Raw genomic sequence first — 144,179 nt, forward strand, 5'->3', positions numbered from 1 at the left:
TTTTTCAACAATCTGGTCCTAAAAAGTATTTTTTTTAAGCCATGACGACATGTGGAGGAAAATGGGGGCTTGAAGTTTAGACATCAGTAACGCTTTCCTTTAAAGTACATCAATAACTATGTAATAACATGGCAAGTTATACTATATTACTGGCTAACAAGAAATGTTAGTAAGTGCTGTTTCAAATTTTAAGCGGACAGGTAAAGTTAGACATCTTAGATTTAGAAACTGTTATATATATAACATAGAATTGTAATAATTGCATGCAGATAATCAATATGAAATTATATGCCTTAATTTAATAAAGTTTTTCTTGTTACCAAGTAATATAGTGTCCTTATTAGGGCTGGGGAAAAAAATTTATTTACCGGTAATCAATTTTGAATTGATTCCTTTACATTTTTTCAGAATCAAAGTCTAGAGAATGAGATTGATTTGTTTTATAGTGACGTGCGCGACGTTCATATTCAAATGAGCAGGACAGATGCACTCAACATGACTTCAAGCCAGACAGCTGCAAATACAGCCGATAGGTTGATTGAAGACATTAACAAATGGGAGCTGACCAGCAAACACCCTGTAGTTGTTACAGACAACGCTGCAAATATGGTTTTTGCAGTGAAGCTAATGCAGCTCAAGCATGTCTGCTGTGTCCCCGCTGTGTCACTTTTGATTGCTCATGGGCTTCACTTTTTCACTTTTTACAAACAAGTTTGCACTTATGAGACAGTTTTGTTCACATCTCAAGTTTAAACTGTCTGATTTACAAGTTTGCACTTATGAGACAGTTTTGTTCACATCTCAAGTTTAAACTGTCTGATTTACAAGTTTGCACTTTGTGTTTAATGTGACACGAAAAAATAGAATACATGAGTATTTTGAAACACAGTTGAACCACTTTGTTGTAAAACAGATTGAATCGATTTAGAACTGTATTAATCAAAATCGAATCGATTCATGACTTTGGCGAATATACCCAGCCCTAGTCTAGCTATGTTATTACCATGTTATTACATGGTAATTGGGGTACTGTAAAAGAAGACATTGGCGATGTATCAGTGAAATCCTCTCTTTGATTAGCTCAGACACAGAAAAAGATTTTAAGCTGAACAAGAGACTGTAATCAAACACTCACATAAGATGTTAAAATATCTTTAAAAGATTTTACTTTTTCAATTTTATAAACCTTTTGCTCACAAGCAAAAGCTGTGTACATCTGTGGTCTTGCTCACTACTTCCTGCTCAAGCTCTCTGTCCTATCAAACACAATTTCTGCGTAGATGATCGTTTTTATCAAAGTCTTCACTTGGTCTTTTCTCTGTTGTTGAGATCTGAACACACATACACTTAAACTACTCCTATTAAAAATCCATATCCCATTAACCTCAATACTTAATTAGACACTGTGGATCCACATGTCCTCATCATTAACTAGTACAGCTTTCCTGCTTTTTAAAAATATAATAGGTTTTTCAATTAATTTTTCATATTTGTATCATCCTTAGTTTTGTGGTTTTAAAATACAAAATATGCCCTGTAGGCTAGTTTAAAATGGCAAGTATATGAAGTCGAAAAAAAACGTCCCTGTTTCTTTGCAGCCAGAAAAGTCATTTTAAATCTTCAGAACCTCTTTTTTAATGATTGAAGAAATGCAGTGGAGGGATCGGCTACAAACTAACAGCATTAGAAAACAACTTCAATTTCAGGCAGCTCCACAACTCTCAAAAGAACTCTGCCTTTTAGGACTCTCTTTTTACTGTTACTCAAAATGTTGCTTCAAAAAGCTCTATGTATTATTTGCATGCTATTGTCTGAAACAACTCAGCCTAGAGATAAGTTATGTGTCTTTTTTTCATGTTTTGTTTTGTAGTCATTTCGAAACTAACAAGTGTTGTATTTATCTCTTAATATTATTCTCAGTGAGTTTGAAACCATTGGGATTCATGTTTATCCTGCAGGCTTTTCTTCCTAACTTCTTGTCCTGTTTTCTGCTGCCAAATAAGTCCTTGAAATATTTTTTCTGGCTTTCTTCACAGAAATAGTTTCTCCACACTGACTCTGTCCACTTTTCTCGGGTGTTGCAATGCTCATACTTGTATCTTACACTACAAATAGGTTTTGTACATTTTATAAATCAGTCCTTTTCTACACAGCAACCACGTGTAATTATCTCATCCAAAAGAAAAGTATGATAAACGTTACCTCATTACAAATAGCTGTAGATAAGCAAGAGGCTTTTTTTGATATCAGAAAATATACGAACATTAACTATGAATCCATCTTTCATCGCGTTAAGAAATAATATTCTTGTTTTTGTTTACTAGTGTTACATGATAAACTGTCTTTGATTCAACATGGTAAACTTGTAGCTGTTATGTGGGAAATATAAAAAGAAGGGACACCTTGTATTTCTTGGTTTTGTCACCAATCTGTACCTTAGATAATTTTTAATCTAAACCAAGTAAAATGAGCTTTTACGGATTTATTTATAACGTACTGCTTCCTCAGTCGGACTGCAGCCAGAGCAATTAAACGTACTCTCAACATTTTTTGTCAACTTGTGTTATTATCGAAACTAATGGCCTAAAGCAAGTTTCTGCTTTTCTGATCATATGAAATAATCCTATAATGCTAATTTTCTCCTTATCCTGTAACATTAGATTCATTACAATCTAATCATACTCTTACAAAGAAATCATTGCTTACAACTAGAATACATTAATAAATTTTTTTATTATAATTTTTTTTTAGTTAGAAATAAGCTCCAGTCATATTTATGTATTGATCTTACTATTTACTGTGTTTTTGGTCCATCATAAGCCTTTAAACTCCTGCTTCTACTACAATTTGTGAACAGATTAGATCTACAGATGTGTACACAGAATACATTCTTTAACAGGCGTCTGAAGTACGTAGTATGTCCCATTCATTACTGTCAAGTTTATTTTATTGTATTTATGTGTTTTCTTATTCATATACACGCAATATATACAACACAAAAGCATGGTATAGGCTAAGACTAGTACGAGCAACTGTGAGTTGTACTGTAACTGTATTTAGTTGCTCCTCTTGGTAATAATTTAGAATTGGTACATTTGGTGCAATAATTCAGTGTATGTATTCATGGCTACTATGAAAGCTCTGCTATTATTTTTATTTTTCTTGTACTTTTTGACATTCTGTGCAAGGCATTTAAATAAATGTTAGGATTCCTTAAAGAGTGAAGAAATGCACCGAAAGAGTCAGGAAAAATGATTTGTAAGTTTTACCAAAGAATTCGATATCTTGAAAGGTTTAATTTAGCGTTGAAATTGTACTAGATAAAAGGGAGGCAGTCTGGTGTGATTAACAACACGGACTTAAGTTGAACATTTAAGCTGCATTTGATACTGAAAGCTCAAATTGTCATTCCTGAATGTATTTTATTTTCCCAACAAGCTTCTTTATGTCTGATTTTTCTACTAATCTATTCTGTTTTAAAAGAAATGATGGGTACATTTTTATTTAAAGTATGAGTATGTCACAGAATGGATTATGGAGGCTAATTGAAGTCTTTAAATCTAATTTTGAGTCTTAAATTTACACTTTTTCCGTAATTTTTAACCTCCAACCTAAGCTCGGTTCTAAAATCCTCGATAAGTGTAAAATTTAAACATTTATACTGATTTTCTGTTTAAAATATACGTTGCTGTTATTAGTAGTTTATTTTGGTTTACCCAAACAGAGTGGTTTATTTTAAAAAATTCGTCTAAATTATGGGGTCACAAACCTTTTAAAGGCTGAGGGCTACTTCATGGCTACTGAGTCATAGGAAAGGCTACCAATACTGACCTATGAGGTGGAGGGGTCAGCATTCACCTAAACTTCATCCATAATAAACACATTCAATTGTAAACTTGACATTTTTGATTTTCTTTTAAATATTTACATTTTCAAATCTATGGCTAATATGATGAAGTGCTGTATAAATGAAGAGCAGTATGAATACAATTTCTAACTAAGGCCACTGGTGAGTTGTTCTGTTTTCAGAAGAAGCCGAGGGCGGCCCATGTGATCCGGTACCTGTGGGCCCCTTGGTGCCCACAGGTACCGCGTTGATGACCTCTGGTCTAAATCTGTAAATCCCGCTAGTTAGATAAAGACCTTAACATGAGCTTAGATTTGCAATATTAAAGGTAAAAATCATGATTAAACAATAACCAAATAATACTGAAATATTTCTGTGGTAGGAATTTTTTACGGTCTCCATGTCAGGATAATGAACACAGTTGTGTTTGCGACGACTGTTAGGCTAGCATCAAAAGCCTAAAATAGTGCAAATTAAGATTTCGAACTGTTAGAATAGCTGGTACCAATTTTTGTCGTTACTCTTTAAAACATTTGCATTGTCTTTCCATGTTGTCCTGTTACATTTTTACCTTCAAGCTAGCTTCTGTAGTGTTGGCGTCCTATCACACCTAGAAATATACATTCTGTCCAGTTTTCTGAAAATGATTAAAAGTTAGCAGTAATTTTCAGAAAGTTTTTGTTTTCGCAAAACAAAAAAGCTCGTTTTTTTTGTTTTTTTTTACAGTGTCACAGCATGCTAGTTAGAGAACAAATCTAACATTAGCCTGGTTTGATTAACGCTAATAAAACCAAAAATATCTTTGTTTAAATAATTAAAGCACTAAAGATTTATCTACGCTATTTATGTACTATATATTTCTATCTGTATTAACACATGTTAAGTTTTCTGAACATTTTGTTTGTGAAGACTGAACACATATTTGTGTAATCTTTTTGTAACGCGTCAACTTTTAGCCAAAATCAGATTCTTAAAAATAACAACTGCTTAATGAAATTTTTTTGGCTTAATTTTCAACTGAGTGTTTAGAGAGGAACATTTTTTTTTATCCTTTCCTTCATTGTACATATGCTGGTTCTACATTAACGTTTTGTCTTTACATTGTTAACTTCAAGGTAAAGATATCGTCGTTACAAGTCCTTAACTCCTTCCTTACTGTAAAACGTTTTTTATCTTCACATTATGTAAAAAAGTTTTAAAGTTTCAATGTTCTGCTGAAAGACGACATGTATTTTACACACAAAAAAAGATTTGGTTTCTTGTTCTTTTTTCCCTGTATATCTTCATACCCTGCTAGTTAGCAAAAAGAGCTCGCTAGTTGGTGTAATAAGCACATAAAATAAATGTATACAGTCTATCTTAACTGTGCTATACTTTTATGAAGGTTTCAATCATGATTTAGTTTGTATAGTTAAATGCCAAAAATATAAACTAGTATCAAGTTTGCTTAAAGCTATGAAATTAAGTTCCTCCAAAAACTGGTTTCAGGTCTTATAAAGGAGTGATACAACTGTTAAAGAAATTAAAATAAGCATTGAAGTTTATGGAGTATCCTAATGTGGATTGTTGAATGTAGATATTACACTGAAGCTCATGTTTTACTCAAAGAGGCTGGATGTTGGTATGAATTTTGGAGTTTATCTCACCAATGCAAACTCCTAAATGATATTGGCCACAAGACCCCAATTTAGAATCCAATCTTAATTCCAAGGAGGAAATTGGACAAAAGAAAAAAGTAATATTATAATGGTGATAGTCTGGGTTGTGAAACCTTTGCAGCCTCCCTAGGAAACAAACTCTTTGCCCTCAAACAATGAGGCCAGCACTCCTTTTCAAAACTACTTTAAGCAAGAAATTGCAAATGAAGGGTCCCAGTCAATAGCAGTTCTATCCTCCATGTCTTTTTATCACAGTTTTGTTTCTTACCACCTGCATCTTTATCTCACATTTGTGTTTTTGAGAAGATGTTACCCAGTTATTTCTGTGTGATTGGCGAAGCCTGTAGAGCTTTGTACAAAATTCCACACTATTCTTGCATGATTGTTGTGTAATGTTCAAAAGTTGTGTGATAAATGAATAAAAAAAACAACACTCTGTGACATGTTGAGTAAGTTTATGCTTGTATAAGTGCATTGGATTAATTGGCTATGGTGTGCAGTTGATATATCCAATCAAATATGTTGAAAACATTAACTGAACGCATAGAAGCCAAATAAATCTTTCAAAATGACTGCAGGATTCGCTCCTCCTGGATGAGCATGTAGCATGTAGTAGACAGTTGCTTATGTGGTGTAGTTGACTTTATGGCAATCTCCTACCGCGCATACATGCAGCGAGAGTGGAAAGAAAAAAAATTCCCTTTTAACAAGAAGAATCCACTAGAAGAACCATGCCTTCCACTGAGGCTGATAGGGGATTCAAAAAGACAGAGGCAGACAAACAAAAGAAACACGGAGGAACTGGTCAATAAAAAAAATGATATTTTTAAAAAGGTAATGCTAAACTAGCTGCATGGGTGGCGCTGTATGTGAAAGAAATTGTTAAGTAGATGAGATATGAACTGGTTTTCATGTCAAAAATGATGAAACAGAGCACATACAGTTAGTCACAGTAAAATCAGAGCCCATAGCTATGCATAGGAGAGAAACCCAACTAAAGCACTGATGAACAATTCCAACACTATCATAATTGAGGCAGTTTAGAGCAGCTTATGGCTACATCCAAGATGGTGCCACAGCTAAATGGAGCACCAGGCCAGATGAAGCAACTTTTACAAAAAAAAGTCAGAGGAACATAAGGTTAAGAATAAACTAACAAATACTACAGATTTGGAGTTTAGATATAGAATGAAGCAGAATGATGAAAACTGATCCCTATTTCCTCCAGCTGTCTATGCCTATAGTAGCATAACTAAAGATATAGCTCAGAATAACCTGAGATGCTCTAACTATAAGCTTTATCAAAATGGAAAATTATTATTATTAGCCTTAAAACTGAGCACATTGTCTGACTCATGGACTAGAATTTATAGTCAGTTCCACAGGAGAGTAGCCTGATGAATAAAATATCTGCATCCAATGATGGATTTAGAAATTCTTGGTACCACTTGTAAACTGCAGATTGAGAGGGAAGTGCTCTGTTAGAAACAATTATATCTCTGATATGAGATGGAGTTTGGTTATTTAGAACTTTATAGGCTACATGAGAGGGAAAATATATTCTGGATTTTATATTTTTATTTAATAACTGTGTATGCCACAATTATAGATGTTATCTTTCACAGTTATTCCGTAAAAGTTCAGAAAATCCACTGGACTTGGTTTCGAAGCTTTCTCAATTCAAATGTCGTTGAAACGTCTTCAAACTTTGGAAACCAAGTCCAGTGGATTTTTCTGAACTTTTTTGAACTTTTAAGGAATGAATATGACCTGGATGACTGAGAATCTTCATCAGCATCTTTCACAGTTATATTCATGTAAAGTTTACTGATGATGTGATGTCATGTTATCAGTGAAGTATCATATAATTTTGTTAAATAAAAACTCCTGAAATTATTTTATTCAAATGAACACTCTTAAGCATGTTTGTAAGTATTACAACTAGCTCTAAATTTAACTTAACATGACAAGGACAAAAAGGGAAAACACAAGGCTTACAGTAATAACTGAAGTCAAACTACTGAAAGCTGAACTACGATAATAAACATTTTAGCATTCTGCATTTCATATAAGGTGATATAATTTCTATTAAAAATTAAAAGCATAAAAACATAAGCAAAAATGTGACAAATTTTTGTTTCAGCAGCAGGAGAATACAGGTTTGTTGCAAGGCTAAAAAAAAAAAGGTACTTGTAGCTAATGTGATTAAGTCATGTCAGTTAATTTTCTTGGAAAACACATAAAATTAAGTAGAAACTGTCACCCGAAGTGATACAGACTGTAAGATCAAGTCATTACAATCTATCAGTCCACAAAGTAAAGACTTATAGATTTTACTAAGGAACTGGGTCTCCAGTAAACCGAAGAGAAAGCTGTTACACACAAATGGAGAACACATGGAACATTAATGATTATTCCCAGGAGAGGCATTCCATCCACTTTACTTTAAAAGCACACTGATGACTCATCCAGGAAGCCATAAAAAAACAAAAACAAAACAAAAAAAAAACTAAGAACAACATTCAAATTTAGGTCATGTTCATGTTCCAACAATGCATATATTTGTAAACCATTAAAACTAGATTTATTTCTTTAAAAATGTTGAAATAAAATGTAGCCTTAAAGAAATAAATTCTACACCTTTCATGTAGAAGGCCAAATAGGTCTTATCATACAGTATTAACAGTAAACTTTAGGCATCCAGTAGTGTGTATTCTGCCTTCTTATTTGTAGTTGGCTTCAGAGTATCTATGAAAGAAGTTCACTAAGAACCTTATTCAATAATTTTTGAAGGCACTTAGAGAACCTTTGCTAAATGTATGTCAAATGTCCTTAACAGGAGCATTGGATTTGTTAAGGAGCATCTCTAGGATCCATTTTGAAAGTAAAATTTGTTTTGTCACATAGAAATTTATCAATTTCCCTCCAAGACAGAGGACTGTTAAAAAATAAACATAAAACATTCTGTGACTCGACCTGACAACAGGTACAAATTCCATCAAATTCTTTAAATATTAAAGTTTTTGTTGTTTAGTGTACATATTGTGCAAAATCTTAACATTGAGTTCCCTTATTTTATTTCAAATACATTGTTAAAAGGGGCATCCTTCCAGCTTTCCTCCAATTTATATAATAAATATAATAATATATATAGAGCATTTACTGTCCATTATGATAGTTTCCTCGATTTTTGGTTGTTTGGTTGGTTTCTGAAGAATATTTTTAAATATTCAAAGTATGGTTTCATTAGACTTAGACAGATTTTATTTGTCATTTTGTTTACACAAGTGTAAAACAAAAATACATTTTGTTTGGAACAGCCCTCTGGACAATTTCAACTTTTTTAAAAGTGCACCCTTGGAAAAAAAAAAATAATTAGCTCGACCTCATCATGGGAAAAAGCTTTATTTTTTTAACGTTATTTTAACTTTATTTAAAGGAAAAAGCTTTAATTCAAATGTAATGATGTTACTTTGCACACCGGAAGTTACATTTAGCGGTGTATCAGGTTTATTCTTCCGCCACAGTTTGAAATAATAGTTCCGTATATCCGGACGCAAACACCTCTTTCCATCTCTTCATCATGACCTGATTTTCTGTCGCGTTTTTTTCCCCAATTGGTTCTTTTAATAATTAAAATATGACGCAGAGGTTCTGTAAACCCTCTGTTACCTTTGTTTTTTTATTTATGATCCATATTTCCCTCGTACTTAGATTCTCGGTCGAAGCAACTGAAGGTAAGACAGTTAAACAGTAAATATTTACTTGTTAGCTGATAATAAATGGGGTGTTTATGCTAACATTTGATGTAAATTTTTAGATTTCATATTTTAATAGCTAATATTTCTGTCTAAGTGAAACTGTCGACCGGCAGGGTGTCTTCGATGTGTGGTTTTAATCTCGGTTTAAACAAGCTAGCTATTTTAAATAACCTTTGATGTAGACTTACATAAACATAGGCACATAAAACATAAACAAACTGAAATGAGCTGGGTTATAGATTATAACTGTTATTAAAAACACACGGTTTTACGTTGAAATGCTGTATGAATTGGGTCTTTTGTAGAGATGACAGTTTGGTCTTCTCTAACTGAGGATATTTTTCAAAGAAGAAGGTTGTGCAAAAACTCAATCGAAATTGAGTGTGACGAAGACAAAACATTACAAAGGACTTCACATAGTAAAAGATGTATGCATGTGTATCTATTTACAGCTGGTAGAAAAGGTTTATCTTGTCCATATGGACAGGATCTCTAGGCTCCGCCCATGGCTGGATGGGGTCTGGTTTGGGGACAGGTGGATCTTGTCCCTGGTTTTTGCAGATGATGGGTTCTGCTGGCTCCCTCCTGCCAAAACCCGCAGCAAGTACTGGGGCGGTTTGCAGCAGAGTGTGAAGTAGCCGGGATGAGAATCAGCTACTCCAAGTCTAAGGCCATGGTTCTCATTTTGAAAAAGGTGCTTGTCCCCTTAGGTTGGAGGAGAGTTCCTGCCTCAAGTGGAGGACTTCAAGTATCTTGGGGTCCTCTTTATGAGTGAGGGGAGAATGGAGCAGGAATATTGATAGATGGATTGGTGTGGCTGCTGCTATAATGCAGACGCTGCACCGGTCTGTGGTGGTGAAGAGAGAGCTGAGCAAAAGGAAAAGCTCTCCATTCACTGTTGGTCTAAGTTCCTACCATCACCTCTAGTCATTAAATCTGGATCATGACCGAAAGAACGAGATCCTGGATACAAGCGGCTGAAATAAGCTTTCTCCACAGGGTGGCTGGGCTCTGCCTTAGAAATATGGTTAGGGCCTCAGTCATTTGGGAGGGACTCAGAGAGTGTTTGGTTCTCCTCCACATTGAGATGAGTCAGCTTAGGTGGCTAGGAGATCTTCCTCCTTTTAGCCTTTCTATAGGGAGGTGTTCCAGGCAGGTCCCACTGGGAGGAGGCCCAGGACACGATGGAGGATCTATGTCTTTTGGCTGGAGTGTCTCTGGCTTCCCCCTGCAGAACAGGAGTAGGTTTCTGAAAAGAGGGAAGTCTGGAAGTCTCTGTGTGGGAACCGTATCCCTGATTTTGGAGATAAGAAGAACAAAGGAGACGTTTATCACACAGAGGACAAATTCAGTACTCGTCATTAAAGGGGTCATAGAATGACATTGTCATGGATGAATAACGAACCGTCGGCACCTCCTTTCTCTGCAAATCTCTCAATTCTAAACTTCCACCATAAAACGGGCGAATCAAAACAATGCCAAATAAGCAAGATCCCCGAATTGACAAATTCGAGGATGTTGCCTTAACATGCCTTATTCCTCTATTCATTGCCTTAACATGAATAGAGGTAGATTTAGGAGACCGGTTTAGATGTTTAGCCTACAGTTGGGTTTACTTCTACAAGAGTTACGAAGCAGGCAGTTTCTCTATTGAAAATGAGCCAGAACCACGGGTGGAAATGCAGTGTTCCAGGCTGCACGGAGAAAAAGGAAAATTTTCACAGTCTTCCCAAGTATCCAAACATTCAACAGGCATGGATTATTTTTGTGTATCAGAAGATCCCTGCAAAGTTTGATGCTCACCTGTTCATTTGCTCTAAGCATTTTACCAAAGACAGCTTTCAAAATCTTTGACAGTTCAAAGCCGGATTTGCTAAACTTCTAAACAGGTGACTTCTTTCTTTTATAAAGGTCACCAAATATGATATGTACTGGAGAACTTTGCTTTCAGAGTGGCCTTCAGGAATAGTAGCACAGTGATGTCAAAGTAGAGCTGCTCAGCGGTTTGAACATGTGCTGCTGTTTCAGTATAAACAAGCGCAATTTTACCATCCCAAAGAGATAAACTAGTGTTAGACTAGTGTTTTCTGTCTACGCTCCATATGCCAACTCATTGGCTCATGCTGCAGAAAATGTTTTACCTGATTTTTAAGGTACTATACTGTAATTTCTTCCATTATTACACAGCAGTCAGATTTTTTTTTTAAATATTTTTTTTCCCCAGAATGAAACTGGTCAGAATGTACCCTCTTGAATATATTATGCTTAGCATTACCGAGACTTTATTATCAGTGTTGTAAGGACTCTTATCGATGGCACTAAAAATATCATGGTTTATTTTTACCTTTTTTTTCCCCTTAGAAAATCATGAGCCACTGCAGGTTGTGCTGCCACAGGAGACGGTGTCTGATTTGGAGAACAATCCCAAGTTTGTTGACGGAGAAGAGGTGGACTCTCTGCCCAAAAGGCAGTTTAAGACGGCTGAAATCGCAGACGCAGTGATGGGGACTGAAACCCCCGTCGATCCGTCTCGCATGGAATCCCTTTTTCCCAAGAATGTGAAGGACATCACGTCCGGCTTCTCTCCACCTTGTGACGAGAGCAGTAATCAGTGCGTTTCGCCTGCTCAGGCTGAAGACATAGAGCAGCTGGATGAAGAGGAGTCAGAATCAGAGCAACAGGTTGGTCAGCAGAAGCTCAGACACATAAATTCAAGCTGTTTTGTTTTGTGGTTTCAGACTCCCCAATTCTTAAGAGCTGGTATACCTTATCATGCCTACCTGAGTCAAGTGTGTTGAAGCAGAGACTGATCTAGAGATCACAGGACACTGGCCCTGGAGAACAGGAGTTCTCAGGAGAGATCTAAGTGACACAGATCTTTAGTAATGTATTCTGCCACCAGGTTACTCTTCAGATGGTCCCAGCACACCCTCCAGCTGAGGAGCAGAACACCACAGAGACAACAAAGACATACAAAGTAAACTGTGACAAGAGGAACATCACGGGAATGGAGAACTTCTCCGTGCAGGTCCTCAATACCTCACAGGTCGGTTCTACTACTTCCTGTTTTCCTGTTAAGCTAATCTAAACTAACTTGGAACAATTAAATGCCACTGCGAGGTTTGATTAGAATCAAACCTCTGGAATCGAGAAATCTTAGATCGAACCTTTCTGACAACAGGAAGTTTACTTAATAATCTCAAAATACAAAACATTATGTCACAATCTAAAGAAACAAAGTCTTGAGATGTGTCAACCTGGAATGGCACCAAAGCCGTCTGGCTTTCTGACACACAGTGATTAGCATCATCGATATGATGGTAAACCTTCCTCATTCAGGATTTCACAGAAGAACCCACAATAGCACAGTTATAACAGTTAAGCAAAGAAAAGAGGGACAACATTTCTCCTCAGGGTAAAGTACTAATTTCTTATTATTGCAAACACTTGATTTCCATAAAAAAAGATGTTTAAGGGGAGAAATAAATTTTACTGTACTCTAAACGCCAACTTTAACATTCATCACTTTGAAAACTATTTTGATAATTTTTTTTTGTTTCTGTCATCTTTGCCAGTGAAGTGTTTGTATTAATCAGTAAAACCTCATTGATGTAAATAACTTTAGATAAAAAAAATTACTATTTCCATCTTCTTTTAGGACCTGATGGATTTTCTAAATGCCAACAGCTCAGAGTGCTCTGTGGTGCTGTTCTTCACAACCTGGTGTCAGTTCTCAGCCAACCTGGCACCTCATTTCAACGCTTTGCCCCGTGTTTTTCCCAGCATGCATTTCCTGGCACTGGATGCCTCACAGCACAGCAGGTGAAGTCTAACCTCTTTATGGTATAAACATGCCTCACATGACTCACTGTGTCTCCTTTAAAAGAAGTAAAGAACTGTAGATTCAGTCTTATGCAATATGCTGGTGAAGATTCTCAGTCATTCAGGTCATAATCATTCCAAAAAAGTTAGAAAACAATCCGTTGGTCTTTGCTTTCCAAGTTTAAAGACGTTTCCCTTCCCATCTGGGAAGCTTTATCAATTCAAAATGTCAGAATTAGCATTGATTTCCAATCTTTATAGAGTAGCCCAAACAAAGCATTGTTTTGAAGACAGGTGGTTTGAAAGGGGTGTGAAGGAAGCCATTTATGTTAAGAGAGAAAAAACTACTTTAAACAGAGGGGTTGGACTCAGGTTTCAGCTCTAAAATACCTACAACACAGCGATAGAGTTGATTCCTTCCCGCTACCATAATCCTCATCTAGGGGACCAAGACAAATCACCTGGGTAGCCAGGCACACAATACCCCTAACGACTCCCCCTTTCAGAGGCATAGACCAGTATATGTTATTGCAGGCTAACAAAGAACCCAGTGACCCCCCATTATTAAGGGTAGAACTGTACTTCTGGTTCAATTTGCATGTTTTTTAAGCCAAAGCAAGGCTTTGATGGGCTACTCTATAAAGCTTGGAACTCAACGCTAATTCTGACATTTTGAATCGAAAAAGCTTCATGGATGGGAAGCAAAGCATCTTCAAACTTGGAAAACAAGTTTGAAGATGCTTTGCACACCTTCCTTCTGTTCATCAGCTGGTCTCTGAACCTACTTTCAGGTCTTAGTTTGAAGGTTTGACATAAAGAAACTTGTCGTCCATTTTCCCTCAGGACCTCTTGTGTCCCCAGTGCTGTCAAAATGAGATATTTTAGCAAAAAAAACAAAAACAAAATAAATGTTATCTTGATGGGCCAACACTTTGGTGGATGGAAACTTTAAATTTTCTTTCTGTTAAGCAGGAGTTTTCCTCTCCATATTTCCGTCTCTTAAAGCATTGTTCTTTTGGTATTTCCATTATCAGTCTCTCTACGAGGTTTGGGACGGTGGCAGTTCCCAACATCCTGCTGTTTCAGGGTGCCAAACCCATGGCTCGCTTCAACCACACGGATAGGACGTTGGAGATGCTCACCTCCTTCATCACAAACCAGACAGGTATGTGGAAAACAGAACCTTTTTGTTTTTTACAGCATTACAGGTTTTTTTTTCAAATATAAACTTTTCTGCTGGCCAAGAGTGTCTGTAATATGTATATAAATGCAGCCTGGCTGCAGATTCAAGGCCGAAATGCATGGAATCCGACTTTTTGTCTGATCTGACATAAAATTGTGTCGAACGAGGTCGTGGCTTTTGGAGCTCCTTGAAAGTTAATGGGGATAATCACACACAACATGTTTTTAGATAAGGGAGCTTATAGATAGAACCCAGGTCTATTTTAGTGGGACTATGCAGCAATTCAGCTGCAATTTCATGGGTCTGACAAGAGGACAGACACGGTTACAAAGTAAAACACATCAACTTTAGGGGAAAATACTAAATAAAATGTGTTAACCACAGTTTTGGAGTCGCACATTGTGTATATAATAAGCGGGACAAACTCCTGCAAAAACAATGAATAAATCAATCAATTTATACCAGTGTTGCGACGATGCCATTTTTTGGCCCCGATACCGATAACTGATACCTGGCTGTGCAGTATCGGCCGATACCGATACCATAATAATGTAAAATAATTGCCATCATGGCTTTGTCAAGCTGCTGCTTACCTTTGTGAAGCAGCAAAAAATCTAATACAAAGTGAATCCAGTAGAACTTTTTAATAACTTTTTTATTTATTTTTTTATGACTTCTCATAATCAGTCTACATCAAATGTGTGAAATTGTTTCAATTTGTGGATAGCAAAGACAGAAGTGGAAAAAATCTGCACAGATCTGCCCACCCTAACTGGTCGGAGCCTCTCTACGCAGCCAGTGGGACCTGGAAAAAAAATCAGATCAAGGATTAAAAAGTCATATTATCAGCTAGTGTGTTTAGGCCTTTAAGCTCTCTGTAGATCTTATTGCTTTAGGCCTTAGTTGCATTTCTGCTGTTGAGAATAAAATATAAAAAAAAAACGATTCTTGGGCTTGAAAACAAAAGTTTTGTTGTTTATCTTTCAAAGAGAGATAAACCAATCATTACAAATTTCAGTTCTGATCTTAATTAAGTGTATTAAAACTGAGATTTCCCAACATGTTTGGTCTATTAATATTTTTATTAATATTTTAATATTCTTTTTTTGTTTCTGCATTTTTTATTTTATTTTAGTTGTTTTTTATTTTTTCCTACTTGCTTTGATTCTGTTTTATCTTCCTGTATTTTAATCATGTAAAGCACTTTGCATTGTCTTTGTATTGAATTGTGCTATACATATAAATTTGCCTTGCCTGCCTTGCCTATTAATGTATCAACTAACAGCCTATATTTGGAGGTACATTTTTTTAGCTGAAAGCCAATAGAGTAAAGGTCATGGACTTGTGCTGCTTAGAGGCTTATATAAAAATAATCTTGTGATTCTTTCATTTTCTCTTGGATTCAAAACAGAACCTGCTGCACATTTTGTTTCTGTTTTATGAGTTTTAGAAATTCACTTAGGCCAAAAATGGCCTTTCTACTCTCAAAAAAATGGTTTAAGATTATAAATTAGTACATTTCAAATTTCACTCTGAGGCAATCGTTTAAGTATTTCATGCATTTAGTTTTCTTTTTTTTTTCTTTTTTTTTTTTTTTTAGAAATGTGTTTATTAAGGAAACAGATTAGTAATATACATCAAGAAAATAAAAAATTTCTTTCATTACATATTGTTGTTTTTCCTCCCATGAAACAATAGGGCCTACAATGGACTAAAGTCAAGTCAATCTAAAGGCCGTTACATATAACACACGTATATTCAATAAACAAAAATCTAAATAAACTCCCCAAAACACACACCAATGCAAGCAGAGGGAGAGGTAGGGTATATTATTCTGAAGGCACAGTTTGAAGTGATTTACAATATTTCATAAAGGAATAGGTTTCCTTTCATTAGAAAATTTAAGAAATGATAGAACATTGTGAAACCATGGTCTGGCAATAAGTGCTGTAAAAGCCAATATTTTGTTGTAAAAAGGGTCATTTAAAAAAGAATTTACTTGGATACCAGTTATAGCTAATTAAGGATTCATGTGAATTTTTGTTTTTAGGGCTTTAGAGAAAAAGCATTAAATTGGTTCCAGAAATTATGAAGCGTCAGACACAAAAAGAACATGTGGCTCAGGTTGCATGGGCTTGTATCATATCTTTCACATTCTATTATCTCTGGGAAAATTTTTGAAAGGTGCAACTAAGAATAATGAACTCTGTACAATACTTTAAATCGAATAAGTTGCAACCTAGCCGGCGATGTATTAAACCGAAAAACTGATATCAGCCTTTTCCTCTGTTGATCCGAAATGGTTATTCATGTTCCCAAGATGTTTTAACTTTAGATGCTGTGTATGTATCCAATTCCATAAGAGCTTATATATAACTAATATAAATGAGTTCTTATTAGATTTAAGTGGTGGTAATTCTTCCCATTGTTGGGTGTTTGGAAGATAAGGATAAGATAAAAAAAAAAGGAAGATATACAGTGACATATCTGAAAATAATGAAACAAGTGAGTAACCGGAAGCTTGTTTTCAGAACACAAATCAGAAAAGGGTCATCTCTAACTAGATGATTAACGGTTTTAACACCCCATGTTTTTTCACAATACATAGGTAGCATCAGCAAGACCAGGAGGAAATAAATTATTTTTTACATTAGTCATTGTTAATGATGCATTTTGTTTCCTGTAAGGAACAAAAAAATTTAATGAAATGTTCAAATAATTGATTGTCATCCCTAAGATACCATCAGTAAACCCCCAGAGGAAAGAATTTCCATTCAACTAAATGGTAAATTTGAGCATGGATGTTTCACTTGCCTTTTTCAGGGTTTGAAGCAGATGCCAACAGAAATGTGACGGAGGCAGACCTCCTTGGGCCACTCTCCAGCATCCCTGTGAGAGGCATCGATTGGCTGCTGGTCTTCTCCATCCTCTTCATCACAGGCTTAACCGTCTACGCCATCTTGCGGGCGGACAGCCTCCGCTGGCTCATACCTGGACAGGAGCACGAGCATCAGGAATGAAAACGTTGAAAGCTCTGAACTTTTAGATTTTGGCTATAATGGCAATTAATTCATGATTCATGTTTTTTGAGTGAAATAAAAATATTTAAAAGGTTATGTTTTATATAATTCTTTAAAGAATTTTAAGATTTTGAGTTTAATTCAGAACAGTGAATATTTTACTTATACCAAGTAGTGTACCTGGAAAACTGTAAAACTTGCCTTGCTTTCTGATCTGGATAAATTATATTAAAAATAATGTAGGAAATTTCATTTTGTACTATTTGATCTTGAGGTTAAATATACAGCTTCTTAAAAGAAAAACATAGATAAAAGAAAAAAGGTTAAGAGGGCAGTTTTTCTTTAACAATAGAAAGCAGTGTCAAAAAATTATTTTAAAGTGATTTTTTTAAAAAGTCTTTTAGTTTATTTTTCAATCAGGAGTAAGGTTTAATGTAAATTTGAAAAGAAAATGAAAATCTTAATTTTATTTAGAAATATACACTACTAAAAAAAAGGGAACACTCCAACACACAGTAGATCTGAATAAATGAAACATTGTCATTGAATACTTTTTTTAATACAAAGCCGAATCTGCTGACATAAAACAAAACATCCCACCAAAATTAATGGAAATCAAAATAACCAATGGAGGCCCGGATTGGGAGTCATATACAAAATTAAAGTGGAAAAACAAACTACAGGCTGATCCAACTTTAATGACGTCCTTAAAACGAGTATAAATGAGGCTCAGTATTGTGTGTGGCTTCCACATGCCTGTATGGCCTAGTTATGATGCCTGGACATGCTTCTGATGAGGTGGCTGATGGTCTCCTGAAGGATCTCCTCTTAGACCTGGACTAAAGCCTCCACCAACTCCTAGACAGTCTGTGGTGCAATGTGACATTGGTGGATGGATCAAGACATGATGTCCCAGATGTGCTCAATTGGATTCAGGTCTGGGGAGCGGGTTGGCCAGTGCATGGCTTCAATGCCTTCATCTTGCAGGAACTGCTGACACACTCCAGCTACATGAGGTCTAGCATTGTCTTGCATTAGAAGGGACCAAGGGCCAACTGCACCAGCATATGGTCTCACAAGGGGTCAGAGGGTGTCATCCTGGTACCCAATGGCAGTCATGTTACGTCTGGTGAGCACATGGAGGACTGTTAAGAAATGCCACCCCACACCATTACCAACCCACTGCCAAAGGAGATTTTTGGTCTTGTGGTTCGGGCATTGTGCCTGGATCCTAGAGGTTCTGAGTTCAAGCCCCCCTCCCACGGACTGCCACTCTGGGTCCCTGAGTAGGACCCATTAACCCTCACACTGCTCCCTGTGCGCTGCACACCTGCAGCCCACTACTCCCCAAAGAAATGGGTTAAATGCAGAGAGTGAATTTCGTTGCTTTGTACTTGTGACAGTAAAGTTGAATTCTATTCTAAAGTGATCACACTGAAGGATGTTGCAGGTTGTAGATCTCTCTCCATGGTGTCTCTAGACTCTGCCATGTCTGTCACATGTACTCAGTGCTGTACTATATACGAATTATATAGGTTATATAAAAATAATATATATATATATCACTGATTCTTGAAACTTCGGCAAAAACATGTCCCACTAAGAAAAGTGCTAATTCTGTTGGAAAGAAATAAAATTTTCATGAATAAAAACAATCAAGGTTATAATCAGGGGGTCCTTTGCACAAATGCAAGGTTCTTTTAAAGTTTTTTTATTTTATTGTTAATTTAATGATTATATGCTGGCCCATTGCCTATAAAATCAGTTGTCCTTGGATAGGAGATAATCATTTCAACTTGATTAAAAAAACAAAAAGTAATAATTGAATTGAATAATATCTTTACCAAATGAAAGGGTACATTTTAATATGTATTTAAAACTACAAACAGTGAGTTTTGAACAATAATAACCATTATTTTGTGATTGTTCAAAATGTGTCCCACATATTTGTCACCACCGTCAGATATTTATAAAAAGCAATAAAATCAGGCAACTAAAAGGTCAACTACATGCCTGAGGACCCCATTTTCAAATCTTCAGCTCTACTGGATGCCTTAAGGCCGCGGTTCTCAAAGTGTGTGGCGCGACCCACTGGTGGGGAATTGAGACGTGACAGGTGGGGCGCGCCAAGTTCCGATGTGTGTGTGTGTGTATGTGTGTGTGTGTGTCGTGTGACTATAAATGTAGAACGTGTGAGAGCAAACTGTCCTTATAGCTGTATGTTGCCGCTTTTTAGACCAATCAAACCCACAAAGTAATCCTTACTAGCCTACATGCAGAACATTAGATATGAGAAAAGTTTCACCTGGAACTGAAGTGCCAAAATAATGATTGACGTGACGTCGGCATATTATTTGTAACGGAATAAACTTTCGCGCCCCAGTGTTGCCAACTCCGCGACTTTGTCGCTATATTTCAGACCCCTCCAGCGACTCTTTTTCAAAAAAGCGACAAATCTAGCGCCTTTTGGAGACTCTTACGTGAAAGCACGTATCGTTCCTTTTCTTGTCCTCCAGCGGCAGGTGCTGCCGTGGGGCGCCTCCCCCATCCCAACCCCGTTCTCCCCCGCTATTGCAGGAGTCCTCTCAGAGACACAGCATGTGCATCCAGACTGCAAATAAAGCGCACATGCGCCGGGATTGACGGCGCAGGTTGATCATAAATAACTGAATTTGAAATATTTTATCTTAAATAAATAGGACCAGTTTATTGACATGACGTCTGACTCCACCCTAAGGCTCAGGTTTAATGCTCAGACTCTTAGTGAATTCTGGTTTGGAGTGGAGAGGGAGTATCCACTCATCGGGCAGAGAGCTGTGTGCATTCTTCTTCCCTTTGCCACATCATGTCTCTGTGAGATGGGCTTTTCAGCTGTTGCTTCAATGAAAACAAAATACAGATCTCAGCAGAACATTGAGCATGACTTGAGAGTGGCAGTATCAAGCCTGCAACCCCGTTTTGAGAAACTGTGCAATGCAAAACAGGCTCATTGCAGCCACTAATGCAGGGATAAATAGACCTGTCTTGCCAGATGGATTTCACTTCTTTTCTTTTATTAACAGATTGCAGAGTGGAACTTTAATTTTTTCTATCTTTGAGCTTGATACAAATTTTGACACAGCTGCATTTTTATTTTCTTTATTTTTGAGCTTGCTGTCTTTTGATGTAGATAGTTTGTATTTAGATACTACTTGTTCAATAAAATTGGAACATTTTAAGATTGTTGCGTATTTCATTAGCATTGTGTTGGGGCGATGGGGACAGGTGGGGCTTGAAAATTCCCCCTTGTCCAAAGTGGGGAATGACAGAAAAAGTTTGAGAACCACTGCCTTAAGGTCACTCAAGCTCCTGTAGGTTTGCTATTTTCTCTTAAACTTGTTCATATTTTTTGGACACTGCTAATGTCACAACCATAACATGTCAACACCGTCTCTTTTGTATAAAAAATATTAGATTAGATTATGACATAAATGTTTACTTTTTAAGAAGAGGTCTAAAGTAGCTAGCAACAGAGGGGAAACAAGATGGCTAATGTGAACAACTCATGCATATCATGTGAAAGAGTAGGATTTTGTCACCACCGTCAGACGTCACCACCGTCAGATTTTCTGTCTGACGGTGGTGACGCTGACGGTGGTGACGCACAGTCTGACGGTGGTGACAAAAAACTACAAATGGTTCTCAATGGAGGCTAGAAAATAATTGTTGATCTGTAATGTTTCATTAACCTCTTTTATATTTTTATTTATGTAATTCCGCCTAGATTTCTTCCATATTGTATAACCCTAGGGGATGGGGTGTGCCTTCCCTGTCTCTCAATTCACTATTATGCCATGTTCATTTGGTTTACATCATTTGGGATGCACATAGTGCACCTACTACCTACCTACATAGCACATAGTATACAATATTCCTTGTAAGCTATGGCAGGGCAACATTTAACCAAATCTAACATTTACTGTAATTCCCCCCAATTTCATAGTCATTACACTCAACTTTGACTTTATGTATTTTAGGAAGTTATGGCTAGGAAGCAGCTATCTGTGAAGGAAAGAAGGAAAAGAAACAGGGAATATCAAAAGAAGTGTGAAGGCCTACTGACAAAAAACCTACATATATTCAAGCAATTACTCAGAAGGTTCAAAATTTCTACCATAATGCAGCACGAATGACAACTGACAAACAGGACACAATCACACGCAAGAAAATAAAGCATCAGAGAATGATTCTGACTGATAATGATATTTCTTAATTGTACCTTATATTCCTTGAAAAATATTTGTCACAGTGCTCATGATTGTTATTTTTTGGACCAAATAGTTAAATAAAGTTAATAAGCAAGAAACCATTGACTTGAATTGTATACAGTTTGGAATTGTATGTTGAAATGAGGCCACTGTCACCACCGTCAGTTCTAAAGTCACCACCGTCAGAGGGCTTTTTATTCGTTTTAAATTAATATGCTTGCAATATGTTTCTTCAGTGCTGTTCTCTCATTAAAGTAATGGTCTCTTTTAATACAAAAATATGTTTGTTAAATAAAAAAACATGACTTTTTCTATTTAGGCTTAAAGTAAACGTTATCTGATGTTAGATATTTTAAAGGACTACACATGATACAGTTAAAAAAAATTAACAAAAATGATTATTCAACATTTAACAGCATAAATGTGTGCTAACAATGCCAGATAAAGATTTAAAAACTCTAAATACTTATTAGACCAAATAAATAAAAAATAATTAGCTTTTTATTGTGTCTGATGGTGTTGACAAAAACAAAGTAATAACTGGAAAAATGCCTATTTTATGAAAGAAATACAAAATGAGGAGGTTGCACCTGTACACTGCTGAACAGCCAAGACCTTGGTCTATAACAATATACCTTCAGATTTTGTAATCCAACTAACTTTTTATTTTCAAAATTAAAACCTGTTTTATCCAAATTCCCAAGAATCAGTGATATATATATATATATATATATATATATATATATATATATATATATATATATATATATATATATAGTGAATTCCATATATTTTCTCCTTTACGCGAAGTGATTGCCAATCAGCTTTCTAAGATTGATTTGTAAGAAGATTGATTTGATTTTAATTATATTGTGTTTTTTAGGCGTTCCTTTCTTTTTTGAGCAGTGTAAAATAATTTAAAAATAATTACTAAACCACCCTGTTTTTTTTTGTTTTGTTTTGTTTTCTAAATGTTTACTACCCCAAGAATAAACGTAACAAAGCAAAAAAATTTTTAAGTTCATATGAATTTTGATCAGGCAGTATTGTGAACAGCTTCCCTGAACGGGAGGACACGCATTTGCGCAGAACCAGCTGTGAAGCAAAAACTCAGCCTACAGACATGTTTGGGTTAATGTTCATCCTGAGGACGAGCAGGTCTCGGCCCTGCAGCCGGCTGAGTATCCTGAAGGAACCCGTGCTCCACAGAAACTCCTCTAAAATGGTGAGAGCTGTGCCTGAACTCCTCTGTTAGCATTAGCACCTCTTAGCTCCTTTAAGTCCGAGCGGGACGCTACAGTTACCCCGATAACGGTGTTTATTGGTGGGATAAGTTTGGAAAAGTCAGCAGTAGTGTGTGTTAAGTTTAGTTTGTGTCGAGTGGAAAACACTGAATTCTGATAAAGTTCTTACATATTTTTTTGCATTTTTAATTGGAAAATTTGTCTATGTTTGCGATACTATTTATAATCTATTCTGTTTTTCCGACGTTTATTTCTATTATATCGCGTTTCAGTTTGGGAATAAGTGTCTAAATGCAGTATTTAAGAAGCTTATAAGTTGGGAGAAACTATAAAATAACAATACGAGAAGTTCGCCACAATAAAATGTTGAGATATGAATTATATAATTGATACTGTAAGTAAAATATATTTTACCTTAGGATTTAATAATAAAATGTAAACAGTATTGACAGCTCCCAATTAGTGGTGCAACATCGCCATCTTCTGGAGACACAAGATTGCACCCAAGTAGCAGCATACAAAAAAAGATTTATTTGCGATCCTTACAGATAAATTATTTATTTTCAAAACAGTTAAAGATCCATTATTTATTCTACCATTTATATTTATTTTTTGCTCTAAGTCATGACAGAGTCCATACCATCTCATTTTCATTGACAACAGTGTCCACATTAGGAGAATGCTCTGATAATTATATATATTTTTAGGCTTGGCTCTTATAGTTTTTATAATTGCGATAATAAGTATGCTCTACTAAGTCAAGAAAAGCAATTGGAAAACAATGATTGCAATAATATAGTATTATGGCTTGAGGATTCAACCCTTTTATAGTCATACATGATATTATATGTATGACTGAATGCAACTTTATACTATTTATTTTTGTTGGATTGACCAAACTCTCACAACCTATCAAATTCTGATTCATTATTCTCCTCACTTGATTGGTTTATTTACATTCAGGTTAAATAAGTGTTTTAATAATCTGTTAATTGATACAATGAATTCTTAGAAAAGCTATTATGTCGGTACGATTTAATTAACAAGTCATGTTAAAGTAGTTCAGGCAAAGCAAATAAACTTTAAATTGCAGCCGTAATTTTGATATTCAGACTCGGTAACATTACGTTTAGAAATGAAATGTGAGATTATTGGAGGTCTCACTGCAGAGGTTATTTGAGATTTTTGCTGCCAGCTCTTCCAATGAGCAAACATTTTAGAAAATAATGATATTTTAGCATGCAGACTAGTATGGCGAAATAATACATTTAGTTTGGCAGAAAAAAATCTGTTTTGAAATGTAAAAAAAAAAAATATTCAGAGTTTCTCTGACATCATTCCTGTTTGTGTATTGATTTTCTGGCATCATAACTGAAACTCTCTGTAAGAACCAAAATAAAAATAGATTCAAAAATATTTGATTGTGATGACGGGGGGTCACTTGTGTCCAGTCATCAGATTCCCACTGGCTCAGCCCTGCAGACCGGGATCAGATGGTGATGGAGCTCAGGGCAACAGGATGGATGGAAGTAGAGAATCGGGATGCTATCTTCAAGGAACTGCACTTCAAAACCTTTAATCAGGTATGTTTTTTTGTTTTTGTCATATTTCTGCTGTGTCTAAAGCCACTTCTAGACCTCTGAGGAATCTTTTATTTTATTTTGTTAGTTCCTATCTGAACCATGTGCAGCTGTATGGGAGAAATTGGTTAGGGCTAGTTCCTTTAGGTCTTAGCAGCCAAGAAAGATGGTATATCTGTCAGGATACAGTTAGGAAAACAAGGAGGCTTTCAGGTCATTTGGTACTGGGGGCCTGCAGGTTTATTTTGCCTCAGTGTTCAGTGCTGCCAGTAGTATTCAGACATTAACTCAACACTTGGAGCGTCAATGTTTAGGCCTGAAGACAGGATCACAGACTAAATGTGATAAATTGAATCGGAAGTAGTTGATCTTCCTCCGATCTGAAAGTGTAACACACTGAACTTATACCTACAGCACTTCCTGATAGCAGTTAAACCCAGTGGTGGACAGTGATGGAGTGCATTAACTTGATTAATGAACTCAAGGAAATTTTCTGAGTATCTTTACTTGAGTATTTTTGGGGAGGTACTTAACTTTTACCGCACTACATTCCAAAGTCAAATATTGTACTTTCTACTCCACTACATTTCCAGGAAGCTAGTTGTTACTCGTTCCTTTTGGCTCAACTTAGCTTTTTAAACTGCTGTTACTTTTTTTCTTAAAAATCTAATTGGCCACACTATATTTCTCACATAATTCATCCTTAAATTGTGGGTTCACACCGGAGGCGGTGGCAATGGCCCTTGTGGTCAGTTCACCAAGAATTCCTATTCGTGAAGGGCGGTGAAGCGGCTCCACCTCAACTCCACGCGGTGTGAGCGTTCACTGCTCCTCTTTCACCTTGTGCTACTAGATAGAGCTGAGGTGATGTCAAACAGCAGCACCGCATGGCGGGAGAGAGGCGGTGATCGCTGAAGCTGAAAAATCTGAACTTTTATATGAAATGGCGATACAGCAGCTAATCAGGGAGTGGTTGTAGGTGAAGCTTTTTCACTTGAAAAACAGATAAACAATATTAACAAAACTCGAAATAAGGAATGTGCTTAAGAGATTTTTAGATTGCTTTTAAAAAAAGACGTTGTAAATTAGTCATAGAAGAACTGTTCATCGTCCTACCTTAGCTCCAGTACAGAGCCAGGTCTGTCACTGCCCACTGCCCAGCATCGGTGCTTTCTGCAGGGGTAGATTTCCAAGGAAGTCCCGCCGAACCCGACAGAATCCGAGCTGCGTCTGGATGAACAGTAGTTGATTTTTTTTGTTAGAGCTTTAGGGGCTTTTCAATAAGAATAATGGTCTCCCCAAAGTTTTTCATAGAGAACAATTTAGCAGCAGTCCATGATGTTAAGTTTCACCTGTACTTTTTTTGTAAAATGCCAACAGCGAGAAACAGGAAATGACATGAGGTTGCCAGGGGTAACGCCAGGTCCAAAGCGAAGGGTCTGGGGGGCTGGTGATTAACTAAATATTAAACAATAATTCCAGCCGCTAAATAAGGTCAATATGCCCACTGTTATAGGAATGACGTGTGATGTTATGCAACATTTTTATATCAAAATGGGCACAGCACTAACGTCTGCTGGGATGGTGACGTCATCGGCTGTAAAACTAATTCTATTTTATAAACCAAATCAGCAGAAATGAAGTACTAAAAAGTAGGCTAGATGATTTTGATTACATTTAGATCTTAAAAGGGTAGTAGATCTCTGAGTGACCTAAAAAATTATCTTTAAATTCTCTAAAACAACATTAGGACAAGTTATCTTTTTTATTATTTTATTTTTTCCATTTTAAAAAATGAGCAATTAAAATGCCAAAACCTGCACAAAAGAAGCGATAACCATTCAGTCTATTTGAGTTTTTTTCTCGTCGGTGGGGTTTCAGCTTCACCTACTCCTCCAATTTGATGATTAGGTCCAGGGTGTAAACAAAGTGCATCTGAAATGCAGAGTGGTTAACTACCTGCGGGGCTCGCTGAAATCACTGCCTTCACCCCATGCTGTGTGAATGCACCATGAGAACTGGTATCCTGGATGGTTTAGTAATCTCTCTTTTTCAAAACACTTGCGTCAAAATGGTTGCTAATTAGCAGGCATATGCATACCTTTGACGTGCTGAGGAGGTAGAAACTACCTCCAGGGAGAAAAACTAAAACATGCAAGATGGCAGCCCTCGGGAAATGAATTTGGACACTACTCTGTTTTAAAGCCAAAATGCATCCAAACATCTGACTTGAAATATAATGGATTGGCACACTGGCAAGCTATTTTTTAACTGGCAAAAAATTAATGGTTTGGAATCTGTATTGTTCACGTTAAGATAACGAGATCACTAAATTGGTTGACTATTATTTCAATTATTGTTTATACACGTTTATTCCAATTCATTGGTTTATCCCTACCCTTGAACAGGCAGTTTGTGCCTAAAAAAACTTCCCAAAGTATCTGAATTGTAGTGGAATGGATTGTCTCTGAAGTTTAAAACACTTTTCGCCAGTTATCATACTGGCCGGGCGAATTTTCTCAGTCTCCTCCATGTTTTGTTTATGAATGACTTGTCTCAGTAAATGCTTGTGACATGAGGCAGCGGGCGTCAACTCATCCACGAGATCTGCTGGACTGGACGTTGTATTCCACTTGTTTTTGGCCGATGTGCGCCAACCATTCATGTATTTTATTTATTCCTTTTTTTAAAATTAAGAATCAATACTTGGTGTCAAGAATCGATGCAGTAGATCATAAAAATTAGAATTGCGATGCATCGTCATGGCGATTATTTTGCACACCCCTAGTGGCTTTATTGTTTGACAATTTTGAAATAGCTTTATGAACTTCACAAGGCCGTATTTTATCTGTACTGTCAACATTATTTAAAGTGTATGATCCACTATGAATACAATTAAATAATCTACTGTAATGTTGGTGCCATACCTCCACATTATTAGCAGTGCCAGAAATGCCATCAGTCACACAGGGCAGAGATTTTTTGTGGAATGTCCTACCTCTAACTTCTTTCCAAAAGTCTTGTGTATTGTTACTAAAAAGTTTTCTGGCCATGGAGTCAGCCCTCATTACTCTTTCATTTTTACCAGTATATCGCACAGCATCCTTGTATTGGACATTAGTCAACTTTTTATGTTCAAGGACAGGCCCAAATCTCAGTCTCCCTGCCTGTATCCACTCATTTGAAGCCTACTGAGCTCTAATATAAAGTTCAGCCACATTGGTGTTCCAATCTGGCCTGATTTTGCTTCTTTTTTTTTTTTTTTGATTTTTCTGTTTTTTTTGCTGTTTATGGAGGAGTTTAGTGGATGCAATCAAAACATTAACAAATTCAATATACACAGAACAAATGGATTCATTGTGCTCAGAATGTTCACACATTATTTATTTGCGGTCCCTACAGATAGATCTGCGATCCCTTGTTATTATCATCTCCACACATAAAACAAAAGAATAACTGCTGAATAACTGCTTTTATCTAGGTTAGGGTTGTCACGATACTAAACTTTTCAACTCGATACCGATACTAAGAAAAACATTCGATACACAATACCCTATTCGATACCACAAGAATAAAAACAAAGACTCTTAAATTCAACAGAAATATTTTCATTACTAAAAAAATACAAGAAATACATTTAAAAAACAATAAGAATAATATTTTGAGGTTGTATGCTGTACACAATATTAAGCAAGCTTGATAAAAAAAACTTACAAAATTAAAATTAAATGTTCCTTCCTTGGCTATGTTTTGCAGACATAACAATGACACTGGCCAAACCAATTAAACAAAAATAATTCTCAGCAGCTGCACAAAAAAAGTCTGAAACTGAAAAAAAGCACAGAATTATTCAATCACACAGTGTTCAGAAAGTGCATTTTCCACTATTCTGCACTTTAGATGGCTGTATCAATACTTTTGAAAATGAGTATTGTATCCGGATACAACGTTTCAGTATCAATACTTTTTTAAGTATCGATACTTTTGACAACCCTAATCTAGGTAGATATTCCTAGGTGAGTTATTTATGCACATAGAGAATGATAGTAGTTCCTCTTCTGAGAGCGAGCTCCAGTCCAAGTGTAATTTGTTACATTCAAAATTGTACTTTTCTGTCATTGGTTAACTTGTAAATGTATCTGCATCCCAAATGGTATATAATCAGCGGTAGATAACTCATACAGGATTTTCATGTTGGTTTAATGAGGCATGTGCATCTGCTGTAGTTACAAAGTGATCCAACCATAAGGTTGTATGCCATGCCTCAGCAGGACTTTAGAGACTGAGAGAATTTGCCCACTATCCTCACAAAACTGAGTACAAAATAAAGATTTACTATCAGTGATATCAGAGTTCATGTCACCAATAAAAAACACAATAAAAAACATATCTTGTATAAAAGCAAGTTTGTTAAGATACTTATATGTGGTGTACATATTCAGGTTAAACACATTCCTTGTCATTTTGTGTTAGATGCATTGCTATGCACCAGTCCACTTCAACTTTAGTTATTTTAACCCAAGGATCCAGTCTCTTATCTCATAATGTTGCAAGACCATCAGGAATCCGACCTCATTTTATTCCATCACTAATATCAACACTAGACTCCCCAGCTCCGTGGAAACACTCATTTACAGAGTTCAGACCTTCTAAATCCTGCTCTGTCAGAAAAGTAGACACAGCACATCACATTGGTTTAAAAGTTGGTCTACAACAACAGGGCGAGCTTTGTCCTCTGCACTATGGCCCAAGCGCAGGCCACAACAATTATGACATAACTTTTAGAGCCATCTGCTCAGATTTATTTGGCCTCTGTGCCACAGGTCAATGAGGTCCCTCCCATCTGCATCCCCGGAGGAACCGCACCGCTCATTCCCCCAGCCCAACGTGGCTCATAAAAACGCCAAACATAGGCTCCAACTGGCCAGAGATCAGGATTATACATCTCCGCCACATCATTACACTCAGATGGGACCTTGAAAGAGAAAAACCTGCTGTTGTCAGAGCTTATTTTCAGGCATGTAACTTCACGACCCAGCTGGCCCTGAAGATGGTCAGTTAATGTCTTTACGCCCAGGTCCCTATAGGAATGATTGTGTGTGGGAGGAGGGAGCAGCCACATACATTACCATTATTGTGATCTCTCCTCGCCATGATTGGGTTGATGTATGTGCCAGTGTGCCCATGTCAATCACAGCCGGGTTGCATAGCAGGACAAACATCCCACCCACACCAACAACTCCACCTCTTAAGATAAATAAATGAAGGTATTATATAATAGCCTTTTTAGTTTGGATTACTTACTTTAGTGGGTTATTCTTTAAAAAAAATAATGGTTTGGAGTCCATATAGTCCACGTAAAGATAAAGAGATTACTAAATTGGTTGACTATTATTTCTATTATTGTTTATACTCATTTAATTCAATTAATTGGTTTATCTCCACCCTTGAACAGGTAGTTTGTGCCTAAAAAAATTTCCCAAAATATCTGAATTGTAGTGCACTTAAATGACTCTGAAGTTAAAAACACTAATCGCCAGTTATCACACTCACTGATGGCAGCTCCTGCTACCAGTTAGAGGGCCAAAGGGAAATTTAATACCAACCAGATTGGTTTGGATTTTCTCTAAAAAGTTAAATATCTGAGGGAAAACTGCTTTCTGTGTGTAACCAGGTTATCTGTCGCATATTAAAATTGGTTCCTTTTTTTGTTGAGTTGTTACGGCACTAGTGGCCCGTTTTATGCACAGTATGCTGACAGGAAAGGGGGAGAGGCATGCGGGAAAGGGCCACAGGCCGGATTCGAACCTGGTTCACTTGCTGCAAGAACTAAGGTCTCCATACATGGGTCGAGTGCGCTAACCACTGCAAAACCAAAGCACGCCCAAAATTTGGTCCATTTAAAAAAAATGAAATTTAACCAGTAGGGCAAAAACAGAAGAAATCTGTTAGCACTAGATGGCACTGATCTTCTCAATGGCTTAGAATGAGACTCAGTATCAGCAAACAATATCTTTCCTCCTGAAATCAGCACAGAAACCTAAACATACAAGCTTACAATGTTCTGATAACATTCTCTCTTTTTTTCCTTTCATAACTTCCCATTTTAGACAATATCTGGTCAAAGTAAACTGCATCGTCTCAAGGCCACTTAGTGGACTTCCTCTAATCCTGTCGTTAGTTGTTTTTAACCACTAAAATGGCCTGGTTTTACACTTCCCCGTGTTTGAAGTCAGAGGGCGAATACTGACATCCTCCCTCTCCATCTGCGGTTCCCTTCTCCCACAGCCTATCCCCCTACCTCCACATGTCAGGCTGCATTAGGCAGAGACACACCAGGCTGCCAGTTGAGGTTTTGATCAGAATGATTTCTTTCACAAACAATCAAATTAGCTAAAATGTACCATCTGGTTTGCCAACCACTAACAACACCATCATCCTCCAGAGTAGATGTCCCTTTCTTTCTCGTTTTTTTTGCCTTCCTTGGTCTCCATCTCTGCCTCCTTAAGTCTTTTTCTCGTGTTCACTTTCTCTGCCCCATGTTTTGGAAGACAAACTCATGTTTTTCCTATTTTGCTTGTTGGCAACTCTGTTTTGTCTTCTGGTCCTTATTTTATTTATTTTTTTTTCAGCCCCTTTCATTCAGTGTTGCAAGTTCTCTTTCATGGTTGCACTTAAAGGGCTTTTAAAATGAGAAGCAGTGACGAGGGGCTACATTCTGGCTGATTTCCACTCACCACTTATCTAAAGCCACAGAGTTGCAGAAATCAGATCCCCAAAGAGTTTATAGTGGAAATAACAAAGCCCTATTTGTGTGGCGAGGCAATGCCTAGTGTGGCCATTAAGGGGCAGCAGAGCTACAGTTCAAATAAAAGCAAAATGACAGCTGCTTTTTCTTTTTTAGGCTTAAATTGCTGAGCTCATGTAGAGTGGAAAGTGTGATAATGTTGCAACAAACCCAGTAATTTACCTGTGGCTTGTTGGTGGCTTTAGTTTTGAGAAGTGTTTCTTTGCTTTGACATCATATTCATGGTGTTTAATCAAGTTTGAGGGATAAACTCCTGTTTCCAGTGCCATTTTGATCGCTCAGAAGATTCCCTGCAACCACATGTGGAAACATCTGCATGTTCTCCTGTCTTCACAGCGGCAGAGTTTTGGCCAGGACTGCGCGCGTTTTAAAGTTGCTGGTGCTGATGTTGTTTACACACAGATGTTTATGCTTTATTTGTTTAAAGATCGAACATCTGTTATCAGTTTCTGTGAATGAAGTAGAAAGTCTTGTGAAAAGGTTAGATATAAAAAGGCTGTTTTTTTAAAGGTGAGCTGTGCAAACTCAACTGTTGTGTTATGTTAGTGGAGGTTGACAACAATAGCATTCCTTCTTTTTCCACATAAACTCCCTCATGCAGAGATAGGAGAGAAGAGAAGATAATCACTCAAAAGGTGTGTTTTAGGAGTTTTGTTGTTTTGAGTCTAACCCGCTAAGTCAACAAACCCTTCGTCAACATGGCAGGCAACAGGTTGGATATAAGAATTCACACAAATGACAGACTGGACTACACTTGTATCTCAAATAAAACTGTTTATAAGTAAAGATCATTTCATGCACTTGTAAACATTTTTTTCTTTTTTAGTGAAAAATGGTATTAATGAAGGACACACTTAAAAAGAGGCTAAAGCTTCAACATGTTTTCTCTCCTCTGAATGTTTTTTTTTTCCAGCAATCAGTAATTTTCCCTTTTTCTAAAATAAAAAGTTTGTTTTAGAATATGATGGTTTAATTAAAATTAATTTTTAAATCATTTATATAATAATAATAATTTACTTTATTGATTTCACATTGGAGAAAGTTACCTCTGCAGAGGGCTGCCATGGTGGGGTTAAGGGTCTTGTTCAGAGACCCAGAGTGGCGGTCTGTGGGAGTGGGACTCGAACTCAGAACCTCAGGATTCCGAGCTCTATGCCCTAACCACCAGGCCACCACTCCCCCTGTGGCTCATGATTTTAAATTGCTAGGACTTGAGATTACATGCATTAGATTGGTAAAAAAATAGTTTGCAATCTGGGTTTGCTTTGCCTCCAAATGCCATCTAAAACGCAGTCCATTATGAATCATGGACTCCTTTATTATGCAATGCAAGAAGCTTCACAGGCAACCCCAGTGGTCAGTCATAATATCTAGATTTTAGTCTTGAAGTATGTCTGAATTAGCTTTTTCCCTACAAGTGGAATTTGATGCCCAACTTTCCTTTTAAAATACAAGAAGCTTAGTCATATTGAATTTGAAGTGTCTGAGCATCAAATTTAGGACAGGAGTTTGACTAGGACATTCTAGCACACAGTTATGCTTGATTCCATCTGACTAGGGATGCACAGCATTATTTGCTTTCAATAGGTATCGGCTGATATTTGCTTTGAAATCAAACAACGGATGGACATCAGCCTTTTCGGTCAATATAACTTATTAATTTATGATGCACTGTTTTTCGAATTTGTAGACAACAAATGTGATTATTATGCGTGCGTCATCGGGTTACTTGAACCCAACTGATGCATGAGTTTGTTACAGAAGAGATGCTGAAGAAAAATGCTGGTTTTGTTTATTGAATATTCAAAAGCAGAGGGAATCTGCTGTTTGCACTCGATGGAAGGGGGTAACATACATAGTATCTACAGGTGCTGGTCATAAAATTAGAATATCATGAAAAAGTAGATTGATTTCAGTAATTCCATTTAAAAAGTGAAACTTGTATATTATATTCATACATTACATACAAACTCATATATTTCAGATGTTTATTTTGTTTAATTTTGATGATTACAAATGACAACAAATGAAAATCTCAAATTCATCATATCAGAAAATTAGAATATTACTGAAGACCAATAAAAACAAAGGATTTATAGAAATGTTGGCCAACTGAAAAGTATGAACATGAAAAGTATGAGCATGTACAGCACTCAGTATTTAGTTGGGCCTCCTTTGGCCTGTATTACTGCAGCAATGCGGCGTGGCATGGAGTCGATCAGTCTGTGGCACTGCTCAGGTGTTATGATAGCCCAGGTTGCTCTAATAGTGGCTTTTAGCTCTTCTGAATTGTTGGGTCTGGTGTATTGCATCTTCTTCTTCACAATACCCCATAGATTTTCTATGGGGTTAAGGTCAGGAGAGTTTGCTGGCCAATTAAGAACAGGGATACCATGGTCCTTCAACCAGGTACTGGTAGCTTTGGCATTGTGTGCAGGTGCCAAGTCCTGTTGGAAAATGAAATCTGCATCTCCAAAAAGTTGGTCAGCTGCAGGAAGCATGAAGTGCTCTAAAACTTCCTGGTATGTGGCTGCGTTGACCCTGGACCTCAGAAAACACAATGGACCAACACCAGCAGATGACATGGCACCCCAAACCATCACTGACTGTGGAAACTTTACACTGGACTTCAAGCAACGTGGATGAAGTGCCTCTCTTCTTTTCCTCCAGACTCTGGGACCTTGATTTCCAAAGGAAATGCAAAATTTACTTTCATCAGAGAACATGACTTTGGACCACTCACCAGCAGTCCAGTCCTGTTTCTCTTTAGCCCAGGCAAGACGCTTCTGACGCTGTCTGTGGTTCAAGAGTGGCTTGACACAAGGAATGCGACAGCAGAAACCCATGTCTTTCATACGTCTGTGTGTGGTGGTTCTTGAAGCACTCACTCCAGCTGCAGTCCACTCTTTGTGAATCTCCCCCACATTTTTGAATGGGTTTTGTTTCACAATCCTCTCCAGGGTGCGGTTATCTCTCTTGCTTGTACACTTTTTTCGACCACATCTTTTCCTTCCCTTCGCCTCTCTATTAATGTGCTTGGACACTGAGCTCTGTGAACAGCCAGCCTCTTTAGCGATGACCTTTTGTGTCTTGCCCTCCTTGTGCAAGGTGTCGATGGTCATCTTTTGGACAGCTGTCAAGTCAGCAGTCTTCCCCATGATTGTGTAGCCTATAGAACTAGACTGAAAGACCATTTAAAGGCTTTTGCAGGTGGTTTGAGTTAATTAGCTGATTAGAGTGTGGCACCAGGGGCCATCAATTTCGAACCTTTTCACAATATTCTAATTTTCTGATATGATGAATTTGAGATTTTCATTTGTTGTCATTTGTAATCATCAAAATTAAACAAAATAAACATCTGAAATATATGAGTTTGTATGTAATGTATGAATATAATATACAAGTTTCACTTTTTAAATGGAATTACTGAAATCAATCTACTTTTTCATGATATTCTAATTTTATGACCAGCACCTGTATAAGTAGGGCTGGGAAAATAGTTAGGGTGTTTGGATTGGTGAAAGGTGAACTTTTGCTCAAGTCTTGTCTTTTGTAGCTTTCAAGAGGTTTTCTTACAGGTTGCCTTCTAGAAAGAGTGAATAGAAGCTATCCTGGCCAGAACAGTTTTATATTTACTTTCTGTCACTACAAATTAATACAGGCAGCGGTATATCACCGAGCCGCTGGCCTGGTTTGACGGCTCTCTCTTGTTTTCCACTGTTAACTAGCCTAGTGTCTAGATTGGGCTGTTAGCTGTACTCTCCCCCTCTATAATATATTTATAAGTAGTTTAATAATCTTGATGAACTGACTACACAGAGGAAGTGTGAGATGCTTTTAAAAACATTTGGGACAAACCCCACGTATGAGATTAACATCTGAATGCTCACCTTCGTCATTTGCCGCAGCCGCTGGTGGAACAAAGCCCTGCAGCTATTCATAACCCACCACCCACAAGCCCAGAAAGTATAGGTTCTATCATGGGACCAAAGCCCGTGGAAAGTGTATTTACCAGTGTAAATGTGTATAGAAATGCTACCTGGGTTTTGAGTGACCATAAAAAAGGGGCTGATGTGACTCTCCCATTGGCTCTGACTACCTTCTCTCTTCGCCAAAGAAAATAATCCTCACACTGTGGGGATAATACTCGGGGTGATGTGCAGTGTTGGTTATGTGCCACACAGGCATGTAGGCCAAACATTTCAGTGAAGGATCAGGACGCACTCCTTAACACGTTCTCTCTCCCATACATAGCCTGTTGCAAATAAGTTAAGATGTCTTTATTTTGGCCCTTTTTACAGGCTGCTTTTCTTTGCTGTTCATATTATGCTGCTCATAATTTTCCTAAAGTTAGCAAAAATGTAATAGTTGCATTTCTTTAGAAAAGATTGATATATCCCTTTGTTTATCATTAGGACTGTAGGGGCACTATTTGGTTTGATAAAGATATCTGCCTCGTTATATCCTCAACCCTGTAAAAATCTTTCTAATAGGGAAGGTATGCCTCACTTTTTTTTTCCTTTTTGCTTATACCAAAAAATAAATAATCCTACGATTGGTCATTTGATTCCATTTGGTACCATTGTAATAAATCTGTACCGATACAGAAAAAAAATGTGATTTCTGAAATGCAGTATACCTACTGGTGTGCTATTAAATCACTATATTTTGTTCTTAAATCTGGATTTGCATAAATATTTTTATACTGTTGCTGTAAAGTGGAGAGAAATTCATAAAATAGCCAAATTAAAACCCCAGCCAAAACAACCATGCCTCAGATGTTACATAAAGAACCTAACTTAGAGTTATGTAAGTGAATATAAACTTAGTTTAGGTATAATTTATATTATTTTTCTAAAAATTATAGATTTGAAGCTTTAAACAGCTTGCTATCACTTTAGTCGGTCACACACACACCCTTAAATAATCATTGGTGATAAAATCCTCGGGAGTAAATAAAGCTGATGACTTTGTTGTTTGTTTGTGATTGCATAGCAGCATAGTTATGTTATGGTGATTAGTTAGTCAGCCTCATAACTTGGATTCAGAGTGTTGATCAAATTAGAAATCGGCTGTTTAAGATAAATATGGTCCAAGTTTGTTAAAATATAGTTAAGCTCAGTTTGATTTATTAGACAACTTGTTTTTGATAACTTATATCAGCTTTCATTCAGTGGCAGTACCAGGAAATTTTAACAGGGGTGTCCATGCAGGGACCAATGTGCGCTGAGGGGTGGAAAAAAAAAAACGAATCGCCCCTGAAACTAGTTTAGGGTAAATCTATACTGATCACAATGAACCTACATCTATATTTTCCAAACAAATTGCTGAAGGCGGACCAGATTCTCATGAGTTCCTTGCTAATAAAGCTACGCACATACTTATACATCAGTGCTGTTTAAATGAATTTATGTTGATTAATAATATATTTTAAATGGGTTGAGCAGTTAATCTTTATCTTTAATGACATAGAAGACTCCTAGATGACTGCAAAGACAAACTCCTTCCCATAAAATATAAATACTGATGGGTAGCCAATGATTGGATGGTGCTGGCTTTGGACCCCCTGGTGCCCCCTCTAGATCCATCCCTGCTTCCAGCTTAAGTAGGTGATGTGATTCCCAGTCGTATTTAAAATCAGACTTAGTCATTCATCCAATACTTACTATGTAATATAGCAATGTTTTAGTTTGTAAAATGCCTTTTTTTCTTTACACTAACTGTATGTAATTAGTTTTTTATTTTTTTACTTTTATTTTATTTTGGTTACAATATTGTGTCTGGATTAACAGAAAAAATAATGAAGAATGGAAAATAAGGATATATAATATTAGCATAACACAAACGTTGATAATTGTTAAAAGGTTTGGATGTGGAAAAAAAACATAACCTTAAACTCCATAAAATATACAAAGTACATCATAAATTATTTTGCCAATTTTAAGTGGTGCATGCTTTCATAAAATTTAAAATTAACTGAAACAAAATAGGAAAAGGTGTAAATACAAAAGTTAAAAATAAAACTAAACTAAACTCAAATTAAAAATATTAACAATATTCTATTTAGATTTAATCATTGGTTGTTTAGTCAATTGCCTAAATTCTTTAGATCTATCCACAGACAGTTATTGGTCTGCCAGACCAGACTTTATTCTTCTTTAAGTGCTTATACAGTATGTCCATCTCTTTCCTAGGATTACTATTGCTTTAATGGTCTCTTGCATGGAGCTCTATAAAAACTTCCCCTTTTCATCTCCCTCTGTGATATAACCAGAAATGCTGCAATGTGGAGCATTTATTTTGTCTTCTTTAACCTTTCATTGTTGTTCGGTATGTAATGGGGGGTTGCCCAAAATCTGTGAACATAATCTGACTCCTATTTCATGTATGAAGTTCTTACATGATGTTGTTAAGCATGACAGAAGGTCTTGTATGCTTTTCTGTCAGGGTCTCAAAGTGAGTTTTTTTTTTTTTTTTTTAGTGAGTCAGTGTGAAAATTTAAAACGATTCAAATTCTAGTTTTTCACTTTGAACTTTGGCAGCTTTGCTTTACAATTATATGAACTTTATGAATTATATCCCGGTCTACTAAAAAATAAGTTCAGCTTAGTCAGCAGGACAGAAGGAGAATGAACTTACAAGATGTTTCAAAATCAGAGTCCTGGCATTTTGCTGCAGAGCAGTGAAGGTTGGGTGATGATGGGGCTTGTGGGTTCTTCTACAGTGTGAATGTGTCTGTCAGAGGCTACTTAGAAGAGTCACAATCTGCATTCACTTAGTCCTGGCAAGACATGGCAGGAGTTTTTTTCTTTTAAAGCCCCTTGGACCGTGCTGTGGTAGAAAGTTGATCTGTAAATAACAGACACATGTTTGAAACCGAGTCCTGCGTTTCAGCCCACAGCCGCAATGAGAGCGAGAAAACCGCCTCGCTCCGACGTCAAATTATTTCATCCAGTGTTGTATGACAATCATGCAGTAATAGCTCTAAAATGGCTCCTCGGAAGCATGTGTGTGTAGCTATTTAGAAAGGCGGCGGGAGGGTGCGTATAGTGGGGTTCTGCTGACGGGTGTTTCTGATTATTTGGGATGGGGGCTCTGCGTAATGTCACATCAAATTATCTGACAGCTACAGCTTGTTGGAGACACCGGTGCGGATGGCCGCCCTGCTGGCTGACCTGCTGTCTTCTAGAAGTGTGGCCAAAACAATACAAATGGGCCACACGAAGCACTTTGAGTGAGAGAGCCCTTGACCTCTGTTGACTTGTTGCCTAGCAGCGGAGAGATGGTTTCATTTTCTTTCTGGCCCAAATGGAGGATGTGGAGATGACCCATGGGTGACAGACAGACGCTGCTCTGCCTCTTTGGAAGCTTTGTCCCCCTCTGCTCTGCTTACTGCCCTCGAGGGACCACCACCTATAAGAGCAGAAATGGTTTACAGCCTTTACAGATTTAAAAGAAATTGTTTTAACTTATTTTTATGGGCAAAAGTTTAGAAACTATTCTCACTTTTATTTCTGCATTTGCTCTTCCTCTACAAGCCACATTTGTGCCTCACTAGGTCTCCATGGATATACAATTGCAAGCAAATGTATTCATACCTTATGAACTAATCTAACTTTCTAATGCTGCAAGCACAAACTCATAGAAAAGACACATGCAAAGTAGGTAACTGTGCAGTGGAATATACGATATTCATGTCATGCTTTTTATTTTTTTTTCTCTTCTACTCCTTGAGTCAATAATTGTAAGAACTTATATCACTTTTCCACCTGGTCAACTGCTAACCTAGCTCTAGTCTACCTCACCAGTTTTCAAATGTACTATGTACTCACTTTTTTCACGTCCCCCCCTTATCTGTAATAATCCCTATGTATGCGCACGGCCAAAATAAGTCTAATTAACAAATTTGAACTTTTGTTGAGACTCAAAATTTGGACTGTGACCTGGAGAAGCGGTCCATCATTTTCTGGTTGCGAACAAGATTAGAGCTGCGTCCAGATTCAGAGGTTGCAATAGTAGGCTTTTTTTGTCATAATAAAGCACTGAGGGCTTTCCAAATTTAAAGGCAATAAATAATTTTCCCGAAACTTAAATGGGTTTGTGCATTCTTGGTGGCTTATCTTAAGCACATGCATGTGATGACAGTCCAGCTTCTCAAGCCCTTTGAAAATTAAATAAATGGAAAATAAACCAGGGCAAAGGTTTTTACAGCTATCCAGATCTGTTCTATATGGTTACCAGGGAATAGAAGTTACACCGAGGTGAGGACAGGAACCGCTTCTGAAGGTTAGATCGTCCCATTGCACAGCCAAGGCCCGGCCTATGTAGAACAAGTTCTTCCAAGAATACAGCCCCTGATTTTGGACAAAGCTGACCATTTATTCCAGCTGTTTCAGACTGCTCATTTGGAAACGAAAATGCCTAGCCTGAAGACTTCAATAGAACCACTGCTTAAAGCAATGAGGAAACTCTGAGATTCATCTAAACACCCTGTTCTCCATGACTTCACCTTGAGATCCTGTTCATGAACACCACAAACACGACTGAAGAAGAGGAGACTGTGGTAAATGTCCCTACTGCAACAGGAAAAAGCTGACTGCTCCAAGACTGCAGCAACCATATTTACTTTATAAATACTGTTCTTTTGATATATTGTTGGGCTTTTAGTAATACCAGCAAAAGTTCTTACATAGTTTATAAGTTCAGTAAGGATGTCTCAGCGTTGACCCATCTGTCTTAGCTTCCTCCTCGATATCTAATTTGCTGCATATGATGTTTTTAGCTTAAAGTAATCATAATAATAGTAATACAATGTGTGGACCAAATTGATGAGGATATTGGAAATTATGGCATTTTTTGATATGTTTAATTAGGAACTTCTGAACTCTCTTCCCTTGACTTAAAGCTCATGTCCAGCCGTTTAGGAGTGTCTTGAAGCTCTAAAGGATCCATTTTTCTTCTAAAACAGTGTCTAGAACTGAAATAAATCAGTGTTTTGTAATGGGACAATGTGCAGGAGCCCTGAACTGTTAACACTGAAACCTTTTAGCTGTCACTCAGTGTTCCACAGCAGCAGTTTCAGCCTAAGCTCCGTTCCAAAGAGAGGAGACAAGTTTGGACAACACCTGACACGACAGCCTGCTTAACTTTCTCCATTAGAGCCAATGAAAGCTGAGAAAAAGCAGACCGCCTTGCTCTCCAAATTGGTGCCTCTGGGGGTCAAGGTGCAGGAATATGACAATTACTTAAATTGATCAGGAGACGGTTTCCTTGATAACCAATTTGATCAAGCTGCCGATCGTGTTACACACGTAGCGGCACGAGGGAACCAAACAGGCAGTCTCAGAAATTAGTCCGCCACGCTAAAAAGACTAAACCCAATTTCCTTTGTGAAAGTAATTCTGTTTCGTCATGTCAGGTGGCGTATAGGTCCGCAGACCCGGCCCGTAAACAATGGCATTTCAGTTGATTTAATTAGGCACAGAGGAAGCATTTAGGGACTTAATTGAGATTGCAGAGGGAAATTGCTCTGAAATAGGGCCTACCTGAGTTGTTTTTCCCCCTCTCTCGTCACAGCGAGCATGACGAGGGATTTTGCTCTCCTCTTTTGTAGATAATTAGAATTACCGTAATCACTCTCTGGATGACCTGTGATTGGCAAGAGGCACATACCAAAAGCTGAAATATGAAGAGTGTGGACGTCTCTCGATGTCCACGCCCTCTGTCTGGATATCACTGTGGAAGTAAGCCTAAAGGAGGGGATTTCTTTGTGCACACAGTGAACTCCTCTGCTTCTCTGTGCTTAAGATGGCAGCATTGCTCCTTTTCCTTATATGAGTCCAGCTGCATGTGTTTTTTGTCATTACATCTCTAAAGTAATCCTTTAAATTATGTTTATGTCTGCCGCTGGGTTACAGCAGTTGATTGCTCAGCACAGAAATGTGCAGAATTTTGTTTCAGCTGCAGGATTCATGCAGGATTTTTCAACCCTGCTCCTCTGTTTTAGATGTCACGCTTCATCACATGTAATTTCATCTGATGGCTGATCAACAGGCTTTTGCTGAACCTCAATCCTTCTTAATCGGATGTGTCAAAGCAAAGAAACCTCTAAAACATGCATTCGTCTTGTCTCTTCTTTTGTCTGAAATTGCTATTTTGGCGCCCCCCTTAGGTTAAAAATGAGTTACTGTATTTTTCTGGCATAACCAGGGATGTGAGGGATGTTCTTCCCCTCATCAATGGAGAACTAATGTAAGCAGCTCTACCTTAGGCAGCTGCTCCCTGTGGACTTACTCTTCCTACACACGGTGGTTCATTCAGGGATTAATAATCCATTAATTTAGTTTCTTATAATTGAAAATCAAATTAAATCATGATGCTCCTTATTATAGAAATAAGCAAATGCATTAAAATTAGAGTTAGCAGCTTAAACCAGTACGGTTCTATAGAACCTTCCTCTTTCTTCCATCATTTCTTTTGTCTCTAAAGATAGTTTAGAGAAATCAAACTACTCCGTCACAAAATCATCATCATCATAAATATTCTGATTGCATGTTTGTTTTGGTCTTCATCTGGGTTACGCCTTCCCGGCAGAAATTTTCTAATATAATCCTTGGGTGAAACTAAGGCTCTGGATCAACATAAATTGTACCTCAGGAATAGATTTCTCTCCATCAAATGTTCATACTGGCCTGATTTGTGTGGCTCTATAAAGCCTATAGTTATTTTGACGAGATTCTCTAACCTGAGCTTCAGGTGTCTGCTTCTCTTCAAGTGCTTCCCTGGACCGACCTGGTCCTGGTTGCTGGTGTACCTTTTTCTGCCACACTTTTTCCTTCCACTCAACTTTCCATTAATATGCTTGGATCATCACTCTGAACAGCAATCTTATTTAGCAGTAATGTTTTGTTGTTCAGTAACTTCCAATTCAAAAGCTGCATCCATATCTTTGAATGTCATAATATGATCATAACATTTATTCATAAAAAAAAATGTAATGACATTAGATAATATTGTATTTGTCCCAGAGGAAGAATTTTGATTTTTTTTCTTTTTGCTGTAAGCCATAATTCCACATCCTTTATAAAGAATACGAGCTCCTGACTTCTGGCAGAAGGTTCCAAATCCCCAAAAACCAAACTGCTTTAAATACTAATTTATTCCCACCTCCATCAAAATTTAAGATAAAATGGGATCTTAAATGTGAGAAATGGGAGTGTGTAATTACTTGGGGTTCTGCTTGTTGTTTTAGTATTGTACAGTAGTTTCCATTTTTTTTTTTTACTTTTAATTCTTATGAGTCTGTATGTAGCCTATGTGTACGTTTTTAGCTGGTATTTGTTTTTATGTGCATTTATTGTTTCGAATGGCAGCTACTACTATGCACTGTGCAATTGTGTCTGTGACAAATTTCCCCTAGGGGACAACAAAGTCTATTCTATTCTGCTCATTAAAATTAATATGAAGAATCTATATATAACTACGTGATGAAAAACTAAAATTGATGTCCTTTTCATTTTTTGATTAAGAGTTAAATTATAAAACTCTGAAGTACATATTTTTTGTTTTGGATTCGATATAAAAAGAAGGAAAAAAATCTAGAAATCCAGATTTCCTTTTTTAATGAATTCCTTTCTTTCCCTCCAGGCGTTTGGCTTCATGTCCCGAGTGGCCCTGCAGGCAGAGAAGATGAACCATCACCCAGAGTGGTTCAATATTTATAATAAGGTAACCTCTTTCTCTAAGTGCAAAAAAGAAACTATGCAGTTGTAACTAAAATCATCCCTTTCTTTATATAAATTTATTGTCTAATGTTTATAATCCTGCTTTTGGTTCATAATAACTGCTCACGACAGCGCCTCGTGGCAGCGACCAGGAGCAGCTCTCGACAGTTCCACAAAATATGGCGACTAGGTCATAATATATTCCAGATAATTAGCAATGAAACGTCTCTCAGTAAAGTCAGAATTTTTTTTTTTGGTAAAAAATTTTTTCCAGGTCTTGAAATCTCACCACCCGAACCCCTCAAGATACTCTGTAAATCAGTCAGGAGTAATGATGATGGAAAAAGTGTTTTCTGGAGGTAAACCATGAGTCGTTCTCATGAAAACTTCCACAAATGTCTCCACCTCGCCCTCATAACACAAGTGCTCACCCATCCTCTCCTCATTCTCCTTTTGCCTCAGAGGTAAAGGAGTGATATGACACAACCAGTCTGTGAAAATCTCTCAGCATTAGACTGAAGCCACTGAATTACGGTGCGGTGAACCGGACTCTTTAAGAGGAATGCTGCTCCTAATCCACTCTTTATTAAAGTGGCTGTAGGAACAGTGCTGCAGGTCTCTAAGCAACATTTTCGCTCTCAACCAGACACTTGCAGAGAACCTTGCACTAATTGAAGTTCAGCCTGAACATAATATTTGATCCGTTTTGAATTCCTACTAATATTTTTGAACAATATATTCATCATTCATTTATGTGTGAAGAAAATGCTTGTTCAGGGTTTGAGCCTCCTGGTGTCCAACCTAAACCAGCGGATAGGTCTAAAGCTACGTTCTTCTCAGGTCTAGTTTGCATCTACAACCAGGTGAGCTGTATGGAGGCAGCATGCATCAATGCAGAGGAATATGTACCTGCTGGTTACAGATTGTTAACTTGAAAATGGGAGGCTTTTAACTTGGTCTTTGAGAAATAGGAAGGATCCCTTTTTCATCGGTGGGAGGATAGGATTGTGTCCCTGAGGGAGCCCTAGGCTGCTACACTGAGCAGCTCAGGGGGAGCAATTGAGGGTGAATAGTTTTACTCAGACTCAAGAGTAACCTTCTGGTTTCGAACGTTTCACCTCTCTGGAATGCAAATACCCTTGTATCACTGAGCCACCAAACAGACTACCACTTGCACTTAATACACCATGTTTTAAAACAGGCAGTGTTAAAATCAAACACATCAACGTTTAGCAGTGGCTGCTAATGGGAGATACTGCATCCGATTACAGCTAATGGGTCCAAAAGGAAAGGCAGACGCCGATGCCACTTGGCAAAAACTGCTGCCACAAGTTGCCTGAGCAGTTGCAAGCAGCCATGATCTACCTTATGAACTGTATCTCCTAATTTCCTCAGGGTTTAGTCCCAGAGCCTTTCTTAGTAAAGCGGTTTGGCTGCAAGGCAGTAAAGAATTGAGTTGTAGTTTACCTTCTCCTGGAGGGATAACCATTCCTGGCTGAGGATTTCTGTCCAACAGTTCACTTTCTAGTTGCTTCTTACATTTCTCAGATTTACATTGGATTATTCTAATGCTTATACCAAAGAGAGCACAAAGAATCATTAGAAATAAGCTGGTCCTTTCCAAGTTTTAAAGATATTTACAACCATGAAATCTCCCACCAGATTCAACATATTTTCCTTTAAACAAAAACAAAGCCCCCATGCAGCAATTACTCTCATTTACAACTGCTGTTTACAGAATGGCTTCAGTAATCAAGGTTTGCAGCCGTTACTAAAGGTCCTACCATAGCATTTCAGTCATCTGCAGATTTGCTGCTTGTTTCTGACCCGGTTTAACTAAAGTTTTCTGTACTAGACAGATGGGATTCCAAAGTAGTTTAGTATTTAGGCGAGTTTATGGCTGACTCGCCGATTGTAAGGTCTTCAAATCATCAGCCCTCCAACACCGTATGAGATGTCTGTACATAGATGCTGTTTGGTTTTCACGAAACATGGATTGGTACATTTTGCTGCTAAGAGTTCTGGCAAAAACTGTTGAGGTTCACTTTATCTAATTCTTGTGATTTGCCTTACTTTGATACTTTCTCTATTCAAAATTTTGATTGATATGGCTTAAAGTAATCTCTATAAAGATGTTTTAATTGTTGTTAAATGCTTCGAGATGAAGGTTTTATGAAGTGGATTTGTAAAAGATTAAATAAAGCAACATTTGTTATATATATTGTTTTACATTTGGGCTTCATATTTACTTAATAATCAAAGTGTACAGGCTGTTGTGTGGGATACACAATTTGATGAATGGCAAATTATAAGATGAAAAATCTCAAAATTAATTAAGAGTTTTCTTGAGTCTTCCTGTTGTATTTCCTTAAAAAAATCATCAAAATATTAGCTGTTTTTTTTGTTTTTGTTTTTTTTTAGGCTTTTCAGATAAATGGCTGTCTTAAGATAAGCCTACCTTTGAAAACGATATTAATTCATAAAGGGTAAATAAAGCAGTGGAAGTCCAAACAAACTTTCAGATTAGAAAATTAGTCATGGTTTTTGAAGAAAAGTATAAAAATTGATGCGGTTGTTAAAAATGTCAGAGAAATTACCAATGGTTATATTCCTAAAGGGATTTGCCACAATGCCGCCTGTTCATTTTATTTACATATGTTATTAACCAATTATATACACTAAAATGAAGAACAAAATCTGATAAGGTTTCCTCCTGACTTAGACAACCTTTATTGTCATTTTGTATATGCAGAGTGTATACAAAATTAAATTTTGTTTCGGTACAGCTTTTCAAACAGTAAAGGAACGTTTCCATTCTATAAAGTGCAGCAGTGATCAAATGTAAACAGTGTGGGAGAAAAAACATGGTCCAAAAACACACTGATAAGGAAGTTAAGAGCATTATATATATAGAGCAAATATGGAGTATTCCTGATGAAGTTCACATAAGAATGACCTCCTTTAGACAAAACATGTGACAGAAAAACTATTAAATTCATTGCAGACATATTTTTTTCTACATGTTTAGAGCTAAAAACATTGTGCTTGTGTTTCCACAGGTCCAAATTACACTGACCACACATGACTGTGGAGGGCTTTCTAAAAGGGACATCAAAATGGCTAAATTTATTGACAAAATTGCACTTTCAATGTAGTGTTTCCTCGCTTTATCCTAAAGTGTAATTTTAAATAATTGTTGGAGCTCTCCAAGATTTCTACAACCTTCTTGTGTTTTTCTATTAATAAAATCTGAAAATGGAATCTGATGGCTTGTTTCTTTACAGTTTGGGAAAAGTAGAAAACTTTTCTTTCTGTGTTTGTTCTTTTCCTGCCAGATGCAAAGATTTTACATCCATGTTCTCTTTGGCTGTTTTATTTATTTTTTTATTGCAGATGGTAATAAGATAAAGTGAAAATGTTTTTCAGTATTCTGTGTGGAACTTGGCAGGAAACTCATTGTTCCTGTCTCAGTCCTCCTCCAGAGTCGTATTTTCTTTGGTTTGGCTCTGCAGATTGGAGCAAAAGGAGGGATACCTTTAACTTCTGCATTTTTCAGTGTTTTAAACTCAAACTTCACTGTTATTATTGAGATTTTATTAGCTAGACCGACACAAAGTTCTGTGTTGCTGTGAAGTAGAAGAAAAATCTTACATAGCTTTCAAAATATATGAATCTGGAAATGTTGATCAGCATTTGCTTTCCACCATCTTTACTTTTGATACCTCTGGATACTTTCCAGTGCAACCAATTGCCTGCAGAGGTCAGCAAATTAGTAGCTAGAGTCAACTTGAGTGTTAAACCTATAAATTCTGCTTCTCTTTGAAGACCTCAGAGGTTTGTTAGAGAGAAAGTATGCCTGATAACTATGCATTTTTTCTCAGGCATGTTGTAAATCCGTCACTCCACCGTCTCTTATTGCTTCTTTTATTGAACTTTCTATAAATCTGCATGCCTTCATTACCCAGTTACTTTGCTGCTGGGACAATAAAAGATATGTCTATTTTTTGTGTGAATAAAATGTAGCCGGGCAGAACAAAGAATACAGCAGATAGGTCAGGGAGAAAGCTGTGGAGAAGTTAAAAGGAGATTTGGGTATATTCCAAGCTTTAAACATCTCACAGAGCTCTGCTCAACTCGGCTTGAACATGGAAAGAGGATAGCACAAATATAAACTATCCAATCTACACAATCCACCTAAACTGGTAGGCTGTGATAACTACAGAGACTCAGCCAGCAGGAAGAATCTGTGGACTTTTAATGACCAGAGGAAAGCTGTGGGAAAAAAAAGGTTGGCCCTCAGACAAATGACCCTTTGGGAGAAACTACAACCTTAGCACACCATTTCCATCGTTAAATGCTACGGTGGCAGTATCATGCTGTGGGGTTTTAGGTGTTATGAAGCCTAATTAAGGTCAGTTATTGAGGAATACCTGTTAAGAGACCGCAGAAAAGTTAAGACGTATGTTCACCTTACAGCGGACAATAGTAGGATTAAGCTTGAAAAGTTCAGTTTAGGCAGTTGGATGTGTATTGCCTAAAATGAACTTTTCATGCTTGACCATGACCTAGATGACTGAGAATCTTCACAGATATAATCTTAACATTAAATTGGTGTATATTCATGTGTTAGAAAAGCCCAAAGTTTAGACAGAAATCTAAATGGGAAGACTTGATAATTGATATTCACAACCTGTTTTTTGCAATAACCTGTTCAGACCTGTTTAATTATAATGACATAGTTATTTTTCTTTTTGTCTTGGAAACAAAAATTCTGTACAGCACATTTTACTAGATGTTTGTTTCCTCAATTATGCTTTGATCCTCCAGGCTAAAGAAAGCTTCAGTCTAGTTTTAGCCTTAAGAAAAATGTGCTAAATGAACACAGTGATCTTTTTATTCATCTCCTCATTTAATTATTTAGTTTACAGATAACCAATATTATTTTTCCTTTTTTTATATCCAAAACTTGGTTCTGTCAGACTCCAAATATACTAATATATTCTGCTTTTGTTTTTCTTAATGGGGACAGTTTATGTCCCCGTGTTTTTTCTCTGACACACACTTAACATACAGGATACCCTAGATAGCAAGCATGTATATTGAACCAGTTCTGTCGTCCTACAAACACATGTATGCTCACCGCTAAAAAAGGGATTGTATAGATTTTTAAACTTATAGGTATAAAGGAGGATGTTCTTTTTCCAAGGGGATCATCAAAATAACTGGTCCTCCTAGTTGTCATTCATTCTGGTGATATGTTTACATAAGGCCGTCCTACGTACTCGTCCCCAATTTCACTTAGCGGTGGTGAGTCTGGTATATTGGAGAAAATGCAAATCTTCTTTTGGAAGGTAAGCTTGTTGAATGATGCTAACAGCAACATTTAAACGGAGCGTGCACGAGGAGAAATGGGCTTGGGAGCGGGTACAGGGTTGTGCTTGTGCATTTTCAAGGGCAGGTCTTTTCAGAAATGTGTAGAAATCCTCTACTATTCCTTTAAGACATTTTCTATGATGGCAAAGTTGAACTGAAGTCCAGTTTATAGTTTGTGAGCCTAAACTTGGTGATTAAAGCTGATTTGAATTCTAAGCACTTGCTCAAACTGAACGTCATTAAAAATCCAAGGGATGCAAAACATACAATAGTGCTCTTATAAATAATACATTCTGGATTTATGCTTTTATGACGTAACATTATATTCCACAAAATCTGAGTCCGTTGCTTCATCATGATTGCATCATTGGTACACCTAACAGTCCCCACAATGCAAACATCATCTCTAAACCTTTTTATTAGCTTTGAGGCAAAAATCAGACTAACCTTGTTCTTCACAAACCAGACAGCCCTTCATTTATAAAATGTAAAAAATACAACTGAGCTCAGGTGTTTTTAATTATGACCAACAAAAAACACATTGCTTGTTTGCATGGCACTGATGTATCTCATCTGTGTTTCAAACGAACATATGTTCTTTTTGTTCTTAACACAAAACAGTAAAATATCCACTGGTTGCCAATCTGAAAGCTTGTTTCCATGAGATTACCTGAATAGAAAAGAAGAAATCATAGTTCTGTTATGAAGGAATAACATTTGTTTTCAAATCTAGAATATGTATCTATTTTTGTACAAAATGAATACCTTTACTTGGTTGTATTTAAGTTTTTACATTTTCTTTATATGCAGAAACTAAAGGTTAAAATAAACCTTAATCCCTCGGAACTTGACTACCCCATAATCAAGTTCCTTCATAACGTCATTCCTCTCTGTGTTGTGGCCTGTTTTTTTTTTTTTTTTTTTAGTTTTTTTTTTTTTTTTGCTGATCTTTCAAGAGCTTACCGTAGTTATATGTGTAAAAACAAAAGCAGGACAAACTGGCACTAAATTAAGTAAAACTATAACCAAATATTTGGTCATGGTGGCTTCAGTCTTTTTTAATGTAAAGTTGCCCTAAAATTTCATTAGGAATTGTGACTGTAATGAGTCTGAAATTAATTTTGTATTGCATGTCTTGGTTTAGTCTTGGTTTTGCTTAATGACAGTCATGGGAGGTTGTCAGTTAAAGGTACAGAGGACAATCTTTTATTTCTGGATGGATCATCTAAATAAGTCCTCCTAATTGTCAATCATTCTGGCGATATGTTTACATAAGGCCAACCTACGCGCTCTTCGCATGCCACTTTTAGGCGTATATCTGTGGTTAGCTACAGTTTCAGACAGCCATTGAAGCTCACCTTTCTCATTGCGGTTCTTTGAAAATGGCAAAGGGTCATAAGAGGAAAAAGTGTTTACGAAGTGTATGAGGAAGAAAAAAGGCCTCGGAATAGAGATATATCTCAGAATGCTTTGCACAGAGAGCTTTCCTCACAAAGCATTATGGATTATGGGCTATCACAGCGGCCTGCTGTCGCCATAGGCTGTCGCTACCTGACAGCAGCAACTAATAACAAAGATGGCGCAGGAACCCCACAGTGGAGGAGTTATGTGACCAATGGGCAGCAGAAAGTAGTGATCATCTTTCCAAATGGATTAGTAGTTAACTGAGTTCCCTATAAAAGGGAACTCAGTTAACTTATTATTGTAAAGTGGAGAGGGCGGGTCTTTTAAAAAAATCACAACAATCCTCCACAATACTTTTAACTCTCACTGTTTCACCAATTTCTTTATTTTATTTCTTCTTTTTTGTCCTCAAGATCAGGGAATTTGTTTTGCTTTTTGGCTATCTTTGGCCTACATCATCATGTCAGGCAGGTACTGTTTAATTGTTTTTACATATTGGTCAGTTATAAATGATGAACTCTTTTAAAATTCACACTTATTTCATTAATTGATACATAAGTAGTAGTAAAGTTTAGCATAATAATATAAATGATGAGGATTTAGAGAGCTGAGATCATTTTTTGTATTCATAATAATTCCAGTGATTACAAGTTTCATGTAAAATTTTACCACGTCAGAACAAAAAGTGAAAGCTGTGACCATATATATTTTTCTACACTGTTCTTAAATTAGAAACTGGAATTAATGTGATTTCCTAGATCTTCACCTAAATATGAGTGGGGGAAAAAAACAACTTGCCAAAGCTATAAGGCTCTCTGACTGTTATGTCAACCTCTGCTCTCTAAGGAAGGGGGAGGCTTTCCAAATGAGCAGACAGGCTTTCTTACAAGGCCAAGCTGAGCCAGACCAGGCCAGATGTGGCCCCTTCAGATAATTGGCCTCAGCTGATGGCCAGAAGCTGCGACCAGCCAAGTCAGCCTTCCCATTAGTGAGCTCCCTTGTTCCTGCCTCCTTAATCCAGTTTGGGCTTCAACTACTAATTCTGCATCGACTGCAGCCTGGCCCGCACAAATACACCAATGCACAGCAGAAGAAGGGGGGGCAGGGTTGATTTGAAACCAACTGCATATGCAGAGATGAGTAAATGGCGAACATTGAGATGAAACAGCACTTTTTTTTTCTAAAAAAAAAAAGTTTTGCTATCTTTAAGATGGGAAAATTAAAAATTAATTTTCTGGCCTTAAATGGCCACTGCTCCTGACATCAAGAAAGCAACAAGACAGAGAGACTTATTAATATAAGCAAAAGAAGAAACTGCAAGCACACAAGAGAATTTCTCTGCGTTTTCCCAAGTAGCCCCAGAACCCAATGGAAACACATATGTCCGCCTTAAGTGTCCAAACTACAGCCACACTCGCTGGGACTGTGGGGATGGAGGAAGGCAAGACTGGTAGTTGCAATATGATACTGGCAAATAAAGATAACAAGGACTTGTGAAGTCAATCTGGACTTAAGTCTGCTTTCCAAGCCTCCAGGGGGAGAGCAGAGGCCAGCGTTTAGCACAGGGGTCTGTCTGTTGTGGGATTTGCAGCAGATGCATGGCTGATGGTAATCGCCATGTGCACATGATGTCAAGAAAGCTTAACATTTGCAGAAGCTGTGGTCTGTTGTTTGGCTACACTCTTCATTTTATGGCTTTTACTTCCGAAATTCTTCTACAAAGTTTTTTTTTTCCATCTTGTCTTGCTATATCAGCAAACCTGAGTGGATTATATTGGAATTTCAGGTGACGAACCAACATTAATGTGAAAGTAGAAAGGATATATGGTTTAAATTGTTTCTATGAATGTAACTTTGAAAAGTGTTTAATTAATTTGTATTCAGCCCCCTAAGCCAAAACTCGGAACAACCTATTGACTTTAGAAGTTAGTCAGTAAATACAGCCCATCGAAGTGTAATTTAATATCATTACAAATCCAGCTCCTCTGTGAAGGACTCAGGTATTTATTAGAGAACATAGTGTACAAACAGCATTATGAAGACCAAGGAATCCACCATCAGAAATTGTCAGAACTGCAAATCTACTAAAATCTGGCCATCCAACTAAGATGGCCAGATTTTACTGCGTGGTAAGTGCATTTTTCAGCAAAGCAACAAGAAGGCTAAGCAGGGCCAGTGCTAGATGGGGCACCAGGGGTGGCCATGGCATGCTAAGACATTCATTGGCCAGTGCTTTGGCCCTCCCTACCAGGTGATTTCTTGGGCCCATGTACAGGTGATTCAGCAACTGGAACAGGCAGTTTCCCCTCTAAAACACAGGGTGGCAGTAGTGGCAATGTCAAATCGAATTTCATAACTAATTAGATTTTTTTTTTTTTTTTTATTAACCTCAAACAAAAATGCACAAATTATTTGGTCACATCAATATCCTAATTTTAAAGATGAAAAATACAGAAACCATGCCTTTTCAGAACTAGTGGTTAATGAGGGAGAAGGTAAGTTATGTTTCTCTGAATGTCATCTGCTATAGCATTAGGCTACTGGAGGATATAGGGACAATATTTCATCATTCTGTTTCATTCTGTTTTTATTCTCCCATTCTGCAGTATTTGTTAGTTCAACCTTTGTGTTCTCTCTGTTTTATCTTGTCATAGTAGCTTCATCTGATCTGGTCCATTTTGTCAATGACACCATTCTGCCATCAAAACCTTTGATTAGAGATGATAAAGCTTAAAGCTAAGCATGTTTTTCAGTTCTTGGTTTTGTTTTCTACTAAACATGGCTATGGCCTAAGTTTTACTGCGGCTAATTGTATGTACTCTCTTTAATTCCTTTGGGCATGTCAACTGGCTAGGACCTTGTCTGCTTATCTGTGTGTTTCCAAGGCAGAGTTGCCTAGGCTGCCAGTTTACTATTACCTTTTCTAACATAGAAGGTTTTTATAGATCAGTGCTTCTATGTTCTTCTTGTCTGCTTCTATCTCCTCGAATCCTCAGTCGGCCGTGGCAGAAGGCCACTCAAACTGGGCCTGGTTCTTCTGGAGGTTCCCTCTTGTTAAACTGACCACTACTGGCCATGCATTACACCAGTGTAGATTCTCTTTCACACAGAATATGAAAATCCTGTTCAGGTAAAACAGTCTTCTTCTCTTTTTTCCCCCCAAAAGATGTTTCACCTGTCAACCAAAAAAACTTCTTTGGTTGTCAACATGATTGTAGTAGCAGGCTTATGGGGCTCCTAAAGTCACGAATGGAGAAATTAGGCCACCAACCCTCATTTCAGCTCAATGTTTGGGTACTTGTCACCAGAAAATCCAAACAGAAATACCATTTGAGTTTTTACATGTCCCAAAGTGTAAATTGCTGAAAACCTGCTGAGGTATACGAGTCAGTGCTGCAGATTAAGGATTAGAAAGATGAATCTAAAGGCCATCTCTTCTTTTTAGTGTTGATTTTTCATATTCTATATAAAAGGCTTCTTTTACTCCTCTCTCCAACCATCTATCTGTCTTTTCTGTTTAAAATATGCACACTTTCCTTGACAAGTACTTGTGTTCTGTAAACATCTGGACCTTATTGAGGAGGTGCAAGAATAAATGATATAGTAAGTCCTTATTTCTGTTGGCCACAAGACCTGTAGAGAAACAGCAATATGATCAGATACGACCAAAACAGAACATTGTGGTTAACATCATGTAAATTAATTTGTCTGGTAAAACACTTTGAACACCCCATCACCATGGTAACTCATACGATGTAGATGTTTTTCTTCAGCAAGTATAGAGAAGCTGGACAGAGTTGATAGGAGGATGGATTGAGCTAAATGAAGGACAAAGCAGCCGTAGGCTGCATAAGACTTAAGATGGGGTCAGGGGTTCAGGTCCTGTTAAAAGTCTAGGCCTACATCTTACCCAGAGTCAATGATAGGATTTGAAGCTTGATGCTCACAGGTGCTTTCTGTCTAGGAATGATCAATGGATCAATATCTATACCTAAAACTAATACGTTCACTGATTTAATGAATTTAGTGTTAATCAGTAAAAAAAAATTTTGCTGCGATCACCAAGTCCGGGACCGGTCATTTTTCCCCAAATATAGTAACACCTCACTCCTGACGTCTTGGTGAGGTAAGCCGAGCGGCATTCTCCCTGCTTAACAAGCAAAATCAATGGGAACTACTAGACACCCTGCAATCAACAACAATTATTGAAGATTTCGAGAGAATTTTGCCATTGAAAGTCAGGAGAACTATAATTAAAATGACAATGCCTACATCCATGGCAGTTGGATGTTGTAATACATTGTGTAAAAGTAAAACAAAATTTGTTATTTTACCTTTCCGACTCATGATCTTCCATGGACGGGTGGTCCTGGTCGTTGGATTGCCAAATTGAAGAGGGAGGATTTACCATCGAACTTCTGGCCAGAGAAAAAAAAACGTTATATGTAGCCAACATTTCGATGACTTGGATAATAGCGCATTGTGACAAACACCAGACACAGCATTGGGACATGATCAACAGCCGATACCAAACCGGGACGTCACAAACTAGTAGGTGGCAGTAGTGTTCTTTGACAAACATGGATGTCTCTGGTAAAGAACATTCAAGTGAAATTACTCTCAATTAAAAACACACCATTTATTTAACAGTATATAATAATTTCATATAAAGTATTTTCAGAAGTTTGAATTCTGAATATGACCTGACTTCTCCTTTAAGCATTTTTATAAAGGTTAGACTTAAATTAACTTTCAAAAGCTGGTAGGTACAAACTCAGTTGCAGCTGTCAAATGCAACAGAATGTCGCTCAAAATATTATGGAGAATTATGAGGAAACTTGTTGGCTACTCAGTGGCACAATGGGTAGCGCTCCTGCCTTGCAGCAAGAAGGTTTCGGGGTTTGATTCTTTCTGCATAGAGTTTCCATGTTCTCCCTGTGCATGCGTGGGTTCTCTCCAGGTACTACAACTTCCTCCCACAGTCCAGAAACATGACTGTTAGGTTAACTGGCTTCTCTAAATTGTCCTTAAGTGTGAGTGTGTGTGTGAATGGTTGTTTGTCCTGTTTGTGTCTGTGTTGCCCTGCGATGGACTGGCGACCTGTCCAGGGTGTACCCTGCCTCTCACCCGTAGACAGTTGGAGATAGGCACCAGCACCCCTCGCGACCCCACCTGGGAAAAGCATGACGGAAAATGGGTGGATGGATGAAAAAACTTCAGCACAGTTTTTAAAGCTTTTCATTTGTAAATAAATTCAATTGTGCACTACTTTGTGTTGGGTATGTCAAGCAGTAACTGGATACTGGTTTCAAATTTTAGACAGTGTGAAGTATTCCTTTAATTATTAGTTATTAGCTGTATCAACCACCCAGACCTCTCAGCTCTTCTGGCTCATCTACACTGCATAACCACAACCTGAACCAAACATGGATAAGTAGCTTTTAAATTTTATGCTCGACTAATCAGGAATAAACTCTCAAAAAGATTTTTTTTTTTAAGTAAATTAATTACATATTTAGAATTCCTTTTTTAATTCATAGCAGAATAAAAATCATTACAAGATTTTTTTGTGTTATCTTCTCAAGAGCACTCCTTGAAAAATATCTTGCTCAAGGCCATTAAAATTATGACCAAATAACATTTTTTCCATCATGTCAGCATAATGCCTTAAATCACTGAAGCAGAGAGGGACGAAGCTGCAGCTGTAGGCTGGGCCAGCAGCTGTCAGTCATTCCAGAAAGTGCTGTTGCAGCAGCTGTGCTATACTACTGCGATCCAACAAACTTGTTTACTCTTTCGTAAAAAATTTGTTTTTCAAACAATATACAACAGTTTGCGTTTGTGCACTTTTTTCAAGATAATGTGTGTTTTTTTTTTTACCTGTCATGTCATATCTGTTTTTTTGAAGTGGTATTTTCCACATTTTAAATTTCCTCCAAACACATCCAGCGATGGATCTTTATGCTAACAATGTGATTGTCCTTCGTATCCAATGGAAACACTGGGCTGCCAGTATTATCGTGCCTCTCATCCAATCCTACATCTGATATTATGATACTTATACTTGTTTACCTCCATAAAAAATTCCCAGCATACTCCATGACCTATCAATATAAATCCCTTTATTGCAGAAATTCACTCTCTGCAGTTTGACCCATCCCCTTGGGGAGCAGTGGGCTGCCATTGGGGTTAAGAGTCTTGCACACTCTTCAGGAACCCAGAATGGAGGCTGTTTGGATCAAGCCGCGTTCTTGCAACCTTCTCAGATCACAAGCGGACTACTCTAACCCACTAGGCCAAAACTCCCCTATAGAGTCATGGATCAGAATTTGGGATCTCTCTTCATATCAAAATTAACAATTAATACTTTGCTGCCTTCAGTTTAAGACATTTTGTTCAGTCACCTACTGCCCTCTTTTCACTCAAGTCTCAGCAGCTCGACTCAGCAGTCACTAATCCCAAAATGACTGTCATGTGTCACCTTTGTCAGATTTACTGCAGCACAGATGCAGAGACTTGGGTGTAATCACAGCTTTTTCTCATGATGCATGTAATTACAGTGATTTATGCTATTGTATTTTGGTTTGGATGGTATACTTCTATCAGGCCATCCCTCTTTTGGACTGTGTCAACAGATTTTTAAATCTAACAATCGGATTCATAAATCATAGGGTAACTTGCTGCACAGGGTAACAGTTAACTCATGATATACCTCTTTAATTGAATGGCTCTTCCAATCAACTGACTAGATATATAGTCCTGATTGGATTGGAAACAATTTATTTTAGTGCCCTTATCCCTCTATCCATAAAGCTTCAATCTCTAAAACAAATAACTGTCAAATATGGCAAACAGCATATTTAAAATAATCAGATATTAGCAACTGCTAATGTGGAACACATTTAGAATCTGAAATGTCCAGCAACGGATGGCTAAATAAGTTATAAAACAGCGAAGGTCTAAACCCCATGTCTTTGGCTTATACTAGGGTATATATACGTTTAAGAGCTGATAATAGAAAACAAGAAGACCAATCTCTTGATTTTTACTAATTATTAGCCTCAATTCTGTTATAGTGTTGGAATCTGACCGATAAACTACAAGATTTATTTCAATGTTGGCAGAGATGGGGATCAGGAACGGCATCAAAAAGAAAACATTCTGAGCAGCTTTTGCAGCAGCCGATCTTATTTTGTTGATAAGGATGAGGCATTTATATAACAGCTAGAAGTAAAAACACATGCTTCTGATTATGTCAGAATTATGTAAAGTCTGTGGGCAAAAACCTAAAAGAAGACATGTGTGACAAACTTGCATTTTCTGAAAATTTTCCTGCTTTCCTTTTGTAACCATTTAGTTTTATCTGCAAAATATGGCTCAGATTTCTTGGTTTAGTAAAATAGAAAAGCTGTAACCAAATCACTATTTTTCAGAAGGACATTGATCAAAGGTTTCTTTCACAACAGATATGACACTGAGAGGTGATAATGTTTTATCACACTTACCATGAGACACTTAAAAGGATGCAAATTAAAACAAACATTTTAAGTATGTATAGCTGATAAATGCAAAATGGCTCCAAATTAATTCTATTTGCTCACTCCTCAGTGTTTTATTTTAGTTAATCATGTGCACATCCTGGACAATACAAAAAAAATGATCGCAGACTTGCTGCAACATGCTGATATAGTTAAATATTTCAGGCTGTGGAGGCCACCTTGACTGCATTTGTGTAAGAATCTATTTTGCATCACTTTTATAATACTTGTAATGCTAAACAGACTAAAAGCCTGTTTAAGGCATTCTTCCTAATTGATTAGATTGTTAGATTCATTTTAGTGTGCATCACTGATTAGTAAGTTTAAAATTCTATTTGATAAAATATTTTGCAGTCGAGCTAGTGGGGAATATTTCCAACCTCTGCAGATAAAAATGGAAAACAAGGTGAGCCAATGAGCTACAGTGAGGAAAATAAGTATTTGAACACCCAGCTATTTTGGAAGTTCTCCCTCTTAGAAATCATGGAGTGGTCTAAAGTTGTCATCATAGGTGCATGCCAATTGAGAGAGACAAAATCCCCAAAAAAAAAACAACTTCACAACAGCTGTATCATGCAAATAATTTGTTTAAAAAATCATAGATTGTGATTTCTTGATATTTTTTTTAGATTATGTCTCTCACAGTGGATATGCACCTACAATGACAATTCCAGACCCCTCCATGATGTCTAAGTGGGAGAACATGCAAAATAGAAAGGGTGCAAATACTTATTTTCCACTTTGTACATGGTGATGGTTTTAAATGGGGCACCTTGAACAGCTCTTAATCATAACACTCCTGCTGCAGCCTCATAGTTTCACTAGGGGAGTTAAGCCACTGCTCGTTTACATTAAAACCATACTTTTTACAGGTATAATTCCAGAATTTGTAAACCATATCTCATCACTACACCAAATTTATTCAGCCAGTCAGATATACCCAAAGAAGAATAAATGGCCATTTCTGACCGAGCTCTTGGTTTTGAAAAATGACCCCACATTCCCTTATTTGAATAAAATTGTAGTTTTTAAATTGTTGAATATAATGCCCACATAACACACTTAGCCTATCAGGTTGCCCAAAATACTTTGAGGCCAATCCTGCTCCTCCAGATGCAGGGTTTAGATATTTCTGTGCTCCATCTCACCTCATTGAAAGGAATTATTTACTTTCAGTCTACTAATCGTTCTGCAGAAAAATACTTTAGAAGAATGCTTTGGAGTTGGTAAGCAGGAATGGACCAGCCAGTTTTAACTGAAAAGGTTTATTGATCACAAAGCTTCTTTAACTTTATTATTAACAGACCCATTTTAACTTAAAATTCTAAGGGGTATTTTTTTTATACACTCCTACATTCTATTCAATTTCATTTTATTATTTTCTATTACGTCCTATGTCAGAGAATTGTGGGGATTTCCAAACCAGGGGAAAACTGTTCAAATATTTACCAGGTACAAAGCAGCGCGTTGAACTTTGCCCTGCAGGTCTGTGCGCATTCATACCTGGTTTACAGCTGCAATCAGGGATACCGTAGGAAACGTTTACAAGAGTTTGCGCGCTTTGTTTTTGTTGCGAATCACTATGGCAGAGTAAACTGCAGCGCGTCCCTCTGTCAAAAATTTTCAAATCAAAGCAAATAGCTACATTTATAGGTAATGCGCGTGCCCGTTTTAAACAAACGCCTGGGCGAGAACGCGGGCGCGCCCTGGAAAAGAATTTCTGGACGCTGCGCGCCGCAGGTGTTCTGACTTGTGAGCAGCAGAAAAGGCTTATTTGTGGTTTTCTTTAAGTGGAATTAGTTTAATAATCAACCCTATCTTGAAGACATACAATAAAATAATTTAGAATATAAAAGTAGAATGCCAAACTAATAAAATATGATGTTGTGGTACGTTCATGGTAAGATTTAGGATTAAAATAAATGCACCGAATATTTAAAGCGATGGGATTAAAAAGTTCTCCAGACTTTTAAAATGTGACAGCGCTAAATATTAAGGCAGTGTTCAGTTAGGGAAGCTTGAAACATTAAATAAACAGGAAAGAGAAAATAAATATTCTTCTTGATCACATTCTTCTGTTGGCACTGATATATATATTTATATATATATATAAAAAAACTACATCTAAAAGTTACCAAACGTTTAGATAAATCACTGAAAGTAAGAAGTGAAGTTATTTTGTGATTGTATAAAATCTCTTCAAGTCAGAATTAATTTGCAATGTCTCTAAGGAAAATATTGTTTCAAATTTTTAGACCGACAATTTACCTGTATTGCTTATCGTTTCAACAAGGTTTCCAACTAGAATTAAATATTAATAAAAAAATTTCAGTTGTTAGTTAAATAAAATTTAATTTTCATTTAAAAATACATGTGTGTATTCATAATTTGAAAAGCATAAACAAAAATGCTCTTGTAGTCCGCCTCACACTCTTATTTATTTCAAATTATAATTTTTATATAGATTATTGATCAGATTATTAATTAGGAACATATTTAACGATGCTATTAATCCTAATCCCATCTCGCAAAGAGTCCTATCAGTTTAAGCACACAATGATCACTGCAGCACTTGTCCTGTGGACTAATATCAGTCTAATGGGCAGTAATATAGATATGAGGATTTCTGCAGGTGTCAGAAAACAAGATATGGTGTTGACTGAATAGGCCTCCACTGAGCTTCTGGATGGAAGGAAACGATGACGTGACGTCATGTTATGCCTCAAAGATCTATGGTCATAAGTGAGTTTAATTTAGGGATTTGTTAAAAAATATCATGCCAACACAAATATGGTATAAGTGATACAGACATTGTGTTTATAAGCCTGACATCTAAGCATATCATACTTGTTTATTTTATTTTATCATATCCTTTAATAATATTTATTTAATATATTTTTTTATCTTTGATGAAAAGATTAACATCTGTAAATTCATTTCAACAGGGGTAAATAAACCTGCCCCTCCCTCCTTCCGAGTCTTGTTAAATAAAGACTCAGTTAGAGCAAGTGTTTGAAATAAATCTATTTTCTTTGGGTTTATTCAAACAAACATGTTACATTTTGCACATGAGAACTTTTAATCAACTTTTTTTTCTATTTACATTCAGGCTAAAGAACTTCTGCACAGTCTTACATTATGATACAAAGCACGTCAAGTTAAACATTTGTTGTTGTGTTTTTCTTTCATTTCAGCAAATAAAAGGAGAAGCAGTTGAGGAGTCAAAAAGTGTGGGTGTCAGCCCACGAAAGCACACAGAGCCATATATAGAATATATACAATAGATGTCAGATTTCTTCTTTTTTTTCTCCATTCAGATTAACACTATTTGAGTGTTGTTGTTTTTTTTTTTTTTCTTATTTCACATCCTCCCACCTCTAGTGTTTAAAATCCTACAAGAGGCGCTGGGCAATTCGTCTCTCCGCCGTTTCGTACCGACATTCCATGGTACGAAATGGAACCGCAAGGTTTCTTTTCAACTCACTGTTTGTCATCAATTCACTGGAAAAAAAAATCTAAATCTAGATAAGTCATTTTTTCTTAAAATAAGTGATTTTTTTTTTTACACTTAAAATAGGAAAACAAAATTGCGTTTTCTTATTTCAAGTGCATATTATCTGATTATATTATTTTAAGAGTAAAAATACTCATTCCATTGGCGAACTGTCTCATTTACCTACTTAAATTAAGGGTAAATTCACCTAATTTAAGAAATTTGTACCTATTTCTAGATCGTTTTTTCAGTGTTTTTACGAGGTTTTTGTCTCTCTATATTTTTTGCCCTCTTAGTAGTTTTCTAATTTACCTGAACTTTTTAGATAGAAAACGCAACCGCCTGGTGGTCCTTTTCTGGTAAGCCTACTCAGAAACAAAACAATTTTAAAATATCAGGTCGTACAAAGTTTTTTTTTTAAATAGAGATAATTACATCTTATGAAATGAAATAATGCCTGGGATTTATTTTTATTTTATTTTTTTCATTTTTACAATCATGTATCTTCATCATTAAATTGTCTAAGTGCATTGGTACGAAATGGAAGTGGGGGAACGACGAAATGGAGGCTCGAAATAGAGCCACAAGCCAGCACAGAAAGAAGGAAAAAAAATCTTTTTTTTTATTTTATTTTTTTTACTTATTTTAGACCTGTATATATATTTACATTTAAATCTATACATCTCAGCAATGTGACACCTCTTCATTTTTAGATCCAAAAAGCTGGATGTTTGAATTGCTGTTCAAGTTCATTGGTAGACATGTAACCCGCAAAATCCATTTTTTCTCTTTTACGAAAAAATGATCGCAAGTTGTTCCAGTTTAGTTGTCCGTTGCCCATTCATTTCGAACATGCGGTTGTGTAACATTTAGGGGCCCCGTTGGCTCCGTCAGCTGTTGTACTGACAGGCATTGAGGCTGGAGCCGGGGCTCTGCAGCCCGCTGTATCCGAACGTGGGATGCTGTTTGGACTTGAGTCTTAGAGTGGCCAGGCTGGAGTTACAAGTGTCCCGGTAAACGCTATACGGCGAGCCGGGGGGGCCATACGGACACGCCGAAGAGGACATGGCCGAGTTGATACCGGAGGTACCGATGCCATTCAGGTTGCTGATGTTGTTGAGGCCCGGGGCCGGCATGCCGGGCACGGCGGAGTGGCCCATCCCAGAGGCCATGCTCATGGAGGAGATGGAGTTAGGAGCGGAAAACATGGACTGGGAAGTAAGCGGGCTCATTGAGTTGAAGAAGGTGAAGTTCTTGGTGGATAACGGCGCCGGGGTCAGGCCCTTGTTGGTCCAGTTATTGTAAGTGTAAGCAGGGTACATGTCGTCATAGGGCTGCATGAGGCCGCTGAACTGCGGCAGGTAGCTGTTCTTGCACAGATCCATCTGCTGGTTGCGCTCCCGCTTCCTCCACTTGGCCCGGCGGTTTTTAAACCACACCTGCAAGGTACACAGGCGTTATAGTAGGAATAAAAAGCACCCCCTCCCTCCCAAACAGCAACAATCTTCATTATACAGCTCAGCTTATTTATATAGCGCCAAATCACAACAGATGTAATCTCAGAGCAATACACAAACAGGCCTCATTTAGATGCACCTATAGAGAGTTTAGTCCACATCAATTCATGTCTCTGCGTTCCAAATGCACAGTCCAATGAAATGCGAAATAATGATAATCAGCTACTCGTAAAGTTTTAGAAAAATAAATAAGTAAAAAAAATTGTTTAGGTCCGAAAGTTTAGGTCCGAATACAGAGATAAGCGGCTTTGGTTGAAGCAATGAAATGGAGATTATTCACGTTTGAATGAATGCCGAGCGAGAAAATTATTAGAATTTGTTTATTGGAAGAGTTAACTTTAAATAGAAGTTCAACTGTAGCAAATACATTTTCACAAATCTTATAATTAATAATATATTTTTCAAGATTAAATATATATATTTTTTATTCAAATGCAATATTTTATTATTTCAATATATTCAAATTAATAATTGTTTCTCTTATTTTTTTTTTCAATCGTTTAGTACTTTATGACTTTAAAGTCATTTACAAAGAAAAACATAAGATTAAATTAATTTCTTAACAAAGGTTGACGTTCAAGATTAGTTTTAGTAAATATCTATATGTATTTATTAATAATCTATATTTAACTAAAGCATCAAAATCTGTTTATCAGGCATAAGATGAAAGGCTTAAGTTAGTCAACTAATTTTAATAATTTCTGCAGCGGATCGTGTCTAAAACGCTTGAAACATCAAATTCAGTCACTTCGTATTCAATTTAATGTGAGTTTATAAAATAAAGCGTTTAGGCTCCTCGGATTTCAGTAGATTAGTTTAAAACGCAGAAAATGGGACTGTCAGGAGGCGATTAAAAAGAAAAAAAAAACTTAAAAACACAACTTTATATAGCTTCTCAACTAACCTTATAATGTCCAATAAACATTCTGAGTTTTCTAAAGAAAACTGAGCAGAGTGGATTAACAGGAAGCTCATCTCTTTGTTCCAAACTGCTCCTTTATGTCTGTTTGCATTCGCTTTTCAACAGGCCGTAAAATTGTATCTGAAGTTGCGACACTCTAAGAACACAATAAAGTGTGTTACTGTGCTTTTTAAAGTCTCACTCAACATAATTAGTGTTAAACTTTGATTAAAATTATTATATATAATATGCATGCAAAATAAAAGCCGAATTTGCACTTTTTGATGTTAAATTAACATTGAGGGCCTCTGTGGACTGCAACAGCAATCGGAAAGCAGTTTGGGATTTTTTTTTTTAATCAACCACTGAAACCCTTTCTAAAAGGACGAATCAGGGAGGATTTAGAACCGAAAGAAGGTCATGGATTCACAGAGAAAAAAAGAGAGAGAAAAATCTTTGGCAATACGATTAAAACAGAGTTAAAATAAAAAACCCTTTATTATATAATCTGCTAATATAACCACCTTAAAAACGTATATTTTAACAAATGCGCACAAATATCTTGCATTTCTCCTTGATTCGTCAGAAATAAACAGCATTACTGACATTAAAATTCAACCTGAAAGTCCTTCTGTTTCTACCCTTCAAACCCTGGTATGCATTTTTTATGCAACTCGATCCTGTGGATCTTCGTGCGGACTGCCTGTCAGGCGCCGGTTGCTGTAAATGAAAACCTACTGGGATTGTTTGCTTTTGAACGCACGCTGCTCATAACCATGTCTCACTCTTCCTCCTTTTTTTCCCTTCAAATATGCGTGAAAACAATTTAAATTATGAAAATAATAGGTTTCTGATCATTGCGCTGTTAATTGTTCTCTGATATAACAAAGTTTCTGAATACATGTTCCAAAGGTGCAGATTTGGTCAAGCCCACTCAAAGCTTTACGCTATCAGACAAAAATAAATAATCCTTTGCCTCCATATAGTTATTACACTATTACTAAAGAGTCCACTGTCTTCACAAAGCTTAAATTATATGTGAACATAAATATTTGGCTGTAGTGCGTTCAGTGTCCTTCTGAAGGAAAATTTGGTTTTAGAAATACGAAAACTGACAACAGGGAGTGTTTAAAATCTAAATCTACTCTATAACAGAACAGCTTCTTCCTCAAATCGCGTATTTTATGCGTCAACGTTTCGCACGAACATTAATCCTTCAAAAAAGCGGAACAAAAACGCTTTTAAGATCATAAAGGCCAAAATAACCTCACCTGGAAGGAGTATAATGGAGTATAAATTTTACTAAGCGTGCCACGATCCAATATGAACCTTTGAGTCTAAATTTTCCTTAAAATAAGCAGGATATTTGAAGCTTATCCAAATACATCAGGAGAGTGAAAAATTAAATAACCTCTTGGTTCAGTGGTGGAAAAAAACAGTATAAACTGCTAGGAGGATTATGATACATCGATGCGTAATGTCAGCATGGGTGCGTTTTTACGCACAGCCCCACGGGCCTCTTACCCGCACTCTGGCTTCGGTCAGGTTGGTCCACACGGCGATCTCCTCCCTGGTGCTCATGTCCGGGTAGCGGTTCCTCTGAAAGGTAGCCTCCAGTTCCTGCAGCTGCTGGCTGGTGAAGTGGGTCCGCTGCCGTCGCTGTTTCTTCTTCTTGGGGTCATCCGCGCTTCCGTCATCGCTCCTGTGCTCAGCGCTCCTCTCCTTTTCTACGGGAAATAAAACAAACAGCAGAAACTATGAAAGAACTGCGGCGCAGCTTGGATACAGCTCATCCAGCTGTTCTGCTCTGTGTTGGTTCTGTCACAGTGCTGGATTTTCTCACAGGGATTAAGTTTCGCAGTTTGCAAAACAGCAGAAGGTTTTAACGGGTGGGAAGAGTGAATGGAAGGGAGAAATTTGCAAATATTTTCATAAACTCCTCACCAGTTTATGGAAGGTACATATTCAAATATTCGCTTACATCGCTGCCATTTACAACTGATTTAGGTCTCATTGATAAAATCTTTACGACAAGATCAGGCCACTCTTATCTCCGTGGTGCAATCATGTATTCTTGTTAAACAGAGAGGGGGCACACGTGCAAAGGCAAGCCAGTCACACATGGTAATCGTGTAAAAAAAGAGATCCAAAAGTAAAATAAACATATTTTCCAATTTAATCAAGTGTCTCATCTAATAAATCAGGAAAAAAAATGCGCGTTTTCTTCTTTAGAGACGTGGAAGAAAAACAAGCCTTTTGTTTTGATTTTATTGGAGACCTTTAGGTTTGGATTGATAGAGAAGGCCCGGGAATTTATAGTTTGTTTAAAACGTTTACTGACTGCAGGCCAGACTGTTCCGCACATTTTTCCGTGACATAGCCCAGGATCCTGCTAAGTGATTGGTTCAGTGAGCGCCAGAAACAAGTAAAACAAGGGGTGTAACTGCACCAAACCTAAAACCTCTCCAGTTCTGCTTGTGAGCAAGGGAGGGTAAGTTAACCTCCTGCTGCAGATCAAAGCGCATTTTACGCATGAACAAACACACATTGAGACAGCGGTTTCTGAAGAATTCATGAGAAAGGATTCAAAAGAAGAAGTAGAGTATAGCTGAAAGCCAGCTGGTTGCATCTACCTGCCAGCTCTGCGTCTGAGGACTCGCTGCTTGAGTTCTCTAACGTTTCCCGGCTGCCCTCAGAAGGTCTCTGTAAATGAAACGCGGCGGCCACGTCACGGGGCGGCGCGGTTCTCACGGCCTCCGACATTCTGTCCAAATTCATGCCACCTTAAAGAGAAGGATGCGTGAAAAGGAGAAACTGGGTGAGTCGTGCTCTTGCAGCAGCTACGTGACCGAAGATCCACCCGCCGGGAGATGTGCACCGCGACATGAGCGGCCGAACCATTGACTGAGAATTTCCACGAGAGGTTTCGGGTTTTTGTCCCTCAGAAAAGCATAAGAATTATGCAAAGTGGAAAAAAAAAACGCGCGGCCAACGTTTCCTCGTCCCTTTTTTTCTCCCCCTGCAATGACTGCAAAACGCAACCTCCGCTGCAGGGAAAAGCTTCTGTGCGCTCTGACCGAGAGGAAGCTCCCGATCTCACAGCACAGATCCACCCATCTCCTCCACAGAACCTCCCCAAGATGAATAGTCCAACCCACAAGATAACGTCTACTCGGACAAGACACTCTGACGTCACTTTAACTTAAATCTAATTAAGGTCCTGCGAGTTAAACTGAGATAAATGCTCACCTGAACATGCAAATCTTCCATATAAGAATATTGGTAATATATATTATTTAATATATTTCAATCTTTTTATTATGATCCAAGACGCACTTAATTTATACTTTTTAAACGCGTGACCACAATGGGGATGGCACTTATAACCCTGGAGTTACGCGCGTAAACGGAATGAAATATGGTTTATATGGGTAGGTATTCAAAGGGCGCGCTATAAATGAAACAAAATACATATAGTAAATAATTAAACAACTGTTGCGGTTTGTAACTTCTCTTTTTTCAGTTGCCTTCTAAACGTAAGCACGCTTTCAAACCTTTTTTTTTGTGTGTGTTGTGTGTGGGTTAAAATGCCTTTTATTCATGTTTGGGTACGTTCCTACACACCTTACGTGCGCACTTGTATAATATCTCGGATATGTACTGAGCTGAGTAAACATTTACCCTCCACCACCACAGGCCTGCCCGTTACTGTTCCCCCTGAGAGAAAAGCGCACGATGATGTGGAGTTTATTTTGTCCGTATGAATGATGAGCGCTGCGCTCTGACAGGAGCTGCCCTCAGCGCACTGATTCAACGCCAGAGATGATGAATGGCTCATTACACCTCACTCTACTGCCGAAAGACTGTGATTAGTCTCACATTTATATCTTTTTTTTTTTTTTGCTTACAGATCAGAGGATAAAACATTGTTTTGACATCTGCTTGTTCTCTTAACTAATGTACGATCAGATTTAGAAGAAACTCCAAACGTACGCGCTAAAACGTTGACTACTCCCTTACGTTCGCAGTATATGACTAATGAAGCGCTAAAAGCCTGCACTTGGATGAAGCTACTAAGGATGGCACCGTTGACCTCAATGCGTTTAGTTGGCGCTGATGCACACAAAGCAGCCTGGAGTTGTGTGGAGCAGAGGCTGTTGCTGTTTCCCCTGACTACATCGTCTCTACCCAAATGCGGTAATTAAACAGAAAAGCACATAAAGATCCACTTTTAGATATTTAATGTGCCTACACTGGTGCCATGAGGATAGAAGGAAATAAGTTTTTCAACTTTGAATAGGGAAAAAGCATTTAAAAGCATTTGGAAAGCATGTCTTCTTTCACCTCTCATACAATTTTAATGGGCAGCCAGATCATTATGAAGCAATGTTAGCAGCATGGTGCTTTTGGTATCCCTTTTTTCTCTGTAAGAAAAGCCATATATATATATATATATATATATATATATATATATATATATATATATATATATATATATATATATATATATATATATATATATATATATATATATATATATATATATATATATATATATATATATATATATATATATAATAAATAGAAGAATTCCAAGGGGCGATTTTCAGGCTATATATATATATATATATATATATATATATAGCCTGAAAATAGAAGCAATATCATATTCTTAAAATATAATATCCTCAAAACCACCCAAGCTTGTTCTTTATAGTTAGTTTTCCATTTGTTTCACAACAAATTTGTGTTTTGCTTCTACTGTGTCATTAGACACTTGTGGTGAATCATATAAGCGCGACTTTGTATAGCCAAGAAATAGGGACCAATTTCTAAAGCGCATGTTTAAAATTGCAATTTATATAGTAGTAATTTTTGCAGTTTCACTGTGCATGAGATGGGCCTACACAGACAGGACAGGACCAATATTTATAAAGCTCATTGGACTGTTTCTAATCATAAGGAGCAGTTTAAGCAACATTTCTATCCAAATCAGTTCAGTTTCTTCAGAATGATTTTCAAGTAGGCAAACTGATCTATTGATTTATGTCTTGACTTAAAAGCTACATTTTGGGATATGGCAAGTGATCTTAGGGGCCCCCTGCTGGGGCCCCCTGCTGGCATGGAGGTTTTAAAAAGCAGCTCACTTATGCCTTTGGCTTTAAATCGTTATATATTTTTATATATCACTTTTATATCAATATTCAATGCAATATGAAATACAATTTTTATATTACATTATGTTGTTTTTACACACTTTTATATATAAACATTAGTAATTTTTTTCTTTAGTTTTTGGTGCTTAAACTTTGTAGTTGACCTGCTTATCTCTGCAGGTTATATGGAATTGACCTGTGCACATTTAAAAACATTAAATCATATAAGTTAAAGTTGACAAGACATTAAGAGTCTTCTCTGATGATGTTCTAACCTGGTTAAAATCAACTTTTGACATCTCTGGCTAAATTTGGGTAGGAGTTATAGGCTGAAAAAGTAAGATTTTCAAATATAATTTATTGGCTAAATTAAGGAAATAACCTGCCTACCTTCAATAGCTTTAAATAGATGTGTATGGTTTAAAAGGCACACTGGATATAAAATACCTCACCAGGAGGTTTTTGAAATTGTAGCTAATCCCAAACACGTTTAGTGAAAGTTATCCGGTTTCTCAAATAATTTTTTGTGCTAAATTTGTTTTGCAAATAGCAATCCATGTCTATACTGCTAATGCATTATTGTTCTGACCATATTCAGGCGACGTCATCAAATGCATCCCTATGGTTTTACTTATATTTGCATTTAACATTTAGATCAACGCTGGAAACAGAAGGTGCATGCTGTCTGGAGGATTTTGGACACATGCATTTTGCATGACTGCGTGCATCACAGTTTACTTCCCAGTAAAACAACCATATTCTCTATGCAGGAGGGTTTGTGCCCTTGAACTGTGCAGGACTCACTCAAGGCACAGCTGCAGACTGAAAGATCTGTTTTCCAGAATTTCTCTCAGTTTGTGCAGTGGATCAGTTTGATCAGTTAAGGGAGAGCCAGTCTGAACAATAAGTGATCTAAGCTTCTGCTCACAGGGCCTCAGGGCAATGGAGAAAAATTGAATATCCAATAAAAATAAAAATAAAATGAAATGCAAAGAAATGTCTCTATCATTAAAGATTTTTCAATAATTCAAGACATACAAGCTTTAACTACCGTTAAAGCTATGCATGCCTGTGTTCTTTGACGTGGATGAAATTAACAATCTAAGCTTGCAGATATCTAATAGTGGACAGTCACTCAAAATGGTTTTCTTTTTTCTTTCTTTCTTTTTTTAGAAATAGGTAGTATCTATTTTTGTTCATTCGTGTCTGTGTTCCTGCGCTGGGCGCCGTGCATGCAAAACATGGCTGAGCTACTCCGCAGATTCCTTCTCACGTGCTGATGTTCCAGCATTTTGCTTCATGCGCGCACTATTATAATTAGTCCTATGGTTCTTTGCATATCGACCAGCATGTGATCCACCTGCGTCTTAAGCCTGGAGAGTCCCCGGCGCCAGTCTGCAGCTTCCTCTGCCTTTGTATGACAGAGACTTTTGACATAAGATCCCCGTCCAACCGGAAAACACCCCCGAAGGGCCCAAACGAGGCACAATTACGCAAGATCTCAACAAGCGCTTGCCTTTTTACCTCCTGCTCCTCACCTCCACCCTGCATGCTGCGTGTTTCATTGACAGGGGCTCATATGTGCTACCTGCGCAGACTTGCCAAAGGAATCGATTAAAGAAAAAAAGAAAAAAGAAAAGAAAAAAGAGCTATAATTTATTACATAAAATAGGGTCATTAGTTTGGGGTGGTGATAGTGTTTTTATATTAATGCGTTATAACCGCACTGCTATTAATTTATCGACACAAGCATGAATTATTCACGCACAGCGGGAGCCTTTTACTCAGTGCGTAAAATGGATTTCTAGAAGGATTTGGTTCAGTAAAAAAGGGGTCGGATTAACTTAAACATACCGCAAGGAAACAAGAAACAAAAAAGCGATACACTAATTAGTAAAGTTATATTTAAGTTGTTATGGAAGGGTTGATCTTAGGGCGCATTTTTCATTTTTCTATCAATACTATAACTGTAATAATAATACTGCGCTGCTGATCACTGCGCCCAAAGAAGAAGAGATGCTGTATCCCCCACATAACTAATCCACTGACTTAATAAAGGAGGTTACAGCTCTGTGGCCTAAAAAAAAAAAAATCCCAATAAACAATCTGACCTTCTAGGCATCTCAAACAGTATTATCGGATTTACAGCCAAAATGGAGCTCTTCTGATCTCCACCTTCCCTTTGCGGGCTGATAGATGGAGATAATCTAAATACACTAAACGTCCCCAACTCATCCTCCATCCCGGCTTGCGTCCTTCTCCTCCACTTTTTGCGTGTGATGGATGAGTTAAAAAGCTTTTCCATCCGGCAGGACAGGTTAAAGGTCCAGCAGCAGCGCAAACACTCACAGTCTTTTCTCTCTCCTCTCCACGATGTAAAAATAAACTGGGCAAGCGTTATTAATCACCAAGCAAACATAAAGAGGAATAAAAGTACAGTCTCTTTTTTTTGTCTACGCCTGCAGCAGAGTTGACAAGGGGGGCAAAAACAAAGCAGGCGGAGGTGATTCAAAGGAGAACAGCAGTGGAGATGTAACTGGACACGGAGGGTAACTGGAGAAGTACTGAGCTGATTATTGCCTTGGTGATGGTTACCCTGCGTGGGCCAAGGCCTGTTTGACCTGCACTCTGACATCTAACAAAAAGAAAATCCAAACAGCGTTTGTTAAGATTAGTTTCTATCGAGTATCAGCAAAGCACAAAACTCCCAACAGGGACTGATTTCTTTATTGAAAACTCCGATAAACACATCCAAGGTTCTCATTCAAGGTGTTAGTATCTCCAAACCTACCAAGGCCGGACTGAGGCATAAGCGAGGTGAGCAGCTGCTTTGGTTCCCAAGGCAATTTGGCTCTATATTCTTTAAGACAAAGATGTCAGATTTTTGTTTTGTATTTCAAATCAATTTGATCAAAAACGGGCCTAGAATTTTGTTTTGCCCAAAACTAAAATCTAAAATCTAAAATCTATCTATCTATCTATCTATCTATCTATCTATCTATCTATCTATCTATCTATCTATCTATCTATCTATCTATCTATCTATCTATCTATCTATCTATCTATCTATCTATCTATCTATCTATCTATCTATCTATCTATCTATCTATCTATCTATCTATCTATCTATCTATCTATCTATCTATCTATCTATCTATCTATCTATCTATCTATCTATCTATCTATCTATCTATCTATCTATCTATCTATCTATCTATCTATCTATCTATCTATCTATCTATCTATCTATCTATCTATCTATCTATCTATCTATCTATCTATCTATCTATCTATCTATCTATCTATCTATCTATCTATCTATCTATCTATCTATCTGATCTGATAAAATCTTATTAAACCCTGAATAATGTTTCTTGCACGATTCCGCTGATCCTCCAAATAAGCTGTTGCCTCTGACCCACGCTAAAAACAAGCTTTATCAGATCCACGATTTTTTTTTTGTTTTGTTTTTACGTTATCTGAAAATTTAGGAGCTTCAATAGGTATATAAATTTAAATTTTTTTTATTTCCAAGTTTAAACAAAAATAAAATCGATTTGACCCCTGTTGTTTCTGATCGCTTTGCCTCTTTGCAATTCTGTACCTTTGAAAATGTGATTGTTTCATATAAAGCTGTTCCGGGTAAGAAATGTAACCGTTTCTCACAGCAATTTCCATTATGTTTAATTGGTCTACTGTCCGGCTTTATGTTATCTATGCTTTATTTTCTGCCATAACATCCAGGTTTCACAAGAGTCAAGTGGCCTAAATGACCTGAAAGAAATTGATGAAATTAACTAAAACAGGGTAGATTTTTATCAGAAAACAATATACTATCAACTTAAACAAAAATGTTTATTAATGTTTTTCTGAATAAATATATGGAAAACATTTGTCTATAACCGAAGTAAACTAAAGTGACTGTTATAACCTATAGACTATAAAATTTAAGTAAGAAGGACGAGGAGAATAAATGAAAATATACTGTACATCAGGATACATTATATATATATATATATATATATATATATATATATATATATATATATATATATATATATATATATATATATATATATATATATATATATATATATATATATATATATATATATATATATATATATATATATATATAATGTATCCTGATGTACAGTATATTTTCATTTATTCTCCTCGTCCTTCTTACTTAAATTTAAGGTGTACAATGAACTCAAAAGCAGAAAACCAAAACAATTCTTAAGTAGGCCTATATAAAAACTCAGCTTGTTTCATTAGTTCCTGCAGGTTGAAATGATGCCCGAATTTATATTTCATTTGCACCGGACCACAATTTTGCATATCTACGCGTATTTCCGCTCTCAGCACCGACTCGAAATCTATAAAACACCCACTGTGGTTAAACCATGAGAATACACATTTGCATTGATTAACTAAATCCAATCTGTAAATTGTTCCATAAACATAAATTCTTCTGTGCTGATGGATATATGCTGTGTTTTCAATATCACCAGATCTAAATCGGAGAGGATGATCCATACCTGGGTCCCCACAGGATATCACATTCTTCGACAGATTCAGCTCCATTCCAAATGCCTGAAAAACAGAAGGCGATGAGTATATAGAGCGAAAAGAAACACTCGAATTATTATAGCTTAACATTGATCTGTTTGCGCAATTATTTCTCTGAGTTCAAGATGCAGGATTTAGATACAGCTTTTAATGATCTCGTTTTACGCCCTCATTTCAGTACCAAAATTCCTCCTAAAATATATTAAATAGGACTGGACAGAAAAGGGAGCAAACAAACTACAGAGTAAAAAAAGAAGAAAAAGAAAATATTTACTGAGCCGCAGCTCAGCATCAAACAGAGTGCCACTGAATGTCTCTCCATAATTTATCCAGTCAGCCCCCATGTCTTGGACCTCCATTAACATCAGTTTACTTTTTGCCCTAATACTAAACACACACACTCTCTCTTTGGCAGACAGAGTCCTTGTTATCTGCAGGAATCTGCTCGCTGCTTTTATGTTTGCTGAACCTCTGCCCGTCCAAACGGACAGGCATCCCTGACCAGCGCGTTTCTTTTTTTTTTTTTTTTTTTAGTTTTGCTTGTTTTTTTTTAAAGCTCAGATATGAAATTATTTTTAAACATGTGTTTTATTCCCACTTAACGCCAATAAACATGGTTTCATAAGGTTTTGGGGTCAAAAACATATTTCCAACATTTTACGCGTAAAAACCCAAATATGAGCATCCGGGCCTTTTGCGCTAAAAACAAAAGTCGCTCTGTTAGCCTACTCACCAGTTGGTTTCCAGTAGAAGACAGAAACAAAGGGGAGAAAAAGCCTCACGGTGTCCCATGCAGGTGTTCAGTAAATCCAATAAAGCGTGGTCTGTAGACGCTGCTCCACGGTATCCGCCGCTGTGGTTATCTCCGAGCTGCGCAGCCTTGGTTTTCTCCTCCGGCTCTCTGCTGCACGCCTCATCGTGACGTCATGACGCCCCCACCTTTACTCAGCGCCTCTGTCTCCTTCCTCATAATCCTGTATCTTCTTCACTCTTCATCCTATAAAATATTTTAAACAATCTTCTTCAAAGGACACCAGATTTCAATTATTTCCACTCGTTTTGTTTTCTGTTTTCGTTTTCAGTTTGGATATTTTTCTATTTTGGTCTAACTCCAACAAAACCAATGATTAGATATAAGAGAAAATACTAATGAAAGGAAATGACCAAAAAAATACTTTTACATGTGTTTTCTCAAACAACCTGGTTATATATATATATTTTCAATGCTTAATAAAGAATAACTCTTTTTTGCTCTTCTTTTTTACTGTTATATTTAAAACTTTGCCCTACTAATGTTATTATTGAATTAATGTAATCGCATTTTGTTTTGTCTTTTGTTTTTAAAATTCGTTTTTTATTTCAAACATTTCTTTTCTGTTTTATTTAAAAAAAAATATATATATATATTTTTTTATTAATTCATCCCGTATTTCTAAGTTTATTATTTGTTATTCCTTTTAGGACCTATACGCATTCAGTTTATGTTGGCCGTTTTGAATTCGTTTCTTAAACAATTTCTTGTGCAATAAAATGTAAGAAAACTGTGACAAATTATATATTTTAATGTAAAAGTAATGATGAAAAAACCTTTGATAATCATTTACTCAGGGATACTACAGCAAGGCTAATTTATGCATGTGAACAATCTGAATTTAGAAATTATTTTATGTTCATATTTAATAAAAAAAAAATTCGAATTTCAATTTTTCATGAAAGTAATTAAGATTGTTGCTGTTTTTATAATGAGTTCAACCTGCAGATTGAGCTGGGGGTTCATCCAAGGATTCAAAACCCGCCTCTAACGCAGTTTTGTGTTCAAGTCTTTATATCCGTCCTGGTTTGAATTATTTCAACAACAAAAACAAAAAAAATCACATAAATACCTAAGGAAGTAATTAGGTTAATGTTTTCTGTTAAGAAAAAAAAGGGGGGGGGGGGGTCTGAGAGAGAGGTGCAGCTGAAACAGAGAGAAGGGAATAATTAGGTCAGGCAGCGATAGACAGATTAATGGGAATATACCTTAAAAGGAGAATTAAGTCTGTCACAGGTAGCCTAGGTTTGAATGATCGGCTCATTCATTAAGACTTAAATCTAATGCAAGTAAAATCAAGCATCTAAAAACTTTTTTTTTATAATTGTAAAACTGGAAAGCTAAGATTATGCATAAGAAAGAACCAGATTCAGTCCAAATGCTTATGGCTCATAGACTGACTGTAAAGAGCGTCTGCGTGTGGAGCGAGAGGACATTTCCAAATTTCGTGAGTACACTCAGCTTCTTTTGGCCTTAAGACATCAGAGAAAAGTGTGAAATCTCTCCCTCCTGCTTTGCTTTAGAAGAGAGCCAAGAAAAGCGCTCAACGCAGAGCGGGGCTCTTAGAAAGAGGAGGATTATAGGGGAGCTGGTGCATGGGCCTCCCTCACAACTCCCTGCTCATGAACCCAAAACTCTCGCCTCTTCTCACGACAGTTGATCCTTTAGTAACGCCAGACCTGCTAAATTAGATAGGTCCCTTATCCCACGCAGAGATGAGATAATTCGGACAGTTTTCTTTTGGGGATTATAGTATATAAACAATATCTTATTGCAGATATTGCTTCAGATTTGTAAAAAAAAAAATCGACATAATTTTTACATTAATAACAAAAAGGCAATTATCTTTCAATGACTAATCATATATATATATATATATATATATATATATATATATATATATATATATATATACACTATATTGCCAAAAGTATTTGCTCACCCATCCAAATTATTGGAATCAGGTGTTCCAATCACTTCCATGGCCACAGGTGTATAAATTCAAGCACCTAGGCATGCAGACTGTTTTTACAAACATTTGTGAAAGAATGGGTCGCTCTCAGGAGCTCAGTGAATTCCAGCGTGGAACTGTGATAGGATGCCACCTGTGCAACAAATCCAGTCGTGAAATTTCCTCGCTCCTAAATATTCCACAGTCAACTGTCAGCTGTATTATAAGAAAATGGAAGTGTTTGGGAACGACAGCAACTCAGCCACGAAGAGGTAGGCCACGTAAACTGACGGAGCGGGGTCAGCGGATGCTGACGCGCATAGTGCGAAGAGGTCGCCAACTTTCTGCAGAGTCAATCACTACAGACCTCCAAACTTCATGTGGCCTTCAGATTAGCTCAAGAACAGTGCGCAGAGAGCTTCATGGAATGGGTTTCCATGGTCGAGCAGCTGCATCCAAGCCATACATCACCAAGTGCAATGCAAAGCGTCGGATGCGGTGGTGTAAAGCACGCCGCCACTGGACTCTAGAGCAGTGGAGACGCGTTCTCTGGAGTGACGAATCGCGCTTCTCCATCTGGCAATCTGATGGACGGGTCTGGGTTTGGCGGTTGCCAGGAGAACGGTACTTGTCTGACTGCATTGTGCCAAGGGTAAAGTTTGGTGGAGGGGGGATTATGGTGTGAGGTTGTTTTTCAGGAGCTGGGCTTGGCCCCTTAGTTCCAGTGAAAGGAACTCTGAATGCTTCAGCATACCAAGACATTTTGGACAATTCCATGCTCCCAACTTTGTGGGAACAGTTTGGAGCTGGCCCCTTCCTCTTCCAACATGACTGTGCACCAGTGCACAAAGCAAGGTCCATAAAGACATGGATGACAGAGTCTGGTGTGGATGAACTTGACTGGCCTGCACAGAGTCCTGACCTCAACCCGATAGAACACCTTTGGGATGAATTAGAGCGGAGACTGAGAGCCAGGCCTTCTCGTCCAACATCAGTGTGCGACCTCACAAATGCGCTTCTGGAAGAATGGTCAAAAATTCCCATAAACACACTCCTAAACCTTGTGGACAGCCTTCCCAGAAGAGTTGAAGCTGTTCTAGCTGCAAAGGGTGGACCGACGTCATATTGAACCCTATGGATTAGGAACGGGATGTCACTTAAGCTCATATGTGAGTCAAGGCAGGTGAGCAAATACTTTTGGCAATATAGTGTATTTTTTTTTTTATTATTATAACTTTTTTTTGCAGGATTTCCAAGGTTTTTAAACATTGGCTTTAAAAATACCTTTTTGGTTTCAGCAGGTTGGTTTCAATGGTTTGTAAATGTAATGTTCAGCAGCAATAATAATAACGATAACAATATTAATAAACATTAGACCTACCTAAATTTTTGTTAATAATCAATACCTAAATGTGTTGATTAGAATTCTAATGCAAAAGTCTGATCAATCAACAAATATGTGTGAAGCCCTGCATAAAAATGAAGCTTAAATACTGGAATGCGTATTAAGTTATCAACTGCGTGGTATGCCAGTACAGTTGTACCGGTGCACCACTTTAACTTAATGTAACTTAATGAGCAGCGTGTCAGAGGAGTTCAAGGTTGCCCGGGCTAGAGAAGTCCTTATCTACAGAGACTCCACTGATGGGAAGGTGTCTTCAGCAGGGATAGAGGTCCGCACTGGAAGGAAGTGGCGTGCCAAGGACGCAGTGGAAAGAGCCGAGGCGAGGCTGCGTCACAGCACCATGGTGGGTACAGTGGCCACAGGGCGGGCAGGGCTGGGCAGCAGCCCGAAGCCCTGCTACAGCAGAGTGACAGGGAAGGACAGGCGTAAACTCATCCAAGAGGAGGTTTGGGCAGAGGTGGAAGAAGCTCGCTTCAGCAGGGTGTGGGCATGAGCAAGCAGGGGGCCTGGACCAAGTGGGAGCATGTTTCCAGCCGTAAGATCACCTGGACTGATGTATGGAGGGCAGAGCCACATCATTTCAGGTTCCTCGTCCAAGCTGTGTATGATGTCCTCCCAAGCCCCCCTAACCTGTTCACCTGGGGCCTGATAGAATCACCTGCGTGTCAGCTCTGCCAGAGGAAAGGGTCTCTTGAGCACATCCTAAGCTGCTGCCCAAAGGCCCTGGGAGATGGCAGATACCGCTGGCGCCATGACCAGGTCCTGCGGGCAATAGCAGATGCCATCTGCACTGGCATCAACACCAGCAAGAGTCAACCTCTAAGCAGGAGCATGATTGCCTTTGTTCGAGCAGGGGAGAAACTGCAACCCTCCAAGAAGACCCAAGGGGGCCTGCTCACGACAGCAAGGGACTGGCAGCTCTTGGTCGATCTGGGGAGGCAGTTGAGATTCCCGGATTACATCGCAGCCACGTCACTCCGCCCGGACATGGTGCTGTCATCAACTTCCACCAGGCAGGTTGTGCTGCTTGAACTAACTGTTCCTTGGGAGGACAGAATAGAGGAAGCCCAGGAGAGGAAGAGGGCTAAATACACAGAACTTGTAGCTGAGTGCCGGAGGAATGGCTGGAAGGCCCGCTGCGAGCCTATTGAAGTGGGCTGCAGGGGCTTCGCAGGCAGATCTCTACACCGTGTCCTTGGACTCCTAGGGATTTGCGGTCTGCAGAGACGAAGAGCAACCAAGAACATCTTGGAAGCAGCTGAAAAGGCTTCACGGTGGCTCTGGTTGAGGAGGGGGGAGGCGTGGCGTAGTGCGCTACCTGGACACAAGTCGGGGAACTGATCACTCCGGGCTGGGTCGCCCGAGTGAGGGTGTATGACTAAGACCCGAAACACCCAGTGATCTCGGGAGAGTCACTGAAGATGTGTCCAGGTTGCACCACTAGGTGTATTGCAATTCTAACCACTTTGGGTTTATGTCCCTAATATGTAATTTTTTCCTGCTTGTCTTCCCAACTTCTCTGGCCTGTCCATTTTTTTGTCTAATTATGATCAATGAATACCACTTGTGTTTAATGAAGTTAAACTCCAGATCTTTATAGGAATTGTGGTAGAGAAAGCTTTATTAATGGAGATAATCCCTACGTTTTTACCCTGCTTTAATTAGCGACAGTGCTAATGAGAGGGAGTCAAACTTGCAAGCAAATTAAGTGTTTTAACTCTGAGGCAGCCACTGCAAGGTTTACTTTCCCCCAGGTTGAAACAGACTTTAAAAGTTTTTCTCCAACCTTATCTTAGCAATACTATGCTAAATTTAAACTCATTGACCCTTTTAACGTTGATAGTTTAATCCTCATCTGGTTGTCGGTGAAAGGTGTCATGTGCTGATTTGCTAAAATAGATGAAAAAAATTTCAGTTGAGCTTTTTCTACTGTAGCATTAGCAACAGTTTTAAAATCATGGCCTGCTTTCTATCAAGGCGTTCCTATCACCTCTCAGAAAGTCATTGCTAACTGACTGAGAATCTCAATTGTGGTTGTAAAATAATAATGATAATAATAATAATTTAACTTTATTTCATATTGGAGAAATTTACCTCTGCATTTAACCCATCCCCTTGGGGAGCAATAGGCTGCCATTGTGCAGTACCCAGGGAGCAGTCCTAAGAGCACAACTGTACTGCTCTAATCACTAGGCCAACACTACCCATTAAAAAACTAAATTAAAAATTTACCTAAGAAAGCAAAAAACAAGTTTGTATCAGCTTTAACAAGCTAAGGATGACCTTTAATGCAAAATCCATGTAGGCTAAGTAGCTAAGTTTCTTTATTTTAAATTTATGGAGGAAAATGATTAGATAACAGATTGTTGGAATATATTTATTACAATGTATTAGTCAATTTTATCTATAACCAATCAATGCCAAAATCAAACTTGCTTATTGAAAGTTTAACCCATTGGCAGTCATTTATTAAAAACACATCTTGGTTGAGGTTTATACGGAAATCTTTCATATGTCAACTTCATGGAATAGCTTGCCTAATAAGTTTATTTCAAACATTAATATAAATAATAACAATAGAAAAAAAGAAGGAAACACGGTAAATGTAAATATATAGAACAACAGACATTTTATTAACAATAATAAATAATTAAATATAATATTCTAAATAAATGAAATTTACTGATCTCACATTGGAGAAATGTACCTCTGCATTTAACCCATCCCCTTGGGGAGCAGTGGGCTCCCATTGTGTGGCTCCTGGGGAGCAATCAGGGGTTAAGGGTCTTGCTCGGACACCCAGAGTGGCAGTCTGTGGGAGTGGGTTTCGAACTCACAAATTCAGGATTCCAAGTTCTGTGGCCTAACCACTTGGCGCCACTCCCCCAAAACAATATAATCCAATAATTTAACAACTTTTTGCTTGAACAGGAACCAGTAGAAGAAAAATTATTTATATTTTAATACATCCAAAATCTATCCAGTCTTCTCATCTTTATACTGTACAGCAATTTTACATCGGCTAATGAAAATAAAACCGGGCAATTTGGTAACCGAGCACCATTTCAATTCATCAAAAGTCCTGCTCAAAATCAAAAACTGAAACAATAACTTCACTACTATGCTGTCAGCCATCTTCTACCTCTCATATTTTTTTTTACTGATTTATCTGATGATGTTGTTTTAAAGCCTTCCACTCATCTATTCCACACACTAATATAATAAAACTTTCTCTTATCTGTTGTGTGAAAGCAGTTTTTCGTAAATGAAAACACCTCCACATACAGTTTCCCAGCCTTGTTTGTCTTGGAATATTTTCTTGAATAGATAATATTTTTTATTCACTGTTTATTACTTTACTATGTAAACTTTACTAATGCTAAAGTTTACAGCTAAACTCAAAGAGCAAGTTTACCTTCTTAACATTAAAGCTGTCGTTACTGATAAGCAGCCCACCATAGCTGCTTAGCTTCTTGCTATTTCAGTACAACATATATACTTTGAACAATCATATTTGAAAAATGGTTAGAATTGAATAGATTTCTGTATCATTTTTGTAAAATAATATGTGCAGATTGTAACATTATTTACTTCTGTTTGTTTTATCAGTGTGAACTAGCAGAAATACTCATAATAGTCACCATCGGAGTGTGTAATTGTCTACCTGTGAGGCCTGCATTGCTTAATAATGAGTCGCTTACGCTCACACACACATGCACACACATGCACAGACTGTAATTAGGCAGTAGGCAGTGAGGAGAATGCTGTGATTACTCAACGAGTGACTCGAGGAGTTAAGTAGCACCCTGGAGGTGAGGCCGTGGCCTCTTCTCTCCTGTGTAAATAGGTGGAGGGATTACTTGAGCCGTTCAGGGGGAGGAGGTGTGTGTCTGTGGCCAGGACCTGTCTGGTGGTCACCTCTGCAGTGTAAATAGTTATTCCTAAATAACAGAACAGCTCACACTGCACCAAGAGCCAGTTTAAGGTGACACCTCTAAGATTTCTTTTTTTTGCTACTTCATTTAGATTCATAAGTAAATAAAAAAAAAATGAAAGTAGAATAAAACTGATTTATTTAATGGATTTATCTCCTCTTCAGTGTGTCTTCCATCTATACTGGTCCGTAACAGAGAGCCAGAGCTGGTGGTATTAGCATCTAAGGCTTTTTTCCGCCCGCCGAAGAGCAGAGAAGTGCTTATTGAGCGACATGCCGTCCAGACTCTGCAGAATCAATCAGGAGGCTTTTCTGAGCTTGACGTTGGGCAGCTCGACAGGATAGAAAGCCCTTTGTTAAGTCAAAGCTGCTTTTTCCAACTCACCGCAGAGCACCAGAGTCTGTCTTCATGTCGACAAAGCAAACACCAGAGCTGCTGGCCTGCCAGGATGGTTAAAAAAAAGCCACCTAACAATGCAGGGATATTTACTGCAGAAAGTTTCCCCCACTATGGATAATGTTTCCTCTTTAGAAAATGGCAGCAGATGAGGATGAGGTCATTCTCTCATCACAAGGGCTATTATGAGCAATGGATGCTTGTTTCCACCTTTGAAGCTGTCCCCATTTAACTATGTTTAACACAGATGTCACAGTTTTTCCAATCTGCAGTTAAATTAAAGATGTTTGTATTATGCTGGTTTCTGAGATTACCAACATAAACAGGTCTGGGGCATAGCTCATCATTTGAGGACAAGGCATATTCCCTTGTTTTCCACTTTGTCCAAACTCAGCAGCTCTTTCTGGCTTAGTGCTGATGAGAATCGGACGTCCAGCTTCCAGTTTTGGATCTGGGCATAAACACAATGCCTGATAAAGACAAATTTCCTTTCTCTGAGGTATTTTCAGTGGCTGACCACCAAAACATGGCTACTTTCCAGACTTTAGGTAGCACTGTATGAACACAGTTTTAGACCTCCAGGAATTTGTTTGGGATTTTGATCATTTCTGAAGAATCTTAACTCCAGGTGTAAAAGGATGAATAATTTTACAAAAAATGACAAAACTCTACCCTTCTAAAAGTAAACATTTATTTCTCAGAAATATGAACTCCCATCAGCGCTGGTTTTATTTTACACTGTATAAATAAAGTAAGAAAACAGAAGTTATTGATCCTAAATCTTGTCCTCCGAGGCGATGCGGGGTTCCACAAGGCTCTATTCTCTGCCAATTTTAATTCCCAAACTTTAAAGTCTCACAAAACTATCCAATCAATTTATACTTTTACTTTTCATTTAAACTATAAATTTGAATGGATTTTATTTATTTTCTTGTGTTGGATCAACAAAAATCTAAATAAGAAGTTTTTTTGTAGAAAAATATTCAGAGTACTCATGCATGTATAGTTAATCAATTCTCATAACTTTGAATTAAATCCAGTGCAATGAATTGTTACCTAATCTTTACTGACTGGAACTTTAGCCTAAGCATAGCTCACCTCAAGGATCACTGCTTAGTCACAATGTGAAACAACTGCAAAATTATAAACATATGATCAGCATCTAACATTATATAGAGAAAGCACACAAGATCCAATTGTAAGTGATCTTTCTTGGAGTAGAGGGGATCTGCAGCTCAGGCATGAGAGCATGGATGTGTAAAACATGTAGATTGTGTGTTTTGGTCAGATGAGATGGATAACAACAATATCAAGAAAAGAAATTTGAAAACCGTACACAAGAAGCTGTTTCTTTTTTAGTAAACTTCTTTAGCTTAAACCGAAACTAAAGTTAGTTGGATTTAAGTTAGGGACATCCTCATGTTAAGTTCTCCTGAAGAATATGTTACTCAGCAACTTACTCTACCTGTTTTCTTTAAACACCCAAGAAAAAAAGGTATTGAAATTATTTAAAAAATAAAGACATTAAAATAAACTTATGTATTAATTATATAGAATTAGTCAAAGTTCATCAAATTCAACTTTTTTAGAATATGGACATGATGTGATCTACTGGGGCTTCCTTTCTAAGAGCTCACTTAGCTAAAAATCATCCTAAGCAGCTAAACAGTTGTTGAAGCTTCTTGTAACCAAGAGGTTAAACAATAATTTAGATGTGGAAAAAAATCTGAATACATAAAAACATTTGCTGTATAAACTGGTAGACAGTCTCTAATCAGTCGGAAAGTATACAACTCTGCTCACAACCTCGACATGCATGTTTATTGGATAACAATTCAGCACTGATTGGATATTTTTATGATTTACTGTTAGATTTAGAACTTTTAATGCGAATATTCTTGCTTTGCTTTACACTTACAAGAAAGCCTTTTGTTGAATATAAAATAAAAACTGAGCTTAAAACTTCGACCTGTCCGAATTTTTTAGGCTATAAAAAAGGGACTCAAACTTAGAACTTATTTAAGAACTTGTAGGTTTTTGGCATAGATTGCTCAAACTTTTTCAATAAACTTGTATGTGTTCATTTAGGATATCTAATCACTGCATCTCTGGGAGAAAACAAATCAGTTTTCTATCTTTTATTAAACAAAATCAGCATCGACATTGTAGGAAGTTTTTGTTTCCTTTATTGTGTATAATTTAACCTGCCAATAATGCATTAAAATGTAGAGTAATAGATACAGTAATAAAAAACCAATGGGTTCTCCAGGATTGAGCCGTTAATGTCCATGGGTATAGTGCCTTTAACAATAAAGTGACTTTGCTTTCTCCTCTGTAAGAGTTTAAGCCTCAGATATTTACTCCAGAATGAGGTTTCTATATCTGTTTATCCCTTCAATCCACCTGCATCTATAGATGATAAAAGCTAATCCAAGAGGAAAAGGTCTGCTTTGTATTCAGAACCACCTTCAGATGGGATGAGTAAATGGCGCTGAAAAATCCTGGTAGACACAAATGGAATTAGGACGCTGATTTGACCCGTGGAGAGGAATCGGCTCTGAGTGAGTGTGTTTGGTGCTGCTTCGTGTAAGATCAGGTTTTAAATTTTTATTCATCTCGGGGGGCACTGTGTAAAAACACATTTCCTTTTTGTAAACATTAGACTATATTTTTTTTAATTTCCTGTCCACCTGTGACATCTGGATTCTCCCGAGTGAATACATGTCCCTGAGATTTATAATGGAGGCTTATAGCTCTGTGCTGCGTTTTTGTATGATCTTTTTGCTCTTATTGTGAAAAACTGTTCAACTCACTCTTCTTTAGGGCTGGGTACCGAACTTCGGTACTTTTATGGTACCGACCGAAATGCTTCGGTTCTACAGAGTATCGAAACATGCCTCGTCTTTCGGTACCAAGTTTCGGTGATTGGCTGGAACACTTAAGGTGATTGCGTCATCCAGGAAAAATACACAGGTGGTCACGCCTACAGCCAGGGTTCATGTGTATCTTTTGTGAACTGGTTGCAGCATCGCGGAACCCCTTTAAAATGCCCCCCAGGTCAAAAGTGCGGCTTCACTTTATTAAGACTGATGCTAATAGTGCACAATGCAATACATCGTGCACGGAAATAATTTAAGAGCAGAAAGTCGCTCTGTGTTTGACTGCAAGAAGAGCGGACCGCAGCCAGCGCGACCATCCTCCTCTCAGCAGCCCGTGGGCAGAGCAAAGCCAGAGCGGAGTGAATCATGCTGCTTTCAAACTGGACGCAGCAAGAGCAGCAAAATCTCGTCTGCTGCTTCATTTTTGCTGCTTGTACCAGCTTCTGACGCGCTGCTGAAGAAGCTTTGCTGCTCTGGCTGCGCGGTCGCAAAGTGGGTCAGACGCGCGTTGGGCGGAGCTACTCTATCCTTTATTTGCCTTGCAGCTATATTTGCTGTGATCAGTGGGAATAAAGTAGTTTTATTATGTTTTTAAGTGGGAAAATCCACCTGAAAACGTAATCAGTGCAGTCAGTTCATCCTGCCTTCAATATTTCTGTCGGAGCCGCTCAGACCCCCCCCATACCAGCGGTGCGCTGTCAGTAGGATCCCATTCAACGGGCTTGTTTGTCAGACATGGTAATTTTTCTAAAGGAAAACTGCTAAGTAAAAAGGTCCTCACAATGTAACAGTGAATATTAGACACTGAATTATTTATTTTTTTATGTAAGAGGAAAAATGTAAATGGAAAAACAGAGCTTAAAATAAAACTCAAGATTTGTACTTTTTTATGTTGTGTAATTTTCTTTTTTTTCGAATTGATATTATAAAACTGGTATCGAAAAAAGTATCGTTCAGGAACCGGTATCGAAGTGAAGGTATCGGTATTGGTACCGGAACCGAAATTTTTTTAACAATACCCAGCCCTACTCTTCTTACATTTTGCTCTTTCTGATTTTGGGACAATAAAGTAGTAGTTGCAGAAAAGGAATGAAGAAAATTATCAATTTACAGAACTGCTAGAAATTATTTAGAAAACAGGGAGTCCATGAAATTGGACACATTTCCGGAAAGCAGGTGCTTGTGTTGAGCTGATGATGAACAAACAAGCCACATGATGTCCTCTGCAAGAGTCGAGACTTACTCTATTGTTTCTTAACCCTGTTTCACCACAGATACTTTGGTGTGTCTTCTGAGGGCTTTGTGAGATCATATTATTGTTTTGTCTTGTTTGGTTGAGACTAGGCAACCAGATTACTTGTTAGGGTTGACAAAGAACCTTTCTAAAAAGGAGTAAATACAGCTGGATGTTCCTTAACGTTCCTGTCGGCCATGTTTCCTTTTCATGCTCTGGCAAAGCTTGTTTCTGCAGTCCAGAATGCATGTAGGACCTGTAAATTAGCTGATCTTTAGTTCTCTCTTCTTAGAGGCTTTGAATAAAACAATGATTGTTATTAGGTTGCACATGCATGTGTAAACTCTCTGTTGTAAGATATAATACTCGTAGAAAAATCTACTTATATTGACATTTGAAATGCTCTTTCAAAACGAGATTAATGTGTATAATTATCTTAGTTTAAGAAAGGCTGAGGTTCAGTTTAGCCAAAAGGAGAAGACATAGCAAAATTACCAGGTCTGAAAAATGGAAAAACAACCAACCTGGAGTTATTTTACAGCTTCTTTAAAAATACATGCACAGCCACAATTTGTCTTTTTTAAAATCTTTTTTTATTGATGAGATTTTTCATTTGTATTTTTTTTTTAAATCAATTTCTTTTTGCATATTTTATTCTAATTAATAACATTACATTATATTTAACTGGATTAAATTGTCTTTAAAGTTCCTTGATTTTAAATTCTCTTATTCAGTAACAAACTTAGACAAAAAATAACATTAAAATGCATAAAACAATGAGACAACCAACATAACACATGTGCATAATCAGTCTAAGGAATATCATGTGATAAGGAAGCTCAGGACTACCAAATTCAAAAGACCTTTTCAGGAATTTTTGAATAAAGCCGACTTAAGGGTTGAAAATAAAGATATTACATTTTACTTAAATTAGAGGTGAGTTTGCTGAGTATAGCTTTGTATATGACAATATCTTAAAGATTTTGCTTGAAGCTTTGCAAGGTTCAAATAACCCAATCATGGAGCGAACATTGAAACTTTTCTACAATGAAATATAATAAAAAAGAAAAGATTAGATTATCAGCAGCAAATAGAATTGGAAACAGAAAAACACATGTTCACATGTCACAAAAGACTGTTTAAAAACTATTAGGTATAAAATATTACTAATAGTGATATTCACTTAATCTAAACAGCAGGATTTATAGCCAGTGTGTTTCAATACTGTCACTATGTTAATAAAATCTAAATATGTATTCTGAACAAGTTCTCAACGTTTAAGTGACACCTTAAGACAGGACCTTGCTCTTGAAGCTCAACCTAACCTTTATATGAAATTTAGCTCAAATAATTTTGCAATCCAAATTATATCAGCTGGTACAAAGAGATGAGAAATATGATTCAGATAAAAAAAATAATCTGAAAGGTCTAATTATAGGTGTTGCACATCATATGATTTTTACAGATTTCAGAATTGCAAACAGATAATGATTTTTTTACCTTTTTCACTCTAATTATGGCACCATCTATGTTAATTTACAGTTACTTTGTAGAGCATTAAAAGAAATTCAATTTCTCTTAGAAAATGTCACAAAGAAAAACATTCTTTAGCTCCTCATCACTGTATGGGATCCTGATCCATCCTTGTTTTAAACCTTAAAATTATTGTCCAGGTTGTTGATTCAAACATGATTGAAGTGTAGCTTTTTCTTTAATATTATTCTGAATTATACAGGTGCTGGTCATAAAATTAGAATATCATGAAAAAGTAGATTGATTTCAGTAATTCCATTAAAAAGTGAAACTTGTATATTATATTCATACATTACATACAAACTCATATATTTCAGATGTTTATTTTGTTTAATTTTGATGATTACAAATGACAACAAATGAAAATCTCAAATTCATCATATCAGAAAATTAGAATATTGTGAAAAGGTTCAAAATTGATGGCCCCTGGTGCCACACTCTAATCAGCTAATTAACTCAAACCACCTGCAAAAGCCTTTAAATGGTCTTTCAGTCTAGTTCTATAGGCTACACAATCATGGGGAAGACTGCTGACTTGACAGTTGTCCAAAAGACGACCATCGACACCTTGCACAAGGAGGGCAAGACACAAAAGGTCATCGCTAAAGAGGCTGGCTGTTCACAGAGCTCAGTGTCCAAGCACATTAATAGAGAGGCGAAGGGAAGGAAAAGATGTGGTCGAAAAAAGTGTACAAGCAAGAGAGATAACCGCACCCTGGAGAGGATTGTGAAACAAAACCCATTCAAAAATGTGGGGGAGATTCACAAAGAGTGGACTGCAGCTGGAGTGAGTGCTTCAAGATCCACCACACACAGACGTATGAAAGACATGGGTTTCTGCTGTCGCATTCCTTGTGTCAAGCCACTCTTGAACCACAGACAGCGTCAGAAGCGTCTTGCCTGGGCTAAAGAGAAACAGGACTGGACTGCTGGTGAGTGGTCCAAAGTCATGTTCTCTGATGAAAGTAAATTTTGCATTTCCTTTGGAAATCAAGGTCCCAGAGTCTGGAGGAAAAGAAGAGAGGCACTTCATCCACGTTGCTTGAAGTCCAGTGTAAAGTTTCCACAGTCAGTGATGGTTTGGGGTGCCATGTCATCTGCTGGTGTTGGTCCATTGTGTTTTCTGAGGTCCAGGGTCAACACAGCCACATACCAGGAAGTTTTAGAGCACTTCATGCTTCCTGCAGCTGACCAACTTTTTGGAGATGCAGATTTCATTTTCCAACAGGACTTGGCACCTGCACACAGTGCCAAAGCTACCAGTACCTGGTTGAAGGACCATGGTATCCCTGTTCTTAATTGGCCAGCAAACTCTCCTGACCTTAACCCCATAGAAAATCTATGGGGTATTGTGAAGAAGAAGATGCAATACACCAGACCCAACAATTCAGAAGAGCTAAAAGCCACTATTAGAGCAACCTGGGCTATCATAACACCTGAGCAGTGCCACAGACTGATCGACTCCATGCCACGCCGCATTGCTGCAGTAATACAGGCCAAAGGAGGCCCAACTAAATACTGAGTGCTGTACATGCTCATACTTTTCATGTTCATACTTTTCAGTTGGCCAACATTTCTATAAATCCTTTGTTTTTATTGGTCTTCAGTAATATTCTAATTTTCTGATATGATGAATTTGAGATTTTCATTTGTTGTCATTTGTAATCATCAAAATTAAACAAAATAAACATCTGAAATATATGAGTTTGTATGTAATGTATGAATATAATATACAAGTTTCACTTTTTAAATGGAATTACTGAAATCAATCTACTTTTTCATGATATTCTAATTTTATGACCAGCACCTGTAAACATCAATATATAACTTCCTTATATGAATGTCATGCTCTGTTGTGCTTCCCTGTTTGAGGCATCGTGAAAAGAAGTTGCAATCTGTGTCACACCATGTTTAAACCCCAGGCAGCCAGGAAGCAGTTGATAATTATCATGCTCCTCTCTAATCCCTTTTTAACTTCAGTGACTTAAATTTTCTGTGAATATTTATGGCTGTAAGTAATGTTAATGCAGGCAACTGATTATTATTTTTTTTATAATGATTTATTGTTAGACAACTAGATAACATTTAAAAATACATTTATTTTAAGGCCTTTTGCAAATGTTTGCCATGTTGTTTATTTTACATTCTTTTTTTTTCAATTCCCCAAAACTCTAAAATAAATTGTTCTGGATATCGTATTTAGATCCTGCAATACCAGAAATAAAGGTGGGTTTCATTTAGTTCATATCACCTGTAAACCCATGAAATGCTGTTAGTCGATATTCATATGTGTAACATAAGATAAACCAACGAATTAAGCTCATTAGAATACAGTTATAATAATATTAATATTAATTGAACTTTATTGATCTCACATTGGCAAAACCTTGAAGCAGAAGGTTAATCCAGTTGCATTATTATTATTTATATCTATGTAACTAAATATGGGTATCATAGAGTTAAAATGATGGTATGTATATATATATATATATATATATATATATATATATATATATATATATATATATATATATATATATATATATATATATATATATATATATTCATTATTTCATTATTCCATTTCTGCTTCAAGGGTATGCTACAAAATACGTGCCATGAGACATTATTTTCCTCTGTCCTATTTATCTAAGCCAAAAATTATTTAGAAATAATTTAACCAGAAATTGTAGGTTATATAGTTAGCTCCAAGGCACATGGTAAAATGAATGTAAATATGTATATATTTTTAGCAATGACAAAAAATAACAACTCTTTGAATAAAAAAATAAAAGGAAAACAAAACAATTTTAAATTAAATATCTACAACATTTTATTTATTCACTTCGTTTTTTTTTTGTTTTTTTTACAAACCAAACTCAATATTTATTTTTTAATTTCATTCATATAATTAATAAGCTCCATACGTTTTGGCAAAAGGCTCGGCTTCATCATTAGGTTTGATGCATGTCTATATAAACCAAGCAAGAGCAGACAGGAAAAACAGCCCCACTCAGACAGAGAATGGAAAGTAGAGTAGAGAGTTTGCAAAAAGAAAGAGAGAGAGAGTATGTTACCCACCCATCGTTTGACCTATAGCTCTCTTTGTATTCCCCTGACACAAAGATTTATTATGCAAACATCACCGTTCCCAAAAATACATATTGAAACAATTTTTGGACAAACAGGGGAGACAAAGTGAGTGTTTTGTGCTGTCACGGGAGCTTGGAGCTCAAGGTGGGCCAATGAGGCAGCGAAGAGAGCAGCAAGTGCATTAGTAGTCTCGCTTCAGGAGCTCTGAAAAGGTAAAGCAGGCTGAGGCGGCTAGATGGGCCTCCTCAAGGCGAAGGTCTGTAAAAAGAGAAACAAAAAAAGAGGAGAAATGATTAAAAGGCTGCCACAAACTCCCTGCACACCAGCATACAAGCAAAAGGATTGAAGTCAAAGAGATTGCAAAACATTGCTCATTTGAGCTTACATGGACTGATACTGAGTCCCTTAAGGTGAAAAGGTCCTCCATTGATGGGTTTATATGATTCTGGTACCAGTTCCACTGCCGTCACCGGCTGCTCTATTTGTAGGGCCAGTAACTGTAATGCTTTGTTACAATGCGTCGGATCTGCTCTGCTATGCTGACTTGAAAAAAAGACAAGCTGGCCCACACGAACGTGGTTCTCACGAGATCCATGAAAACATACTATGACTCACAGCATACCTGTACACAAGCCCTTTGCATTACTGGTTTTGTTTTTTCCGGGAGAAATATGTGAAATGAAAGCTATGAGGGGAGTTTCAGACTTTTCAGGCTGCTCAGTGACACCACGCCCTCTGTATGTTTTTGTCTGACTCTACGAGAAAAACTTACTACTGGTTCATGTTAAAGGAATGTGGCCAATGTCAATGTTGAGGTATTGTTTCAGAAATGTATTATTAGGAGACTTTTACTCTCCAATATGTGACAGGTCAGATGTCTATTTAGTGAGGCAAACCAATTCAATTGATCCTAAAAGACCTGATGCTGGTTATCAGTCAGCAACACAATCCTTATAATGTGGCTGAGATAAAGATAGTGGGACTCACAGTGTGGGAAACAAGTTTGAGAATACCATATATATTAGAAATAGAATTTTGGTCTATAACCTTTAGGTTTTAATAGTTTTTATTAATTCTTTTTGATTTTTTTCCTGGAAATACTTGGTCAGGTTTGGGCATTACATTTTCTTTTTGATAAAGCTCTGCAATTTATTGGTTAGTTTTGGTATTAAAGGATTGTTGTGTTTAAGTTTGTAGGTTCAGGCGATATTTTTTATGTCTATGTTCTTTGGTTACTTGAAAGAAATGTAAATAAATGCATTTAAACTCATACTGTATCTATTGGATTCATGTGAGTTTTGATTCAGCTACTTGATTGAATTAGTAAAGCAGCATTTAAAGGTATAGTGGACGATTTTTATTTCCGGGTGGATCATCTAAATAAGTGGTCCTCCTAATTGTCAATCATTCTGGTGATATGTTCACGTAAGGCTGTCCTACCTGCTTGTCCCGTTGGCTATATTTTTCTGTGCATGCGCACTTTCAGGCGTATATCTGTGGTGAGCTATGGTTTCAGACAGTCATTGAAACTCATCTTTCTCACTGTGGTTCTTCAAAAATGGCTGAGGCTCGTAAGAGAAAAAGTGTCTACAAGGTGTATGAGAAGAAAAGAAATGCCTCAGAAGAGGCAGGTATGTCCCAGAATGCTTTGCGTGGAGGGTTCTCCTCGCAAAGCATATTGGGATTTGCTGTCCTGGCGGCCCTGGCGACTAATAACAAAGATGGCCCTGGCACTGCGCAGTTGAGGAAGTGCTGCCTGACCAACGGAGCAAAAAGCAGTGATCATCTGTCCAATCAGTCAGTTAACTGAGTTCACTATAAAGTCAAATATATATTCCCCACTCTATATAGTAATTGAGGGATTTAGGGGTTAGAGCAGATGTTGACGGTCTCAAAAATTAGCGAAAATCCTCCACTATACCTTTAAACTAGGGATGCACGATATAATCAGCTCGGTATCGGCCTGTATCGGTCTTAAAACTGAATATCGGCCACCCCACCGTTATTTAACCCGATATTTGATCAGCTTCTGAGTTTCTAAAGTCTAAAAAAAAAAAAAAAAATACTACTTCTTCTTATTCCTCAAAAACTTCTTTTTTACAGACTTAAAAGCGTCTAAAGACGAGGGAAAAAATATTGATAAATTAAAATATCACAATATCTTCATATGCTGATATTTTGCCATTTAAAAACACCATATCAATCTCTTTTACTAATGAAATATTGCTATATGTCATCGTTATGCTACGAAATCCCCCGAAAATTCATGAAATTTTGCCATATTTTTATATGTTGACGAGGTAAGAATTTGCAAAATATTTGAGAGTTTGTAACACAACGATGAAATTTCACGAGATTTTGAAAGTAAAATTGATAGATACTGCGTTTTTAAAAATCAATTTGATATCAGCATATGAAAATATATTTGAGTTTATTATTTTTCAAAGTGTCAGAAATGGATAACAAAACTGCTATTTTCAATGACTACTTTTTTTTGTCCAGCTTTAACATCGGTATCGATATCGGTTATCGGCTACATGAGTTTTAAAATATCGGCATATCGGCCAAAATCCCAATATCGTGCATCCCTACTTTAAACGACATTTTAACTATAATTAATCCCCTTATTAAGCCCTAAAAGGGAGCATGAAACAAAAATCAGCGTTACATTGCTTTAAAATTGTCAGCAAAAAGAAAGGTATTGTTAGTGCGGGCTGCATTCCAGTCAAACCTTCAGAAAAAAGGAAAATATGGGAACACACAACTGTATGGGATTTTTATGTCTATTAGAGCAAAGAGAGCAGAAAAAAATACAGTTGTGACATCCTGATTGTTATGTATTGTTAAACTGTATTTCATTCAAATTTTATTTAGAAATTAGAACTGTTTATTCAAGTCTTGAATGTTGATTCTTCATATCTACAAACTCACAAGATAAATGGTGTTAACAAATGAATTTCTTTTTCTGTAATTTATCAAACATAGAGCTTGTTTTCATTAATTGAGATAAATTTATGCTTACAGCTCATAAAAAGAAATATTCATCAGAATATTACATCAGACCATAAAAAAAAAAAAACAGAGAATGTAGAATATTTGTCTCGCAACTGTAAGTTTATCAATTCAATTCCAGCCTCCTCTTCACAGGTCGTTGTGTCCCTGCGCAAGACACCTAATCCCCAGCCGCCTACCGATCTCTGTATGGGTGTATAAATGTGTAGGTGTTAGTGACTGGGATGGGCTGAATGTAGTCATTGTGTAAAGTGATTTGAGTGTTCAGCAGGAATAGAGAAGCACTATGCTCATTTAGTCCATTTGCCATTTTTTTTGCATCATGTTACAACAATTTGCCATTCAAATGTGAGGGTTAAACATAAACAAAAATTCCATTTACATACACTGTGCAGCACACTCCTCTAATAGATTTTTTTTTCATAGGTAAGAAAACCACTAAAGTTTCAGAAATGATTTTAGCTTGCAAATTTAAAGTGTTGAAAGTAAGGCATGACTATGTTAAAACACGGAAAAGACATAGAGATTTACCTGCAAAAGAAAAAGAACAAACTATTCACATCATGAAGATAGCCTTATTTTTTTATTGTATGATGTATCTCTCCATTCTAATGGTACAGTTAATTTAGTTCATATGTATTGCACATAAAGCTTGCATAATAGAGCTATAGTATAATTTGTTTAGGTCACATGTGCTTTTAAATCATCAATTTCTCTATTATATTGAAGTGATGATTATCTTAGTTATTATCTTAGACACATGAGTGCAACCATTTCTTGCTTATATGGGAGTTTCATGAATAAATAAATAAAAGATTCAAAGATATTTTGCAGAAGTGCAGCAATTCATTTTACATTGTTCGTCTGGGTTTGAGCAAAACAATATCTTAAAGGTTTGGAAAGAAAAATTACCTTGATGAAAAGCCTTGACAAACACATAAAAGATAACTGTATTTAATGCTTGAAAATGCTCTGGCTGCAACATTAGAAATACTTACATCTATATTTTTACAAACCTTGGAGATGGATTGCCTAAAATTCTCTCATTTGGTTATCTTAATATACAGATAATATTGTAGTCTTTGATTAATTAAAACCACTCTTTCCCAGATTTGTATATATATATAAATATATATACTTTTGAGGATAATTTTCCAGGCCTGTCCCAGAAGTTATGAATTGTTGTCTTTAAAATTGAAATGGCAGACCAATAAAAACTGATTCAGGATGTTTACTAAAGATTATCAAAGTTGTTGCTAAATATAATTTGATCAGATATAGAAATAATAAACACTTGTTTACTTACACTCTAGCTTTGACAGCAAACCCTAAAATGATATTGATCTGTAAAGCCACATGCAAATTCCATTTCTGTCTGGGATCCTCATATATCAGGAAAGCATTCTCAATTTTAGACAGTGAAACTGTAATTTTCTTGGTATAGTGTAAACTTCCATGCAAGGAAGTGACACATACTTATGATGAGAAGAACAATAAGCAGGTTAAATGAGGCTGGTGCATATTTGCTGAGGTGTCAATGGCACATTTTATTTTCATAGAGCAAATCTTGGAAGTATTTGGACCTAAATATATGCATTCTAGGTCACATTTACATCAGCACATCCTCCAGTTCAAGCTCACATAATCCCTTAGGAAAAGAAAAACATGATGAATGTGTTTTTCAGAGAGGACATGTAGGTGAAACTCCTCTATCTGCTTCTTCGACAGAAAGGTATTCAAGAGGGAGAGGACAACGTCGCCCCGTTGGACAATTTACTGCCCTTCCCTGGGAATTCCACATGATCCGAGCATGGGAATGGAGAGCAGGGAAAGCTGGAACAGTAAACTCACCCTGGCAGTTTTATCTTGATTGTCAGATAAAACGCTATCTGCAGCTCTAAAGTCTGTGCATGAGAGTCTTTAGCAGGAGGTACTTTAGCTCCTTCTCACATTCTGCTTTCTGATAAAAAATCACAAGGACGCTGTCATTAACGAGGCCAACAAAAGTGCAGAGAGGCAGCTGAGTCTTTTGAAGACTTCTTTTTAAAGCAGTGGTGCACTTGCAGGGAAATAAAAACCTTTCTTCTGAACTCATCAATCAAAAGCTCAAGCCTCTGCTATGTAAGGGATATAAGGTCAGCTCCTCTCTATGCAAAGTGTTTTAAAAAGTGTGCCATATCATGTAGGGAAGAGGAAAAACCTGTGGATTTTTTTCAGAGTAAACATTATTTTTGCACCCAAAATAGTCGTCATTCTTTCTCATCTGTGTATACATCCACGTACACACAGTAGCATGACCCAGGCCAGGTTAAAGATGAGTTAGGGAGGAGGAGGAAGATGAACTGAGACTCTGGTTATCTTCAGTCTGTGCAGAGTGTTTTCCCACACCAGCACACGCTACGCAGCATCTGGAGCAACACAGCGTTCAAATCTTGTCCCTCCCGCTCCTCTTCTGACAGTTTTATCTGATCAAGGTTTCAATAAAAATGCTAACCTATGAGCTGCCTTGATGAACTACGGGCCAAGAAATTATTTTATGTTGAAGTTCTGCTTTCATGTGGTCAGCTGTTTGGGGCTCTTATCACCGTATTTGGTTTGTTGCTGAACTCTGCTACATCACAGAAAGATAATGAAAAGATGAAAATCAAGCTCATACAATGTATATGGCTTGAATTGAAGGAAATCAGTGCAAAAACTAGCAGTTAACAGCATTCAGTACAATCTCTTATTTTCTCTTGTTTCTCTTTCTTTTGTAAAGCATTAATTACCACGTCGAAATAATTTGAAGACAATTTTAAGGGAGTAAAAACACACATACATGGTTTATAAGTAAAATATATGTGGTATTTCTAAAATTCTCCAAGGGTCAAACTTAAGCTGGGATAGATAATTGAGGAAAACATTATTACCCACCTATAAAATGTGATTGTTTACAGGTATTTCCCCAAAAGCAGATAAACAGAGATAACAGGATATTTTGAAATGTCACATTATTCCCCCTAAAATGGACCACTTTAAACTGAACTTTTTATTCAGCAGCAGCAAAACACAGAGTTTCTCCCTGTTTGGATAGTTTGACAATCAGGTTACAAATTATCGGCCAAAATACAAAATAAATAATTTTCACGGAGGTAAGGGATGCGGGTTGCCTTCAAAGCTGTGGAAAAAATAAATGTAGAGAAACGCTTTGAAAGATTTTATCGACCCCTGGAAGTTAACTAGTAAGATGTGTCTCTAAAGGGACCCCAGAACTGTTGGCAAGACACTAATGAATGATTAACCAAAACAGAGCTCTGCTTTAGTTTGGACTTCAAGGTTTCAAAGTAAAACCCAACTTCTGTTGCAGAGGCAGCGACAAATAAAGATCTGCTTAACTGCTTTGTCTTTAAACCCAACCCAGCTGGGCTGAACATTATTGACTTACCTACAAAAAAGCGCTAACTTCAAGCTTGTTGAAAATCTGTAGGGTTAAATGAAGAAGATGGTCCATGCTAGTAGGTCATTCAGAATGTGATTGAAAACCTTGAAAGACATGTCTGAGCAAACAACTGCAGACTGATGTATTGCAAAAAGTACCAAAAAAAAAAAAAAATCACTAATAATTTCATTTTCAGCAGGGTGGAGATGCTTTCACACTTTTTGTACCCATTCTCAAGCTCCAGAACAATTGTGCCAGGATATTCTAATTAGTCAAGGTGAGGCTTTCAGTAAAAGCATGGTGTTGGAAGCATTATGCTCAGGGTCTGATTCACTGCTGCTTTCCAGTACAAGGATAGAACTAATGTAGACCTCAAATCAACACATATTTGCACACATCTATCTATCTATCTATCTATCTATCTATCTATCTATCTATCTATCTATCTATCTATCTATCTATCTATCTATCTATCTATCTATCTATCTATCTATCTATCTATCTATCTATCTATCTATCTATCTATCTATCTATCTATCTATCTATCTATCTATCTATCTATCTATCTATCTATCTATCTATCTATCTATCTATCTATCTATCTATCTATCTATCTATCTATCTATCTATCTATCTATCTATCTATCTATCTATCTATCTATCTATCTATCTATCTATCTATCTATCTATCTATCTATCTATCTATCTATCTATCTATCTATCTATCTATCTATCTATCTATCTATCTATCTATCTATCTATCTATCTATCTATCTATCTATCTATCTATCTATCTATCTATCTATCTATCTATCTATCTATCTATCTATCTATCTATCTATCTATCTATCTATCTATCTATCTATCTATCTATCTATCTATCTATCTATCTATCTATCTATCTATCTATCTATCTATCTATCTATCTATCTATCTATCTATCTATCTATCTATCTATCTATCTATCTATCTATCTATCTATCTATCTATCTATCTATCTATCTATCTATCTATCTATCTATCTATCTATCTATCTATCTATCTATCTATCTATCTATCTATCTATCTATCTATCTATCTATCTATCTATCTATCTAAACCTGCGGGCTAGAGCTTGGGAAGGTGGGAGGAGGGTGTGTCGGGTGAGGCTGAGAATGGTGAGAGCCTTTTCTTCAGGTTGCTCTGCCCAAACATGATGGCTTGTTTACCTGTCAGGTTGTTGCTTTTGTCTGGGCCTCCCACAGGAGACAAAGGAGAAGGAGCTTTAGCTTCTTACCGACCAGGACCACCAGTGAAGTGTGTGTGTGTGTTATCAGCTACGTGTACTGGACTGTTTGCCTTTGGGTGTGCTCATTTAAACGTTTTCACAGTTTTTCCTACAGCTGCGTGGCTCTGCACATTTCTGTTATATTCATATTTTTAAGCGAGTGCGGATGTAAATTTGTGTGCTGTGGCTCGTGTTGTGTTTGTTGCTGGGTGTGTTTGTGTATGAATGCAAATATGTGTGACTAATAACAGCAGTCAGTGGAGGGAAGGGTTGTGGGACTGGGTTTTGGGTCAGAAGTTTAGGTCATTAGTCTATTGTAGGGTCTGTGTGTGTTTTGAAACTTTATAGTCGTCAGTTCAATAATATTCTCAATACAATGACATCTTGTTGACAATCAGTAGCTTACAGAAAAAAGGGCATAAAGGTTACAAATTAACCACATTTACATCATACTTTTATCAGAGACCAGCTTAAAAGGCATATTAAGGTTTTTTTTTTATACATTTGAGTCAAAACAGCTGGACCAGATACCAGGCTGATTGCTAACAAATCTGAACAGGTCATCTTTAATCATAAAGGTGCATTTCTGCTCTAATTCAAGTTTAATACTTTTGGTCATACAATAACAAACAAATCTATCTTAGCTTTTAACCTTTAAGCTCCAACACAGCTTAAGTAATTCCCTTTTAAATGTCCAATTTTGACTTTAAATAGAATTTTATGATAATTGTATTATTATTTAGTAATATATATTGTTTAATTTAATTTTACATTTGATAATTTGTTTTACTAATAATATTTATGATAATCTATATTTTATTTTTTGTAATTTATTTCACAGCTTTTACTTCACAAACTGTTTTAATCATTCATGATTTTAATCATTTCATGATAAACATGATGTTAGATATAATACTTGCATAATAACAGCACTCAAAGAAACCTAATGTTTAAATTAGGTGCCAGATGAATAAAGTAATATCCATGCTTTAATTTTATTCATTATTTTATAAAGATTTACAATGGGGACAAACATCTTAATTGAAAACACTTATGCTGTGTTTTATTGCATATTAATTCACAGCATAAGTGTTTAGTGCTATTATTTGGTCGCCGTTTTGAAACATTTTTAAGGCATAATGACTTTATAGCAGAGTAAAATTAAGCCGTAGAATAAAGTACTCCTTAATTTGTTCCACAGTTGGTAAATTTCATCACGTCTAAAGTGAATTTACAAAAATAAGAGCAAACATAAAATAAGTAATAATAAAGAAAAAAATGAAAACTATTCAGACATTATAAATATTCCAGGTTAAAAAAACATTCATTTAAAATTGAAAAGCAGATTTGCATCATAAGAAACCTACAGGTGGGTTATGATAATTTCTCACTTTCATGTTATATTTTCGCTAAAAATATTTACAAGCCTATGGAAATCTTTGAAACGAACTGTAGGAGTGCAAATATCTTATTTGCACACTACGTGTATTTTTAAAGGATAACTATTCAAATGACATGTCCTCGCTATTATGAGCTGTAAGGTCATGAAAGGGCTGCCTCAGTTTTCTGAAGTGAGAATATGTTTAGAGGTCACGAACAGCTGATATACCAGGATTTTTAAATTTTTATTAATTTTTATCTCACTGCCTGAATTTTATATGCTAGATTTCAAAGTAAGCAGCAAGTCAGAGCAGAGCCAAGACCAAAGCAACGAAACCCTGAAACATTTGCTTTCGGATAGTCTCTGTTTATGAATAATGAAGACCAGGGTTGTCCCAGTATGTGTGGATGATATGTACCAGAACTCCCTCTTCTGTTTCTGATTTAAAAAGTCCATAAAATGAAAAACAAAGGAGGTAAATATATATATTTTTTATAAGTTTAATACAACATGTAGAGATTGCCATGTGTAAAGTCAATTAAATATGAAAAAAGAAAAAAAGGAAATAAATTTTTTAATGTAGATTTTTCTGTCTCACAGAAAAAAAAACAAGAACAATATTATTATCATTATTACGATTAAAAAACCTACATATTTAATCAATTATGTAAACAAAAAATTGGTTTAGAAAAACAAACAAATTCTTAAAAAGTCAGACACTTTTGCTTATAATAATAGCAAAAGTCTCTGACTTTTTAAGTTTATCATGGAGGTATTTTCATTCATATAAGCCTTATATGAATAAAAATACCTCCATGATAAACTGATAGGCCTGCTTGTACTTTGTTGATTTATTTTTGTTTTACCTGCTCTTATTCACATTTTTCTTAAATATGAAAAAATAATAAAAAAAATATGGCAATATAAAATACTTTTCAAAGTGAAAATGAAACACTAAGAATATATTATCAATAAAAATAATAACAGTGGCTGACTAGAACTGTTTTACAAGATAATTTATTATATTATTATAAAGATACTTTATTGTTATAAAGATGTCTCTCACTTAGTTCAGACTGAGTACATCTTTTTCCTATAATGTTTTATTAAAATTGAGTGTTAGGTAAGATATGTATCTTGATCCTTCTATGTAAACTCTTTATGGGGTTTTAATAATATACTCCTTAAAGTAACTAAGCCCTTTGTTGAATTGTTCCTGCAGAATTTCTTTGCAAAGACAGATTTTTCTCAAGCTGTCATTTTGTACGGCACATAAATTAAAACTGTGTATTTACTCAGTGAGAATGAGGGGGATAGTTTCTCCGTCATGCATATCTGAAAGTGCAGCAGAAGCTTGTGGATAGAGGCTAGTTTGTCCCTTACACATGTGACATCTTTAAGTCTAAGCAAGCAGATCTGCAGCTACTTGCTTTGCATTTTTCTCTCCGCTTTGATTTCTGTTTATATGAAAAAAAGTCTGCAATAATTAAAAGTGATTTCGACATCTCTGGATCTGTTTCCATGAAGTCAGTGCTTGTATTTAATTGTGTGTATCTTAAAGCTTTGGCTCTATGTGTGTACGTGTGTGTGTGTGTTTTCCCGGTTTAACAGTGTCTACCTGTGTGGCAGTGGGTAAGCCCAGTAAATCTCTGTTTGTCTCAGTCTGAGAACCATAATGCTCTGACTCACTGTGAAAGCGGGCTAGCTGAAACCCAAAGCACTCTATCTATCACAGAAATCAACAGTCGCCACTGTCATTTAACAAGCTAATCCTCAAAGGCCATATTAATATGTTAAGTATAGGTGTGCTTAAATGATGTTAAAGGTGCCTGTAAACTGTCAGTGTTTAGTCAATGTTCCCATCTCTGTGTGGCCACTGAAGATGGGTTAAATGTGCGTGGGTGATGCCACTCATGTTGAAAAGGGGTGGGGCTCTTTTCTTCTGTGACTTGATGGTTTTAGTCTGAAATGCTGAAACATGTTCATCAACTTGAAAGTGGAGCTTCAACATAAATCAACTATACATCATGGGTTAGAGCACGATCTGTCTTCAATTTTGTCCTGAATAAATTTGTCTTTTAGTTTGAAACACTGTCCACATACACACACTATCTAGTGAACAATTGGAACACAGGATGTTTATGGTAAAGAGCATTAAAGGAGAAGAAAGAATGTTTTTTAAGTGGGGTTCAATGAGGTAGTTAATGGTAGTCATTATCTTTCCTGCAGTCACTTGAAAATATATCCAAGCTAGTTTTCATGAAAGAGAAAGAGTTAGCAGTGACTCTTCTGATTTTGATAAAGATGTAGGGATTATATTTTGAAATAAAATTCATTTGAACATCAACCATTACCATGGCTGCTTGTATATTGTTTTAATCCCCCTTAGATACTTCCAGTACTTGATATCTTTGTACACATTTTAAAAATTAAAAAACAAATGAGAGAGAAAATTCAAGGTCTTTAAAGAGATTAATTTTATTTATTGTGGATAAAAAGCAATCCAAACCAACAGGGACATATGTGTACCTCTGCAACTGACCTGAAAAGCAACGTCAACTGCCTTTGTAGTTGCTCAAAGGACGGAGAGCATGTTCATGAACGGTGACATTTAGAGGAGTAACAGAGAAGATGAAATGGTTTTCATTAATTAATGAAATGACTTTGCAGGTGCTCCATCAGGTGAACATGAGTGGAGCAGAGGAAGGAATAAAATAAAAGAGAAATATTCTGTCCAGCAGTGATGCTGAGAAACTAGTCCATGCATTTGATTTTTCAAGTTTCGTCTATTGTAATTTATTACTACCAGGAAGTCCGCAAACTACAGGTCCGTCTCAAAATATTAGTATTATGTGATAAAGTTAATTATTTTCCATAATGTAATGATAAAACTTGAAAATGCATATATTTTAGATTCATTGCACACTTTTTATTGTCTTAATACGGATAATTTTGCATACAGCTAATGAAAACCCAACATTCCTATCTCACAAAATTAGCATATTTGATCCGACCAATAAAAGAAAAGTGTTCTTAATACAAAAAAAAGTTAAACTTCAAATAATTATGAACAGTTATAAACTCAGTACTTGGTTGAAAATATGAACTTTATAACAGTATGCTAATATTTTGAGAGGGACCTGTATAGTTAAAAGCCTTCAGCTGATCAAAGTAGCTGAGGCCAGAGTTCTGATGAAGATTAAAAAGAGGGATCATATCTCTCCTATCCTGGCTTCTCTTCATTGGCTTCCTGTTAAATTCCTACCAGTTTTAGTTCGTGAGGCAGACACCCTGTCTACTTTTAGGGGTAGGATTAAAACTTTCCTTTTTGATAATGCTTATAGTCAGTGTTGTGCATGAATACGTTCAATGAATGGCATTCACTGAATACGTTCATATTTTTAGTGAACGGTCAACTGAACGGATCAGTGTTGAAGTGATAAACGTGAACAAGAGTGACGTTCAATCTGAGAAAAAAGAGGGACACGGAGCTCCCGTTTGCGTTCATTTCATAATGACAATTTTCATTGGATAACGTCAGGTTTTACGGTTCTTATTACGGCAAACAGCATCACAGACCAGCATATCTACTACTAGTGTGCATGATTCAGACTCATATATTGGTATTTCCGATGCCAGTTTTGCAGAGCACTTGGCAGGGCTTTATGAACTAACAACGTAAGACTTAGACAAAAAACAAACAAACATGTTTTTGGTCAAACTGTGCCCAGCAGGTCTTAATAAAAAAGTCTGTACGTCAGCCAAGTGCACTTACAATTTTAAGCTACAATCGAGTTAAAGCATCTGAGCTGTCTTGGGAAATATACTAAATGAGGAACCCAAGAAAGCCTTCACCAAGAGAGAAACGCCGTCTTTTCTGGCGAACCCAAATGTACCACTATATATCTGAAAATCTGTGTAATTTGGGTAGATAAAGGCTTCACTGCACATATTGTACACCTTGGCTGCATCAAGTAATTTCCATTTGTTTCTATATATTATGATCACACATTTAAATGGTGAAATATGAGGTTCTATTTTGTAGGATTGTAGCTTAATTTACCAAATGAACTTGAACTAGTTTATTTATAGGTTTGTGAACTTAGTTTGAAAAAGTAAACTATGAATGTGAGCAAGTTCATATTCATCTGTATAAACTGAATTGTGAACTCATTTTTTTTAATAATGAACTGGCCAATGGCAACTAGCTTATAGTTAGAGTAGCCCAGGGTATCATGAACTATATCTAGTTATGTTCCTACTGGCTTAGACTCCTGGAGGACATAGGGACAACTTTTCATCAGTTTGCTTTATTGTATCTCTATTCTCCCTTTCTGTAGTATTTGTTAGTTCAGCCTTTAACCTTAATGCTTTTCCTGCTTTTTATCATCATAATATTTTCATTGGGTCTGTTCCAGTTTGCCTGAGACACAATCTTTGAATTAAATATCAGCTGTGCTGCTGCCATCAACACCTTTGTTTACAGATGTTGGAGCTTGGCCTGTTTTTTTCAGTGTAGTCCTGTTTCTCTTAGTGTCACTAACTGTAGGCGCTCTCTTTTCTCCTCTGACATAGGAACTTACTCAGAGCCTGTCTGCCCTGCTGTGTGTCTCCTTTGCCTTTTGTTTCCCTGCTCCTTTTTCTATGTCTGCTTCTGTCTCCTTGAACCCCAGTCGGCCTTTGCAGATGGCCGCTCACACTGAGCCTGGTTTAGCTGGAGGTTTCTTCATGTTAAAAGGTTCCTTTCCACTGTTGCTACAAGCATGCTTGGTGTGAGGGATTACTGAAGAGTCAATGAGGCGATGCAATCAACTGGTTTTCCTTAGTTAGAAAACATTGATCCAATCTGACTGTATGATCTGGTTGAATTGTCTCTGTGTTTCTATGTGTCTATGCCTTAAGATGTCATTTGCAGTGAATTAGCGCTATATGAATAAACGAAATTTTATTTAAGTTAGGGGTTAGTATCCTGGTGTGTTCAGGTTGGTGTTTGTGTTCATCTTCTCCTCCTCTGATTGCAAATTGGCAAGTGCATCTCACAGCTGGGGCTTGTTAAACCCAATCAATAGTAGGTTAACAAGGAGTGGATTCTTTGTGTTAGCTACCATGTTGTATTACTAATATGAGAATTCGTCCGATTACTTTTTAGGTCTCACTTTACTGGGCCTTCCTGTGCTAACCTGCTTACTGCCCTCCTATCATGAAACAAGATTCCCAGTTCAGTCTCTTTTCTTGACATGGACCGCAGACGCATTTAAAGTTGGTCAGGCCCATTAGGCAGTACTCCCAATACCACCACCCAACAGATATGTGCACACATAAAACATCAGCATTACCCTGATTACACAACTGATTTAGCTAAACCATTTTAAGACACTAGAATGTATTGCCTACTCATAGGCTTTTATCCCTAAGCATGATAAATGTGGCTGCCATTGATGTAATAATGAAATATTGGCTACAGAATTTTTTTTTTTTTTGGGACGTTCAAGAGCACAATCCCCAGATTTATTTCCATTAACGGCACTTTTAAACAGAATGAAAATAGTTGGCAAAGAACATCAAACTCACCCCTGCTATAAATATGCCTAAAGTTACTCAGTCATTATGTTGTAGGGAGATCCTCCGTCTAAATGTCCCTGTGTATTGGCGTTATGAAGTCTTATCTGTGTAGTTTTTGTATATTTTAGATTTATATTGATACATCCAATGTTGTTATTGTCATCTGGTACAGTGGCACACCAGCTAGAGGGAGCGACAGACCTTTCATCTGAGGTTTCCTGAGAGGATCACGGTCAGGGTCTGGTGGAGTGACAGTAGCTGCACATCTCATAACTTTTATTAGCATTGTGTCAAAAATTGCTGTTATTTTATTGACTTTAACTTTAACACTGAGGTGACTAGCATCTGTGTAGAAAAATGTTCACACATGACATGACACAGTCAGCCTATATGTTTTGAGATAGAAACCTAAATCTACTGTCTTATTGGAAAATTACACTGCTGAGCCCATATAAAGCTAAAAAAAGATTTCTCTAACTGTGTATTTTTTGTATATGTATTTTAAATTTCCATGTTATGTTTTTGATGGTACTGGTGATCTGTCCAGGGTGTACCCTGCCTTTCACCCATATACTGCTTGAAATGGGCACCAGCTCGACTGCGACCATGACGGATGAAGCAGGAGAAGATGATGAAGGAATGGATGGATATTTGATGGTCAAAAGTTGGTGGAGCCACAGTTCTACAGGTCCTGCCTGTTCCATGGTCCTTGTTTCTTGGATTACATACATACACAAAAGATCTTAAAATTCCTTTAAAAGCTTGGTGTTGAGCAGATATATATTTGTTGTTGTGACACACACCCAACTGGCTGTTTGTTTGTGTGAATCCAGTACAAATCACGGTCAAACAGTTAACTCTGCACACATATATAATTAATTTACATCAGCTTCCATTTGATATATCAGAATTGATTAACAAAAAACAGTTTAACTCCAGCTCAAATATATTTCTGTTAAAAACTCTTGACTAAACTAATAAAACTCCCCTAAACTAAGCCACTATGAACACAAAGAAGAAGAAATGAAAATAGTTGGAAACCATAATCAGTTTAAAGTGAAGCAATGATGTTACAGTTCAGCATGGATTTTATGTTTGAGGACCAAAGTTTATCTTGAGCAGTTTCGAATGAGGTCAAATTAGATTTTAACTATTGTAGAGCAAAGAAAAGTTTTCATCAGCCACTGATTGATCAAGTTCTCCTTCTTAGAAAAATTTTACCACAGGTTCACCCTCACTATGAGAGACAAAATGAGAAAAAGGATCCAGAAATAAGCTTTTCAAATCTTTAAAGAATTTATTTGTAAATCATGATGGAAAAAAGCATTAAATTAGCTTAATAACAAACAACTATTTCAATCTTTGTAGCATAACCTTTGTGAGCACTAACAGAGGTCAAATGTTTCCTTTAAGTCTTCACCAGGTTTCCAGACACTGTAACTGGCATTTATGTCCATTCCTCTCTGTAGATTTCCTCTAGAGTAGTGATGTTTTGGGGCTGTCCCTGGGCAATATGGACTCAAATTTTCTATGTGGTTAAGGTGTGGCGACCTAGGCCACTTCAGGATCTTAACATCCTCTTTACTGAACCTCTCAAGTGTTGCAGTTGGGATCAATGTCTTGCTGGAAAACCCAGCCACATTTAATCTGTAACGCTTTTACTCATGAAAGGAGGTTTTGGCTTAATTTTCCCTTAATGAAGATCAGTCATCCTGTCCCCTTTTGGCCATGGTTGAGTTGGGAGTCTAAATGTTTGAGACTGTGGACAGCTGTCTTTAAATAAGTGCTATTAGTACAGGTAGGGAGTGGAGGACAAAATAGCTTCTTCAAGAAGATGTTCTGAGAGGTACTGTACAGACATCTTTCACCATAAATTACATAAAAATTATTTTAAAATGCTACCATGTGATATGCTGTAATTTCTCCCCTCATTTTGTCTATCATATTTGAAGGTTACCTAAAGGGTTTCCAATACATGTGACTGATCATGGTGCAACACCACAGCAAAATAACAGCCACCACACCTTCGGGAATAAATATGTGGAAACCATGTAAATCAGATGATAAAGCAACTGCCTATAGGCAGTGCCTATTCACTGCCTATAGTATTCATTCAATGTGTGAAAATGTATTAATTATTTTGTAAAGTAAGGTTGAGAAATGTTGCATTTCAGTGACATTTTAATGAAAGTGACAGGTAATTGTTTTTGTTAAATTAGTTATATATTGTCCCACAATGTGCTTGAAGGTCATAGGTAGACATTTAATCTGAACTGGTAATCTTTATAAATCACTTCCATAAAGGTTTTATTCCTAAGTTTCCACACAAAAAAACAAACACCCAAATTTGCAGTTTTCAGCATAAAGTTAAAAAGATGGTTGAAAACCAAAAACACAAACAAATGTATATAAATCAGATTGTAACCTGGGGTCTCCAAATATACTAATAAGTAATGCCTCTTTCTTGTTGAATGTTTTGTTTTTAATAAATCAAGAAAAGTAATAAATAAATGCAGTCATTTATCCTCTCATGCATTATACTCGCTTTATGGGAAGGAGTGCTGAAGTCATCTACTGCATTATGGAATGACAGGGTCGACATAAAATCTACAGAATTATAATCAAATCTGTCAATATGGTTAAACAAACTGTTGTGTATATTTGTGTATACAAATTGGATCTGTTTTAAGTGTTGTAAGGTGTCACTTGTTTTGAAGTAGTGTTTCAATAACTTGACTGCTTTTAACTTATTTTTAATATCGGTTACAGTGAGACATAAAGCATCACAAAGAATATATGAAAGATGGCAAGATAGTCCCTGCAAGGAAACTAGAGGGATTGTACAGGTTGTTTAACCCTCGTTATAAAATACTTGGTCCTCTGTAGCTTCTGCAGACTTCTTCTGACTTTGGGTTAGCTTCCTCTGTGTTAGACGTCATAGCTACATCATTCAAACTGCATCATTCAAACTGCAGTGAAGCAAAACACTAGGAAGAGTGGCTTTTTTTTTTTTTACATCTGGAATGAGGCATAAATAGATCATGATAAATTCAGGGCTTGTTCCTAAATAAGTGCTATAATTTTTGGTCCTCTTTAGATTTAAATATTATGATGTGATCCGACACAGACATGATTCTTAAAATACCTAACATCCTTCTGTTTCAGAACATCTTCTATTTATATATATATATATATATATATATATATATATATATATATATATATATATATATATATATATATGTTTTTTTCTACCTTTTGTCTATCTTCTCTTTATCTATTTCCCACCTTTTTTCTTTCTTACTCCTCTATATTTTCCCACTAACTATTTATTTGTCCCCATCTTTATTGCTAGAACTTTACCCCACCCCCTAAATCTATCCATCCTTTTCTCCATGTTGTGTAAAAACCAGCTGCTTCTCTTTCTCTCTCCCGGGCCAGTGAGCTGAGTGCTGTGAAGGAAGAAGATAAATCCTGCAGGACATATTTCTTTGAGACAGGGAGAAATGGGGGGAGAGAAGGGTGAGGGAACACATTAGAGGGTTTTTGGGACAGAAGAGCCACAGGGCGAGAGGACAAATGGTGAAAAACGAGAAGAAAAGACTAAAGACAAATTTTAGGCTATAGAGGGGATCTGTTAAGGCTGTCAGGCTTTGATCTGATCTACACATTGTGCATTACTTTGTCCTTTGGGTTTGCCTAGTTCATGAGACGTTTGAGGCCGGGGTTACAGGGTTAGAGTGCTGCTTCGCTGTGGAGAAGTGGAAGCTTAAAAACTTGACTGTTTTTTTCACTTCTGATTGCTTAAAATTAATCTTTAGGTGATAGCAACAATAACAGGTTATCATTTTTCAGATGTTTTGGATGAAAAAAGCAGTACAGAAATAATCAGTATTTGCCACTTTATGGTGTTTTGTGTGGTTATAAGAAGAAGAAGAAGAAGAATAAAATGCTTTGTGCTTACCCCTTAAAATGGAATAGGGGTTTTGTCAAGGTGTACATAATTGTGAGTAGCTACAGAAACACCACTTATGTTGGACCCAACATGCTTTTCCAGTTTCACTAAAAACTAAACACACGTGCTGCATACCCCAGCATACAGCATGGTGCAGAGCTTCTAAATATACTTCAGCTTTAAAGCTACAGGTCGGTATAGTTTCACCAAGTTTAAACCTGGAGAAACCAGCATGCATATTTTTCTAAACAAAAAAAAAGTTATTTTTTCTGAACATTTGATTTCTATTATTTTAAAAATAATGCCAGTATTAAATTAACTTGAGATTTTTTTGTGTCAATAAATAAGGGATCAGCTGGTGTTGACAATGGATAGATAGATTAATGGATAATATAATAATAAAAACAACTTGAAAATGGTCACAGTTGTTGTTTTGGAAACTTTAAATAACATTTTGACCTTTCCTAAACATTTCTTTTTAATATTTTGGAGATTAAGTACAAAACAATTCAAATTGCTTTATTAATTCCATAGGGAAATTTAATGTTGCAGTAAGTCATATGTTTTTGTTTCATAGAGTTGTAATAGGTGTTGATAGCTGTAGGCAGGAAGGATCTCCTGCAGTGATCTTCTTTTACCAAATCTGGAGAAGCCTCTGACTGAAGACACTTTCTTCTTGTTTAAAAATCTTTGGAAAAGGATGCTCGCTGTTGTCTATAGTCTTCTTCCCCTTATGTGTCGAGATATACTGTAAAACATTCAATGTAGGAGTTGAAGCACATCTAATTGGATAACTCTTTTTGTCTAAAGACGACCAACACCCTAGGTGGGTTTATTAGGACAAATAGCTTTCAATATATGTTCATGTTTGGTTTTGACTTTCCCCTTGACTTTGTATGAGGTAAGTTGAGGTAAGGTAAATTGAATGGATCCTAATACCGTAGTTCAAGATAGTTTGGAGTCATCCACTCAGTGTGTCTGTTTCAGGGGCTGTGTCCTTCAAAGGATGCATTTGTAGGCTAATTACGTCACAGCGTGGCGTCAAGACCTGTCTGAATTCACAAATCCCTTTAAGACTCCTTCAAACGCGGCCCACTAATGAGTTCTGCTCTCACGGCCAGCTTACCTCAGCTGTCAGCAGACCAGGGGGGTTTCCCTCCAGGAGAAAGCGTTTGATTCTCGTTTTAGTTCCACAGATTACATTTCTGCATGAATTTGTGTTTAAAACAGCTTTATTTGTTGGATAAATTTGCATGCCCTTACAAAAGGCCTGTCAATACACTGTTCATGACAGGAGTTGAACATCTTGACCCAGGCTAGGATCGTACCCACAACTTTTTACTTAACAGCGACTCTTCAGATTTTTTTGTTGCTTCAAATGAATGAAAAACAGACAACCATAAGGCAAATACTTATACCTAGGTGCAATTTCAGTCAAGGGAATGACTATAGGAGTCATGCTTTTGCACTGTACAAGAAACATGCATGAGGAGAATAACCTTGGATCCTTGAAATCAAAGCACAAATAAATTATAATTGTGTTTACTTGTATTTTTAAAATAATTTGCTCCAAACCCAAAAATGTTAAAGTAATTGGACTATATTAAGTAGAATATATATTGTTTCAGAATTTTTTTTATAGTTACCCAATTTAATCCATCAGTTTTTCTCTGGGTTATTTTTTGTCACATTTTTAAAATCTGAAAAGTAAAATTGGTGCAGAATTATTGTATTTAAGTCATCTTATACTTCTTAAAAATACTTATTCCTGTATTATAGTGTTTGCAGCAGTGCTAAGGTGAAATAGTGACAATGAAGGAGTGGCTTCGAGGTCAGGGGTCATGTAAACACAGCTGGCATCCTCCTGGTTGGCTTAGAAATGTTGTTTTATCCGCTTCTTCTTTATCTCACTTTGTTGTTAACATCCACCCTGCCTATATTCTCAGCTGTATTTCTTTAATCTTTAATGCTCTCCCCCAGGATCTGGCTCTCTTTCTTCCATTCTCTGCTCACCTTTGTACATTTGCTTATCATTTACACAAATTTCCCTGTCTCCTGGCTATCTTCTGTCTTCTCCTCTCTGCCCCAGCTGTTCCATTAAGGTTTCTTTCTATGTCTCTTCATCATGTCTGCTCAGGGTGGAATGTTCCCTTGATTTCCAGATCCTTCACATCTTCACATTGTTGTCAATAAATCTGTCTTTACTTCCTTCTGTCTCTTCTGTCTTACTGGCCTGCCCTTTCATCTGCTACTTTGTCAGAGCTCTATCTCCAAAACACCCCTTTATTATGATTCTGCAACCTCTGGGTCAAAATCTGGATGGCATTGCCCTAAAGGGCTGTGTAGGTTTAAATGAGTACAGATTTATAGATTTCACCTAAATATTCTGAATCAACCATAATCTTATACCATAATGTTATCATCTATTTTTACCCATTTTATCCAAATTCTAAGTTTTCCCACTGTACAAACTTCTCAATTTTGTGGATTTAATATAAAATATGTACTTCAGACTAATGCTAATAATTGCTTATTCAGGGATTTTTATTGCATTTTATTTCAATTTTCAGCTTAAAGTAGCTTTATGTCAGCAGTAGCTCAATGACTAAAGTCATGCTGCAGAAGTAGCCGCAACCAAATCTTAAACTGTTAGCCCTTTGGTGGTCAGTGGTTCTCCATTGTAGCTTTATAGATGTGTTGTAGATGATGAATAGACCTATCAGAGGGAACAACAAAACACAAAGGGCTTCTTTGTTCAACTGGATAAATATTGAGGCAGTTAAATAAAGCTTGACAAAAGCTTAATCTTTCAGCTGCTAGACATTACCCACAGAAAATATCCTTTCTACTATGGATGCGGCTGGAGTGATTTATGTACCTGTGGGTGGAGTAATTGTGAGAGGCATTGCTACAGTATGCGTGCACTTTTTTCTTTTCCTCTGGGCGTTTTCCACACTAGGTTGTAATGACCTGCTGCCCTTTTGTCAAATTTACAAATGCCGCTGTTCTCGGGACAGCCAGGATATGTCACCGTTTTTTTGTTTGTTTTGTTTTCCTTATTTCAGTTGTTTTTGTCTGTGGAGGTGTGGCTCACCAGTTTTCATATTGGTGCTGTATTAGAGCCCATCCGTGCTGCATCTGCTTTTGGGTTGGTCTTTATAAACGTGATGGTTAACTCATGCTCACCACTCCCATTTAGTTACAATGATTCTTCTTTTCCTGACTGTTGCCAACTGGTTCTACCTGCTTAATAGGACGTTTGGCATGCTGAAGGGTAGGACAATCCTTTCTTCATGGCATGCAAAGGAGTGGGTTTGTCTCTGGCAAGAGGCTGCAGGTGTCACATAAGCAACAAATTAGTTCCCATTTTCATCATTGATAATATTTGGACAAAAAAAAAAAATAGTGAAGATGTTGCTCTAGGACTTTTTTGTGCACTACATGGTTAATGTGCTTTAAAATTCGAATGCAGATGGTTGAGGGAAACCGTTGGCAGGCTGCCTTTGTCTTGTTACACTTACTGAAAACAAAGCAAAGGATTTGCATAGACAGTTTTCCACCCTAAACAAGAAGTCATCCTGTGTATAACTGGGATATTATGAGGAGCTGAATAGACACACAGACACACATAGGAACACTAATAACCGGCAGATATGTTCACTGTAGAATATACTAAAAACTGTGTTTTTCAAAGGGGACCTTTTAGAATCCCATTAAAAACATAATATTAAGCTTGTCTCTAAGTTAACAGACCTACTTTATTAAAAATGTTGTTTTAGCCAAAGTTATCTTCAGGTAATCATCTGATCTGTGTACAAAGTTACTCTAATTGACTCCATAATTATTATATAAAGTTTTAAAATGCACTAAATATAAAAGATTATGCTGTAAATTATTCTTTGGAAAAGTTAACTTCGCTTTATACTGATCCATTGAATATTTTAGAAGAAAAAAAATCTCTAAGAGAGAGCATATAAAGGTACACAAACAACTGTGACAATATAAAGTCTTATTTTATGTGCAATATCTAAATAACACATTCAAGTCTTCTTTTTAATAAAAGCATAGAACATCATTCAAATATCCATGTTACGGCACTAGAATGGTCATGTTCATATTTCCCTGAGAGACAGTTTGGAACAGGAACTTCTCGATTCAGTTCTGGTTTGAAATCCTGGATGGCTTAATTCTCAGAATTCTGTTATTTCCCCTCTATCTCTTGCCAATTTACTCCCTTTTTTGGAAACCATATAATTGTTTTCCATTGCTATTCTAACAATACTCAGGTTTATGCCTATAAAACAGCAGAAATGAAGAAACACAGAAATGTCTCAAGGAATTAAATGCATAGATGGCTTTTTTTTACTTTTGAATGATAAGATGACTAGTCCTAAAGTCACAGGCAGGTATTCTTCTCCATTAAATTTGATACTAATGAATCAATAAGTTGATGCAATCAGCTGGTTTTCCTTAGACAGAAAACTGAATCAGTTTGTATGATCTGGTTGAATTATCTCTGTAAAATGCCTTAAGATGACAGTGTGATTTGGCACTATATAAATAAATGGAAATTAATTTAATTTAAAGCTTAATGTAACAAATCTTGGTTTTCAAATGAATGGTGATTTTAAACTGCATGTGCAATAGTTACATACATGGCTTGAAATAAATCCAAATTAATATTGTGCCATAAGATGACTTCATAACAGTAACCCACACCTTTGTTACAACTCAGTTGGATTACTGTGTTCTTAATGTTTTAGAGTGAGTAAATCTTCATTATGAGAGCCTTAATTAGAGCAAAGTGTTGCTGTAAGACTTTTTACCGGAACATGAAGGGGAGAGCATATTACTTCAGGTTTATCTTCTCTGTATTGTTACCAGTCAGTTTTAGACTACATTTACTTTTTTTTCAGGTATTTCAGCTTTGCTCCTCCTTAACTGTTACCGTAACTGTTATTTGTACCTGTAACTTAATAGGTGTCACTACACCCATAAAATGTTTTTCTGTTGCAGATTAGACAAGCCTCTACAGCAGACATCGTTAAATTTGCTCTTATGATCCACCTTTAATATTTAGCTTTTGAACCAGTATAAGATGTTAATAAATTTGATACTTTTTTCTTGTCAATGGTGTATTCTATTTTGCCAGTCTTACTTTGATTATTTATTTCAATTTTAATCATAATCTTATCTATTCAGACTTATTTTTCTTATTTCTTATCTTAATCATTTGTCTCTTTTCTCAGTGAACTTTTTTCTCGTTTTCTCAGCTATTTTTAGAGTACCTTATGAATAAAGCTGGTTTGTTTAAAAGCTATCCTTCTAAAATATATATCCCTTTAATGACAAATTTAATTGCAAATACCAGTTGATAACTGATCAGTGCTGTTTTGATCATGTCCATTTGTATGTTCAAAATCCAAGGGTTGTTGTGTTTAAAGTGATCGGTTATGTGTGATCACAAGCCTTAAAACCACAAATTTACAATTAAAATAATAAAAATAACAAGGCTATTTCTTTTCCAGACGGTGAGTTTGGACATCATAGAAAAAGAAAAGTAGCTGTATTCCTGCTCTAATTGGATTAATCCAGGGCTATTACTTTTTTTTTTCTTCTATTTTCCTGTGGTTTGTAATAATCAAGGTGTTATCCATATGGTTCCGTTCTTTCTTAGTTGGTAAGTTTTTCTTTTTTTTGTTCTGTTCTTGGTATTTTGAGGATTAGTTGTTAGATTTTGTATCAGTGTTGTTAGATTTCACAAAAAGAAACATTAAACTATTATTAGGAGCTTTTGACTAAACTCTAAATGTTGAGAAAGTGAGAGTTGAGCCAAAGAGGTGAGGGAGAGATATTTTAACATTGCACATTTTCTTTTCACAGCACACATAAAAAACAAAGAGTAATAACAGGATTAATTAGACATGAAGCCACATACTTTATTCCTGCCTTTAGGCTTTTAACTAATCTAGAATATTTTATTATATAAATGGCACATTAATATAATACATGGGATGTTTACATTAAAGTTCCTTAAATTTGCATGGATTTTCAGGGAAATTTTCAGAAAGTAAAAGTTTGGATGGAAAATTTCCAGGTGTTATTTAATTTTCAAACAAAAAATGTAAAAAAAAAAAAAAAAAAAAAAAAAAAAAAAAAAAAAAAGCGTGTTTGCCCCTTTGTTTGCCACAAATTTTTGCTTTGAACTTTTGAGCAATTTTACAGATCTTGTTTGCTTCCAAAACCATGTTTCCTCATGGTTTTAGAAGTCCTTTCCGGTTTTCTGAAAAAGATTAGCTTTCTGATTTATCTAAACAATTATGGTCCACCCACTGATATATAAGGGTCCTCTAAGCCTGTATTTACGTCCCTCTGAATGATAACTACGTTCTGAGCTTAACTGTGTGGATAGGTTGAAATATGATTTCCTGTGTAAACATTGGCAGTTTTGGGGCTATAAAGTTGTTTGCAATAAGACAGTTATTACCCACCACACATATAATTACCAGTGATTATATGCTGCCAGCATTTGCTTTGCCTTTTCCTTTGACTTTGTGCTTTCGTTTGATGTTGTTCTGCAGGTCTCTGAGAAGCACAAGTGTGTGACTTAATCTTGCATTGTAAGCTTTTCTCTCCTTAAGAGAAAAAAGCATGCAATTAAAGAGAAATGTTAACCTTTGCTGCCAGGTTGTGAGCTATGTGAAATAGGTAATAAAAAGATCATGTAGATTTCTCAAGACAAACACTGAATATGAAAAACAGAAAACATGCACAGAACACCAACCTCCATAATCTCCAGATATATCTTCAAACCAGTTATTTATAGACATCTGAACAGTCAGTTTTTGACCAGTGTACATAGCATTAAACTCTGGACACATTGTCTTAAATAGTCAATAAACTGTATTACGCAAACAGTCAAGAAAGTGTGCTCATTCCCTCAAAAACAGTTATAACACCTTCAATGCAGACCTAGGAATGTTTGACCTGTGTCCTGTATGACTGGTCTCTGATGGTGTATGTTATCATTAACCTTTATTACTATAGTCATAAATTTGGAATATATCCACATTTTAATTCATTTTTTCGTGTTATAGTCAAAGAACCAGTATCTATTAGGCAGCAACTTAAAAAAAACAAAAAAAAACAAACATTAAAAATGTTTATATGTATGTATACAAATTCAGGCCTTAATGGGTTAATTATTTATTTAATCTTTTTTAGTTTATTTAGTTAACTAATGTGCAAAAAAAGGCAGCAAATCACAATTGTTAGCACTGAAGCAATAAGAAGAGCTTATAAAAGGACGCAATTTAAATACTTTTGTGTTCAACACTTTTCAGTAATGCTGAGGACACTGCTTTGACATCAGAGCAATGTATAAAATGTCTAAAAAGTCTGTGAGAGGTTGGTATATGCCGTAAAATAGATAGTCAAGTACCCTTCTCAATTTCGTACATTAATATTTAAAAAGATTAAAGTGTCCTCAATATGCCATATTGAGGACACTTTAAGCAGAGATATGTATCAAGCCCCAGGATTCATATAAAATCTTTGTGTCTTTGTTAACATCAAAAACATATTTTGTTGTTAATGACACTGAGCTTCATGATTCCTTCCTGCAATCTTGTCTCTATACTAAGATTTGTCTTTATATTAGCAACAAATGAGACCTCAGATGGCCCAGCAGTGATGGAGTGCAAATTCCCACACAGCAACTAAAAGTGAAATCATAACATTTTGGAACAAAGGACATAGGGGTTGAGGCTGGTCTTTTTTTTAGGCTCCAAAATAGTACTAATACAGAAATAAGTCTATCAAACTGAAAAAAAAACAAAAAAACAAAAAACTTTTAAAATACAAAAATATCTTTCTGTCTCAATATACTGTATTTTATTAGATATTCAAGTTTGCTGTTTAATCTACTTACACTTTATTCAATGGAAAAAGATATCTAAAATTTTATTTACAGTTTTTCAAAGTAAAACACACAGAGAAAGCTATTTCAGAATACAGTGTCTCCAAAAAGCACAAACAGTACAGTCCACTCAGGAACGGACAGATCCGGATTCCAGGAATGCATCAGAGTGTTAAGGCAGGTTCAGAGTCCCGTACATCGAGCATCCAGCTCAGTCAGAAATGCACAGACAGGATCAAGCAGGAGTCCAACAGAGGTTCAGGGGGGCAGATTAGATAGGGCCAGTGGGTGAGAGGGAACAGAATCAGGAAAACAGCATCACTATGGAAATGCTGAAATACTTTCTCCACTGGTTAAGGATTAAAACTAGCCTTAAGACATGAGCTGAAAAATAATCTACTGGAAATGGGGAAATGAACCTTGGAAATAACTATTACTGACAGACAGGACACTAACAGAAGGCAAACAGGGAACTAACAGAAATCCAACAAACTATGATCTGGCCATGATAGCTGGAACTGAGCCCAATATAAAGGAAACCTGCAGGTGGATGAGATGAGTAATAATAACGAGCTTGAGAGAGTTAAGCAGGTGAAAGGCATGAGTAATTTAGGTGAGCCACCAGGGAATATCGTGACATTAACATGCTTGTGTTGTGCAATTTTATCAAAGGTTATGGATATATTAAATAACAAGAACTGGAAGTTAGCTAATGATGATGTGTAAAATAGGGTATTCAAATTGGGGGAATAACTTTAATATGCTTTCTCGGCAGGGTTCTTGATCTTTTATGTAAAGGTTGGACTCCTCGGTTAGGATTGGCATTCAGTTCAGAGGTCTTACTACTTTATATATATTGAATCAGAAAGCTTGTTTCAGATAAAACATGAAAATACGCCCAAGCAGAGTATTTATAAGCATCAAGTGAAAAAAGGGGAAAAGGGGTTTACTGGTTTGGTGGAATGGAGGGGGGCCTTGGGTCTGACTCGGTTTGGTTCAGGGAACACCGTACGCTTATCCAACAGGCAGCTCTTGGAGAAGGAGAGTGAGTTATTCTGATGCAAACAACAGAGGTAGACCTGCAGGGCATAATTTGATAAATTAAGCAGCATTGGCAAGGGTTTCCCCTTTAAGGCGGAGGTGGATAGCTTTGTAGCAGCGGCTCATGCATGCAACAGCACGATTCCAAAACAGCGGTAGCTGCACAGTTCAAGTCATTGGTGGAACCAGCGTTGCACTGGTCAGTGGCTTCTAGCGCCTCCTCTGCAAACAATTGAACAATATTGGGCCCGGGCTGTTCCATGGTTGGCAAACGTGGGTCGACGACATGAGCTGGCCAGTTTTCTCATCTATATCCTTTGAAACGCAGGAAAAGACACTGTTCAGATCTTTCTGAATTGTAGGCTAGGTGTAGTCTGATTTGGACAGTGAGCACAGAGTCTTCTCCAGAGGGGATTTGGTGGCTACTTACATAGATTCAGCTGAAAAACTGCGTATGCCTCCCCTATCAAGGCTGGAAAGCCACAGGCAAGAGAGAGTTAATTGGGAGTCAGCTGCGTAAGTAAATTGTTGCAGAAATGTGACGTCAGGGTGAGTCACTTTTACATACGTCATTGACATTTGAACGTCAACTCTTGTCTATAGGTTTCTTTCTAATCTCTCTAATCATTTTGCTTTGCTTCCTCTGGTCCATGTTGAACGCATTACACACCATGTCACCAAACAGCAATATGTGTAGCCCTATATATAGGCCAACTGATTGATTACTAGATTGTTGACACCTGTTATGCTAATTAATGGACACACCTTGATTTAACATATCCCTTTGGTCACATTATTTCCAGCGTTTTCTAGGGATACCATGATTTTTGTCCATGAGTTAAATCTTTAAAGTCATTCTGGTCAAACATGGGTGAAAAGCAATGTCTGACTATCATGTGGTAATTCTCGTTGAATTTCTATTTATCATTACTTTTGTCAGATTCAAGTTGTTTCTGTCTATTCTGGGTTTCTTGTTCATTAAATGAGGGGTACCAACCACTTAGTCAATGTGTATTCCCAAACAGCTTTCATTTATAAATTGCATGATTTTATATAAAGTGATCTAAAATAGCATTTTTTCCCCCTGTAACATCAAACCTAACAAGTAGAGATTTGCTCTGTTGTCTTTTTTTAACTCTATTTTTAGAGACTGTTTTGGTCTGTGGTAGTTTGGTTAGTAGATGGAAGGGAAATCAAAATAAAATGTAATAATCTTTAAAAAAAAAAGGGAAAAAAAGGGTAGTTCTTAAAACTTTTTAAGATGAAAACCTGCAAATGTCTGATTGTTTTGTGTATTCTTTGCCTTCAATATAAAGCCAACTACATTTTAACAAAAATTATTATTGATCTTTGTTTTCTTTATTAATGTTTTTAGGTCATGAGAGTAAAAGTTATCTATATTTTGTACACAAATCTGAAACAATGTAAGTTATTGTCAAGAAAATCCATGAAGGATACAGGTGTGACAGAGATATGGTTTGTTAGACTGCATTTTAATAGAAAGCTGAATAATTCAACTGTGAGGTGAAAAATGACAGGAGGAAAGTGAAGAATATGCTTTAAAAAATCGCAAAAAAGTAAATAATGACTTCAAAACTGAGAAAAAAGAAAGGAATAAATAAGACAGTGAGACAACGGGGATTTCTGTCGGACCAAAAGGTAAGTCCTTGCCCTGTCACGTTGCTATCTAGGCTTAATGCCAACTCCTAAGTGGCTCTCATTTTGCCTGTTGGGAGCCACTATGGTCATCATACTTGGTTGAAGCAGACACAAATGCAGGGGAGGAGGGGATGATAGGTTAAAGCACGGATTGACAGGATTTGGTGCAGCACAGATGTTACTTAGTCTCTTTTCTGGTTGAGATATTACCTTTCTTTCAGAACTGCATTTTTGGATTTTTTTCATAAAACCAGGTTGCCAATTAGCTCTGGATGCTAAAACTATGTCATTTTTCTGGCTCTGGAGAAATAGTGTCTCTGCAGACATTAATGTCCCTACCAATCCCTTTCTAACTCCCTCTAGGAATGGAGACCTGCTCATTTTGCTTTTTATGCTCCTTTACTTAAGGCCTTGGCTGTGTATTTAGAGCACCAAAGGAGACTAACAGACAAAGTGCAGACAAAAGTCTGAGCTTACACCTGTAAATGTGCCTCACTGAAACTACCTGTTGTAATCCTGTGAGCCTACAATCAGCCGGTACAAAGGGAATTGATGATAGGGTATTATGGGAGTATAGTAAATATGGCCCGTCCTTTAAAGTGCCTGGGATGATATATTAACACTGTTGAGCCTCTTTTATAGTTTGTAATTAGACTATGTATTTTTAGATCAACCCCTGGATGACAACACTTGGATTCTTTGTCTTGAATTTTGCCATTTAAATAATAATTAGTATTTTTATAAACAGCTCTAATCTATTCTTTTATTGTGGTGGCATTAGGATCATAACAATCTGCTAATTTAGCATACCATGGAAAGTCCAGCAAATAACATATGCCAATCATATCTGACATTTGGAATAGGACGATTGTTAGAGGGATTTCACAGCAACCTGAGAACTGTTAACAAGTAGGCAATCCAAACCTATTAATTACTATTCTGCACATATTGTTTTCATGCCTAAACTTAGATATTTATAATGATTTTCTATTTGCACTTGAAGAGAGTTAAGCACTTGGAATATTACATCACATCAATAAATACACATAGATATATATATATTTTTTTACAGAAATGTTGCCCTAATAAAGACCTGTAAACAGTTCTTGCCCATTAGTGAGCCCTAGAAGCTTAAGGAGACAACAAGTTTGAGCCGAGTCCACCTACTTAAAGGTTTTTTCTTTTGAGAGGTTTATTTAATGTGAAAAACAAGTTTAATTAGGGTTCATATGCCAGTAAAGCTTTTTTTTTATACAGGAGCACTAAAGAAAGATAGCATAGACAGTCTGACTTAAGAAATATAATTGTTTGCTAATAATAATATTCACAATAACTTTCCCTTTATGCAATAAATATCTTTTTTTATATGTCCATCTTATCCTGTCTTCTGCATCTTATCTCACACCACCGACTTTCCTATCCTCATTTACTCAGTCCATACATCTCCCATATTAGTCCTCCTCTAGCCTCCTACTCTTATGCGATACAAATATAACTGTTATATGTTATCAGAATTAATGGCGTCAAAATTTTCCAAAATTATTCTTAAAGCTTATAGATTTATATTAGCCTATTTTTTTTATCCTAGTATTCAATCTCTCTGTGGTCAAGTAGTTTAAGTTTTTGGGCTGGACCCAGGATCCTTTATAAAACAGCAGATATGTTTTTTTCATTCTACATTTTCTTTGTTCACCTTCATTTGCTCCAGAGGGGCGTTATATTTTCATGTGTGCAGTCCAGTGCACCAGTGTCATGAGGGAATCCTGTATCAAAATTAAAAAATGTCCACCTGTTCCAAAGTTTGATTTTTTTTTTGTGATGCCTAATTCATGGAAACAATACCATTATTTAACTTCTTAATAAAAGTTAAGTTAAACATTTAGTACTCATATAATTTAGAAGTATGCTCCTATTCATTTATTTGATATATTTTTATTGATTTATGTGTATGCATATGTTTTTGTTGAGTATTTATTTATTTGTTATTTATTTTAATTTATATTAGAACTGGTTCCATACTTTCTATCTCTGCTGCTCAGCACTTCCTGTTTTCTCTCAGTATATGTCCTCATCACCTTCATTGCTCTTTGGTTGATTCTTTTGTTAAACCACCTTGGTCTTCATTTCAGTGTAAGTCTGCCTTGTGACAAACTGGATGAGAATATTTTAGAATCTAGAGTATTTTCAGTTAACATTCTTGTTTGTTTATTTGATTTAGACAGCCCATCTTGTTTTGGGTCTTCTGAAATTTGCAATTTTAGAGATTACTTGATGTAAAATCTTAGTTTAAATAAACTCACATGTATTGATTTTGCATTTTTATTTAATTAACTGTCAACATGTGCATGTCCCCATGCGCATTTGGGGGACCAGATTAAGTCTACTTGAGGTTTTGTACCTATCATTGTTTTGCATATTGGAATGGTTGTACTGTATAAGTATAAGTACTGGTTGTTGATTGAAAGAAGTAAAGTCAGATGAATTGAGAATTTATATGTGTAGGATTCCCTTTCTTTAGAACATTCCATTGGATACAATTTTGCAGTCTGAGGCCCAATCCTATTCCGGCAACTAAACACTAGCATCAAACCTCCATTTGCATGTTCCCGCGGAGGGTCTGCCATATTAAAGGCCATCCCAAACCACGTAGTGGGTAGAGCAAATGGATCATTCAGCCCTTGAATAGAGAGTATGCATCAATGCAAACCTGCTGGAAATTGACTGCAGCTGTAAGGAGCGGCCTAATGACAGAGGTAACGTCTGTATTGAAAGGAAAAGTCTGGTCATATTCAGAATTCAAAGTGCTAAAAGTTCTTAAATATGAAATTTTACATATGGTTCAATAAATGATAAGTGTTTTTAATTAAGAGTAAATTGTAAAGTGCACTGTGACGTTACTGCTGGAAGATGTCAGGAGTGAGGTTTAACTATATATGCGAAAATATGGGCAGTCACTTTTGCAGAGGCCCAATCCTATTCCACTAAACACTAGCACCAACCCTTCATTAGGCATCACAAAAAATAAAAAAAACACTTTGGAACAGGTGAACAAATTGTCACTCAGTGATCGCAAAGAAAATTATTGTTTATTATTATTTTTTTACTGATTAACGCTAAATTAATTAAATCACAGCAGATTTATTAGTTTTAGGTATAGATAATGATCCATTGATCATTCCTTGCTGACTGGACTTTTTCTTTAAATGTAAGTTCTGCTGTTTGCTGCACCTTCGTCACATTGACAGAAAAACAGTGGAAAACATCAGGAAAAGAAAAAAAAGGCCTCATTAATTCCAAAAGATAATGTTCTGTTTGAAATATTTTTATTTACCCCTGCTGTCCTACCACCCAACATCAAGGGCAGGACTACTTTCCGAACCATGTTATAGAAGCTTTGCACCTTCCAAAGGCCTCTAAATCCAGGTTGCACATAACAATGGACACTCTACACAGCTGAATTACAGACAAAAGTTAAATGTTTGCCTGTTAGTCAGAAAGTCACACTAACATGGACAGCTTTTGAAGCAGAAAAGCCCCACGGACAGGGAGAGCAGAACGACAAAAAACAATCACCTTTCTAAAGAGACACGTATAGAAAGAAACAGGCATGGTACAGATATGCAAAGCACAATTGGAGAGTCTAAGTGTCAGAGAAGCATTGAATAGCTGCAATAAAAACTGTTAAGGCGGGGCATCGGTGTGATGCAAGTCTGACACTGTTAACCATCCTCCATCAACACTCACTAGTTGACATACAGGTAGAGCAGCAGTTCTCTCACGGTGCCAATCAAAACAAAGATTCCAGTTCTCACACCCTGCCATTGCTGGAAAGTTGTGCTCTACACACATTGATCTCTTTTTGCATCTACACAGATCGCAAAAACAACTAACCACTACAAAAAAAGACCCCAAAAATACAAGAGTAATTAATCATTTCTTATTTGTTTCAGCTAGTGAACCCACATTTAGCAAAAAGCCAGAAAATTATGTTTACAGTAGGGTTTTGGGTTCTAAAATGATTTAGATATTAATATAAAAGTATTTTATTACACTTTTTATTCTGGATTTTCTTCTCCACTGTCGCTACAAGCATGCTTAGAGTGAAGGATTGCCTTTGAGTCAATGAGTCGATGCAATCAACTGGTTTTACTTAGATAGAAAACGTTGAATTAATTTGACTGTATGAACTGGTGAATTGTAAAGTGCCTTAAGATGATGTGGTGTGAATTGTAAATGTAAATAAACTGAATAGAATTTAACTGATACCAGACCATACAATAATAAAAACACTCACCCCTTTACAAAGTATTGACAATGTATACAAAATTAGTATAAATTAGCATACTGTTTTAAGTAAATAGTACTAATTTGCATTAGTAAATTAGTATAAATATGTTGGTAACCAAAGACATCATTTTGGAATATAAATACTTGCAGATATACTAATAACTGTAGCCTGCAGGCTACGCAATCAATTAATGATAAATCTAATGGGATTTGTCCATGTTCCTTTCTGTAAGGTTGTGTGGAGGTTTTTAGAGGATCTAAATTCAGAGACAGAAGATGGGGTTGTTTCTTGCAGATTGAATAAGGAGTGACAACAGAACCATAAATCCAAAAGTAACTAATCAAGCAACACAGGAACCAGAACAAAAAGGGAACATCTGGGTTAAGGAGGGAATGAAGGAATGAAGAGAATCCAGCAAACACTGCATGCACAAGAGGAGAATAAATGCCAAACAGAATAAAGAATGGAGTAATCAACTGATTGGGAGCAGGTGTGGACAGAAGGACTAGAAGGAAGCTAGGAGGAAGTAGACTGACACAAGGGGGCAACAGAGAACAAAACAGAAAAACATAAGAACTGAACTACAACCAGAAAACAACTAAAATGACAAAATGGAAATAAAACCAATTTGCTAGAAAACACAGAATAAAATGTATCAAAGTGTTACTGAAAACTCAAAAAAACTTAAACAGAACCAAAAAGAGCAGAATCATGACACCTTTGAAGTTTATATTAATAAGGTAACAGACATGAACGGATCACTTCTATAAGTTAAAATATCTTCAGCGAAAAGTGAGATCTCCCTGTTATTTCTGTCTATAATTTAATTTATATCCTTATTTACTCTATTCATTGCTACCACAGGTTCAATATATATAACAAAGAGTAATTAGGGACTGACGCTTCTTTCAAGCACAGATAATTCAGAGTAACCTGACATATTATTTAGGTTTTGATTATATTATTTTTATCCTTTTAACAAACTGTGGATGGAAACCCATAATTAATAGTGTGTTTTATGAAAAAGGGCCAAAAAACTAGCTCAACTGCATTTTGTGCATCAAAACTAATTAGCACTATGTTTTGATAACTGCCTTTATAACATTTAAAGCCGGGCAAAAACTGTGCGATATTTTCAATCGTTGCATGCAGCTACAACTGAAACTGTATGACGAAACTGCAGGGTTTAAATGTTCACAGCTCACAATGTATGTTCTTACACTGTACGGCCCGATACTCTGATGCGACCTTACGATGGCTGACTGAATTTCAAACATGTTTGATATTCTCCCGATCTTACGGTTCCTGATCGAGAGGTGGTCTAAGGGGTTGGTCGCCCCTCGTTACCCCTTGTATACACGACACACGACGAGGATAAGGGTCGGCCCGATTAAAAATTCTGGCACGACTCGAGAATCTGCCCGAGAAGGGCAAAAATCGTACAGTGTATGACATAAGGCTCTCTTTATTTTATTTTATTTACATTATGTCTGTATTGTCTGCTCTGGTTAAATAAGTGTTTTTTTTCCATTACACTTTTATTTTCCTTGTGGCTAAACTACTGGTCAGAAGTTTTAGGTCCATGAATATCACAATAATTGGCTTGAATCCCTGACCGATTATGGCATCTTTCCCTTCCTTATAGATAACTGAAATAATAGCCTCTGATCAAGGGTCTTATATTTTGCCCTTTTTGCGTGCATACTAAAATATTTTACATAATTCTGGCAATAGAATATTTGTGAAGCAATTTTAAAATTCTCCAAGAAGACTGTCAAGACCTTGGTGTTTGATTGTTTTTCAGTTTGTTAATTGCCTGCCATACTTCTGTTTATGTTATATCTAAAATCATGTTTAATGTTTTTTTTTTTTTCAGATATGGTAGGTAGTTTTAATTTGGTGAAAATTATGGCAGTTTGATATTTTAATTACTTGTTCAGAAATTACCCGAATAAAATAAAAAAAGGCAACTTATGGCAATTTTAAATACTCTTACATAGTATAATAAACAATTTATCCTAAAATATTTACTCTTAAATATTGGCGGTGTCATGATTTTAAAGGGAACTGTAGTTTATTTTATTGCAGTATGCTTTGCGGCAATTGATTTTTCTTTGTTGAACAACCAAGAAAATTGTTTAGAAAGAAATTTTTCCTCGCTAGTGTAGTGGAGAGTATAGTAGAGAGCATCCCTGCCAGGGTTCGATTCCCTCATGGGGAGCTTTACTGTTGGAGGAAGTGGTGGGCTAGTGGTTAGAGCGTTGTGCATGGGTCCCAGAGATTCTGAGTTCAAGTCCCACTCATTCCCACAGACTGCTTCTTCAGCTCCCCGAGTAAGATCCTTAAGCCTAGACTGCTCTCTGCACGCCACAGAGAGTAAATTTCCCCATTGTAGGACAATAAATTATTTAATTTTTTACATTTTACAAATCGAAGCAGAGCTAACCAAGATAAGTTTGGCTACCAATGGTCTTACGGATATCTTTATCATTGTCCTCATTGTACTGCTTTGGCCCCACCTCACATCATAGGTGGAATGATATTTCCAATATTATTTCTCTCCTAGTATTCTAGCAGTATTCTTGTAGCTGCTGAGTCTCTGATGCGTTGATACATTCAGTCTCCATTATCTAAAGAAAGTGTCCTTACATACAGTAAGTCTTCCTGCAAAATAACTGCAGCATCATCACACAAAATGATTGTTTCAGTACTACAATAGATTACTGTACTTTATGAAAGTGTTTTTGAAAGATACACAATAAGTAAATTCTTGAATAGCTCTTATGGACCTTGAAGATCAATTCTTTTTTATCCAATCCAAATTCCATTGTTATATTGTTAAGTATTTTAGTTTTCCTACGTTGTAGTTACGCATTTGTTAGAATAAGCAAAGTAATGGTTACAGGTAATAAAACACTCTTCAACTGAATCATGAGCAAGTTTCCTAACAATGATCTAAACATCCATACCTACTTAAAATGAGCCACCAATGAGATAAGGGGTGTGATTAATTCCCCCTGTCTATATACAACATCTAATAGCAATTGTATGACAGTGAAAGATTGTCCATCAAATCTAAATTTTAGGGCCCCCCTGCATAAGAAATATGAAAACGTTAAGAATATGTTTTAAAGTTCTCTTTTCGTTCATATTTAAATCTGTTTTCTCGTTAATTAGGGAGAGGGGAGTAAATTCTCAGCAGGCAGGTAATATCAGTAAGTTAAAATGGTAATGAGCATGTAAGATGGCCTTATGTAAACATATGACCAGAATGATTAATGATTAGGTGGACGGCTTATTTTGATGATCCACCTGGAAAAAGAAAATGGTCCACTATATCTTTAATAGAAACATAAGTGTAACAAATTCTTTTGATGTGTTAAGGCTTTGAGAACTTATAGTTAAATGTATGTGTTATACATGCTTCATTCAGAGGGTCAAGACCACTGATTTATCTAAGTCAATGTGTTACAAACAATGAGAAGTTTCAGAGAGAACCAACCACATAACCTATGTATGCCTCATTCTGCATGTGCAGTTATAGTTTGTATGCTGACTGCAAGAGGGCAACTTAACTTGTGGGGCGACAGTGGCGTTGGATGTTGGAGTTTGCCCTGAAATCAGAGGGTTGACTGTTCAAGCCCCGGCTCTGACTTTCAGTGTCGTTGTGTCCTTGGGCAAGACACTTCACCTGCATTGCTGATGGCGGTCAGAGGGCCCGGTGGCGCCAGTGTACGGCAGCCCCGCTTCTGTCAGTGAGCCCCAGGGCAGCTGTGGCTACAATGTAGCTTGCCACCATCAGTGTGTGTGTGAATGGATGAATGAATGTAGTGTAAAACGCTTTGGTCAAGTCTCCTGACTTGAAAAAAGGTGCTATATAAGTACATGCCATTTACCATTTAATTTTTCAGTCTAAGCGGATCCAAAACTAGAAAATTGGCCTTTGCAACAATTAAATCAGTTTATTTATATATAGCGGCAAATAACTAGACACTTGACTAAGCATCAGATTTGATCCAGAAGCCGGGCACACTGGGTAAAAGATCCATTCTAATTTAAATTCTGGTTAGCATTTTGCAAAGCCTGAATCCTTTAAAATACAATTTAGAAGCTAATGATTTATTTCTGTCTTACGGTGCCAGTTTTCCAATGGTGAAATCTGCCATGGCCCCTATAGGCAACCAGGCTGTCTACATGGTATGCCTGATAAGTTTTGACACAAGATATATAAGAAAATGTCTAAATCTAAGTAAATCTTTAAGGACAACTTAGAAAAGCTTACATTTTCCCATGCAGGAATATTTTAGACAGCCTTTGTAAAGCCATTGTTCCTAATTGGAACAGCTACTTTATACACACATACACTAAAAGTTTACTGTAAATTAAAGGTGAAACTCATTCTATCTTCTATCTGTTTTGATCTTCCCTATTTTTTTAAATAAAATTCTTTTATTTTAAGACAAATAGCTGTGCAAAAATTATTAAGAAGAGATTTAACAGGTTTATGTAATCATTGATGATGCATTTTTACATTTTTCTATATATGGAAAACATTGGGTTAGTGTTACGCTGTGGAATCGCTGAAAATAGTCAGTGAACAACAAATAATTTCATGTAAGATGTAAAATCAATTTAATAATCATTACATTTCCTCACCTCTGAACATACAGTAGTGACAAGCCAAAAACATACCAAAAGGAAAAAACCAAACTAAATGCTAATAGCTATGAAACATTAATGGGACATTTTGCACCTGTCCTACGTCCAAAGATGAAAATGTAGCATGCTTTTGAAAGTTTTATGAACCTGTATCTCTTTCAAGTAAGCTACAAGTGTTAAATTGTGCAGCAAACCTGATGTCTGAAGAAACAGCAAAGGGCTGGGCACGTTTAGAGATGGTTATTATAGTTGCCAAATCTGTGCACAAAGTTCTTACAACAGTAGTGTGGGCGTTATTTCTGTAGGGTGCTGCAGAATTTTTAATTGATGTTGAAAGGCCTCCAAAATGAAACATGTTGACATATGCCTGAATTCTGAATGGTTTAGACATGTTTGCAGCTTACTTTGTCAATATCTGTAAGACTAATTTGGATTTTTGAATTGTTAATGAAAAAAAAAAAATGTTCTTTGGTTAAAAGTGTCTGCTGTAAGCACACTTTTTATTAAAGTAACTCTAAATATTTCTCATTGTTGGGATTAAAATTAAACTTTTTTCTGATGTCACAAATGTAAAACTCATCCTAATTAAATCTAGTTTGCTCCCAGTTTGCATAAGACAGTGAGTCTAACAGAATAACCTGTTAACTGTATATGTCTTCATTTGAGTAATTCAGCGTTACGTTTGTTTTAAGATGTATTGACTGCATCACCAAGGATTTCAAATTCCAAATCCAAACCAAAGGAAACAAGAAGCACCAGACCAAATGAGAACATCTGCATTTTGAGACGGTAAATCCTGATTATGCCTAAACAGTCTGATGACTTTAAACAGAGCAAAACCAAATCTAGCAGCTTTAAATAGTCTTCTTGCCTAAGTCTATTTGCTCTTTTGTTTGATGTGCTGAGATCTAGAATTGAAACATATATAAAGATATATATATATATATATATATATATATATATATATATATATATATATATATATATATATATATATATATATATATATATATATACCGGTACATAAATGTGTGTATATATATCAGGTAAAATAGGCTACAGGTTTACAGATGAATTACTGAGGAATCAGTCTGTTCATTAAACGATGTTTTAGCCATAAAGTGTCAAATGAAAAGGCTATTTTAAAGATACTTTTCAGTAAAAATTTACTAAAAACTCTGACTTTTATACAAAAACTCTGAAAATTTTCATAGTTTGAAAAAAAAACATCAATTAATACTAAGGTTGGGTAACTCTTGCTGCTTGTCAGTATGTTGTGTTTTCTTCTATATTTTAAGTATTTGTATATATTTCAAGATGTAAGTCACCATGTTTTGCACTATGATTAAATGAGAGAATTGAACTCGGCCCCTCCTCATATCTACCTTGTCTACTTTGAAACATTGAAATATTTTGGGTTCATTTCCAACTTTCAACTCCCAAAGCAATTTATCCCAAGTGGTGTTTACAGTGCTTTGTCAAGATAATTATAACCCTTGAATTACAGAATGTCCCATTTTTTCACTTGTTAACCACAACGTGTTTTGCCTGGATTTTATGAATTATACCAAGGAAAGTAATGTATGATTTTGAAGTGTAGAAACATGGCTCAATCCACTCTCAAATCAACTCTCACCAGCTTTTTTAAAACAGGCTTGGAGGGTAATAAAAGGAGCAACTATCCTAATTTAGAAGCTCTTCATAATCTTTCTTATAAAAATTAAGATTTTAAAAGTAGTCTAAAGAAAAACCTGGTAAAAACTTTTGCTGTTGCTAATAATGTTGTTATTTGGTTCTACCTAAATAGCTCATCATGATCACAAACTGCTTTGTTGGTGCCTTCCTTTAGTTGTGGGTCACTTCCCCATGAGTAATCTACTACTTAAACATCATTAACCTCACTAAAAATGTTTCCTGCAGAGCAACAGGAATGATTTCGATCTACATCGTGTTGTGCTTAAGTGGAGGAGGTGAAGGACGGCGTAATTACCACTGAAAATTTTCCCTCAAGTCATTCTCCCTGTCTCTCTGAACGTCTGCGTTTCCTTTTTAAACATGACAGGATGGCTTTTGACATGACCTGTCAGTCCCTGGATGACACTGTAGTGTGCGCATACACTCACTATTTGAGATAAGGTTAGGTATTGTGCAATATGTCTGGATTGCACATTGTATTCAGAGAAACATGACATGCTGGAATGGAACAGTGTGAACACAGACAGGTATGCATACAATAGAATGAAGTAAACACACTGCAAGGTTTTGAGATCTGCTTTATTTTGTTTACACACTTAGGCTACAACTGTAAATAAGTATCACAAGAATTACCTACTTATAACGAGTTTTCATCATGTCTCTTAAAAAGAACATTATTATATTGCAACATATAATTCTATTGTCTGGACTCACCTTTTACATGTCATCTGTTGGTAAGGGGAGGGCTGATGTCTGAAAGGAGGCACACCTCTGTCCAGTCACCAGTTCATTTTAGGGCAAGAGCATTGTATTAAAAAAAATACAACAAAAATAACGGCATATATACCAGTATACAATACAATAATATACAATATACAGTATACAATAATACCAGCATAAAAATTATGCTGGTATATAAATATACTCTAAATTTCATTTTTTTCTATTGCTAATTATTTTTGCTTTAGATTCAGATTGAAATTAAAATTCAGTCCTACGGTTAATTTTTGAGGGAAATTTCAAATTTCTGTTTCCCAGTGGGCTTCGGCAGATGGCCGCTCACACTGAGGCAGGTTCTGCTGGAGGTTTCATCCTGTTAAAAGGGAATTTTTTCCCCCCTCAACTGTCGCTACAAGCATGTTTGGTGTGAGGGAGGAAATCAGTTGGTTTTCCTTATATAGAAAACTTTTAATCAGTTTGACTCATAATCTGGTTGAACTGTAAAGTGCCTTGAGATGACATGTGTTGTGAATTGGCGCTATATAAATTAGCGTAATTTAACTAAATTGAATTGCCTTTCCCTCAGAGTAACGATAGAATTTCTAAAGTACTCTAGTTGTAGATAATGTCACCATTAATAAACCTAATGTGGATTTCTCCAACCAAACTTTCTAAGTTCATCTATACATTTACTCTGCATTTTTTCTGACCCTCTAATTAACTTGATGTGGCGACGGTGGCGTCGGATGCAGGAGTTTGCCCTGCAACTGGAGGGCTACCAGTTCAAGCCCCAGTTCTGACTTTCAATGTCGTTGTGTCCTTGGGGAAGACACTTCCCCCACATTGTCTACTAATGCTAATGCTTGTCAGAGGGCCCGGTGGCCCGTGTGTACGGCAGCCTCACCTCTGTCAGTGAGCCCCAGGGCAGCTGTGGCTACAATGTAGCTGACCACCATCAATGTGTGAGTAAATGACTGAATGTAGACTAAAGCACTTTGCTTGAGTCTCCTGACTTGAAAAAGTGCTGTACAAGTACAAACAGATTACCATTTACCTATTATCACTTTACCAGATTGGAATCAACAATTGCTAAACAGCCCAGCTTACGATTTAAGTTAGAATAAATCCTTTATTCTTAATCTACCCTAAGTAACATTTTAAAACAGCTTAATCAAAGGACTGACTTGATTTTTTTCTGGAGGGAGCTAACCACTAGGATGATGGCAAGGAGGCCAATCACAATATAAAAAGCCATAATACCAGAGAAAACATCCAGCAAATCAAAGGGTTTGATTGCTAACGCCAGTACACATGTTTTATACAAAAGAGAATGTTGTTTTTCTACATGCAGTTTAGCAAAATTAAAAACAAAAAGAAAATGAACAAACAAATAGCTACAGTATATCTTTTTATACTGTTATTGTGTTTAGGTTATTACCTGCTGAGAGGTGCCCTATTCATTACTTGTCAGAAATACAGTCTAAATGTAATCCGTTTTAATCCTACCAAGGGTATAAATAAATTTGACTGTACAGTACAGTATGTGTTACTGGATCAAGACCAAAAAAGACTTGGCATGATAACTTATTACAGATCCGAGGATCTGTGAGTAATCACTCATCAGTCTTTTATTTTGTTATCCACAGCCAAAACGTAGCTTTGCAAACTCTAACCTTGCTTTCTTTTACTTTGTTGTTTAAAGTGGTTGTAATTTACTTTTTCACCTGCAGTTTTTTCTTCAACTTCTATTTTTACAGATCAGTCTGAAACATTTGTTATAGTTTATTGACATTTCTTATATTCAAATACCAGAGATGGGAAGTAACGAAGTACAAATACTTTGTTACTGTACTCAAGTAGATTTTTCTGATATTTTTACTTTACTTTACTACTTATTTTTATGGCTACTTTTTACTTCTACTCCTTACATTTTTACACAAATATCTGTACTTTCTACTCCTTACATTTTTAAAAAATTGGCTCGTTACTTTAGTTTTGAATCATTTCAATGGAGTTACCGTTATTATTTTTCACGTCATCAATACCAAATTCAATCTAATTGGATGGGAGACTACGTTGCATTTGACGCACCACTACAAGATGAATCTACAGATTCGGCGGTATTCATTCGTGGCAAATCATTGCAGCCTGGTGGCGGTGGCGTTAGCATAGTAGTATGGAGGATGAGATGATTGAAAATGAACACAACGGAGATCTAGTCCTATTGGCAGACATCCATTTAAAATGTAGGCAACGGCATGAAAAAAGTGGTTTCTACTTTTACTTTTATACTTTAGGTAAAATTACAAGCCTGTACTTTGTTACTTTTACTTGAGTAAAGAAGTTTAATCAGTACTTCCACTTTTACCAGAGTATTTTTTAACACAAGTATCTGTACTTTTATTCAAGTACGGAAAGTGAGTACTTTTGCCATCTCTGTCAAATACCAGGTTGCAGTTAATGTTGTGTTGCTCTGAGTTTTTTTCTTCTTTTTCTAAAACCATATCATTTTATTGGATCTGAGTGAACTGACAGGAAGCAACACTCATGAGGTACAATTCATTTCATGTCAGTCACCAAGCTAATTATTTAGCTCTGCACATCTTGAAGACTTGTTAAAGATCCACAAGTTTCCTACTGGTTTCTTTATTTATTTCAATAAACACTATTGTTTTAGTGTTTCACTTGCATTTTCATTCACATGCTTGTCAGAACAAATCAGTTTTATATAATAAAAAAAAAGGAACAACATGTTATACTCGCTGTTCAATACTCTGCAGCTTTGCTTACTGGTTTAACCTGTCTGCCTGTATAAACCGAACTGCCAAATGAACCAATGGGGTCATGATAAACAGTGTTAAATATCATCTCATTCTACATAACATCGCAATTTTCTTACGCAGCAGTGACATCAGTCGTTGTCGGCCTGTTTCATGTTCCTTGAAAGACTTTGGAGCTTCTGCTTGTTGTCCAAACACAGAAGCACACAGATGAAGCTGCCACAACAGAGAAAATGTCAAAGACACCAAAAGTCCAAAGAGCCGGCAGATCAACTTATGTGTTTTAAAGCCAGCCCTGTAGAGCTGCACCTACACTGGCAAATTATGTTGTTGTTTTTTTTGTTCTCTAAACTATTGTTCCGCCTTAAATTAATATTAGAACCATTTCATATTTTTGTAAAATATTTAGGATAGTCTTGGGTTTTGGAAACATGATGTATCAGTAAAACACTTGAAAAGCAGTTAAATGCCTATAAACATGCAATTTACAATGATTCCTCATTGGTTTACTGAACAAGCCTCATGGACCACATTAAAAACCTACCAGAAGTTGCAACAAAAAGGTCATTTGACTGTATGGAAAAAGACAACAGGCAATAGAAATATATATTTCAGAGGAGGCTGTTTTTTAGCGCCCTGTCTGTAAAAGGATCAGTATGCAGCTGTGCAAAAGAGAATAGTGAAGTAATCTTGACATTTGATCTCATATTTTGTGGTATTGGTTGTGATAATAGTAAAGTGTAGATTAAAAGGTCTTTGCAGTCTTTTTAGCTTATTGGCTTTTTTGACTGCATGCTAGCTGAATGCAGAAATTAATTTCTTCAAGACATCAGTTACATTAAGAAAATTATTTTCATCACAAACCTGTACACAATGACAGCATTTATTATTATTCTTTTTTATTCATTGATATCTAGTGGTGGAGGAAATAGTCAAATGAACATTTCCAACAATGCTGTCATTTTTTGCGTGTGTGTGTGTGTGTGTGTGTGTGGGGGGGGGGGGGGTTTAGATGACATTAATCACAAAGTATTGTTGTTATGATAAATCACAGTTCTATGCAAGATGTAGAGGGAGAGTTTCAGCTAGGGTGTTGCTGATGCATGAGGACTCGGCTGATTGCCAGGGCTTTTGGGTTAGCTAAAGTTTTTCTACCTCTGGAAGAGGCCGAAACAAAAGCCGGTGAAGACATCGATTCCAAAATAAAAAATAAAAACAGTCTTATAAAAGAAAAAAATGCTAATGATGATATTGCACTTCAGTTTTATTAGGCTTTTGCTTTTTAGACTGTCTGGATAAGAAATGTGGGTTAACATCTCAGCATCAACTGTTACTTTTCAATATACTTGCAAAGAAATGACAGGTTTATAAAGATTAATACATAAAATTAAAATAAGCATACAATTTGTACTGTAGTATCCTAAAACTAAGAAAATAAGGAGAATCTTGGTGGGAGTGGAGAAAAAGCTGCCGTCACGGATGGATGTGACAGGTATGGTTGCAGAGTTGGTACACTCCACTGCCTCCAAACAAATCCTCCCACATTCTTAATGTGTTGTGCCAGTTTTGTTAGCTTTGTTGGGATGTGCATGACTGAAGTCTGCTGCTCACATCTCCTTTGTGAGTCATGCATCTGTCGGTGCGCCGCGCAAGTTGCCTGGATGTGCCAAACATGTTTTAAAGATCCGCCCATTATTTGAGAAACATCTTGCACATTTTCAGGTTTTTGTTTAGACTTGCTGCTTTCACGGAGGCTGAATGTGTACATTTCCACTTTAAGTTTGTGAAAAGCTGGATCAAAATATTCAATAACATACTCTTGTACTTAACACTTGTTTTGCAATGCTCATTTTATTTAATGAGAATTCTCTGTATCCTTCAAATCTATTTTAGGATTGTACAGAGTCTGACTTGAGTGCTTCATACCACAATGACAAACGTAAACTTCATACTAGACATGGATAAAACCTGTCACTCAGCTGTTTCAACCATGCAGAATTATATTCCTAACAACATATTACCTCGTATCAGCTTATTCCTAGATGCATTTGCACCTTTGAAATCTAATATCCTAAGTCCTAACATTTTGATTTGTTTTTTTTCATCATCTTCATATTTCCCACTTTGTCTCTTAAGCTGTTGTTTATTTTTTATGATCTCTGTCATTAAAGAGCTAACCGCTTGACGCTTATGCTTAATGAGATATTAAAGAAATAATCACTCTTTTTTTTAAGCTTTTTGTGACCATTTGAATCTGCAGCTTCCTGTCTGACACGCAGCAGCAAGCCAATATAAGAAGACAAACATTAGACACATGGTTAAGTTGATGGTTCGGTTTTTCTTCTCATTCCAAGATCAACCTTGTAAAATAGTGTGCTCATTATGGTGATACTTAATTTGAACCTACGGTCATGTTTAACACCAAGATGTGAGTCAGTTATCAAGGAATTAGGTATGCTAATAAAGGAAGTAGAGTTTAGTAGTTTAAACATTGATATATATTGTGTTTAAATTTATGACTCCATAAGATAAATATTCAACCCTTGTCACTCAGAGGCATTTTTTCATGATTTATCTGGCAGAGCCGTCATGTCTTTCTTGTTCTTGTAAGAGCTGTCATCACAGTTTATTGTCTATAATGCAAGGGCGTAGGTTTGATTTGAACTTTGGTAGGGACACTATTGGTTGGGTGTCATTGGTGCTGCAATATGCATGCCCTTTTTTATGCTCGATGTGAGCATCCGTACTGATAAGACAAATTCATTGTTAAAAGAGAAAAGCATCATTTTGCTACATTAATAAAAATTTTATAAGCACTACACTCATTAGATGCTGTTTATCAATGTTTGAAGTATCACAGGCTCTGATGAATGTGGAATTAGGACTGTTTTCCACTTTGTAAATGGTTTCATTTGCATGACTAATAGAGAAGGTAAATACAGTATTTTCTTTTGAAGATATACAATTGTGCAGAGTTAAACCCCACTCTTATATTTTACCTACTATGCTCTCTCTGTATCCAGCAAAATAATACATTCAATAAAATATTAACTTCACTATAAAAGTTGAACATCTGGGCTGTAGTTACTCTGTATAGCCCATTTTATGTATTTTATCTAGGGCTGAAAAAATGAATCGTATTAATTGATTATTTCAATAATCGTCAACTAATTTAGTATGTGATTAATCATTAACTGGTGAATGGAGACTATAAAACATAATATAAATGTAAAATAAATGTCCCTTTCCCCTATAGAGCAATCAACTTAGATCAGTAATTATACCAAAATTGTAAAAATACAATATATATATATATATATATATATATAAGATTTAAAAAAAATTTTGTCTGTCAATATTCTCCATCCAGAACTCCTCATGTGGAAATATTTTAGTTTCACCTGGTTTATTTAGACATCACCTGAAGCACTGAAGGGCCAGCTGCTTCACCTACAAGCTGCCCTGCATCATTATTACTGGATATCTGTGTTTCCTATAATCATATAATGTATAAGTGCAATTTCAATAGTAAAGGATTAAATGTAACACAACCTTTTATCATTGTCCTATATTGCTTACTGTCTGACTGTTTAAATAGCTCCTTACTGTATGTCTATTTTCTTTTTTAGTGGAATCATCTACGAACACAACACTAAGAATGAGCCTAATTGTACCGTATTCAAATATAAAATAATTTTTAACAATTATAAAAGACAATATAACACTATCTTATCTGTAATTTAACATTATCCAAAATAAACAGCCAGATTCCAGCATTTTTACCAGACATTAATGTTTGTACTAATTTACTTATAGACTGTGTGGAAATCTATGTAAGATAAAATCAATGTTTATATTCTTCCTTTTTTTGTTCTTGTCTTTATCCTATTTCTAGAAGTATAAATAGTCAATAAAATAGAACTATTATTATGTGGAACCCTAATTATGCTTTTTAAATGAAAAACAGCAGATGTTTAGGCCCCATTTCTTGTTGTTGTACTCTATAAGAGAAATAACACCTGCTAATAATTATACCTGAACTTTCTCAAAGAGTCATAAAAAATGAAAACAGTAATAGCAACTAAATATTGGTAAAAAGGAAACCCTCACATTTTCTTTTTTAGTTGGCTGTGGATAAGAATCAGAAATGTTGATGGCATACAGCCTTTATTTGCCCATTTTGTGTCTTCAGAACTCCTGGCTGACTCAGAATATTTCGCTTTATAAAAGAAAAAAAAAAGGTTTTTGTTTTTTAGTGTACATGATATTCATTTTTTTTAATTGGGACTAGTTTTGTAGCCTAATATTTATTGTAGTAACCGCAGCATTCTAGTGTGAATAAATTTTCAATTTTGTGCTCCAAGCACGCCAGGACTAGAAAACAGCCAATCAGAGAGAGAGGAGGCGGAACCTAAGGCAGAACAACCAATGAGAGTGGAGTTAAACAGCGCAGCACAGTTCCATGCGCTGCTGCGTGAAAGGGACAGGAGAGACCAGGCAGAGGAAAAGAAGCCACTGCTGGAACAACTACTGCTGTAAATTATAAACATGTTGCTCACATCCAATTATTGGTAGGGACAATTAGGTCGGTTCAAAATTTTGGTAGGGACATGTCCCTATGGTCCCTATGCAAACCTACGCCCATGCTATAATGACAGCCTGAACATCAAAGCTAACATCTACAGTAGAGGTTATCTGAGAGCCAAACTTTATGACAGTTAAAATTTGTATTATATTGAAACTGCAAAAACAAATAATAGGTCACAACCCTAAATATTAAAGAATATTTTCATTCTCCTACTTCCATGTTAACGCCACATTTTTCCATGGAAAAAAAAGATTTGTATCTGTTCCTGTGAAAACATCTACATTAAAGCAATTTCCAAACACATGGTGTCAGAGCAGACAGGTTAAAGAGGAGTCTCTTGTTACTGTACAGCTGAGCGAAGGCCACGGTGTCTGAACTATTGCAGAGGTTCACTGATGTTTTCAAACTAGGTGGGAAAACACAGGCAAGTGATCAAACACCATATCAGGACTGGGGACTCTGAAGCAGCGTGCATCACCTGAGAAACGGACTGAGATCGAGCGTCAGGTGGCTGAACTACTGGAGGACAGAGTTGTGCAGGAGAGTTGGAGCCCCTGGGCTTCTCCAATGGTGCTTGTGAGAAAGAAAGGGGGGCAGTGGAGGTTCTGCATTTATTATCGTCGTCTGAAAGCAGTCACAATCACTTGTCTACCATTCGAACCAATTTTTTGAAAAAAGACTGCAAACATAGCAACAGGACACATACATTCTGGTGTTACGATTTACAGGCATATATCAATGAACTTTTATCAAGTCCGCCTTTTATCGAGGTGTGTAAGTTGTATTGTTGATATGATGCGCAAAACTGTTATTTCAATCTGAAAAACTCACACAGAGAGAAAAGATAATTAGAAGAATTTATTGATAAGAAAGTATAGTCTTTGGCGCTCAGACCTCGGCAGGAACATTCATGCTGAATTATGCTTTAACATGCATGAGTAGATGAATGTGAATAGGGATGTTCCCCCCGGCCTGAAACTGGTGGTGGTTTAATCCTAGCTGGTTGACAAGGTGATCTGCTGGGCAGAATTGTGGGACTAGAAGACTGAGGGAGCTGACGCCGGGGCTTCACTCAGACTCGGGATATAGAGGTCCTGCTTGGTGATGCGGGTACCGTGAACTGTCCATGATGAGCAAGCATGAAGCGACAGTGGAGAGGAAAAACTCCCCTTTGGGAAGAAACCTCTGGCAGAACCGGGCTCAACATGGTGGTCTTCTGCCGGACCAATGCGATGAGATGAGGGATGGTGACAACTGGGATTAATACTCTCTGATGAGGTTGAGGTGAAGTCGTGTCATGGAGGACGATTCAGCTGTGATGGCGGAGAAGGGGATGGAGGTGGGTGAATTGTTGTCTGAATCGAAATCCGACATTGCGATTGCAGGATAGCGGCTGTGGTGAGATTTGAGGGAGTTTATAAAGTGGAAGCAGGACGCTGATTGGGCTTCGTGGTGGAGTAGTTCGAAGCTGATTGGCTCGCTTCAGAGACGGATCGGCTTCTGATTGATGGAGGTAAGTCAGAGTTTCTTCAATTGAACTTCCGCTAGAGCTTCATAATCACTTAGTTTGAAAACCTTATTTGGAGTCAGAAGTATGAACAGTACTCTGTAATCTGCTAATATTATTAATTATATCTTTGCCCTCTGTGATTTTAAACTGATGTGCAGCTGTTACATTTGAAGCTTTGTTTATCACTCTGCTGATTTCAGCCTTGTTGCACATGTGTCAGGGCTTCACATAGAGAAGTTATAGGTTTTCTGTCAACATGAAAATGAAGACAGGTATGTTTTCAAACCATCACATTGAGGAACCCATTTTTGAAAAATGTAATTGTACTGATGTGTGCTAAAAAAGGGAGCTGTCGCAAAGTAAATTTAAAACAGAAACATGGCTAAACCTTTGATTTTCACTAACAAAGCATTGTCGTGCAAACAGCCATAATAATAATTTGTAAAGCTGCCCTAACCCAACAAATTTATTAAGTGTGGGTTTAGAGCATTATAGCTATGAAATTATTTCAGTAAATGCATTTGTAGTTCTGTGCATATATATATATATGTATATATATATATTTTTTTTTTCTTCCTTTTTGACTTGCCTGTACACATATTTATTTTTTCCACAGCCTGAATAACATGACAAATTATGCAAATTATGTGACAATGACAATTATCTTCTAGTGAACAATGCTACAATCTAGGGAACAATGCACTGCCCTGGCCACCCTGCTTGCCAATATAAATTGCAGTAGCATCAGTTTAGCATTTCATCCTATTACGCACAGCCAGTGATGTAACATTAAAAATCACACAATAAACCAAGCTACGTGTAGGTGTGATTTCTATACGAAGGTTTACCACAATAGTAGATTCAAACCATAAAATTATGGCTTTTAGTTTCAGTGTGCTACCCAAAGATTTTTAGTGTCCCCATCTGGCCACCCCTATGAAACATTTCTGGAGGCTCCACAGTGCAAACTGCACAGTTTCTGTCTCATTAGCAAGATGTTCTCCACTCAGGTCCAAGATTTAAGCATCCCTTGCAAGATGCAGCTCAACATAGCAAAGAAAAAAAAAAAAATAATGAAGTTGAACAACTACTGAATGCCAAGGTAAAAGTGACTCAAACTAATAACTAGGTGCATTCAAGCCAACTGTAGCTCAGACTTTGGCCAAAAGCTTGTTAAAGTCACATACTACACTTTGGCTTAAATTACATACTGTATTTTCTGGTTTCTTTTAAGAAGAAATAGTTACATATAATGTATTGACAGGCTTCAAAGCCTCTTTAGCAATACAAAAAAAGCAAATCTCTTTTTTTAGTTCATATTTGTTGTATAAAAAATAACTCATAAAAATTGTCAGAATCTCTGTAGATATCTTTTTCACTCTTTCCATACAGATCTGCTTGCTGCCTCTATCTCTGATAATTTGCGTCCAAACATACATATAGGTATATATTCTTAACCCTTGTATAGAACACTTCCATTCAGCCTTAATTGACTTGTCAAAGTGATGGGCTGTCAACCCTCTCTCCATCTAACAGTGGAATACTCAATTCAACCACCAGAGGATAATGGCCGGGGGGAAAAGGTGCTTTAAGGTGCCTTCTTTCCTGCTACCTTGGCCTGATTAAAACAACTGAGGAGGAACATGGCGGGCACTTGACCCAAATGGTCGATCGTAACAAACTGCTTTTGTTAGGTGGACCTGGTGTTATGCCTGGCCTGCCTATCTGGCCATGTCTTGAGGGGATTTGAGATTCATATGCATGAGCGGTGCAGGTTGGGAGGGGAGCCAGGTGGAGTTCTGGAGGCCAATTTAGGTCTGCTGGGAGAGGTATAGAGGACAAAGGAGAATGAAGAAAAGGGCAGGAGCCGAACCTAATAGAGCCCTCTGCTAACAAGCTTTAAGTGTCCCACTCTCGTTTTGTTCCGCTGCAGTGCTGCTTTCCTTCCTTTTCTGCTGCCAATACCAATTTGGACAGGCAGCAGCGAGTTAAAGATTCTTTCTCTTTCTGCCTCATTTGTGTATGCACAGAAAAGGACAGGTTCTGCCTTTTGTTTGCATGTTTGTTAGTGTGTTTTGCCTGACTGTCAGTACCAGACAGGTACTTTGTTAAGCTGCTGCCAATCATTGTCTGGTTCTCTTTTCCTCCCAAGGGTTTAAGTTTTTTTTTTTTTTCAGTTGGGCACCTTATATTTACAAGAGAAACCTAAAAGCAGAAAACAGGTTCAGTGGAGGGTGGTTACATTTGCAAGTTTTCTTTTCTTTTTGGAATTTCTCATGCCTCCCACGCTCCAGACAGTCAGAGTTCATTAAGGTGGGGTTTGTCACTGCGGTGCTTCAGGCCAGGTAGGTAACGGGTCAAAAAGTTTTCCCCCAGGCTGTGTCTGCCTATTTAACAAAGCCACAAAAGGCAATTCATTTGGGAAAGTTTTGTGCACACAGATTTTCAGGTAAAATATTCCTTCTCAGCTACGACTGTAAAAAATGGCTTGGTGGCATCAGTGTAGTTTCTATAGGTCTGTTGTGTGATTTCTTTCCACCATTATCTGCTAGGGTAACAGCATCAGAGAAAATTGCTTAAAAATGATCTGTTCGAGGAATTCCTCTGAAGCCTCTGGAGATTATTTCCCAAAGAATAATTGTTTGTAAAATGAAGAACATTCTGGACAACAGTGAGCATCCTCTTTAGAAGACTCTTAAACAGCAGAGTGTCTTCACCAAGAAGCTTCTCCAGTTTGTTAGGATTGTTTTTATGATTCATGTACTATGTGCTTGTTAAACCCCAATAATACCTGCCTGTTACGTGTTAAGGCTCATGTTTTCCCTTGCAGTTTATCTAATTAGTACATGATTTGGAAATAAAATGAAAGCACAGACAGAGTGGATTATTCCTAACAGATAGCTCTGTCACTCTGTGTTTGGGTTGTCCTTGATCTAAGAACACTGTGTAATATTTTGATATGGCTGGAGCCAGTGAAGTCTCCTCATGTACGAACGTGTATGATGTGGTGATGTTATGATGTGGCAGGCTGTGTGCATAAAATACTTCTTTAACTGGGATTCAAGGCCGACTTTCGGAAGAAGCAAGCATGGTAAAAAGTGCTGACATCCTTAACATGAGCCATTTCTTTGGTTTGAGTGAGATTACAGTTTCCACAAAATCTGTTGTCATGTCTCATGGTTATTTAATACATTATGAAGTGTTTATGAAAGTGTTTGCTTTGAGTGATTTCTTCTCAGGAAAAGAATTGGGTAGAGAAAGTTTAAAGGTATAAATACAAAGCTTTCCTTTACAAGGAAGAACAGCTACAGAAGATCCTTCCTGCCCACAACTATCAACATCTATAAAAGCTGCCCATGAGTTGCACACAAAATTCCATTTCCCTTTAAGATTAATAAAGTATTTCTAAACTGAAACAAAGTCCTTGAATCACTGCAATTTTTTTATCTTAGCGGAGACTGGGATGCAGGAGCCATAGGTTCAGTTTGGATACCTCCTCTCAAAGCATTCCACACAGATCAGATTTTTAGCCTCTCAAATAACTTCTGGTCTGAGTGTCTTCCTGGTGAATTTTACCTGGGAACCTCTAAAGGAAGGCCCTCAGGAGGCATCTTAATCAGATGCCCAAGCCACTTCACCAGACATCTTTCGATTGGGAGCAACAGCTCTACTTTGGGCTCTGTCCAGACGTTGGAGCTTCTAACCATATTTCTAGGGTTGAGTCAGGCCAATCTTAGGAGGAAAGTACTTTATACGGTAGTTTCACAGTTGTCGTTCTTATAATCGCGACCCATGTTTCAGGACCAGAAGTGGAGGTAGAACATAGAGGTACGGGTATTTCCAGACTTTTACTTTTACCCTCACGTCTTTCTTCAAAACAACAGGCCAAATTAGAGAGACCAATTATTGTAGGCAAGGCAAGGCAAATTTATTTGTATAGCACAATTCAGTACAAAGACAATGCAAAGGGCTTCACATGATTAAAATATAGTTAAATAAAACTGTAGGAACAAAGCAAGTAGGAAAAAAAATATAAATAAAAAGAATAAATAAATATAAAAATATTGGACTAAAGAAAATAAAAAAGATGAATTAATGAGTTTAAGTTGAACTGTTTAACTAGAACAGTCAAAGGCAATCCTAAACCAATGTGTTTTTTGTAGAAAGACCAATTATTGTAGACAAAACCTTGTTGACAAAATATTATACCAGGTTAATGAATTTGAAGTCTTCAGTCTCGATCGCTCGCCTATTTCAATCTATTATGTGTAAGATTTATCTTCAGATTATTGGAAAGAGTACTAAGGAGCTTTATTATTACTATGAAAAATCAAGGGGATAACTTAAGATACGATTTATACTCTGGAAACTTGGAACTCGTTTAAAACCTATTATGATTGTCTGTTGAATCATTGAATATTCCAGGCTCACCTAAAGTGGTGGATCAGCTAATATCCATGGAATGGGATTAGTCTTGGACCGTTAAAATTTCACAACATGAACTGAACCCTGACAAAGTAGAAGGTGCCAGAAATTGTAACTAATTTAAATAAGAGCTGCCCTCTCACCTTTTGAATGTGAAAGGCTACATAAATTTAATTGTTTTACAGTTTGATCATTCAGGAGATGCTCTGAGAGAGTG

At 36.7% G+C, this 144,179-nt stretch overlaps 3 protein-coding genes across 4 annotated transcripts; 2 read left to right on the top strand and 1 right to left on the bottom strand.

Moving 5' to 3' along the window:
* Positions 1 to 9,025: 9,025 nt before the first annotated feature.
* txndc15 (thioredoxin domain containing 15) lies at positions 9,026 to 17,387 on the top strand. Its single transcript, XM_038290460.1, has 6 exons — positions 9,026 to 9,242; positions 11,628 to 11,947; positions 12,169 to 12,312; positions 12,925 to 13,088; positions 14,123 to 14,253; positions 17,095 to 17,387. Exons 1-6 carry the CDS (start codon positions 9,146 to 9,148, stop codon positions 17,289 to 17,291), a joined length of 1,053 nt encoding a protein of 350 aa, XP_038146388.1. The 5' UTR covers positions 9,026 to 9,145; the 3' UTR covers positions 17,292 to 17,387.
* A 5,203-nt stretch (positions 17,388 to 22,590) lies between these two features.
* Positions 22,591 to 46,093, top strand: LOC119786897 (pterin-4-alpha-carbinolamine dehydratase 2-like). The gene is made up of 4 exons (XM_038290462.1): positions 22,591 to 22,763; positions 24,234 to 24,365; positions 42,817 to 42,897; positions 45,953 to 46,093. The coding sequence occupies exons 1-4, from the start codon at positions 22,662 to 22,664 to the stop codon at positions 46,046 to 46,048; spliced, it is 411 nt and encodes a 136-aa protein (XP_038146390.1). The 5' UTR covers positions 22,591 to 22,661; the 3' UTR covers positions 46,049 to 46,093.
* Positions 46,094 to 60,993: 14,900 nt separating this feature from the next.
* pitx1 (paired-like homeodomain 1) lies at positions 60,994 to 73,730 on the bottom strand. Of its 2 annotated transcripts, XM_038290478.1 has the most exons (5): positions 73,581 to 73,730; positions 72,817 to 72,871; positions 65,753 to 65,902; positions 64,644 to 64,846; positions 60,994 to 62,140 (listed from the first exon to the last, which is right to left on the bottom strand). In XM_038290478.1, exons 2-5 carry the CDS (start codon positions 72,860 to 72,862, stop codon positions 61,592 to 61,594), a joined length of 948 nt encoding a protein of 315 aa, XP_038146406.1. In that variant the 5' UTR covers positions 72,863 to 72,871; positions 73,581 to 73,730; the 3' UTR covers positions 60,994 to 61,591. The 2 variants fall into 2 exon arrangements, with proteins under 2 accessions (XP_038146406.1, XP_038146407.1); XM_038290479.1 differs by lacking the exon at positions 65,753 to 65,902.
* Positions 73,731 to 144,179: the final 70,449 nt, after the last annotated feature.

Source organism: Cyprinodon tularosa, unplaced genomic scaffold (assembly GCF_016077235.1).
Source record: "Cyprinodon tularosa strain WSP-4 unplaced genomic scaffold, ASM1607723v1 ctg281, whole genome shotgun sequence".
In the NCBI taxonomy this organism is placed as follows: Eukaryota; Metazoa; Chordata; class Actinopteri; order Cyprinodontiformes; family Cyprinodontidae; genus Cyprinodon; species Cyprinodon tularosa.

Excerpts from the sequence above, each read along its gene's own strand:
- txndc15 (XM_038290460.1), top strand. The coding sequence starts at position 9,146 with ATGACGCAGAGGTTCTGTAAACCCTCTGTTACCTTTGTTTTTTTATTT. Across the intron at positions 12,313-12,924 it reads AGGTCCTCAATACCTCACAG|GACCTGATGGATTTTCTAAA; the intron begins GTCGGTTCTACT and ends ATCTTCTTTTAG. Across the intron at positions 13,089-14,122 it reads GATGCCTCACAGCACAGCAG|TCTCTCTACGAGGTTTGGGA; the intron begins GTGAAGTCTAAC and ends TTCCATTATCAG.
- LOC119786897 (XM_038290462.1), top strand. The coding sequence starts at position 22,662 with ATGTTTGGGTTAATGTTCATCCTGAGGACGAGCAGGTCTCGGCCCTGC. Across the intron at positions 22,764-24,233 it reads ACAGAAACTCCTCTAAAATG|TCATCAGATTCCCACTGGCT; the intron begins GTGAGAGCTGTG and ends ACTTGTGTCCAG. Across the intron at positions 42,898-45,952 it reads GGTTCAATATTTATAATAAG|GTCCAAATTACACTGACCAC; the intron begins GTAACCTCTTTC and ends GTGTTTCCACAG.
- pitx1 (XM_038290478.1), bottom strand. The coding sequence starts at position 72,862 with ATGGAGCTGAATCTGTCGAAGAATGTGATATCCTGTGGGGACCCAG. Across the intron at positions 65,903-72,816 it reads GATATCCTGTGGGGACCCAG|GTGGCATGAATTTGGACAGA; the intron begins GTATGGATCATC and ends CTTCTCTTTAAG. Across the intron at positions 62,141-64,643 it reads TGACCGAAGCCAGAGTGCGG|GTGTGGTTTAAAAACCGCCG; the intron begins GTAAGAGGCCCG and ends TGTACCTTGCAG.